This window comes from Puntigrus tetrazona, chromosome 24 (assembly GCF_018831695.1).
Source record: "Puntigrus tetrazona isolate hp1 chromosome 24, ASM1883169v1, whole genome shotgun sequence".
Taxonomy (NCBI): domain Eukaryota; kingdom Metazoa; phylum Chordata; class Actinopteri; order Cypriniformes; family Cyprinidae; genus Puntigrus; species Puntigrus tetrazona.
The window spans coordinates 19,752,516-19,896,694 of record NC_056722.1 but is presented as its reverse complement, the minus strand read 5'-3'; the positions used below and the strand labels follow the sequence as shown (position 1 = coordinate 19,896,694).

Genomic DNA, 144,179 nt, shown 5'->3' with positions numbered 1-144,179 from the left:
GAAATGATGGGTCAGGAAGAGACAGACTGTTATTAAACATTTAATCTCATTTTCTCTGTCAGTGAATGGACATACATGTACACAAAACACACACAAATGCAGTACATTCGGATGAAAAAATACATTTAGATTAATGTCTGTTATTAATGTGAATAAGGTGAATAATTCAATCTGAAGATATTTGTTTATTTAGAAACATACATGGAAACTTATTCAGAAATCGCTAGTAAATTTCACAGTTATAAAGAAACTGCAAGACACTGAATTAATGTGGAATTAGAGAAAACCTGCAATTTGATTTTAATTGCATTAAAATACGTTCCAATATTTTTCAACTCTAAACAATAATTTTCCTTGCAATCTAAGAACAACAAACACAATGAGGTTAATATTTAAAAGAAGACAAAAAGCCAATGGGATAGTAAAAAGAAACATTTATTCACAATTTAATTTCTCAGGTATTTTCCTGGGAAACGAGATAAAGATACAGATTAAAAAATAAGTACATCTTTTTGAAATATGCCTTAGAAAATTACACAATCTCCATCTCTTTCTGTCTGTGTATTACTGTAGATTATGTAATGTATGCAGAAAATGTGGCCTGAACTAAATCAACAGATGATGTAAACATTGAATATCTCTCTTGCAATACATTTAGCAGATGTTGATTTCCCAAACTAAAGCAGAGACTGAGGTGAACTTCACTTTTTCTTTCTCTCTTTTTAAGATGAAAGAAGTGTTCAATATCACTAATGGGATTGTTGTCATTTGTGGTTTATGAGGACTCTTCATAGATGTAATGGTTTTTATACTGTACAAACTGTATGTTAACTGTACTACTGTTGCCCTACACCTAAACCTAACCTTTATGCAAATAAACACCATTTAGTATGTTTTTAAAGCCTTTTTAATTATGATGACATTGGCAGTGTCCTCATAAACCGCCTTTAAATTGTAATACTTCTGTCATACCCATGTCATTAAACAAATTTGTGTCCTCATAAACCACAATTGCCATCCCACATACACACACACACCTGTCCCTACATGCTCTTAAAACACACTCACACAATTAAAGTTTGCCCATGTGTGTTAAGTGAATGCTGCCATGCATAAATAATGGATGCATTTGCGTGTGACAGATCAATTTGGAGGCCTCATCATCACTAATTAGTCGAGCTCCTCGGGGAGAGTGTAATTGGTGGCAGTTAGGCTGCTCTCTGCAACGCCATCCAAGCCCAGTTTCACACACACACGGTCCCATCTCAGCCTTTATCTGCGTGTTTCCAGTATAGTACCCCAGAGGCAGTGAGATATCAAGCTTTAAAGAATGAATCTTGTATATTCTGAGTAGCGCACTCTGTTCCCCTCTCTCTTCCTCTTATCTTTTCTCAGGCAGGAAAGAAGGATGGCTGTGCCAGTAATTTGTATCATTAGGGTACATTTGCAAATCTTAAAACTACTGCCTGCAAAGAGAGTTGCATGGAGAGACTGTTGCTATGGGAACTGTTTCGTGTGGCTCAACCTCCCCAAACTTTAGAAGCTGATTTGGACTGGTGTGTGTGTGTGTGTGTGTGTGTCTGTCTGTTTGTGAATATGTGGAAGGGAAAGACAAGCATATGTGTGTGTGTGTGTGTTCGAGACAGATGTGCATGCATGATTTACAATTATGTTTACACCAGAACAACAGGGCATTTCATCAGCATTGGGTGACATCATAAAAATAATTCATAAACACTGTCTTCAACAGAAATACTGGCTTAAGTATTTAAGCCTATGCAAGAATTTACTAGTGGGGTATGAAAACATATTATTAAATATATTTATTTATTTTCTTGTTTCATGTTAAATATATTTATATATTATATAAAATATAAATATATAAATCAATATATGCATACATGTAAATATCTTTCTAAATATATACTGTGTGTGTTCATATATGCACAATAAATAAACGCAGTACACATACATATAGTATGTAAACATTTCAATTATTTTCTAGAAACAAATATGTACATCATCTACATTATTTTTTCTCAATTAAATTAATATTGCTTTAAGAAGATTTATAGAAAAATCTAAACAAAAAATACATAAATCTGAAAATATACCTTTTATAATAAATTACAGGAGTCTGTTTTTATTGGGGAAAAATGCCAATGAGATGAAGAAAAAAAAAAATAATCAAACGTGATGTAAACATATAAAGACAAAAAAAACCCATCATAAAAAAGATATAAGTGCATCTTCTGCTTATGCTTAAGACATAACAAATTTTGGGCAACATGACAAACTTTTAGTCCGATAAGTAGAAGCAGCAAGCTGTTTCTAAGAACACACATGCTGAGGGAATCACGTAACAGCTACTCTGTTCGGCTCTGTTTTCAACTGCTGTGTGAGTGATAATAGTCTGGTGCTTCCCTGGAATAAAGGCTCTCATCCCAGAGATGACATTTTTGTCTGAGGCATAATGCCAAGTCATTTACACACTAACGAGGTTATGTAAGTCTGTGATTCTTCCGTCCCTCTGCTGTCACTCAAGAACCCACACACACGCCGTCACTGTGCTTTCACCACGGGCATCAGGGTCTTTTCACTGCCTACGAGGCACAAAAACAATAAACATCCCACCAAATCCTCGCACACCTCCTCCTCCTCTTCGTCTCAGTTCATCGTTATGTTCTCTTCAACCTCTCGCATCCTTTAGTTTGACACAAAAGCCGCCTGCTCTCTTCACAAACACCTGCCTCTGACTGAACTGAACCGCCGGAGTGTGTGTGTGTGTGTGTGTGATAAACTCATAGCTCTGCACAGCCGTTCACCTATGTGTGTTTGTGTATGTGTGTATATATATGTTTATATGTTGCGTTAGAAAGTCTGATTCATTTTAGTGAATCAGTCCCTTCTGTTATCTCTCACATAGTTCTATGTGACGTTAGTCTGAAACATGGTGGTGAACCGATTCTTACTTTCTATTGTTTTTAGTGAATCAATTTTAGTGAATCAGTGAATCAATCCTTATAAAGTCAGTTTTATTGTAGTGAATCGGTTCGTCCTAAAGTTCTTCCTCTGATTTGTGTTTAGAAAGTCAGATTTATATTAACTTTTTTGTTCTAAATGGTTTCTAATTTGAAAATCTGGAATCTGAGGGTCTGAAAATCGCCATTAAAGCTGTCTAAATGTCTGTTGAAATGGTAAATACGATTCACTGATTCAAGTCTCTATACTGTATAGACTATATGAGTACTATATAAATTGACCTGTTCAAGATGCGGTCATCATAATTGATATTTATCAGGTTTTTCCAAGTAAAGCCCTGATTAAATTCTAAATTGCACGATTGAATATTTTTATTAAGCAAATAAGCAGCTGTTTGCAACTTGTAACGTGTAATAAACTTATGATTACCTTGATGCTTAGCGAGCTGAATAGTTTCCCAACTCTGTCTATTTGACACACACAGGATGGGATATAATTGTGTGCAGTGCACGGAGTGTGTCTGTGAAATCTATAGGGCGTTTTCTTAAATGATTCATCCATGAGGATCTCTGGACAGTGACCCTTTCATCCGCCCACTTACATGGCAAATGATATTGGCCCGTGTGACAGAAGAGGTCAATCCGTGATAAATTGCACCCAATCAAATGAACTCGGATCCCCAAACACATACAGAGGCATCAACAGATCAACACGCTTGCAATCAGTTTCTAATTACAGCACACTCTTTTCAACAGATCTTTCATAAAGCATGTGTTTGTGTGTATGAGTGGACATTTGTTTGTGTGTTAATAATGGCCTTTGTAATTAAGTTGTTTTCAAGGGCACTTGAGTGACAGCTTGAAACCTTGAGAAACCCGTTTTTCAAAGACAGAAGAGAAGCTGCAGAAGATGCAGTATGTGGGAGAGAAAAAGAGAGAAAATATGAAAGCTATTTCATCATGAGGAGCTCAGTGAATATTTCATCATGTGATCAAAAATAGCTATATACTCACTCTGCTGTTCCGCTTCTCTCCGTGCTTCTTCATACAGCAGGGAACTTCCTTCAGATGTGTTCTGGCATGAAATCACAGCATGTGTTTGTGAACTCTCACCTTTACATATTAATCAAGAAAACAGACTTGTTAAGGCAGTTAATAATTACATTAAGTCAAAATTTAATTACATTAAATCAAATGAATTGTGTGTGTGTGTGTGTGTGTGTATATATATATATATATATATACATTTTTCTCTCAAGGTCCCAGTAGCAGCTTATTGCACTACAATTATTATTGTAACTGTTCAGCAACTTTTTTTTTTTACTGTATAAGTGGATGTATCATTACTAAAATACAGAGTGAAAGAAAGAAATTAAAAAGCTATCTTTTATCTTAGATTGCTGATGGTTGTCTGTGATGGGTGTGAGTTATGTAACCTTCCAGGAAATGTCTGACTCCCTGCCCTTGGTATCCACTTGCATTTAACTGTGTTATATGTGCTATTGCTAGGAATAACTGACTAAGAGCAAGAGAAGACAGTACGTCGAGAGCATGAGTATATAGTTTTTCACGTTATGAGAACATACTCCATGTTATTCAACAGGCTAAATAAACATACTAAGCAATGTTTAATTAAAAATGTCAAAAGTTTTTTTGGGAGGCTTAGGTTTCCTGTGATGTTTAGGTGATAGAAAATATCATTATGGAAAGTCCTTGTAATGGTAGGAGTACAGATGTGTGTGTGTGTGTGTGTGTGTGTGTGTGTGTGTGTGTGTGTGTGTGTGAGAGAGAGAGACACGGGAGCCTGAGGCAGAGCCCTGCAGGATGCTATAGGCAGAGTGTTTGATAGTATCCTGCCTGTGAACTGATGCTGGAAGCTTCTTATCCCTAACACAACCAACATTAACTCCATGCAGCCCTATAATGCCTATCAATTATCAACATGATCAAGACTTTCATGATAAACATGTACACAATGATTGTTATGTAAATAGTATGGGTTATTTTTTGGCAATACAAATACCAGCAACAGGACTAAAATGCTCAGTTTGGGCCTTGCAGTATGAGGCTGTTTTTCCTCTTTGAGAATTCTCCTATATCATACTATAAGATCAAAAAGACACTGACGTATCAAATTTGATACAGAACAAATACATACATGCGATTTTTTAAATAACATTTACAGTAATCACACACACACACATAAATACATGTTAAAAATAACAATATTCTAAATGCCTTGTCATCCTTTGTATCCTTAGTATATCGTTCAAATTTTTCTTAAAATGTATATTGAGACATCTTTACATGATTGGATCTTTCGTGCAGTATGAGACTAATGAAATGATCGTTTAGCACAGTCATGGTCTGAATTCACCGCAAAGTTTAAAGTGTTCTGTGCGCGGCAGGAATAAGCTAGCTGAAACTAGCCTGTCTGCGGCTGTCACACACACTGGATATTTGCCATAATTGGGTCATGTGATCAAAAGGTTCTCATAGCCTCAGCACGAGCCCTTCAGTAATGAGGGTAGCCAGCACTGTCACCGAGAAGACAAGCTACGGACACTGGGGTACCGGGCTTGGATTCAGGTTGCCATGGTGATGCACGTCCCATCTATAGTGGGTGCCGTGAGTTACCGTGGAAACTGGAGATGCCTGAGGGGGCCGGAGGTAATTGGCAGGAATGATAGTGGCAGCCACTTTCTTCCGTGGTGCAGAGAATCACTTGATGGCTGGGAGAACAGCTTTTTTGTTGTTTGTTTGCTTTTTTCTTTTTTGGTTAATCTCTGGAGCTGAGGGCTTTTTTTCCACATGGGTAACTCACAGCCGATGATGGATGTGCATGTGGGCGTGGAAGGGTCAGAGAGAGGGAGGAAGAGAAGAAAAGAGGCAGGAGAGGAGGTAGATATGTGTTTTGGCTCAGGCCAAACTGTGTCAGCCAGCTTTGGACTAAGATACATTTCAGATAGATTCAGATGAAGGCACAAGTAGATACGAGTCAAATAGTTTGAAAACTTTGGATGCATTTGTGCATCCTTAATAAACGTTTTTTTTTATATCTCATGCTATGAACTGTAATATAGGGTATATTCTGTAGTGTGTAACATTACATTTTAAGTGACTACATTTTACAAGTAGATGACACAAATCGGTGCCATTATAGTAAAAATATTCAACTATCATTAATCAAGATTAATCAGAATCAGATTTAAGATAATACATTTTCAAATAATGTTTTTTTACTTTACATTTATGTTCTACACATAACCCTTAATTTAATAAAAAAAATCCAATGTGACAAGAAATATTTTTTCATTAAATTTTAGATAATGAAATGAATGAATAAATTACTTTTAAATTACTTACTTAATATTGACACAAATTTAGTTTATTTGCTTATTGTTTATATAACTGAATCATGTGAAGAAGCTTTAATTTTTCATTTGTTAAATTTGTCATTTAAAAATTTGCAATAATGAAAGAAATCTATCTCACATGTTAAAACGTTAAGATACTTATTATTATTATTATTATTATTATTATTATTATTACAAATATGTAATCCAACTCTTGTAACTTGATTCTGGGAAAACGTATTATGTTTTGTTCAAGTTTTGTTAAATGTATTAAAAAAGAAGAAGAAATCTATTCTATCATAGATATTAATGTTAGATGTTAATGAACTTCTAAGCATTAAGATTTTAAATGTTGTCTATCAAAAATATGCTTATGAGTATACATTTATATATTGCTGTTTACTGAAAAAAACATTTACTTTGTTCTAACCTTCAATAATAGGAAGCATAAGCATAAGAATAACGTTTTTTAAACAAAACGTTTTGTTCAAAATTGTACTTTAATAATTTCCATATCTATTGCCACATATTAAGATATGAATGTTTAGATATTAAGATATTCATTCATTCTTAAGATATACTGTATATATATATATATATATATATATATATATATATATATATATATATATATATATATATATATATATATTTTTTAAACAACATAATGTTGTCTTACAAAATTTGCTTATGAATGCATTTTGTCTGTACGTTACTTTTTTACTAAACTTATAATTTAATCATATGAATAAACTTCGTATTCTAACCACAGAAGAGCCTCGGGACGTGAAAATTAATGATCGTAAATGTCACTTCTGTTAACAGATCCCCAGTAATGCCAGCCGTTTTTCTCCCTCCGTACTCTTGTAATCCCACTCTCTCCAGTTTTATCTGATAATTCTATATTTCTAGGTCAAGCTAAAGATATCTACTACCTGTCACTCTGAATTACATTTCATATACTGTGCTTGATATGAACGCTCGCTGCATGCGCTTCTTAAACTCGCAGGATTTTGTTTTTGTTGCGGGGATGAAAAGGGAAACAAAACAATTCGAAAAGATCCTATTTAGGAGGCTCTGGGTTTAATCTGGTAACCAGGCAACAGCGCAGCCCGGATCCTCCGTTGTAGTGAGAGCACGTGAATCCAGCGCACGTGCTGCGGCGTTCGCGAGCACACACACCTTCCGTACTGTACACACACACGCAAACACTTGCACGCAGTACTGTTAATGAGCATTGGGATTATCTCATGCATAAGTGACTTCCACCGCTGTCAACAGCAGCGAGTTTTAATTGGGTCAGTCATCCAAACCTTTCACTGTGCTCCTGATCTCACCCAAGGAATGCCCATGTGGACCCCCTTAACAAGAGAAGCGACCATCCGTAACATACTGCTCTCAACCACAGCACACAATCACGCACATATACTCTAGCTACACAGAATATATTAGGAACGGCATCTCACATTTCAACTTTTCCAGATGTGAAATGAGTGGTTGATTATATAATATAGCTTTACATTTACCTTAACGTGCTTTTTTAATACACTATACACCAATGATAAATAAGTAGGACAACTTTACATACCTTGTTTATTTGCATTGTTTTGCATGTCTGCTTATATTTTTTAACGTGAATGAGTTGGATATTTGATATTCCCTAATCAATATGAACTATGCTGCAAAAGCTGCATGAGGTTGTTTTTATGTATTTTAAAACATCATGTGGGTGAGTAACACAGTTTTTCACTTAACTTTAGCTGAAGGCGGGTGAAATTAACAGCTTTGTCTAAAAGCTGTCAAGCCTGACCAGTTACATTTTCCCTAAAATGTAGTGATATTTAACTGCATTTGCATTACTGCTGTCAAACGATTAATCACATCCAAAATAAATGTTTTTTTGTTGACATAATATGTGTGTGTGTGTACTGTGCATCTTGATAATATATACATGTATATAAATGTATATATTTTTATATTTTATTTTATATTGTATATAACCCTATTATTATTATTAAATTATTATTAAATTAAATTAATAATATAAATATAACACATTTCTCTTAAATATGTCCGTTTGCATGTATATATATACATAAATATACACACCACACACACAAATATTATGTGAGGAGAAACCTTTATTCTGGATGCTATTAATCGTTTGAAAGCACTAATTTGAATGCATTGACATATTAACACACAAATCAATTTCAATGTCTTGAGTATTTTAAACATACTGTTTTGCTGAGCTACAGTATTAAGTTGTCCTTGATTGTAAGCTGCTTATTTAATTTTGTAATGTGTAATTTTATTTTTGTTTTAAGTTTGTTCTGTATGGACATATAAAGGCATTAATTTTTTCCTGTCGTTCTTAAAAAGTATTAAATTTGATTTTAAACCTCTGCCAATACCATGTCAACTGTCCTCTGTACAGTAAAAATAGCTCTTAAATAATTTACCCTGACATTACACTTCGACTGATGATATTTTTTCCCTTAATAAGCTTAAGGCAAAGTCTGCAGATATTATTAGCTACAGAATACATAAAGTGCCCAGTTGTATAAATACACAAAAGCAGCATATCTCTAATTTACCTCGCTCTTCTTCTTCTTCTTTCCTTCTTACTCTCTCTTGACGGAAGGGGAATCCAGCCTCACGGCAGATTTTAAATGTAGGTCACATGAACGTGACCGAAAGAGACAGGAATTCACCAGGTGCCAGGACAATCTCTGACTGGCAGCTTATGGACCACCACTGATAAAAATGGTAAGTGACTGTCAGTGCCAATTGAGGTTGATTCAACCCCCCGTGTTTCTCTTCTCACATGCTTTACAGCGTGGACCAAGAAGTGGTGGTCCGGTCTCAGTCTCTTTCGAGGCTATGCATAAACCGGAAAGCATTTGCTGAATAAAAAAAAAAAAAAAAAAAAAAAAAAAAACGGACAAATTGATCACCTGTGTTCATACCGTTTCTAACTGAGCTTATATTTTATGTTATGAGTTTCATTGCATCTGACTGAAAGTGTAACTGGGTTTCCTAGTCTGATCAAATGAAAACGTCTGCTCAGAGCTTCTTAGGAAAAAGTTGGGTAAGCAGTCAGAAACTTTGGTAATTAGACTGTGCTTTCCTACTTGCTCCTCTCCAGTGGGGAAAAGAGAGTCGGAGAGCACTGAAAAGTTGAGGTTATGAAGGAAAAATGTAACAAATGATCTAGTTCTACTCTAGTTTTTACCTGCATTCGTGTCTCCAGTGAGAAGAGAGAGGACTGTGGATTTTTAGAAACTGGACTCTATTCTGATAATTTCTTAATCTTTGTTTTTTAATATCATGTGAAATGTGTTGATAACAAGTACAGTCAAAACATTTATAATGGGTAAAATAGTTGGTTGTTGATAGATACATAGAAGAATTGTTACATAGCGTTATTTTTATTATGGATTTTCATAGTTACTCATAAAAATACTCATAAAAGACATTTTATATAACCCAGTGACATAAAAATCTTCCTAGCTGGCAAATGATTTAGGCTATATCTAATATCTTTATGTCCATTCACTGATGAATGAAAGTTGGCATATATAGTCGTCAGTCTTATAGCGAACATTTTCATGGTTCTTCACCTGCACAAACACTCTAAAGCACTATTGATTATTTGTTTTGATCGGCAGGAAATGTTTCTTGGCTCAGTGGAAGAACACATTGATTTATTATTGCAGTGATCGTACTCACTCTCTTTCTTGCAGTACTTTCCAGACAGGCATCATTGGACAGGCCTTTGCCTTTGCTGAAAACACATGTCAATGACATCTGGGGCCAGATCAACATATGGCCCCGTGCCAATAGCTAAAGGACCCGATTAATTCTGAAAAACAGGAAGGTTAATGCTTCCCTTGAGCAAGCATTTAACGCTGATCAAAGTTCTTCAACTAACTTTTGAGGTAATTCATCAGGCATTTGCATTGATAATTTCGCTAATACATGGGTGTGAGCTTTTCAGGATCTTCATTTACCCATTTTTCAATCTTTCTTTGGCATTAGCCGCCCCACACACACGATCAGAGGCAAACTTGCTTTGTCTCAACTTCTCTCCACAGTTTCTGTAGTCGTGCTTTGTTTTAATAAGAGTCAGTCGGTAACAGGCTGCCAGCTTTTGCTCATTGATCCAGGCAAGCACATCTCCCAGCTGCCTAAAGAACCCATGCTTGCCACATTGATTGGAGCAAGCGAGCCTTCAGCAAGCAGGCGACCTCCTGAGGGAGCTTCACACATTCACACACACACACACACACACACACACACACACACACACACACGCCTGTAATCTGCTTTTATGAGCTGTTTTCGAGTTATCAACAGGAGGGAATTTCATAAACACAATGCAGGACACATGGTCCTAATTTCTGCGAGGACTCTAATGCTGAAGTACTTACAGTTCAGTTCAGTGCATAGCAGGATAAGGGAAATGTGTTACTAGGCTATTTTCTGTCATTTGTTTATGAAGTTTAATTGAAAAACACACAGGGAACAGGATTATTTAAAAACTATGCAAATCCTACAGTGACTCAAGAATTCTGTCTTTGCCGACGCATAAGATAGAAAAGCAACACTTTGTCAGATAAAAACTATAATTTTAATATCTCAAACACTTTTGCCATGACCTAGTATTTCATAATTATGTATTTTATATCACATTTTTAACATTTTGTAATAAACATTTGTCTCATAATTTTATAACTGAGATTAAAATTAAGCCATTTTATATATATATATATATGTAAGATATCAGTGATTCATATCAGTGCATTTTTAGCATTTTGTCAGTAAACGATTTAGAATTTTACACCCTTAACCTAACCCCAAACCTAAACCTACCCATTTTATTTTATGCAACTGACCGAAATATGCAGGAAAATAACCATTTTCGTAGCAACATCTCATTTTAAAATATTTTTATAATCGCAAATCCCACTCCTACCTCTAAACCTAAACATAACTATCTCTGTTCAGTATAAGGAAAACATGACAGACAGATAAATGCAATTACAGTGATGTATTTATTACGTAAATGTCAAAAAGCAGTACCAAAAGCAACCCAAATGTTTTGCAGTCCTTTCTGGCGGATTGAAGTAGGTTTGTATAAATTGCAGAGCAGAATTTCTGTTCTTAATCGATGAAAATATTATCCAGATTATTAAACTCATGAAGATAAGTGCACATCATTCGAAAACACCTAACCAGAAACACTGCCAGTTGCAATCTGTGACGAATGAGCGTTCGAGTAACCCGCCGTAAAAAAAAGGCCTATGGCACGTAAGTTGGACATTAAATGGCAAGTAATGACTGAACTATTGCAGAAATGTTGTTTCTTTTAAAGGTTTAAAATTAAGTCTTGTTTAACATTATAAAAGCCTATTATTGAAACGAGCTGGCAGCAGAAATCACAAAGAACAGAATGATATGTTATCATTTCATATAAAGTAAACAGTTTAATAATGCAGTTGCAAACAAGGTCGTTGATATGACAACTAAAAATAACAAAAATAATAAAATCAATGTCTCGATTTCAATATGCATAGGGATCCATTTTTAGGTGTAGTCAATACGTTTTTTTTGTATGTTTTAATGCTAAAAAACCTGTAAGGAAATTTACGTTTTATAGAACAACAATAGAGCAAGTGTGACTAGTAGTTGGATATGTATTTAGAAGCTTGTTAATACATTTTAAATTTAAAATTAGCCGAAAATGTTTTTATAAAACATAGGCAAATAGTTTTTTTATGTTTGACCAATCTTACTAAATGAAAGTACAAAGTAAATGATAACAAAATTTTGATCAGTTTCCAGTGAACTATATGCCTTTAAGGCAAAAGATGCAACGAAAATCTGTTTGCACACCAACCAGCTGATCGTATGCAAGAGAGACATGTTGTTAAACTGTGCTCCAGGACTTGTGCTTCATGATATGAGATAATTTACATTGTCATCAGATTTTTGTTTCAAAATAATAAGACGGGTAGAGCGGGAGAGAAACAGAAGGATGACAAAGACACAAGGCAGACGTGTCCTGTCACCCACAAGGATCTCCCCCATGCTCTGAGAACTGTCGTGTCCCTGGGGCATGCAGAGGTGGTACGAGAGACAGACGGCTTGCCCTACTTTTCCTGAAGCCTCTGAACAATAACTACTCTACAGGAAAAAAGATGGAGTACGCTCTTACTCAAAACATCTCCAGCTGAAGACGGATCGTGCAGAAAAATCAAGACATGCTTTCAGATCAAGAATAAGTGACTAAACTTCAGCATCTCAATGTGTTATAGTACTTTTCTTAAGTAGAGACGTTTTCACAATGTAACCAAGATAAACTCTCATATATTAACATTTAATGATAATATCATTTTTGTTTTAATTTGATGCATACATAGATTTTAAAATTCATTCTAAATATTTTCTTAGTCTGTCTCAGCACTGAGAGATCTACATGAGTCTTTATATAAGTTTTTAGCCTGCCATTTCAAGTCTTATCAGCATAGTACATGAAACTTACATAACAGGCAGCGAGGATCCAGTGGATGACTGACTGTCTGTGTGGCTCTTTTTGCCTCTTTGCTGCCTCTCTACTATGCAATAATTCTAGTGGTTTGCTCCAAGACCCCACAGGTTGAATCAGGAACACAAAAGAGCGTGAGTCACTGTGGTCAACTTATTATCAGATTGTGATTTAACAAAGCCTAGAGATTTCTTCCTCGAGATTGGTTGAATGAGACGGTGGTACCTGCTCACAGTTCTGTCAAAGAGAGGTTCTGATAACAATACAAACATTGCAAAGCGATATTCTCTATGAAAAGAACTGATCTATAAGCTACAGAATCATTCAAAAGCCTGAGACCACCTTAAATATTTTATATTTAAATATCTATACCTATAGTCAAAGTTCTGTCATGAAACTCTAGATGGTGCGGTCTGATAGGTTTAACTCAAACTAGTCTCATTGGCTGAACATTTAATGCATATGGCACACAAAGGTGGAAACACTTCCGGGGTTTTGAAGTTTTCATCTGATTGGTTGAATTATATAGGATTTCCGGGAGACGTGTTTCACAGTCTTTAAGGTTTCACTAGAAACAAAGATGAGAGTGTTTCAACTAAATGCTGGATTTTCAAAAGTATGTGAAATATTTCAATTTCACAGCATAAAAACTTTCAAATATATCATATTTGTACACAGAGTTTTTCACACCGGTCTGTTATTGTGGCGCCATTACCACATCACATAACGTGACCCTGAAACTAAACAAACTGTAATTGGTTGTTTGACATTTCAGTCAAACAGGTCTCGTGGCCAAAGGCATACTAGACCTTCAGCCGTCAGTCTGGCTATGCACCGTTAAATTCAATCTGACATAATGACATCATCACACGGCACAGCTGATTGGTTCTTTCTGTATCAGCAGCCAATGAGCTCGCTGCTCGACATTCAAATACTTCGCTAACGTGTGCTGTAGCAGATCGCTTCAGACACCCTCCACCTTCTCCAGATCCACCTGTATAGATCTGCTACTGGATGATTCATGTGTGCTATGTGTATGCTGTTTATTCCATTACAGAAAAAAAAACAGAACTGTTGAGATGTAAAAAAGATTTTAAAATAATTTCGAAAATCAAAAATGTACCTATTTTTCCCTTGTGGCAATTTTTTTCCCCTGGTGAAAATGCATTTCTGTAAGATGCCACTCATATAGAACACATTTAAAATTTTAATATTTTTCTTTTTAATGTATTAAAAAATATATATATTCACCTTCTCCAACAAAATGGTACACATTTACTACTGAAAGCATGCTGGTTCTCTGAGAAAAAGGACATTGATGAGCTGCGCGAAAACAGAAAAAGTTGCGATCAAAGTGCAATGGTAAAAGGCTTTTAGAGTGTTTTGTTGTAATCTGCACCTGATGTATTTTTTCAGTTGTATAGTACTGTTAAAAATATATTTTGGGTTAATACAGGTGTGAAGAAAATAGCAATGCAAGTTATATAAAATTAAAACATTTCTGTGAAGAAAAGTCACAATGGCCTCAGCCGGAGTGGGAACATGATTCAGCTAAATGACGTTATATGCATCTGCTAAACTATTCATTCAATAATTCTCTTTTTTTTTCTTCGCTTTCATTTAAAAATGTTGATAGCTTAGGCATTGTACTGCGATGAATGGATGTTTCGCTGTAGTAGAAAGAGTCTCTCTCGTGTCACTCTTTTAATACAGTCTACTATTGAGTCCAGAAAAGGTTGCCATGACGATGGGTCTCTGCGCACTAGATGACAGTGCACGCTTCAAGGAAAATTGCCTGACTCATGCTAAAGAAATGATAGAACTGTGCTCAACCATAAACATGTGAGAATGTCACCTTTAGTAAATGTGATGCGTGAAATGGCCGGTTATTTGAAGATATGAAGATGCAAAAAATCTGTATCCTGAGGTGTAATCACTTTGCTGTGCAACAGTTTTTTCCATTAATGCTGTACACTTTTATTATAGGGATAATTCACACAAAAATGAAAATAATTTTTTTATTCCAACCAGTTGCTGATAGTATGGATTACTTTAGCGGGTAACGTACTATTAGAATACACTTTCTTACTTAAAAAATATTGAAGAACTAACACTTAACTCACTACTGTTAACTTTAACAAGTTGTGTTAACTAATCGATTGAAATCATTGCAATCATTATCCAAAAATTTTTGTTTTGGCCTTCCTGCGAAGCTCCACCTTTCTGGTTCTTACCTCTTATGTTTTGCCTGTATGGTAATAATTGCTTTGTGTGCATGTTCTGTAGGAAATCTGCTTCAGACACTATCCGACTTACTACAGATACAGTCCACTGTAAAATGGTGGTTTGTTAATCCTGTCACGGATGGGGGTTTTGGTTCCTTGCCGCGTCTGGCTTGCTTAGTTGGGGACACTTCATTTCTAGCCATTATCTTCGATTTGATTCTAGAGCGTTTAATAAAAAATTAAGTCTTTTATCTCGTCATTATACATTACTATCACTCTGTTCTCCTATTTGATACTGTTCAGTGCTTTGATACAATCTTTATTGTTAAAATTGCAATATAAAAACCAAAGTGACTGATTGAATGGATTCATAATTTATTTATTTACGGAAACACTGGGATAAAGCCGTTGGCTCATATTTGTTTTTTAGTCTTGGGTAGTTGGGTAGTTTGTGTTTTGTTAATGTTTTTTTTGTGTAACTGTTTCAGGTTGAAAATAGGTCCTGCAGAAATATTTGATAATTATTTAATAATCACTAACGGGTTCCCGATATTTTCCACTTTAGCATACGCCTACTACTACTAACATTTATATGAAAGAGTCACAATTCAATGTAATTGTATATGACTGTTCATAAGTTACTTCATAGTTATTTTTTTTATTTTTTTTTTTGTATTTTGAACATTAGCAATTCAGGGGTATGACAAAATACATTAGCTGATTAGCTATTGATTAACTGACTTGTTACTGAAGACAATCATAACATTGTAGTTAACACATTTAACACATTCCTGAGTAGTTAACAGTAGTGAGTTAAGCGTTAATGACTAGTTCTTCAATAACTCCTTATTAGTTATGCAGTAAGTAAGAAATGGTATTCTAAAGTGTTACCCTTGAGGGTTACTGTGGTGTTTTTATCAGCTGTCTGGACTCATTCTGACGGCACCCATTCACCACAAAGGATCCATTAGTATGGAAGAGATGCAGTTTGTGTTTTATTTTAATAAAATCTCAGTGACATAATTATAATCCCAGCATTAGGTTTTTCCTCTTGATGACAGAATCGGTGATGAGCAGGTCGTGTTCTGTAAATACTCAGTAGGAAACCCTCAGATACCCACATCTGTTAAAAACAGACATACTCACTGACTCATTGGTCAAGAGACACAGTGGCCCAATTTTGCTTGAATACGTTCCAGCAGCTGGTGTTTGAGGGAAGTCTCACAGTGAGCTAATGACGAGCGAATTATGGGTCACCTTCACACATGCAGTGAGTCAAAGCTTAAATGTTATACACCATGGGATCAAATATATACAAATACAAAACATAATCTGTTAACATTTATGTGAGGTTTGAGGTTTTGAATTTTGAACGAAATAAAATGCTGACTGACCTTTTCCATTACCTTCCTTTATATTTACATGATCACAAAATGTAAGCATATTTAGCTTTACACGTATGTTATCCCTGCATCAGTATTTAATAAAATGTAATATTCTTTTCACATTGTCCCTAAGGGGGCTTTTAGTCCCTCACCATTAGGCCATGCATGATGTAGATGAATTCAGCAATTTAGTGAGAAAGTGATGTAATGCTTTTTTAACTGCTATCAGGAGAAGAACATCAAGTTATTTATTTTTAGCTTCGCAGGGAGGACAAATAAACTATACCCATCAGACACAGCTTACAATGGCATATTTAGCATTGTGCAGTGTTACTATAAATAGCGTATGAATGATCTGATTAGCGAGAGGAGAAGGGCCTTTCTTTAACCCATAGTCATCAGACTGACCAATTTTTTACTTCATCTGAAGTACACTGGAATAAAAATGAAGTGTATATTAAATATAAAATTAAGGGTGGAAATATATAATATAATATAATATGATGAAGTAATAGAGAAGGTGGCAATGCAACTTTTTCTACAGGCAGTTTCATAGACGTTAGACTGTGTCTTAGTAACTTTTTCTATTAATGGTGATTCTCTAGAAAATCAAGGAAGTGAAGGATGAACGTGAGTGTTGAGTACTGAGTGCTGCTTTAAGGATAATGTTAAGGACATACATTGGCTTACTTCACCACTGCATACAGCTTCCCATTACTGGGATTCCTATGGGATGCTCCCATAAAAAGGATAATCCCACGATCAAGGATTATATAAACGTTTGAATTTATGAAACATCCATATAAAGCTTCTTGTCATTGAAGGACAATGTTTAATTCCACTCCGGTCTCCTCATCATCTGCCTAGAATGTCATAGTTATGAATTGGAAAACTTTTTGGTTAAGAGTTTGCAAGGATGTGTATAAATGTGTGCGTACCTGCTGAGGTATAAAGACTAACAAAAGATGTCAGTATATGACCTATTTTAATTTAACCCTACACAAACCTAAATTGGCTAATATACAATTCAACACAATCTCACAAAGGTTCAGTGATATAAAGAACTTTATGGTTAGATATTTCCAAAAATATTCTGAAATATATCCAATATTGTCAAAACAATCAAAGTGAACAATACAAAGCAATAAAACAAAAATGAAAATAATAATATGATAAACTTAAAATATAGCAAATAAATATATTAAATTAGATTTATTTTTTTATATATGGGACTTAAATACATAGGTGGCTTAGCATTAGTATCATTGAAATATTGTCATAGTTTCCATTAATACTTTAAACAAGATAATTTTTTTTTTATTATGATCTGTTTTCACTTTTTGTCTTTTTATGTTCTTTATGTTTTTTTATTTAATGTGTTATTTTTAGGTTATTATTATTAGTTTGTTTTAGTACTTAGTTTTTTTTTTATTATGATCTGTTTTCACTTTTTGTCTTTTTATGTTCTTTATGTTTTTTTATTTAATGTGTTATTTTTAGTTTATTATTATTAGTTTGTTTTAGTATTAGTTTGTTTTAGTACTTTAAGTTGTACAATTGTGTATATATATGAATCTTAATTCTGTATCCTTTTTTGCTACCTCAAAAAAAATCTGAATGGTGCACAATTCTGGTCACTATAGATAATTTTCTCAGTAAATTTAATCACAAAGAATCTACATGATGTTTCAGAATATGGGTGATAAAACAAAGATATGACATGAAAAACTGATTTTATTCACTTAAAAAACCCCTCCCTACCTCAAAAATCTTGTTTGCCTCATCTTTGTTTTTCCGTCTCTCCTCATCTGATCTTTCTTAAGTTCTTTGGATTTGCATTATCTGTTTTCACATACTCAGCAGCCTCTCTCCCATTTACAATGCTGCCCCAAATATTCTCTAATATTCGATCTGAAATTCAAACTCGCAATGACATGTTGGTGCGTGTGAGTCAGCAGAGATGGTCCCTGCAGCGAGCGCCGGGTGTCCTGCCTCCTGGAGCTCCTGTCGTGCTCCGACTCCTCTCCTTTGGATTTGTTGCAGAGAAACATCAAACGCTGCACTGTGCCGCAGCAGAACGCAAACTCTTCCGAGGCCTGCATTAATAAACCAGAAATCATTCATTTTTAATTCTCTGCTGAAATGTAATTTGTGACTGTTTTAGAGCTCGATACGAAAAGGAGCTTGAGGGTTGTTTAGAATCTTCGGTGCTACTTGAGTCACTACTTCATGGCCCATTACACACCTCCTAGGAGGCATTCGTTTGGGTCATCATGAAAACTGATACAGCAGATAAAACTTTTGAACTGAAACTGAACCTTCTTGGGTCAGGATTTGCGGTTGTAAGACAGATGAAAGCACGTTTGAACTGCTGAATGGGATTATCCATAATAAGCATGAATATGCAAATCACTGATGCAGTCTATTTAAAGGAATGTTTATTTTAAACCCATAGTGCACTATATATACACACTTTTACAAAATATGATGTGCATTTCATAGCATTTTTAATTTTAAGATTTGTAAGGTGAAGAAATAAGAGAAAAATGCCACAAAGGGGTGATTTGCATCAGGACAAAGACATTATTTTAGCCTATAGTCTAAGGTTATGAAAATGGATAGAATGGCTAGTGACAGAAGAAAATGCAAACATTTGCATCTACATCTGTGGGCATTTTTGCATGGCTTTTGTTAATATTATTTATGCTATTTCGTCAAAGTCACCTAAAACAAAGATTTTCTCTGCTACCGAAAGCTTGAAAACTGAGAAACTACTGAACGAACATCTCCCCTGCTGTTGCCGAACTGGTCAATCTGGACACATTTTCAATTTCAAAACGTCGTCCTTGTTTGCTTAAGCCTGGATGGAAGAGTGCTCAATAATGGCTTATGTGCTCTAGTAGTTTAAAGTCGTGTTTATCTCATGGGGCTGTGCGGATATATGCGTTTTAGGTGAGTGGAATTATGAGATAGGCGGCTGGTTTGGCGATGTGTGCTGTAGTGTTCAGGTGTCCTGTGATGACCTGTCGCTTTAATAAGCAGCCTGTCCTGTGATGAGTGATTAGTCACTCACCTGACAAGGACAGATTAGACACTACCAAAAAAAACAGCTCCGCGTAAGTTCACATTTGGATATTGCAGACAGTCATCCATCCCCTGATGGTAGCAGCCAATTTCATGAAGTTAATAACTACATAGCTACATTAACAGTTTATTAGTAGGTTGTTTGTTGTGTTGTTTTAAATATTTATATTACTACTGGCTCACTAGTAGCCTAATAATAGTTTTATCGCATGCAAACCAATCGTTCTAGCAATAACAAATCTTACCGAAGTCTTCTGAGGTCATTTTCATCACAATGGATAACTGAGCCGCAAGATGGCGACATGCAATTTTGCAAGAAACAAAAAGCCCGCGAAGTTGTGTATGGCCGAGTGACGGGGACTTTGTTATTAGTAATTATTTTTTATATTAGCAGTGATTATTTTCATTGATTTATTTTTATCTGCACATTTATTTAAACCTGAAGGTTTGCACGACCACAGCGCTGTGAAGTTTGTTTGTTTGCCGAACAGTTCACATGCTGTCACCTTGGCCGAGCGGCAACTCACTTTAATTTCCGAAAACAGCTGAATTTCTCCCATTCCGTCACATTCTTGCACAAAGAGCCGCAGATATCTCTCATATTCACCAGATTATATCTATCTAATTTAAAGGACAGCCTGTGATCTGCAGTTAATTAGGCTATTTTTTTCTTCGCTCGGTATGCTGTTGCCAGTTATTTACGAATATTCAAATTTTTCAGTTATTTAGGTGAAAAATGAACGAAGGCCCATGATGAATGAATCATCTGAATTAATTTATTCATTCATTTGTAGAGTGTGGAGACGAGTGTACAATTTTTTGCTTCATAAATTGTTTATAAGCTTGAAAAATATTCCATGCACAGTAAACCATACACAAAAGAATACAAAAACAAACAAACAAATAATCAACTGAGATGCTCCAAAAAAGCACTGATGTAATTACAGTGAGTGTGCTGTTGAACATACTCTGAAATTATATTTCCAAACCATTTCGTTATCAACAAAGGCATGATCACTTATTGCAACAGAAAGCATGTTGATGCTGATGTGTGAAACCCCTTCCCCAAAATAACATTCAGTCTGTCCTTTTTGATTATGTTTTATGCCTCTGTATCTACACATACCCTGTCTGTGTCAATGAACTATTAATATCGTTCTGAGTAACAAATATTCAGATATAAAAAATACAAATATTGATTTCGGTAAAAACAAGCGTGCCTGGGTTTAAAAGAGGTGGAAACACCCGCAATGGCACAAGAGAAAAGTTCATGCAAAGAGAACCGTATATATTGATCTATACACGACGCCAAACAAATAAACAGTCATAGAAAAGACGCAATAAATCAAACAAGAAGTACTCCTTCTCATTTTCCCTCCATTGCTGATTCTTCAGATCTCCCTTGCTGGCGTTGAGTGGCTTTGTTGGCTATAAAATGTATTTTGGGCATATGATCAGTCAAGGATTGAAAATGGAATGGATGCAGATGTGGAGGAAGTGAATAAAACATGTAATCAATCTTCCCTCGATTACATACATCATCCCATTTCCATGCAAGATATAAATATAGCTTATTTCTCTGGAAAGACAGTCAAGTTGTGCGTCAGGTGCTGAACTGGACAGCTCCCTCGAACGAGCAGCTCGTGGTGTGATAGATGCCTATGAAACGGGGGTGGGGGGGCTTCTGTTCGCTGATGTCGTGATGAAATCTCACACCCAGAACCGCGGCGTCTATGAGACGAGGGACTAAAATGACCAGGAAATCTTGGGCGGCTTTCTTCACAGCAGCGGTTTGGGATTGGGTTTCAGTTGGAGAATTGCCAGCATCTTCATTTCTCGCTATTTTCCTCCCATTGTCCAGAGCGGCTCTTCATCCTTCGTCCTGTACTCGCACACTGAATCATCATCTTCACCTCTCGTTCACATGCACAGGCGACAAGTGCTTCAAACCGGTGATTAAAAGAAAAGGTTGACGAGGTATAATCGTTCGAGTTTACACGCCGGGAGATGACTTGTCTGTCATCCCTTTGAGGACTTCATCTATTCGGTCATCTTCAATGACCACTGTGGAGAGAGGACAGAGATGTTTAGTGCTTATAAGTTGTACGCATGAATGCAGGAAAGTGGCACTCATCGATGTGTGTCAGCAGGAAAATTAGCTACTTATAGAGCTAATTGTAAATGTGTGTACACTATATAAAAGCATTTTAATAGAAAAACTTAACTAACAACTGGTTAGGTTTCTCATCATATAGCCTACATTGGAAAACATGGATGTAAATTTGATTTGATTGTAAAAATGAATGTCAAATTAAATGTAGAAATAAGAAAAAGGTAATGCACAGTGAAAATGATAATACATTTAATAAAACGATACACATATGCTTACTGCTTATATATATATATATATATATAAATTCATATTGCATGTCAGTGACAAACAGCAAAAAGAACATGTAAAAAATACACATATCTTAATTTTTATTCACATTTATTTCCTCATATTCATATTTGGATTTTCAGCCTGATGTTAATTTATGTTAGCGTGTATAACTTTGCGCTGTTTGTCAGTTATCAGTTATCACAGGTAAGCAGTTACGTTAACTCGCTCGATACTTACCGTGTTTTGCCCTGCCGATCTGTCCGAGTTTCGGTGGCCTTTTGGACTGTGATGTTCCGAAGAACGAGTTCGTGTCTTGCAGTCTACAGCTGAAGGAGAGCTGACTGACATCGCTGTCCGCCCCGTAGCCGTTCATCTTCCCTTCGTTGTATGGCAACACTTCGGACATGGCTATACTAAAGTTCCCAGCTAAGGTCGTGGGGGAAAACGAGTATTATTTGTAGATAGTTATCGCTTAAAAAAAAAAAATCTATGCAGGCTACTTCTTTTTATCAGTGAGGGTAGACCCTGAAATAAGTATGTGCGGGTCCGGTCGTGCTGCTCTCCTCGCCGTTCCGTCGGTTGTACCGGAGAGAGGAGAGAGGAGGGATGCGTCCGCCTGCAGATGAGCTCTTGTGAGAAATACTGGGAGATCCCGAGACCATAAAGGAAACCCAGACGGAAAAGTGAAGTCATTCATCCGGGTGTGAAGGGGAGGGAGTAGGACAAATAAATAAATAAATAAATAAACGCGCGAGTGAAAAACAGTAGCTGAACAATAGCTTACAATAGTAAGACTTTTAAGTAGGAATTAAACTAGCATCAATTTTACTGCTAGGCCTCTATTACTAGAATATTTTTGCATTGTGCAGAACTTCCTAATTTCACTGTATACTCCAATATAAATCAGTAGTTTTATTCCTTATTCCGCATCCCAGTAGTTTAAGTAGCTTGTTATTAATAATTTGTGTTTTAGATGACTGTGTCTTTATGGCACCCGGTTTTGCTAACTAGCAGCCATTCATCAGTTCTTGACAGTCTTTAAGTACGTATATAGTAGAGCAACAAGAATTTGACTAAATGAAAATATAGGCTATGCAAATAATTCGGACGGTCTATCCACATTTAGTGGTTATTTATTTTTAAATTAACAGTGAATTCAGACCTCACTGAATGCAAATTGTACGCTAAAGCGCTGAGTAAATGTGGCTCAATATGTAAAAAGCTGGCCTTTCTTGGTCGTCTCCCAGTTAAAAACTTTGAGTTATCTTTTGGCGCCCTCTGCTGGGTATTTCAAAGACATCCTAAAACTTGCATAGTGGTAGGCTAATGCTAAAAAACAGTAACGACAACGTGACAGTCCACCTCTCTTTTACAACCCAACCATGTCGGCCGGCACTGACTTCCAACAGATCTGACTTTTGCCTTAAAGACTCAAGGTCTGTGTAAACACATTCTGTTTTGTTGACAGGTGGCCTGATATAGGATCACTACTGGAATGCAGTAGGTCCATTTTTAGACTAACCGTTTGGACAAAAGTGGAGAGCGTAGCAGTTGGCATTTCACAGCTGATGAGGAGTGGTTTGAGTCGTCTTCTTGGTTGAGATAAGAATGTTGGGAAGATGACATTTAGGCCTGTGTTTTTTGACCACTTTTCTCACTCATTTCAGGCAGTTAAGTATCGTTGAGCACCCCCTACAGTCTCTTTAGCGCAGGTGGTCAACATTGGAGATTATGTGTGTGCTTTTTTACTGTCTGGATTGATTCCACACCTGTCTGTGTCAGTCAAGGAAAAGCTGTGCTGAAAACCCCTAGACGGGCACGACAATAACAGTAATAGGAAGTCATACAACGGCATGACATGATGAGAAGCTTTCTTTATCTGTTGACGGTGTCCTTTTTTGTCTTCTTTCTCCAAGGTAGGACAAGCTAAATTAATATTTAATAGCTTAATAATTTAAAATGTGGGTAAATTTTGTATTTCGTTAGACTGAATGCGTTATATAAAAGAGTGTTATTGAATCAGTAGGTGATCATTGTTTTTACAAATTGCATACTTGGATGATTTTGTTTTTTTTTATAAGCGAACTACTTCCAGGTAGCTATTTTCCTCAATAAAATGTGGTAAATACATATATTTAATAAAACCTTCTCAAAGGTAAAGATGCATTTGTTAACAATAGTTCTGAACTAAAGGTATTCTGAACATATCAGTAAGAAATCATCCGCTACTAGTGGGCCTGACTTTCAACACGTTTTGCAGAATGTTGGGGCCGAAATGAGGAAGAACGCCTTATCAACTACCTTTTTAAGGAGCGCGGCTACAACAAAGAGCTTCGTCCGGTCCAAAATAAAGATGATACTGTAGATATTTACCTGGCACTGACACTTTCCAATCTTATTTCCTTGGTGAGTACATAATATTGGCACTAGAAGCAGTTTTTGTACACAGAGCAGAGAAGATATGATACACCAGACATATCAATATTTCATATACTGTGATATAGGTAAAATTAAAAATAAGAAGTTTGCATAACAAAGGTGTTTTTCCATGACAGAAAGAAGTGGATGAAACATTACTAACAAATGTATGGATGGAGCATGTAAGTACATTTTAATTGTTCTGTTCTTGCATATATATATATATATATATATATATATATATATATATATATATATATATATATATATATATATATATATATGTTATATATGTTGTTATCTATTTTATATATTGTATGGTTTTGCTAATACAATTCTGTCTTGTTTTCTTAAGGGCTGGACTGATTATAGACTTGAGTGGAATGAAACTGAGTTTGACAACATTCCTGTCCTACGCCTGCCACCAAGTATGGTGTGGTTACCAGAAATTGTTCTTGAAAACAAGTAGGTTGCATTTTCTGTCATGTTTTATTCCTCAATAGTTATGTATTTTACATTCATTTTTCATTTCATGGTTCTTTAAAATAGCAATGATGCCCAGTTCCAGGTGGCCTATTACTGCAACGTGTTGATCTATCCCAGTGGATATGTGTACTGGTTGCCTCCAGCTATATTTCGCAGCTCCTGCTCTATAAACGTCAACTACTTCCCTTTTGATTGGCAGAACTGCTCGCTAAAGTTCAGGTGCATTTTTTATGTCTGTAGAAATGATGAATTATACTATATGAATTTCTTAATGTATTTCATTGCCCAACGACCCCCACAACACTCATTCTGTCTCATCAGCTCGTTAACTTACAACGCCAAAGAGATTAGCTTACATCTGAAAGAGGAGCAGGAAGAGGAGGGAAAGTCCTACAAGGTGGAATGGATCGTTATCGATCCTGAGGGATTCACAGGTGAAATCTGATGCAATAATATTTCTATTACTCTAGCATTCCACCCATATGTAAAATCTATCTCTGGGGTTTTTTTGCAGAAAATGGCGAGTGGGAAATTGTTCACAAGCCCGCCAGGAAAAACACTCATAAAAACATCCCAATGGAAAGCAACAAGCACCAGGATATCACATTTTACCTCATCATTAGACGTAAACCTCTGTTCTACATTGTGAATATAATCATTCCCTGCGTGCTCATCTCTTTCCTGGCCTCGCTCGTCTACTACCTGCCTGCAGACAGTAAGTGATCATGCCATTTATGGTATTTTGAAGCTGATAGACCCAATATTGTCAAATCATGACAGCACGACAAGGAGTATTTCTAAGAGTATTGAAATAAGAAGTCGATATGTTTGTTGCATGCAGTATATCAGTATATATTGTTTGCTACATATATTAAAATCCATATTTAGCACAAATCATTATATTATCTTTTTCCTGTTTAGGTGGTGAGAAGATGACATTGTCCATCTCTGTGCTGCTGGCTCAGTCTGTGTTCCTGTTGCTGATTTCACAGCGTCTGCCTGAGACGTCTATGGCAGTTCCTTTAATTGTGAAGTATGTCAACATCAGATATATTGCATGAGAACGCATCAATATCACTAATATAGTATGAATTCAAAAAGCTATTGAGGACAATACTGGTTTATTGCTTTTGAACACAAGCTGCGTAAATTATGCTTTTTTTTAATAGCAAGAATGTTTTTGACCCCGACAGGTATCTGATGTTTATCATGGTACTGGTCACTGTGGTGGTGTTGAATTGCGTAATTGTGCTCAACTTGCATTTTCGGACCCCCAGCACCCATGTTATGACTGAATGGACCAAAGAGGTTAGGTCCTCACTTTTCTGTGTGATCATTTTTTTATTTTTACATTTGAACCTAGCTGATGCATAACAAAATGTGTGTAAATGTAGCAGCATGTACATAGAGATGCATTAAACTTATTTTTATTTAATTTTCAGTATTAACATTATTTAGTATTTTGTCTAATTGCTATTAATAAAAGATAAAACGCTAACAAAATCAAGTATTTTAAATACTTGAAATTCATTTTGATCATTTTAATAAACTTTATGATGTAAAGTATTAAAAATAGAACTGAGATTTATTTTATTGCCTTTATTTTTTACTTATGCATTAACCATTTAATTTTGTTCAAGATGGCTTATAAATAGACAGAATTTTGAAGAAAATTGAAGCAACAGTTTAAAAACACCTTAATAGTGCATTTATTCCTCACAGCACATGGCTTTTTACTTAACAAGATATTCATTGATGGACTGAAGTCTTTTGTCTTTATTGTGAAGTTTTTATTTATCATTATTTAGATGTTTGTACTCTCATTCTGACAGCACACATTCATTGCAGAACTCTCCAAAGAATTCACCCATTATCCAAATGTGTTCTTACGAAACAACAAATTCAGCCTCGTTTTGGGTGACCTGAGGGGGATAATTAAGACAAACTTTTATTTGAACTGTTTGTTTGACGCCTGTCCATCTTGTCTGCTGCAGTTCTTTTTGGAGAAACTTCCTCGTCTTCTGTACATGTCCACTCCAGGCGATGACAAACCCAGCCTGGAGGGGGCGCTGCCACGGCGTTCCAGCTCACTGGGGTACATCGCCCAGGCCGAGGAGTACTATAGTGTTAAATCACGCAGCGAACTGATGTTTGAGAAGCAGTCTGAGAGGCATGGCATGGCTGCTCGCCCCACTCCCAAAGCCAGTAAGCGCCACGTGATCAGCATGACACTTTAAACTCACATTATGATCATATTTAAAGTGTTATCGCAGTTTAATGCCATTAAAAGAGTAAATTCTTCACAGCATACACATCCAGTAATGACTCAGAGGTGTCGGAACAGCTGTACAACGAGATGAAACCAGCTGTGGAAGGAGCCAATTACATCGTTAAGCACATGCACGACAAAAATGACTATAATGAGGTAAGAAGACAATTAAATCCAGTAAACACTTTGCAGGAGATCATTTCCTCTTTTAACCCTGTAAAGACGTTTAAACGTACAGACAAAATGTCAAACTATGTGTTATGCATATACAACTATTTTATAGTAATTGAAGTTTCATTGCATCTAATACTTCTAAACCATTTTGTAGTCTTTTTTTTTTTTTTTTTTCAAAAATGGAATCAGATTCATAGATACATAGACACATAATGGATTCATCTAAATAAAAAAATATTATATATATATATATATATATATATATATATATATATATAATTTTTTTCTATATTTATTTTAGGAACCGTTTTATTTAGCTTTGCCTAAATATCATATCATCAAATATCATATATGTGTAAATACCTTTTTAATATTTTGATATTTTAATAATTATGTAGTTGGTAACATATGAATAAATATATATGAATAATAATTTCCACTATAAATGTATTTTATTAAGTTTTAACTTATTTCATTTCATTGATTAATTGAATACATTCGTAATCCATTTTATTTAATAATTTATTTGATAAACACATTTGTCTTAATTTAGGAAAAGGACAACTGGAGTGGGATTGCCAGGACAGTGGACCGACTCTGCTTCTTTGTGGTCACTCCAGTTATGACATTAGGAACCATCTGCATCTTCCTGATGGGCATCTACAACCAGCCACCAATGTTGCCCTTCCAAGGAGACACTTTCACCTATACAGAAGAAAACAAGCGCTTTTCATGACCCCTCTCGACACCACACTAGATGAGCTAGATGAGTAATGAATAATAGCTCAGACACACTCAGAAATGTCATAAAGGATATTCTGACAGCAATGCAAAGCGTGAATATAAATTACTCTCCATTTAGGCTGTTTATGCAGGCTTGATTACTAATATTATGTATGTGGTTTAATAAGTGTGCAGAATGAACCTCTTCTGCTGTAAGGAGGGGAATAAAATAATAATGCTTGCATTTTCCTCCTGGGTGTAATCGTTGTTTCAGTGGGTAAATAATCAGAGTTTTTCCTGAGCCATTTTTGCTGTGTTGTTATTGCAGAACAATCTCACTGGGACATGTTCAGAATAGAAACAGCCTAATCCGTTGCGAGGATCCTGGACATGCAAGGAAAGTAGAACCCACTATTTTAAATTATAAATACAGTTACAAATGGAGCAGCTCATCAACCGGCTGCCTTTCTGTTACGCAGTTATATAAATAAATCATAAATACTGCACTGCGATGTTTCACCGCTAGGGTTTAGTGTTGCACTCAGAATCTGTTCACCATCCTTCCCTTTCATAATTAACACTGTTGTGTTATTGAAGTACTTGAGCTATTATACAGCACCACGGGGACAGGGGAAGGAGAAAGCGACTGGAGTGAAAAATATAGAGGCTTGATTATGCAGAGTGTAATAGACCGTAGTTGATTCATTCAACCTTTAGGTCTAACTCACATCCTGTCATTAAAATACATAAATCTTTCTTAGTGGTTATAAACACAGTGAAGTAGACACTGTAAAAACATGCAAAAGTCGCTGTCATGATGCAAGGGTTTGTGGGTTGTTGCCAGGGTTTTGCTAGATGGTCGCTTCACATTTTCCCCCTAGTTTAATACAAGTCTACGAAACTTACTAATTTTGAATACCAGGTGAAAAAAAAAAAACATTGATTGCTTAGAAAAGTATAACGACTGTCCTTGACTTGCACAAACAATCCAATTTAGCACTCTCTCCCTATCAGTGCACACACAATCTTGTAATTTATGTAAGCCACTGCTTGGAGGCCCTGGTAAACTCAGACCGTCATTATCTTTTTTAACGGAACATGCAAGTCAGATCAAGTCAGATAGGAGGACACACTGTCCCCTCTAGAGTGTCTTTGCCCCATTTAGACAAAATGAGGATTTTCCCACCATTACAGTCCAAGGCCCTCCCCTCCAGTCTCAACCCTGGCTGAAGTTGTGAAATGAATAATTAATAGTCCACATGCTGTGGGTTATTAAGTGAAAATAACTCAGCGATCTGTCGTGTCTGGAAAATGATCTGGAAGTTGGTAGTAACTTTGATCGATTGACTCTTAAAAACCTTGTTACTGTGGTCCGCACAAATTGGCCTTGAGATTGGATCTGAAATCTAAACTGGAGATTAATCCAAAGTTGTTGACGGTGGGGGTCTGAAGAATGGATCTATATCCCCACCACAGGGACCCCAGCTCCTCTAGACATTTGTCCATTGGACTTGATAGAATGGCTTAATGGCCTGCAATCGCTCTATTGGAGAGTGTTTATTTAGCTTTGTGGAAACGGCCATCCATCAACAGAGCGGTTATGCTATTATAGCGAGAGAAAGAGAGAGAAAGCTCAGACCAGCGAGACCAATGGCTTCAACAAGGCTCATCAAATAGGAATTGTGACTACTGAACCAAAGTCATCTATCAATCCTTTAAGCAACACTGATGTAAGGAAGCGTCAGACCTTTTTGTTTAAAGGTCTTTTATGATTTCTTCTATTTTAGAGATGTAATTTTTAGATTCTTTACCATTAATTATTTAGTCGGGTAAACAAAACTGGGTCGAGACTGAATAATTTTGGTTGGGAATATACCTATCGCTTGTTTGCCATAAGCCAAAAGAAGAAGTCTTAATCATTATAGCAGTTCACTCAAGAACTGAACCGTTTGGACTTGAAGCATTTGCCATTTAATAAAGCTCAGAAGAACACACAACAAACAGCGATGGATTAATATTCATCATCTACAATCAGTTGAAACAAACCTGCAAACTATCCTAATGTTGATATATATATATATATATATATATATATATATATATATATATATATATATATATATGTGTGTGTGTGTGTGTGTGTGTGTGTGTGTGTGTGTGTGTGTGTGTGTTTTTTTTGATATATAGCATTTTTTTTTTTTTGATGTTTGTTGCAGACATTTTCTGTAGTAACTGGCAGCGTGTTAAAAGCATGACTGACCATTTCTTTAACACCATGCTACCTAAAGGAAATTCTGGCTCACAGGGAACAAGTATCACTCTTGGCACCGAGATACCTGTGTGTCCTGAGAACAAGCTGAAGTTGTTCACTTGAAGTATGCAACCTCTCAGATTGATCTCAGGACACACAGGTACCTCGGTGCCACACAAACATATTCCACCCAGCTGTGTTTATTATGGATAAGGAGCCCTGTGGCAGCTGTCAGACAGCACTGCTAACCCACTTCATTTTCCAAAACAGCATACGCTCTCTTTTTTTGCCATTTGAGAAGAGTAGGAGCAGCACGGATGGGGGAATAAATTTAACGTCTCCACAACATCTAGGCCGGCAGGAAATAAAAAAAAACCCTAGTTCCTCCCACTCAAAAGCAGCAATGCGTTCTGAAGCCGATCCCCCCTCCATCCATCTGGAGGTGTTTGTTTACCACCCTGTTTGCACAGCAAAAACAGCATAAGGAAGCAGAGCTGACAGAATCTTTCTCTCTGACGTTCCATCGCCTCATGGGAAGCTGTGCTTTCCCCGCTTTTCATAGCGCTTTCTAGTCCCAGAACAAAGGACAAGCTTTGCTTTTGTATCTAAAACTATCCAGATATCATGTGATTATTACAAGATTGCAGCTCATACATGCGTGTATCTATAAACCTGCCCCGGCTATATTATTATAGAAAACATACGCCAAGACTGAGATCAGTGATTTCTGTTTTGCTTAAAGCTGCTAGAAAAAGGACTGCAGATTTTGCTCATGTCTCTGGATGGTCAGAAGGGGGCACACTATCCCAAATGTACACAAAAAAAACCGAAAATGTCATGCAATGTGACAAAGATCGGTTTCAAAAGCAGTTCGCGGCCACACGCTGCTCTCCTAAAAGAGCACACTTAGGGTACAAATGTGAAATCAGGCACTAAAAAAGCCCATGAGCCGGACTGTGCTGCAAATGAATCTGACAGCTCCAGTTTTCCCGCTCTGATTCTTTCCTCCCCGTGTGATTAAGGATGCATGTTTATGGGGCAGAGCCCACTGATCACTGAATCTCTGTAGTGAGGTTCCACAGGATCTGTTGTATGATTCATGCTGACATACTGGGGCCTGATCTGGGCCCGACTCCAGCCTCATGGCTCCATCTGCTCGGGTTCTGAAGTAAGGATGAGTTGGAACAAAATCAATAGGCAGCCAGGATGAAGGCCAGGGTTGATGGTGAACTGGCGAAACTGGCCATGTTGGATGAGTTTGCTAGACCAGTTTATAAAGAAAACACTCAAAAAGGTTTCGTTTCAAGCATTATATGACAAAAACCTCCAAAAAATGTTTATCGCAAAGTCTTTAATTTATTATATCTGTTTCAGTGAACCAGTTAAAGATCTCTAAAACAGAACTCCTCAGGCAAAGAAAGTTTTTTTTTAATGCACACAGCTGTCAAACATAATAAACCACATTAAACAAAGCTCTTGTATCTAATTGTTATGCTAAAAACATAGATTTCTTTTGGGGCTCTTTCTGTGAATAATAAGTGCTGTTTACTTTAAAATTAGCAATATGATTTGGAGTTTAATTTTCAGATATATATTTTAAGTATAGTCCTATGTGATGTTAAATTAAAATGCCTTCAGCCAAATCACTCTGTTAATGAATTAAACATGTTGTAAATAGTTGTTTTATATTTTAGCTCCAAAAACTTAGTTTCTTTTGAAATTCAATGGTATTTTGCATTTTTTTCCAACATTTCAGCTCAAAACAAGAATAATTAGAATAATGTTTTTGCTGTTTTTTAATGAATGCCTGTTTTGTGTTCCACAGTTGTTGCACATTTAAGGTTTCAGGTACATAAACTTATCCAAACTAATCAAACTACTTCCACCAAACTTTTAAATGAACTGCATATTTTTCATGCATTCACAAAAATTAAACTGTTTAATAGCTTTTTAAGACTTCGGGGTATGTTCTTGACTTTCCCAAATTGACTTTCAAAAATAAACCTACCCTGAGAAATATTCGCTGGAGTAAATGTGTGGCAACTAGCACCGATTGACCTCTCATTTATGAATCTGTGAGTTATTCCCGTCACTCTTCTGGTTTATGCTGCCGTAGTCCTCCATAATTTTGGTCTAGACCCTAACATTAGCCACGCATAGTCACAAGTGTCCAAGTCTCATGCAAATATAGCCCCTCCGTGAGCATCATTGCATATTGCAGACAAATACTTTGCGTTCACTGCTTTTACAGAGTTTCTGAAGCAGGGCGAACCAGCGTGCCCTCATTAAAATGAATACGGCCGAAAGCCTTTTATCCTCGTGGGAAATAAACCGAGCGCGCGAGTCAAATTCACTTTGCCGCACCACCCACAGGAGGAGCGCGCGCCCAATTGAATCAACGCTCGCCGCCGCTTTTGGAAGCGACGTTCACTTGAGTCCCCGTGGGTACACCGCTCTTTTCTCTCTGCCTTACTCTATATACCCACTAGTCCACCTCTGAAAGGTACAGACCCCTAAAGAGGAGAAGAAAACGAAGGGAGGGGAAGGGAGAAACGGGAGAGACTGCAGTTGGTGCATGGCATGAAGACGCGACTGTTGGGGACCCGGCTGAGCATGGCACATTATGCCAGGATCTGAACTGAAACGGAGACCGGGTTTGGGCTCATAGATATGGGTGTTAATAATAAGAAACCCTTGAGTCTGCAGGAGTAAAGGGCTAGAAATGTGCTTGATGTCGTTCGGCGTGACGCTTTTGGATGCGCAATTCTGGATGGGATGAAACCGCGTAGCCGGGGGCCAAATCTAGGCGCTTAACGTGAGACCACCGATCTGAGCTCCCCAGAGCTGCGTTAAACCACATCTCCTGCCCCTCGACCACAGAAAGTTTCGCGATGGCTCTCGTCATGGAACCTGTTAGTAAATGGAGCCCCAGTCAAGTTGTGGATTGGATGAAGGGTACGTAATGCTTTTTTGCTCTATAAACCCGCGAAATCCTTCTAATCTAATGGCGCGCTAGTCGAGGAATCAGATGGTTCTGGTTCTAGTCGGGCATTCTTGATGTCTTTTCCCTAAGTAGTGAAGCGTACAGGTGTCTGATGTTCATAACGGCAATCAGGGTGTGAATAACCGCTGGCTGTGTTTTGAGTCCGATTCAACGTAACGACTTGAGGGAAGTCTCAAAAAGTCAGCATTCATTTACTTGTAACTATTTATAAGTTTGTGTTTGAATCGGCGTTTTCGGTATCCACAAAAGTTATTTTACAAGTTACTCGGAAAGCGCTATGTGTCCGCTGGCGAACCGAAGTCCCGTTTGCCTGAGGAGGTAACCATAGCAACAGTTCGCTGCTCGAGCGCTTTCAGTTATGGGATGGCACGACAAAACACGATTAATGTAATTATTTCATAGAATCTCATCAAGGCATCTCTTTATCATATAATTTTAACAAATGTATTGGATTGTGTTGTACGCGTTTGCGTCTTTAACATATTTGACGCTTAGCCAGGGACAGTAGTTAGAAACGTCGACAGATTCCTTTAAAAGAAATTCCTTTAAAAAGTCAACCGCACTGAAAGCTATTGATTAACACATACCAAATAACATAATTCAGATATCTACATTCGTGAAAATTTAACTTTGTTTTGGCACACGAAAAAGCTTTCGCCCCCGAATCGCTCTGCACTAGCAGTAACAGTGCTGCTGGTCACAGAACATCAAAAAACACATTTATCGTTATTAGATGGTTTTACGAGGGTCCTTAAACGTGATGTGGAAGAGCTTCCTCGTGTACAGCTGAAGAAGAGAAGCGGAATCTTTGATGCGCGGAGGCGGAGGGGGCAATTACGCACCTTTTCTCTGCTCTCGTGGGCGTGGGCGGCGTGTCCAGATTCGTCATCACAATAACAAATCGAGCAGTGAGTTATCGAGGTTGTATGACAGGATTCGAGCGCGTCCCAGTGGGATAATGATTCACAGATCTGTGATATAAGGCTTGTTATCTGATAACAGACATAAAATTGTGCTTCATATCGTGTCTTCGAGCGGATGCGCAGCGGCGAAGTCGAAATATGCGAGAGTTGCGTTAGGCTTGCTGCATTTGCAAATAATGAAGGTTATGAAGGCAACGTATTGTGCAATTTTATTAGTTTTTTTTTTTTTTGCACTGGTTCACTGGAAACCTCGGATGAACTAGGCCTGCTATAGACTTCAGGGAGTAACATCTACCTGTGCTAACGCAGAGTTTGATTCTCAATTGAATTAAATTGGTCCCTCAATTCTGAATATGTGGTCAAAGCCTCTCATTATATGATGGACTTTTGCATGTGCATGTGTACTAGAATTATGCAGTGTTTGTGTCTTGTCATTCGTGCGTCAATGTGAGCATCTGTGAGGAACAGCTGAGAGACTAACCATCAGAGCAGGACTGTAAAGAAGGGATATTTGCCCTTGTTTTGGATTCAAATGGTTGTGTATACCACATTAAGGGACTGCAATTCCATTTATTGTTGCGCTCTCTATCAATTTATCTCATCACTCATCTGTTCAGACTTGTGCTTATTAGCTATAATATCTACCTAGACCCATTAGTGGCTTGATTCTGACCCTCGCTTACTGTCCCAATTACAAGCACATAACCTGCAAAAGATAGAGCTGCGGTATTTTACCTGCTTGTGAAGAGCAGATTAATTTAATAGCGCAGCTAATGCAGCTTACAGAGAGACAGGATGTAGCTGAATCAGTCTGGTTCAGGCTGAATTGAAGTGGAGGCTTACGTGTGTGTGTGTTGGAGGGGTACATATGTACATGAGCTTTAGGTCAAACTGCATCTGTGACTTATAGCAAATCTATTTTTCAGATTGTGACTCAGAGAGTCAGTCAGTGTTTTGATCGATGCCTGTACATGCTGCGCACGCCCCCAGGCATACACATTACACTCAGAACACCCCCTCTATGGCCCTCTCTAAATGCCATTATTAAAGTCTCCCTAATGCTGGAATGGTGTATTGGTGCTGCCCGGAGTGGCACAAACTCATTTACTTCAGAATCAGCACAGCATTTGGAAGAGGCCGCTGAACGGTGGGAGGAACATCTCAGTAGCTTTGTCTGTTTGAGATGACATTTTAAAGTGGTCGTGTGGACATGAGACCAATTTTGTGCATGTTGTGGAAAGAGCCAGAAATGATGTCCAGCGCTTGAAAGCAAAAATCAGACTTTAGGCCAGTTCGCACCAAGAACGATAACTAGAAAATAGGGCTGTCAAATGATTAATCGCGATTAAACATTTGTGTTTAAATGTGTGAGTACTGTGTACATTTATTATGCATAAATAAATACACAATTGCCTGTATATTTTTTTTGTGTAGGCCTATATAATATATGCGTGTGTGCTGTATATTTGTTATGTATAAAGGCATACACATACAGTATATATTTAGAAAATATTTACATGTATATAACTACATTAATATAATTTATATTATATATAAATTAGTGTTGTGAAACGATTAATCATGATTATTCACATCCAAAACAAAGGTTTTTCTTTGCATAATATATGTATGTGTGCAGTGTTATTTATTATGTTTTATAAACACATACGCATTCAGTATATATTTTGAAAGTGTTTGCATGTATATATTAACATTCATATATTTTGTATTATATATTAATATATTTATTGCAAAATCATAATATATATTTCTTATGTATATACATGTATGCGTTTGTATTTATATATACATAATGAATGAGCTATTAATGAACAACATGTAGGTGAGTAAATGATGACAGAACATATTTCGGACATATAGTATGGATTTTGTTTGAAGTGCATAGCTTGCTGAGAATGGAGTGGCATTGTATTTGATTAGCCTGTGGAAGCTGTCTGGGGTCATTGGGATCAGACTGTGATTAATATGCATTTAATAAGAGGCGTGAAGCCGAAAGAACAGAGACTGAGAAGGGTCGTGAATATGAAGATGCAAGTGAGGTGTTCTGCCAGGACCGATTTTTGTTAAACGAAGGATTCCTTGACTTGCATTTGTAATGCTTTTTAATGAATGTATTACTTTTCTATGTTTAATTGCTGTTGTGTTTCAGAGCCATGCTGGGCCTTTTAATAAACAGTGGTTAGGAAAGATGAGGCTGAGGATACAGCAGGACATTTAATGGCACATCAGCCTGCACCCTGGAGACTTACAAGATTTAACAGAATGATTTGCTCTGTTCTGAAATAGCTTGGCCTCAGTGTCTCGGTTAAAAGGTTGCTATCGGCAGATGTCACAAACCAATAAATGACAACGTGTTTGCTTTGGTGTATGTCTGTTTGCAAGAGCCGTGCAGTTTGGTCAAAAAAGGTCTCAAATGTTACGTTTGCTGTTTAAACAGCAATAGAGTAAACCTTTGACTTACATTGCAGATTCTTAGGTAATCAAAATCAACATTATTCATCACACCAATGCTGCTTTGACTAGAAAGGTGAGACAGAGAGATGATTTATTTGTTGAGCTGATTGAATATTTGTTCAAATGGAAAAAAGGGAAAAAGATAAGCTTTTAATGTATATAACAAATATGGATAATATTCTTTCATTTTATTTCATTTTAACTGTATAGGTATTTGAATATTCTGCTGAAATTCAGTAGTATTGAAGTATTGAATGTTTAAGTCTCATGTTCTGCTGATGTTTTGCTCTCAGTGAAAACCTGAAGCACTTATTTTGACATAATATCGCAATTTGCATAGAACAACTTAGAATTGCTTAACCTAATTTGTAATTGTTATAATGATGTCAGATTTTAGTTTTTGGAAACACGACCTTTTAGGTTCAGTCAAGGCATCTCCTTGGAAATAATTGAGCCAGCTGTGGCCTTCATGTCCTCACTTTTTAAGGATCGAACACCTATTTTATTTTATTTTTTTACAGTGTTTGGAATGCCACAGCTGGAAACACAGCTTTAGGGTGTCTGTGGGTGTGTATGACTGCTCCTTCCTCTTGATTAGCTTTCTGACCGCGGGGCTTTAGATCTAATCAAGTTCTGTCACATCACTGCAGCCTCACAAACTCTGATAGACAGCAAGTCTGCTCTCACCGTCTCTCTATCTTACTTTGTTTCTCCTTTTCTTGCTCTTTCCCATAAGTGCTATGTATAATCATCTCCTGCGGCTACCAGTGTGCGTCACTTTCCATGAATACAGTATGCTTATTTAGTAAAAGCATCAGAGACACAATTCCCATTTTTTTTTAAGAAGTATTAGAAATGTTATGTAACAAAATGAACCTAACATGAAGCAATGAGCAAAATGTTGGTGTTGACTGTATTCATCAAGCTCAACTGCTAAATCCTGTTATCTAAATTATTGTTTGGAAAAAAAACTTTTTTTTTTCAGGGCCTATTTGTGGAAAGTGCCATGTATCTGCTATGCTGGCCAACGCATTCCAGAGAACAGAGAAGTAAACATCTCAGCCTCTGATTGAAGGCCCGCCTCTGATGCCAATGCCTCCATCTCTGTAAAGATTAGGGTGGAGCTCTTTGGCTAAACTAGAACCAGCATCTGAGGTTTCCCAGTTAGACTGTGGTCCTGGTCTTGCTGTGCTTTTGTGGCTCGTGGTTTTACTGGGAGGCAGCAGGGCTTCAGATAGAGTCATTGAGGGAGAGTTCAATATAACCGACCGATGCTGGGAGCTGTGCACTAGAGCCTATAAATCTGCTGACGGACCACTCAAGACCTGAATCAGTACCTACTGAGATATTTTGGTATCAAAATCAATTCAGCTGAGAATTGTGCACCACACAGATGCAGTGATGAATAGATAAAACGTCTGAGTCAGAGCTCTTTTATAGTTCATTAGACTCTGTTGTGCACATTTAAAAATATCAACTTCATCTCCGATTTTGGCCAAATTCCTTTTTATTAACAAAGATTGAATATTTCTGTAATATTTTAACATGTTATATATATGCAGTTTATTATGAATGAATTTGTTATTTTATTAAAAAGACAATTAAATGAAGCAGGTGTCAAAATTTTTTGCATCATTAAATCTTGGACATTTCTTTAACATGTTTAAAAATGAAATAAAATAATTAGCAGCTTTGTTTCAGGTTTTCCCTCAAATTCTGTTGGAAAAACAAAACTCAGATATTTATTAATTTATCAAATAATAATTATCATTATTTAATAAAAAAGTGAATATTTCACATTTACTGTATAGCAAAGTTATGGATGGAGAAGGTGAATACAGCAGTATATCATACCTGTCTTTGGGAAGCAATTGAGATATTAGAGACAGCCTTTGTGTTTTCGTCCCCTTTAGCTGCTACATGCACATAGATCTAACGATTATATATAATTCAGAACGCTTCAAGAGTTTCAGCTCATTCGCTTTGAACAAAAAAACCTGAACACATTTTCCTTCCCAGCATTCTTCGCTTAAACTTTTTCTTTTTCACCAATGGAGCAGAAGAAGAATCGCAGCTTCAGCTGAAATATCTTGACAGAAAGATGAAAGACCACGTAACGGCACGTCTCTCTCTCTCTCTCTTTCCCCCCGCTCCACACCATCATAATTGATTGTCATGTACGAAGGTGCATTAGCCGCTTTTTAGGACGTTTGTCTGAAATGAAACACTTTCGATTTGTGGCGTTCAGCTCACAGTGGTTTGGTGCTGATGGTTTTTGAGGATAAAAGTGAGTGTAAAATGTACGGCACGCACTTATGGAGGTCATCGGACCATATGTATTCACACACACAACTAAGGCATTTTAGGGATTCCAGGCCTGTCTTCAGGGTGTGTCTTAAGGGAACATATGAATATTGTATTTCATGTGACATGTCGCGGAGCTGGGGAGGATTGACTGCGTGTGTATGTGACAGAAATACAGAACTGGTAGAGAGCGAGAGGAAGAAAGCGAGGTTAAAGACCTTTGAATAATAATACACACACACACACACTCACGCAGAGCTGTAGCGCTGCGTCCTGGGCTGCAGCTTCGAGGGGCGGGTGTGTGGGTGTGTGGCTTGGCTCGGGGCGACTCTTCCCTCCTGTGAAAAAGTGTAAAAGTGTGTTTGTGTGCTGTCAGTGGGTGTAAAGGGTGTGAGTCATCTCTGAATCACTTTATAGAACTGAAGAACCGCAGTATAGAGAGAAATATTCAGCAAAACACTCCGATACAGTATGTACCCGGTAAGAGACTGTACACGCCGCGCTGTTTCCCGTCTGTCAGAGCTCACATTTGTCCTGGACGGTGATCTGAAGATCGTCTAAGGAATGAAACCACAACAACTCTTCAGAGGCTGTTAGCAAAAGCAGGCCAAAGCTGCAGCGTTTTACAGATGGGAGGAAAACGGTGGCACTCGCTATCCTCTTGAACAATCGTTTCATGTCTGCAGGGAGGAGAGCATCTGTTAGGAGACAAACTGGGTGGGGAACACCTGGGCTCCTCAGCTGATGCTCTGGATTCAGATCGTTACTCAAAAGTCAGTACCTGAGAGAGATCAGAAACAGGCTTTTAGGCGGTTGATGTGAAAATGGGATTCGTGAGGAGGTGTTGCTGCTCTACATCCATTAAAAAAAGGGGCTTCAGAGTTTGTCTGAGATGTTGTTGAGTCTGTGATGCTCCGAGTCAGATGTGTTGTCGTACTCGTAGGAAAGAAAAGTGGCATATGCAATTTTAATATATTCCAAGTGCAAAATGGAACTTTTGCCTTCATAGATTTTCTTATGAAGAAAAGGCCACAGCGATTTTGCATGTGCACTCTAAAATCTTACATGATCATGGACGATTTTTTTGTAAAACATTTAAAATGATTGAGTTAAAAGAAAGCTTTGAATTGAGTTAGGCTAAGTATACCTTATGAATTGAATAAAAGAAAGTAAAAAAAATCTTAAGGTATATATTTGGTAGTGCTTGGCAAACAAATGGTAATACAACTTAAACATTCATAAATCTCCTGCAAAAACACACAAAACAACGTTTTGTTGAACATTTAGGGAATGAGGAATAATTGTAGTTTTAATCAGGATAATTTCCCCATTCCCCATTAATAATATAGTAAATAATACAACTTTTTTTTTTTACATTTATTTTTGTAATTAAATCAAATAATCACTTGATTGATTTACAAATGTATTGTAACTATTCTTAGAGTAGTGTTTTTCTGTATTTTCAATCATCTTTATAAACTTACAGAAGCTGTCGAACTGCACAAAGAAGATAAAATCAGAAGAGAGATTTAAACATTTTCTCAAATATTTGTTGTTAAATTCAGAAAGAGTTTTAGAGGAGATCTCAGGAGTGTCAACTTTGATTTGTGATTTCAGATGTGAAATCAGATTTGGATTATGGAATCAAAAACATCTCAGTATGCTCTTATATATACGGTAGCGTATGTTAAAGAGTTTGGGGAATTTAGCTGTTGAAAAGTGCCTATAACATTTTAACTCATTAACAAAATGACTTTGCTGTAAGAAATGAGAAACCTAATTAAGATCTAATTTAAGTCTCTTGAAAAAGTCCTTGTATGGTTACCATAAGTATATTATTTCCCATGCATTAAAACTTACACTCCTCCTTCAATTTCCATTGCAAGGAAAATGAAGGGATACGTGGAAAGTGAGATTGGAAATGATTCAAACTCAGGTTGCCTGTGTGCATCTTATGTCGAAGCATATGCACGCTTTTTCTCTCAGACAAGTGCTAATTTGAAGAACCTATAATGTGGCCTCAAGAATGTCATATAACCTCAAGAACATAAAGAAGCAGTTATATTTTGTTCACAGCCACAGAGAAGAAACCAGTCTGGAATAGTGTGTTTGTTTTGTTGTGAAAGACTGTATTTATGAACATTCAGTGTTGGTCCAAGAACCTTCAGCCCTTCAGCTCTCCTACTCCAGCAGAGGTTTGAGGCCCAGCTCTGCACAGCTGGACGGCTCATTTTGAGAGAGGGTTTGTTTAAATGATGAATTTCTCATCTCCAGAAAGTCCCCTATGTCTTTGAGATTAAGTGATGGCAGAGGAAGGACGATTCAGTGATGGACACGCACTCACACACACACAAACACACACACACACCCGTGCGCACACACACACGCACACGCACTCACATGCACACGCACACACACACACACACACATACACACACACACACACTTTTAGAGCCTCATCGCAGGTGGTGTCATGACAGAACGGCAAAAAACCCGTGTAGGAGTTCACAGCTGATTCATGGGTATTCTTATCCCATCCTTAAGCAATCTGTGTTCATGTTTCTTGTAAGGGATGTTACACCTTTTTCAACCGTAACTAGGTCTAACTGCAAGAATTAGTACTTTATTCTGATTTATTGCATATATCCAATTTTCTTTATATCTAATTCACATTATTCAGTTTGGCCAGTATCAGATTTGAGTGTGAACTGGTTTCAGTCCTGAACTGCTGAAGACTAAAAATATGCAAAAGTGGCAAGTAAGCAAGCTGTCATACATGGAGGCCAGTAAAGTCAGTGTTTACTTTTCATTTATATGTTGTGGAAGGCTGCAATTTCATGGGCAGGTACTAAAGAAGACAAGGACGAGGAGGAAGAGAGAAAAGTTATATATTTAAAAATATATATTTCCCCCTCAATATTTGCTTGTATGGCAAAGCTAAATATCAGCAGCAATTACTAAATTTTTCAGAAATAACATAAAAAGAAAACAATAAACATTTCTTAATACTAACACTGAAAACAGCTGTTAATAAATAACAACTGCTTAATATATTGGTGGATTTTTTAGGATTTGCTGATGAACAGAAAGCTGAAATGAACAGTATTTGTTTGAAAAGATTCCAAAATGTCTATCCAACCTCTTCAAATGGCATCTGTATGATTATCTTCTCTTCTTTCTAAATTTGCATGCAGCTACAGTTGCAAAATGTTTTAGCTTGAGATTAGTCAGACTACTTCAAATGATACATAGCTATCTGGTAGCTTTGAAATCAACAGTTTGGAAGTAGTTACAGCATCACCGCTATCTGTGTACCATTAAATTGCACAAATCCCCACAGTAGGCTTAAAACAAACCAGGGAAACACTGTGAGTTTCCCATAAGCCCTTGAGCACTTTGTGGCCTTGAACGGTTGTCACGACAACCCTTTCAGTGGTCACCAAGTCTGCATAATGCACAGCTCGGCTGCCAGAAATGAGGTGAAGAATGAAGATGAATAGAATATAGAAGGAAGAGCATGACTAAATGACATTACTTAGACTGCGTCTGGGAGAGTTGGGAGGGTTTCTGAATATCAGTAACTCTAGAGCTTTTTACCAGATCGGTTTATCTATCATTCAATGACGGGAAGCCGGGGAGGTGTTTAATATGTGTCATATTTTAAGTGCTCAGGCTAAGCTTTTTTCTTTATATCCTTTTGGCCCATTTTCCAGCGTTTTCTCTCTCTCCCTGCATTTTTACTGTGCTACCTGTCAGAGGAGCAGGCTGTGTGCAATGAATAATGCACTGTAACAGAGCGAGGCTATTCTAATACCCCTGTATGACTGAGGGGTTGCAGAGACACCGAGACAGGGGGTCTGTTTAGGACAGAATATATGATCTGTAAATAATACCTCAGATTCGTTAATAAATCCACTACAGTGATAAATTAATCGCAAGCTGCTTGAGTGTAAGCAGGGGGCACCTTTGCTGTCTGATAACAGTGTGTCTTCACTGCTGCTCTGCGCATCTGCTTATTTAGGTGTGCATTTCTTATCTTTTTCACTTTTCTTCCACGTACAATTGAATGGATATATATTGATTTTTTTCAAAATAATTTAGGCTAATTCGATAGTAATACAGTAATATAACAATATGATTTAAAAAAAAATGTTTTTATTATTGTGCACGAATGTTTGTATTCTGTTCTTATGGGTTTTCTGTTCATCAGAAATTCATGGTCATGGTTTCCATCATATTCAAAATTAAAAATTGGAAGAAATCAGCAGCAAATCAGCATAATGAAATAATATCGGAAGGATCATTTGACACTGAAGACTGGAGCAAGGATGCTGTAAATTATCAAAGAAATGCAGCCTTGTTGAGCATAAGAGACTTCTTTCAGAAAATGTAAAATGTAACCATGGTCAATCTCAACAAAGGGCTATTATATATAATAATTTGGGCTATTAGCCTATAATGTCACTATATTATATTAATATTAATATTGAGTATCAGACAAAATCTCTGTATTGGTAAACGGCCATCACTCGAATTCATGATGGGGCCTGAAAAAGAGTATTTATTCTCGTCACAGGTATATTCCTAAGATGACTTCGCATTCTCTCAGCCTTAATTACATCCTTTTCTTTCTAAATCACTTTATCCTGTTGCCCACACATCATTATTAACAACATTAACTAACAGATAATTGTTCACTGCACCTGTCTGGTGCTGTATGTGAATCAGAGTCACGGCATCAGCAGAAGTTAGTCATCTCGTTCGCTTCAAGATTCTCATCCTCGGCTGTCCCTTCCAGGTTAAATTCAGACCTCAGATCACCAACTAATTATCAAGCAAGTGAAGCAGTCGCTCATTAACGAGTCCGATACTGTTTATGAACGTTATTCTTGCCGTCTTGGCCAATGAGTTTCGGTGTGTTAATGAGCTGGATGATGATTTCATTATTAAAGGGCAGCTAGTGAGATTAAAAAGGGTTCCTGCGACCTTCCTTCTTCCATAAACACATGCACATGCTGTTAGCAAAATATGTAAATCCTGCAGTTATGCACGTTGTGTCGAACAGCAGCTGCTGCGAGACGTGCCGTTGGGCGACAGAATGCCCAAGACTGACAAATGCAGTACAACAAGTGTGTGGCATTATGGAGAGTGTGTGTGTCGTCACCTGTTTGATAGTGACAGTTGTGAGTGGTGGTGTTTTCGAAACTTTCCAGATCGCTCATTCTTTATTAGTCTATTTCTCTGTATTTATAGCCTTCGTAGCAGCATCTATCCTGTACAGCTGACGGTAGCTTTATTATTTTGATTTACGTGCGTATCCTATCGGTTTTCAGAGGCATTACTGTAGACGGTGGAGCAATCATTTCTGATTTGATTTAGGACGGTTTTTATTCTGGACACAGGGCTTTCTAGACCGATATAGATCTCAAAATGGCTGAAGTTATGGTTTAATTTAAACAAACTGTTTCTGTCCATCACAAATTCTATTTACATGCAGTTTTTCGGAGCGGTTATGTTTCCTTTCCATCAAATGTGCTTCTCGCTCAAACATAGGAAGGTTGTGATGTGGCTTAGCTGTCATTTACTGTCAGTTTGATGGATATTCGACACAGTTAGGGTGGAATACAGGGTGTCAGTCATCATGTGTAAGTGTGGCATCCATTGCATTTCTTAGTTGTCACTGATTTTGGGGTAAACATAGTCTGAAGCAGATGCATTTAATAATATTTTGTGCTGAACAGATATTTGGCATGGACAAACCTGATGAGGTTATAATTTATTATCAAACACTACTGCTTTAAAGGAAAAGTTCACACAGAAATAAACATTAGCTGAAAATATACTGACCCTCAGGAATGTAATATTGCATAACTTGCTCACCAGTTAATAGATAATTCACAATAACTCAAGTCTGTCAACTAACATATTGTGAAAAGTAAAAAGCTGCATGCTTGTAAGAAACAAAATCATCGTTAAGACATTGTTTTAATAAAATAAATGTTTTTTGGAAATACACATGAAATGACGTAGTATACTACTAAGAATTTCAGAATATTCTCTTTTTTCCATTTAGCAAAAACATTAATGAAACAACACCTCAGATTTACAGTTATCATTAAGTTGTTTTTAGCTAAAATAGTAGTCCTCTATCCATAATATTGCTTAAAAAAAGTCTCCTCTGAATCAGCAGAGAAAAACAGAAAGAGTTGTGCTAGTGATGCAATGCAAAATTTCTCCAAATATGGTTTGTAGAAGACACCAAATAACCTACTGTAGATCTTGGATGGCCTGAGGGTGATTACATTTTTAGCAAATTTTCATTTTGGGGTGAACTATTCCTGTTCTGAAATCCATTATACCAAAGTGGATATAATTCTTAGTTTGCGCAGTATGAGATCCATGTATTGTAGCAGGTTTATGTTTGTAAATATACAAATATGCGCTGTATAATATTTATTAGACGATGCAGAAGTCTTAATTACTCTGTTATTGCCTAAACCATTAAAAGTGGTCAAGTGAAAGGTTTTTGAAATTAATTAACAGAAAGTACATAAATATTTATTTCAGAAACCTTGCACTTGTCCACTTATCCAATTGATGAGCAATTATTAAATGTTCAGCAGCATCTGCATGACTCATGGGCTCTCTAACAGAAACCAGGTCAATGCTTAATTTACCAGTATCTTCACGCAAGGGAGTGTGGGTATTATTAGATACTTTTATTATTACTTTTGTGATATATTATCGTCTTTTACATCCTAAACTCATCTCTAAATGTTCCAATATAGTAATTATGCACATCTTTCCCTACTATCCCCTGCCATTTGGGCACTTTAACCATGAATCCCAGATACTTTGGGATGTTATAATTTTGCAGATGAAAATTAGAAATAAGCCTAGATTGCTGATATTTTCTTGATGTTTTTACAGGCCTGGATGACTGCTTGCAGCAGTATATAAAGAACTTTGAACGGGAGAAGGTAGGAGGTGACCAGCTGCTGAGGATCACCCATCAGGAGCTGGAGGATCTGGGGGTATCCCGCATCGGACATCAGGAGCTGATCCTGGAAGCTGTGGACCTGCTGTGCGCTCTGGTGAGAGTCTTCACGCTCATTTATGCGCTTGATCCTTCATCTGCTGTTCAACACCCCGTCAGCTGGCGGCCACCGAGTCCCCTACTACACCATGTTCACAGAGATTCATTCTGAAAAGATTACAGTTGTTGAAATTGAAAATGACTCTATTTACTTTTTTAATAACTTAGACATGTCTTATTTCACACAATATAGCAGGAGAAAAAGTAAAAAAAATGCAATAATTGAAAATTATTTCATAATAATAATAAAAGTTTACATTAAATTTCAAAAACTAATAATACAACTAGACAATGACTCACGGTACTTAATCAATTTACATTAAAAGACAAACCTTTTAATAATAATAATAATAATAATAATAATAATAATAAATAAAAGTATAAATAATAATAATAAAAATATTAAACATTTAAATAATATGAATAATAATATAAACTAATAAAACAGCAAAAAAATATTTCTTATTTCACATAATATATTAGAAGAAAAAAATACTTAGTTAAAAAACTAAATAAATATATACAAATATAAATATATAAATAATTTAATGAACTAATTAATAAATAAATATGTATATATTTATTTCTGAATTTATTATTATTTATTATTTTTAAATGTAAGGTTTTATATATTTTTTCTTTTCTTCTGATATATATTACCTGAAATAAGAAATAGGTAACTTTTTACCTTATTATATTTCATATTTTTCATATTATTTGAATTTTTATAATATTGTTATTAATTATATATTAATATATGAATAAATTGTTAAATACAGAATGAAATAATTGAATAAAAATAAATATTTATTATTTCATTATGTATTTCACCTCCATATATATCAGATAAAATAGTAAATAACTAATAACCTAAAAATAGAAATAATAATATAAAACATTCAAATAATATTAAATATTTAATATAGTAAAAAGTTATCTATTTCTTATTCCAGGTATTATATCAGAAGATTAAAAAAATAACTTAAATGTAAAAATAATATGAAAACATTTAAAAATCAAAATACAAGACAAAAAGAGAATCAAATAAAACATGTAAAATTTAAAAATCAATAACTAAAAATTAACAATTATAATTTAATATTTAAAATAATATGAATAAGTATGTGTGAAAAAACATGAATAAATCAATCATAAATCAACTGATAATATTGTAGCCTCTTTTTCAAAATCCAGTCCAGTTAATATTCAGTTTTCACTTTACAGAGGTTGCAAATGTCATTTCATGTTCTCTTAAAAGTCAGCCTCAATTTTGTAAGATAATAATATTGCTCTCCTGAGAAAGATTTCCTCAGATTTGTTCTCAAAATGCCACTCAGTCAGTATTTAAATGTGGCTTTTTGCTGGGTGGGTTTGTTCCCGTGGCCTTAATCTGTATCTGCTCTGTGTGCGTGTGTGTGTGTGTGTGTGTGTGTGTGTCTTGACTAATTTTTATTGCCGTGTGACGTTCCACCGCTTGAAAATGATTTTCAAAAAAGGTACCAAGAGTACAGACAGTGTGGGAGATGGGAAAAGGATTTAAGCTGAAATTTGCTCTGCACCGCTTGAGCCTTTTACATTATCTAGCATTTAATAACTAGCTTTCCATCTAATTCTCTCTCTCTCTCTCTTCCTCTTCCTCTCTGTCGAATCTCTCAGTTGAGGTATTAAAACAATGACTTACCAGCCCACGCTTTCAGAATGTCAGCATCATGACGGGAGGGAACAGACGACAGGAGGATGTTTATCGCATCTCACGTGTCTCTCCTCAACCTGTCCTTTTGCTCTTTTTTTCTATCTTCACTTCAGCTTGTCTTTCTAAGAGATATGTTTCTTGTTGTGTTTTCCCGAGATTGGATTTCAGTGCAGAGTTAACGTAAGGTGAACTATAATGAGTGTGAGGTTTTGTGAGGGACTGTGAACCACTGGCCTGTGCTGCTGACATTTAGGAGAGCGTTAATCATAAATAGATGACTTTGCTGCGCTCTCTAGCTGCTCTGAACGCTGATCCCAAATCAGAGCTGATGGCATTCACGTTACACAGCCCATGTGAATGTCAGCCGGTAGACACGTGCGTATGAAATTAGCCATATTGAAATCTCCGATTTAATAAAAATGGCACTTTTAAATCTAAGAAATCATTCAGTGAAAAAAATTGGGGCACAAAATAAGATATTTTGCAGAATTCTCCTGCTGCTCTTTTCTTATCTCTTAAAGGGATAATTCTGTTATCATTTAGTTTACTTCATGTCATTCCAATCCTGTATGACTTTCTTCTGCAAAAAAAACAAACAAAGCATACAGTTCTTAAAATACAAACGATAGAATTTGTATGAAAAATGTCTTCTCAGAACTCATTTGCAGCTTTTAATTTCCAATTTAAAGTCATCATCTGTTTTTGTATAGATGTGGACATTTAAATATGGCACATCAAGGGTTATCTGTTAACCTTTAAACTATTAAAATAACTGAAATAACATTAAAAATCTATATGAAAACATAAAAAAATTGCTAAAACATCTAAAAACCAAATGTACTAAAAAGTAAAATGAAACTGAAAATGTAAAAAAAAATAACAATTTAAAATATCAAATTAATACTAATATAAGACCTGTCGAGACATGATGAAGCAGTAATTTATTTTAATATTTTAATCATTATTAAAACTTTCAAGAACTATCCCCAAATATATGCATGAAAGAACAATGGCGTAATTTTTTTTTATTCACATCAAAAACTCGCTGAAATCACTGTAAACAACGAAGCATCCTGCAGCATTGTTTTGTACGCATGGCATTAATTCACTTAGGGACCATTTCCCCACAGTTAGGTGTCTTTGAATCCATCGCAGACACAAACTCACACAAATAGTGATGGAAGCCAGAGAACTGTTGAGTCTTTATTGTTTGACAGCATATTGACCTCAGAGACACAGAGCGGCCCACTCTCTCCTTTCCCGCCTCTCTAAACTCTCAAAGGCTGTCAGTCTCTCACTTATTTGTTTATCTCGCTCTTCCCCTCCATATTGCTTTATCTTTCTGTCATTGTGGTGTGTGTTATCTGCTGCATTCATGCAGAGAGCTTCTAAATAGATTAGCATGGAGGATTCTGAGCGCCGATGCCCCCCACATCGTCTGCTCCCTTCGTCTCCCTCCACTCACAAGCTGATTAATGTGTCTTTTGTGTGTCTGTGTGTGTTGTAAAAGCCGTTTTAGTGTTGCAGGTGTGTGTTTATTACCTGTACTAGTACTTTGAGAGTGAGTGTGTGTGGGATTTGTTCTTCGGACAAGATGGAGCACATTACTCTTATTGATCTCCTACTGATGTGAGAGGAGATACTGAAATTGAGGCGCACTTTACACACACACACACAGACACACGCACATGTTTTTTTTCTATCGTGGTGTGCACATTCTATTAGCTTTTATTGTTTTTTGCTGAGTTAATGACATCTTCAGCCCCTAAACAGCCCTCACAGATACCTTTCTCCATTTGTATGTTTTAAATAAGATGTTTGTGTTCTTATTAAGCCATTACCATATTGTTGTACCACAATCCTTTATAGAAAAGAAAATGAATAATTAGTGACTATTATTTAATAGATTTATGTATTTAATATATACACATACTAAAATTTATATATATATATATATATATATATATATATATATATATATATATATATATATATATATATATATATATATATATATATGTATTATACTATATTATTGTATAATACATTATTATACAATTAATAATATTATTATATAAAGAAAATAATATAATATATCAACAGATTATTATTTATTATTTATCAACAATAGCATGGGTATGTTTGTAGCAATGGACTAAAATAAATTTCAAAAAAATTATTAGGATATTACATAAAAATCATGCAAAATCATTTTGTAAATTTGCTACCATAAATATATCAAAGCGTAATTCTTGGATTGTATGTATTGCATTTTTTTTTTTTACAATACAACAAACCACACATCAATTGAAAGTAATGACAGCTTTTCAGCTTTACAGTATGAATCTCAATTTCAAAAAAATTACCCTTATGACTGGTTTTGTGGTCCCCTGATGAAAAAAAACAGCATATGTCTTCAAGTTTTGAAGCTGGGGTGCTGGTTTTAGCTGGTTTAAGCTGGTCCTTAGACAGTCAAGTACTGGTCCTAAACTGGTCTCGAGTTTAATTTTATGCTATAATTCATGTCATGTTTTTATTTATATCAGAAATAAAATGTGCATATATAAAATTATAGAACTATTAATTATAAAGTAAAATATAGGATGTGTACAGTACGGACATTTAATGGTTGCTATGATGACTCAGGTTTACTCGTGGTCATGAGAAAAAATATTGTTATTCCCTCAACATAATATGCCGAGGCCACGAGAAAAGGAAGTTGTTGATCCTGAGACATAAGGATGTAATTACCTCGATAAAAAATGATCTTGTGGCAACAACATATTATAATTTTTCCACAAGTTAATATAACGTTCCCACAAATTAATACCTTGTGGTCAAAACATATGACAATTTTAATCGAGCATGTCCTCTCCGGGTCATTTCTGTGAGGGTTACGGTTAAAAGTCAGTGGATTGAAAAACAAATTTGTGTTTGAGCTCTTGAATGTATGTGCATAATGCCACGTTTGATCAGGCTCTGCCTCTTGATCAGTGCTCTTTATGCAGGAACAAGGTAATTTGGTTCACTGCCAAGGGCACCTGCTGCGACCTCGCTCTAACACAACACAGACATCAGCAATTTTCGATTTAAGATACGCCAAAGAGGCCTATAGAAGTAAACGTGCGTATGTAGAAACTAAAGCGTGCTTTTTGGCTTTGTTCTGACATGTTTTTTTGTCAGATTTAGATATGCAGATTTGTCTGAGCTGATTTCGTTATCTCAGCGCGGAGCGTGGAGCGTGTGTAAGCTCCTATCAGCTGGCAGCAGAGACTCTCAGTGCATTATTCATAGCCTGAACTTTATGTTCTGTCTCCACCCACTCAACGCACCTCTGCATATGAAGCACTCACTCTTTCTCTCTCTCTGCCAGGTGCTGAACATTCATTTGGGATCTCTGAGTGATCTTGAGGGTGTGTGTGAGAGAGCGAGAGAGAGAGACAGAGAGAGAGAGAGAGAGAGAGAGAGAGAGAGAGAGAGAGAGAGAGAGAGAGAGAGAGAGAGAGAGAGAGAGAGAGAGAGAGAGAGAGAGAGAGAGTCTCTGCCAGTGAGAAATGTGTTTTGTTCCTGTGTCTGTATTACTAAATTTATGCTGACTGTAATCCATCACAATTATTTTTGTTTTTATTTTTAATGTAACCGATCTGATCCTATCCGATTCATTTTATTTTTGTATTTTTTATTGTTATTTTTACTTATTTACTTTATTTTCAATTTGCATTTCTTTTATTTTATCTTATTACAATTAATGGGAACACTTTAAAATAGGTAACACCTGTTAACTATTAACTACAACTTTCCCCTCGATATATTCTTAATTTGTTGCTTATTTATGGTTAGTAAAGTTTAGGTGTTTGGTAGGATTAGGGATGTTGAATAAGGTCAATAAAGAGCAGTAAAATTTAAACTGAAAACAGAAAGAGGAGAATTGTAAATATACAATGGAGACAGAACAGCAGAGAAACAATTCTGATTGAGCCATTCCTGGAAATTGTTTGCCAAGCTCTTTTGTCACTAAAAGACTTCATTGTCTTTATCTCTGTTTGACAGAACTACGGGCTGGAGACTGAAAACCTGAAAACTCTTTCACATAAGCTCAATGCCTCTGCCAAAAACCTGCAGAACTTCATCACGGGCCGCAGACGCAGCGGCCATTATGACGGCCGGACAACCCGCAAGCTGCCCAACGATTTCCTCACATCTGTGGTGGACCTCATCGCTGCTGCTAAGAGCCTTCTGGCCTGGCTGGATAGGTTAGTCCTGCTAAGAGCTGCACACACACACCAAATCAATACACGATTTAATACATACTTAACATAAATAAGCACATATTCGATATAATTAAATTCAAATCCAACCCGCATTGATGTGTCAACGTTTTAAAGCCTTACTTGTTGGAGTATAGCCAAATTCAACGCCCTCTTGCTTAGAATTTGACTCCTCTGAAAAACAATATAGATATCAAATAAAGATTTAAAGTATGACCTTAAAGTTTAATAGTGGGCTTATTCTGAGCTCCAGAGTCTTGTGTTCATTGTTGATTATCAGATAAATGCTGTTGTGATGTGAGCGACTGAGATTTCTGGTAACTTGGTAGCGAGAGATGTACTACTAGATTAGTTAGGTTATTAAGCGATTAATCAGACGTTATTTTTAAGTAATTCAATCTTTCACCTGAATACTTCAAATGTTTGGGGTTGTGATAAAATAAATAAAAAAATTAATTCAAAATAAATTCAATTCAGCAAAGATGCATAAAATTGATCAAAAGTGACAGTAAAGACATTTTTATGTTATAATGTTATACATTTTTTCATAGCCTTAAACAAATAAACTACATATTTTTGAACAAACGTAGAACAGCTATTTATACTGTTTTCCACAAATGTATTAAGCAGCACAACTGTTTTTAGCATTCATAATAAATTAGCATATTAGAATCATTTGTGAAGGATCATGTGACACCGGAGTAATAATGCTGAAAATTCAGCTTTGCATCAGAGGAATAAATTATGAAAATGTATTAAAGTAGAAAACTATTGATTATTTTGTAGTATACATTTTTTTTTTATCAAATAAACACAGCCTTGATGAGCATAAGCAAATAATTTCAGTCTTACTGACTAAAATTGTACATTATGAAATTATGTCTGAATTTAGTCTTGGTTTTTATAGATCAGTGTAGATTAAAGATGTGTTCATGCATCAGCATCCTTTGTTGTTCCTTCTCAGGCCGTTGATTTCGGGCTTAGGTTCAGAGATGCGTCTGTGATTCCTGGATGTTCCAGGGTGTTGATCCAGGAACATTTCCTGTTTGTGTAAAATCATGTCATGCACGGTCTTCCCTTCAGTCAAGGAATGGCACTGAAAATTAGAGAGACTTTGTTTGTCAGGGTGGGCAGAAAAGACAGACTTGGGGTCCCTTGTGTGGTGTGTGTGAGGTCAGCTTTAGTCTGCTCGAATTCAATCATGTTGATTTGTGTTCCTCCCCTCAGCAATCAGGTACAAGTATGTGAAGAGGTCTTATATAACACAGATGCTTTCTCTATCTGTAACTCGGTTTCTTTCTATTTAAGGTTTGAACCACATGGCTTCTGTTCATGTACGGTTGTCTTTAGATTGTGATTTCTTTATGATGTATTGATGTGCAATGTTTCAGAGACCGTTACGTAAGGAAAGTGTGAAATTGAACATTTCTGTCCAGCAGTTTCTCCACATGGAATTTTGGTGCTTTTTTGTGAGGAAATATCTGTAAGAATTCATTTCACATACATTGATTTTCTATGTCAGTGGATCTCTAGCTTTTTGACTCAAAAGCCCCCCACTGTCCAACACAATATTTGAAGGCTGCCAATGTAATATATAATATATAATCTATTTATCTGTCTATCTATCTATCTATTGTTTGTATTAAATGAAGTTTGAGTGTCAATATAAAAACACTTTTCTATCATACATTGTAGATTATTGCAAGTTTTGATGTTTTGTCATCAAGATAATGTTGTCTAGCTGGCTACAGTAAAGGTGATTTTGTCAAATCAGCAAAAAGTATTTTATAGACTTGAAAGCATCTGTGAGAACTATTAGACATGTTTATCATCACGTTTCTTTTAAATAAAGATTTCTGTATAAATGTGTCAAATGTTAGCTGTATAAATTCCAGCTTGTTAAATTATTTGTAAATTTTGTATTTTGAAAATGTTAAAATATTTTGAATATAAATATTTACGTCATAATAAGTCATAAGTAGCATTGGTATATTTGTAGCAATAGCCAACAATACAAAGTAAGGCTTAAAATGATAGATTTTTCTTTAATGCCAAAAATCATTAGCATATTAAGTAAAGATCATGTTCTTTAAAGATATTTTGTAAATTTCCTACCATAATACACTTAAATCAAAATTTTAATGAACAATATGCACTAATAAGAACTATATTATATATAACTTCAAAGGCGATTCACAATATTTTTGTTATATATGACATATGAATTTCAATTGCTGAGATCTGGCATGGAAAAGTGTGCTAAACAAAGCTGAGAGTTCACAAATTTGCTGTGGTTGTACAGCATCATTTCTCATTTGCTAGAAATTTCTCCAGCTCTCATTGCAGATTAATCGTTTCCAGTCACTTTGTTGCAGCAAATCACTGTCAGTATTAAACACCTCATAAGACACTTAAGTCATAGACTCTAGTGCTGCAGTATTTCTACTTTTTCATCTTGAAATGAAGGTAAATCAGGCGAGTGGTTTGTGCTGAATGATCCATTTGGCACCCAGCTGCTTGATTCGGTCCAGCTCCCTCTGGTACTGAGCCTGGCTTAAAGCTCTGGACAGAGACAGCATCGCACAGTAGGGTCTTTTCCATCAGACGGCATTTGATATCCTCTCAGCTTCACCCTGCTGAGAACGCCATCTCTCTATTGCTGTGCCCGGGCACTCGCCACCCCGCTCTCTGATCCTGGAGCTGAGAGCCGTCCATATCACAGTTCACACTGGCCCGGTCTGGATTGGGATCAAGCTGAGAGGACTTATCCACATCAGCTTGCTGACTAAGGTGAACTTGTAGCCAGTCAGTGTTTGGGTTAGGGGAGTTTCAGTGTCCATAATCAGGAACGTACGCTGTAGGAACAAGGCCACCAGTTGGGAGGGGTGCCTCGTTCCCCTCGTTCATTAATGCTGGCCTAATTACGCTCCCCGGCCTCTCTTCTCTGCCAAAAGAGTCCCCAGTAGAGCTGTCGTCTCCCCTGCAGACATAGTGGAAGAACAGAAGGAACTCTGAGAGAAAGGGAGGAATGGAGTTACACTAAAACAGGTGAATGGATCTAAAGCCAAGAGACATTATGACTGACTTGAGAGTCCCGGTCCCTTAAGTGTTATTGGTTGATATCCATCCAGCCTGACACCGACTCTCCTCTGCCATTTGGCAAGTCGTTGATCATCATTTTAATGCTATCTGGCTGCTTCTGTTGGGTTTGTAGTGGGCTTTACCTCATTTTCATTCATTGTGGGTGGAGCTACTGGTGGGCGGGGCTTATTGGAATGCAAAGGAGGCAAAAAGTCTCAGTTACATTAAGAGGCAAAAGAGATCATAGTCAGAGTACAAGCCATGTTGACTGTTGATAATTCAGGCGACTAAGCATCAATGTCTTTTTTTCCCCATTTGAAATTTGTGAGAAGACTTGAATGTTCAACCTCCTGGTTTGCTGAACACACTGTGCTTATATTTTTTCTGTAAAAAAGTGATTAGGTTCTATAAATTATAATTATGTTATTATGTTATATATTATATATATATATATATATATATATATATATATATATATATATATATATATATATATATATATATATATATATATATAAAAAGATATTATTGGTATTGGCCAATAACTGTTAAACTATCAGTGGTTAGTATTAAAGTATTGAATTATTGAAGTATTGAAGTTCAAATTTCTTGAACAGTGCACCACTACTATAATAGCTGATAGCTTATTTTGTAATGGCACTAGTAACACCAAGGTTGTGGGTTTGATTGCTAGGAAGTTTGTGAACTGCATAAACTGTACCTTAAACACAATGCAAGTTTTAGATAAAAGCATCTGCCAGATGCATACATGTAAATGCCCTGACATTAATGGTGCTAATGCGTTTTCATTGATTTGTTCAGATGGGAGCTGAAAGTATTCTGATTCTCTCTCTGAGCGTAAAAGGATCTTTGAAACAAAGATAAACAGCAGCGCATAAGCAACTACAAGCATACACCAGCTCTCAGACTCTTACGCATTAATTGAAAAACTGGAGCAGAATGAGGTGAAACTTTAAAGACCTGTCCTTGTGTAGATGGTAGTGTTTTTTTTATCCAACTGACGGATTTCCTGTCAGCCTGGAGCCGTCGTGTCCAGATGGCGGCATGTGCTCAAATGCTTTAAAAAGAGCAAAGGTTGGATGTAATGAAGTCTACTCAGTCCTGGAGAGAATTGAGTGAGCTGCATAGATTTAAGCATCTCTCTGTCTACTCGGATGACTTGGTTTTGAACTTCTTGCCGCTATCTTTTCTCTCACATTTAGTCTTTTCTTTCCCTTCTGCTTGTTCTCCATCCCCTCAGGTTTTTTTTAAGACATTTTTCGTAAAGTCTCTGACCACTGCATCCATACTTGCTGACAGGTGTCCTTGAACCGAGGTCAAACGCTGTCGGCGTACTTATCTACCGCAAAGTGATATTTGGGAGTCAAGTGAAGCCGCTGACATTTAGGAGCGGAGTTTTGAAGGGGGATTTGGTATTCGCCGAGAGCTGCATCCCAAATCCTGTTTAGGAAAGCAAGTTTAGTGTGTTAGGGTGGTATAAGAGTGCTTGTGAGGTCTTTGAATCAATGTTTTTGAGCCCAACGGTGAAAAATTGTTAGAGTTAAATTGTGAGGGGCTTCGGGGCGTGCGTCAGCTGGTGTTCCCAGCGGTTTTAGAGGAATATTTAGAGACAGGATGGAAACGATGAACCAATGTTCCTACAGCCCTGTATATATAGCACACAGCCTCAATACACACGACCCACATTCAGTTCGTCACTCACAGGAAGAGAGAAACTGGGTCTGGAGTACATTGACGGTCAATAGGTATAACATACACACATCTACAATTTGCAAACACACTCAAATTGTCCATCTTGTGGGTCTGGCTCTAAGAATAATCTAACGGTTAATTCCAGGTGTTACTTCTTTTGCAGGTCGCCATTTGCTGCCGTAACAGATTATTCTGTGACCAGGAACAACGTGATTCAGCTGTGCCTGGAACTTACTACCATAGTACAGCAGGTAATGGCGTTCACCAACCAAACCAAATATATCACATAAACACTCTAATTCTAATTCTCTGAAGTATTTTATGTAGTTCATATATGGCTCTACTCTAGACATGGAGATGAACTTTCAGAGTAGATTTAGCCCTGATGGGGTAAAGGAATAGTTTTGGGAAAACTTTTGTCATCATTTACATTACATTTGTTGAACATAAAAGAAGATATTTTGAAGAATGCTGGTTATCAAACAGTTGATGATCCCCATTTACTTCAGTAGTATTTCCCCACTATGGAAGTCAGTGGGGACCAACAACAGTTTGGCTGTTCAAAATTCTTCAAAATGTCTTTTGTATTCTTAGAAACTTACACAGGTTTGAAACCACATGAAAGTGAGTAAATAAGGACAGAATTGTCATTTTATCTTTCTTTTCAATGTATTAAATGTTGTTTTTTTAATCTTTGTCAAATATGGAGGAGTGGTATAAATACAAATATAAAATACAAAGGCAGCTATATATTTTAATGTATATCAAAATAAATTAGGATAAGTTTCTGTTTGAAAAATTACATTATTGTTAAAAATGGGTAAATTACTTAAATTCTTTTTTTTACTTCTTTAAATCAAGATTAAAACTTATATACAGTTTTTTTACACAGCTATTAGCAGTTTTCCCGTTAATATTAAAATCTAAAGTTGTATATTTGTCAAATTACTGGGCTGCATTTGCCAAAAGCATTGTAAGCCTAAGTTGATGGTGGCTCCATTGGTTTCAATGGGTCTATGATGCCCTTAAGCTAACAATGCTTTTGGGAAACGCAACCCAGGACTGTTCTGTTGAATTTTCTTCCCCCATGTGTCTTTATGTCCTTATTTGGTCCTTCCTGTTCCTAGCCTCATTTAGTGATTATTAGTTAATTAGTTTCCACCTGTTTCTGTTCACCTATTTAAGTTCTCCCTGACTGTTTCCCTATTTTTATATACATTCAGTTTCAGTTTGCTTTCTCGTGGGTTAATGTTATTTTAATGTTATATGCGTGTTGATGCATTAGAATTAAAGAAACTTTTGTTTATTCCTTCTGCACATTTACTACAACTATGTTCTGTGATAATATTCTACTGTCATTAGATTAAAAATAATTTTGTCATTAATCAAATAGTTTCTTACCGGTAAACTCTAATTGTAAAATTTGAATTTGTGAATGCAATTTTATACAAATACACTACACTAATTAAAAGTTCAAGCTATTTCTTTTATTTATAAATAAAAATTTTAATGATATATTTCTTAATATCTTATGCTCATCAAACCTGCAATTGTTTAATAAAAAACAATAATATTATGAAATATTATAATTACTGTTTTCTCAATTTGATACATTTTATACTTTAAGTTATTCATGTGATGGCAAAATCTAAATCTTCAATGTCACGTTATACTGCAGAAAAATAAAATACAGACTCAAAGCTATTATACTAAAAAGTTACTGAGAGCATGTCTGAAATGTTATTTAAACTTCTGTCTCGCACATCTGCTCTTCCCTTATTCTTTCACGTTTTAAAAAAGCCTTTAGAATGGTTTAGAAAGGTTTTAGAATGCACTCTGAGGATGTCAAGGACTACATGTCATTTGCTACTGAGGCAGTGTGCATTGTGGGTAATGTAGTCCTGTAGAGCAGAGCGGGAAACAATCAGTGTGAAATAACCATGTCAGACAAAAGAGAAATATGAGAAAGGAGAAGGATTCAAGGCCACTGCAGTGATGTGCGTGTGTGTTAGTGTGTGTGTTTGTGTACCCAGCAGATTATTTCTGGTAGGGTCAGAAGATCATGGCCAGCAAGAGCAGCATTAAATGGATGAGTCTGTCACAGCCAGCTCAGCCTGAACGCTACACACAATCTCTCTCTTAATCCAGGACAGATTACAGCGTTGAAGCCAGAGATCTGGGTCTAATCTTAAGTAATGCAACTAGTATTGAGCGCTCAGAACCAGTGGGGGTCCCTTCCCCAAATCGGCCCCTGAGAGATTAGGTCAAAAATGGAACGGATTCCTCTCTCTCCCATTTGGCAGGTGTGTTTTTAGCTGGTTTCTACCTGATCCAAGACGGTAATTAACTGATCCAAGATAATCCAAACTGGTTTATCTGACCAGATGGACCACCAGCTGGCTGGGACCTGACTGAGCTGGTAGACAATCTTGTACCAGCCTAGCATGTTCCAAAAACCTGCTTGACCATCTGATTTCTCAGCCAGGGCACTTGACCAAGATGGTTGCTGGTATTCTATCATTGGCCACAAACATCTAAACAAAAGCTTCGATGTCCCATTTCTATACTATTGTATTGTAAGTTATGGATGAGTTCCGTCTGCTGGCATCACTATCACCGCTTTAGTTTGGGTGTGTTTATCTCTTTCATTGTCTGGCTCTGTGTGATGTTTACTTATAATTGAAAGAAATATTGCATCCAAAAATGAAAATTTCTCATTAATTTGCTCCTCATGTTGTTCGAAACGTACTTTCTTTTGTGAAACCCAGCTGTTCTCAATTAAGTTAAAGTTAACAAGGTCTGTGGCTGTTCCAAGCTGCAAAATAACGAAAACAAACAACAGAAAAAAAACAACATAGAAGTGTCTATATGACTTGTGCACATCTATTTCAATTGTCCAAAGCAATACTAAAGGTTTGTGTTAAACGGACCAAAATTTTAAAGGGATCGTTCACCCAAAAATGGAACACAAATTGAAATGAAATCTGAGAGCTTTCTGAACCCACATAGACAGAAATGCAACTACCATCTTTTGAGTCAGATCTTTTCAATTATTTAATCAAATTTACAGAGATAAATTATTAGTTCATAAATCACACTAATATGAATCTTGAGTTCGGTTTACTAACTACAGCATAAAAACAAATATAAAAACGATGTGTTGAGCTAGTACAAGCCATTAAATAACTCCTGTAAATAACCATTAAATAACTTTTGACATTTGTTAATTGTGTTTTGTACATCAAAATATGTTGATGTGATGTGATTTTGATATACTAATTTTATGCAAAGTATGTATGTACGTATATATTTTTTTTCGGTCAGATTTTTATGCAGTTATAGCAGTACAAACATTAAATGTGAAATACAGTTGTTAATTTTTTTTCAAAAAACCAAAGCTGCATTAATTTGATATACAAAACAGTGAAACAGTAAGATTGTGAAGTATTATTCTAAAATAACAATTTTTATGATCATTTAATTGTTATTTTAAAACTCGACAGCTCCAGTTCCTTGTCCATTTTCTTTGAAAATTCTTCTTTTTTGTAAAAAAAAGTCATTTGGATTTGGAGTGAGGGTGAATAAATTATGGCAGAATAAAAATTTTTGTGTGATCTTTAAACACCATACTTTGGCACGAGAATGTCTTATGCTCGCCTCTAGACACACACACACACACACATATGCAACACGGGCGTCCTGCTTGATGATCCATGGCTTGAGTGACAGCACTAGAGAATAGGTGCAGAGATGCTCAGGGGTGCTCTGAAGGGAAGTGAATCAATGCGGTTTCATTTGCTGGGAACACTCTTTTCTTTCGCTCTCTCTCAAGGCTTTGGCTGTGCGAGTGTCTCAGGTGTGAGGGCTGGTTATTACTTTATTGTGATGAAAGAGAAGAGGTGCAGGTGAGAGCACCAAAGATGAGGACTGAAAATAAGCCCTTTTGGTAAGATGCTGCAGAAACGGAGACATATAGGTTCAACGACCAAAGGAAAAGAGAATCTTGTCGCCCTACTGGGCATTGTTAGGTTTGGGGGTCAGTGATGGATACAGGAAGCAGAGTAGGTGTTGCCATGGTGATAGCTGATGGCCAGAGATCAGTTTCTTCAGTACATCTTCTTTAATATTTCCAAAATTTGCAATATATCTGTTTCCATTAAACAATGGTTTATCAGCTTGTTTGACTGTCTTTGGAACATATGTTCTCACAATGTCGCAAGTTTTTGAATGATAAAGCCATTTTCCATGAATAGAAAGCTATACCATATTCTTTGGTTGATGTATGTGATGCATTGACCATTTGTGAAATATTACAGGACTGTTGAGAATATTAAATGACTTACTTGGCTTCCACACGAAAAAAAAACCTGCTTCACAACAGCACTACATTATGCCTTATTCAGTAAAAATGCCAAATGTCACTTCCATTATAATCAACTACTAAACTGCTGCACATTGCATTGTGCCTTCAGCCAAAAATGTATTTCTCTCATATGATTAAAATAAAAGGATTTTATTTATTTAATTGCTCCGTATCAATTATAGAATTTATTAAGAATTTTATTTTTTATGGAATTAAAATATTGTTTTGGATATATGCCCTTGGAAAGTATTCATACCCATTAATTTTTCCACGTTTTATGCTGCTGTCTTATGTTAAACTGCTTTAAATTACTTTTTTCCACATCAATTTACACTCCGATACTCCATATTGGTGAAGTAAAAAACATGTTTTTAACATCTTTGCTGATAATTTTTTTAAAAATAAAAATTACATTGCATAAGTATTCATACCCTTATCTGGGACAGTTGAAATTTAGCTTAGGAACATCATATTGCTTGTTGATGTTACTACACTGAGGGAAGTTAACTTATAATTATAACTTATAACTGATAATGCATATCAGAACAAAAACCTAGCTCTGAGGTCAAAAGAACTGCCTGTAGAGCTCAGAAACAGGTTTGCATGAGGCCACAATCTGTGGAAGAATTCAGAAAAAGAAAATTCTGCTTCACTAAAGGGTCACAGAAGCATGTAGCCTCCGTTACCCTTAATGGACGAAATTTGAAACAACCAGGACTTGATGGAGAAGGGCTTTGGTGACCAAGAACCTGACAGTCAGTTGAGCTCCATGATCATATGTAGAGATAGGAGAAATCTACAGAAGGACAAACATCACTACAACACATTTTACTTTTCTTCACATTTTTCCGCTTGTATGTATTGTATTGTAAATGACACCTGCACAAACACAGTCACTCTGCAGGATTGCTGTTTCTCCATGAACTTTCACAGCAGTCCCGGCCCCCAGCGGGAACCTCATGAGCTCCTTGAAATGTCTCCATCAGAGCCTGAATGTTAAATTGAGCCCGGGGCTCTCCTCTGTTCAACCTTCCTATTAGATCAGCATCTGAGAGGGAGAAAAAGAGAGAGAGACGTTTCTGAACACAGTGACCCAGCTGTTTGGTAGATTATCCCATCTGCAGAGATACTTTGCTCAGTAAATGTTTTCTCAAGCTCTCTGTGTGGGTAAGTGTGTACGTGAGAGGCCTAAACTGTTTAAAATGACAGTAATATCTTACTCTTTCCTCCTTGTAGGACTGCACCGTCTATGAGACCGAAAATAAGATCCTCCATGTGGTAAGTGTTTCTTTTCTGGTTTACACTGCAATATGTGGCTGATAATGAGCTCTAATGTTTCTCCTGTGAGCTCTGCCCCCATTTCTTCATTTACAGGAAGTGCTGTGAGGATGCTCATACACATACTCTCGCTGCCTGTTATTTCTTTGTGTTAGACAAAATTTAAACTCCTGACTGATTTTATGACCACACAATGACACTATAAAAGCTCATTTTTAAAGAACCATTTAACAAACAGATACTTTTGAGTCTTTATTCAGTAGTGCCTGCATTTTTGGCCCTAAAGAATCTTCCCTGATATTTTTTGTAGTAGTTTATTTTTAGATTGCACTTTATACCGTTACAAGTTATTTGTAAATTAAGGCTTCAGTTACTGTAAGTGCTGTTCATCTAATAGTTTTTTCCCCAGACAAGGACCATTTTAAGACCGTCAAATCTCTGATATAATATAATATAATATGTAATATAATATAATATAACTCTTTACAACCAGCTCCTTTTCCCCAGACAAGAACCAGTTTATTATTGTATTATATGATATTATATTTAGTGCTGTCAAATGACTAATCGCATGAAATATTAAAGTGTTTATACTATATAACCAACTCTCTGCCAGTTAATACATAAACCTTTCCAAACCAAGTAATCAATAAAATGTAAACTGCTGTTGACTTTTTAACGATCTTTTTAACGATTAAAATACATGATTTAAATGCTTATACATTATGATAAACTTTTTATTTATTTTGCTGTGATCTCAGCATTTGCTGAAGTCAGTTTTAATAGTGTTTTTTTTTCATGTAGAAGACATGATTCCTAATCTCAACGTTTTACATCTGTTGCTGTAAAGTCCCCAGGTAACCATTTTGTGAACATGTATTTTACTAGTCCAGGCCCTGAGGTGAAGTTCCCTTTGCAGTCACAGGAGAGCCACAGCTAGGCTCTTTGTGAGATACACACTCGCACACAGCAGTGTGTGTGTGTGTGTGTGTGTGTGTGTGGCAAGTCCTGTTGTCGCCACAGACTGCTGGGCTGGGCACAGCTGTCATTCTCACTGAGTCCCACAGCTATAAATACCTACACATTGCGCCTGCTAGCAGCAGATTTCATTCCCCAGCACCACCCCACCTCAGCTACTGACTGTAGGAGGAGAAACAAACACACCAATGACACCAGATGAAAGCAGAAACAGAGAGAGAGAGATGAAACCATAAAACAAAGTGAATTAAAGTGCTACACTACCCTAAAAAGCAAATACAAATCGCAGTATAATTGCTAGGCAGAGAAAAAGGTACATGTTTTGCAAATCCGGTAGCAAAGTGAAAAATGGCAAGCATTATAGTTTACAGTGTAACATTTCAAATGTCATAATTTCAAGGACAGTAACATGACAATAGTGTTTCTGCTGTACATATATACAGCTATGTGGTAATATTTTTATAGGTAGGCAGGAACATACATACATAGATACTATATATATATATATATATATCTCCTTCCAATTATTTATAGTAATTTTCTTAACAATGTTTGCTTCTTACTTACTATATTTGAAAAGTTTCTTGAATGTCTCAGCAGTTTTGTAATTTACTTTACAATCATGCCAGTAAAAAGCTTGTTGAGAGAAAAGTGGAGAGCTGAGGAATAGTGCAGCGGTTAACAGGAAATGAAACAACATCGATTCTCACCTCCTTCACCTTGAGTGAACTACACGAATATTCCAGAGAGGTGAAATCTGATCATAATCGCTGAGAGTTTGATATATAACGCTGTTGAGATAATGAACGAAAAGGGGTGAGAAAACAGGGAAGACTGATAAACACATAGGGGAGGAATGACTTGAAAAAATGAAACTCAACTTCCTGATAATTAATACAGCACATTTTCCAAACCAAATTATCAACATACCTGACCAAATCATAGCTTTTGTCCTAGTCTTTTTAGGTATGACTAAATCCTTCCCAGTGGAAATGGATGTAAAACTGCACCTGTTTATTAAAACTGATGCGTTCTGTGGTCACGGGACATTAAACCTAAATTTGATCATATCTATGATGCTGAGTTATGCCTAATAAATGTTCGGCCAGTGCAGCGTATCTGTGCAGAAAATAACTGATATGCTTCCTCTTTTTTTCTCTCTCTCAAGTGTAAGACATTATCTGGAGTATGTGACCACATCATCTCACTGTCGTCAGACCCCCTGGTCTCCCAGTCAGCACATCTGGAGGTGGTTCAACTGGCTAATATTAAACCTACAGAGGGTCTGGTAAGATCAATCATGACTATACTGTGCTACTGTACAGATGATTGTGCTGATTATTAAAAAAATTGTATAAATGTTCTGATAATTAATATCTGACAAAGTATTAATATATTAAGTGCTATTAATTATTCAATATAAGATACATAATTATGAGTAAATAATATATAATCGTCCATTCAAAAGGTTGGGGTTACAAAGATTAATTTGTAAATTATCACTCATCAAGTAAATTAAACATTTTATTAAGCTAGCATGCATTAGTATGTGAAAAAATTATTTCTAATTAATATGTAATAATAACCTTTTGTTAGCAGTTTTGTTGAAACTTGACTGTAGCTTAACTAATTGTAATTATAAAGCAGCTTGTATATCTTGCCAAACAAATTCAAAGTAACTTCCTCAACATTGATCTTTGTCCTAATGAGCATATGTGTGTGTGTGTGCGTGTGTGTGTGCATGCTTGTCTTCAAAACTCCCTTTTATTAGAAGTCATTTTGTGTCTCTATATACACATGAATAGACTAAAAGCATTTTGAAGTGTTCTTCAATGTGTGCATGGGACAGAAAAAGGAAGAGATGAACAGATTATTCATTATAGTCTATTAATTTGTTTTTATATCTTAAGGGAATGTACATCAAATCCACATATGATGGGCTTCACGTTATCACAGGAACCACAGAGGGGGTAAGAGCCATTTGGTGTTAATGTGCGCGCTCTAATTCATGTGTCTTTCATAATGTCCTGTATGCTGCAGATAAAAGTAATGAATCTCAGCAATTGATTGTATGGCTGTTACTGCACACGCTCAAATTAAAGAGCAGGAGAGAGAGAAAGAGAGAGCTATACAGACAGGAGTGCTCTAAATAAAGATCTACCGATCATGTGACTGAAAGCTCTTAGTTTTTGTTGTAGCTCTAATAGTGGGTGGAAATCACACGCTATACTGCAATATGCAGTACCCATAGAAAAGCAGCACCTCGATATGTATTTCATATGCCATGTTTCAGTTGCATATAATAGTCCAAACTGAGACTACAATTTAAGATGGCCTCTGTTTTTCAGTCACTTTTTTTATGACGTCTCCACTTGTTTTAGAAGAGATCTGTCACGAACTACCCTCAGGTTGATGCCAAAGTAAGCAGATGCAAAAGTCTGAGATTTAAAAATAATCTTAATTTGCATCAAATTCTTGCCAGATCAAATCATCTGAGCTATTCTCATTTTCTTTTCTTTTTTTGGTAAAATATAACCATATCATGAATTAGATCAAGGCACATGTGCAATGTTTTCAGCAAGGATTATATGAAATATTTAGTAAACACCAAATCAGCATACTAGAATGATTTCTAAAGGATCACATGACACTAAAGACAGGAGTAATGACGCTGAATAAAAATGCTGGATTAAAGCAGCTATTTTAATTAAATACTTGAAATATTGCCGTACTGCGTTTTCATTTGTTTTCATCTGTTTTCATCAGTTTTTTTCCCTCTATTATTCTATCTTTTTTATATCTCTCTGTTTTCTTGTCTCTTTCTTAGTCTCCAGCAGATCGCTGTAAGAAGATCCACGCAGGTGACGAAGTCATCCAGGTGAACCATCAGACAGTGGTGAGTGTCATTCTTTCTTAGTCACTCAATCCATTTTTTCTTCTATTTTATCATCCATCCATCTATCAGTTTTTCCCTATATATGTAAGTCCCACTTGGCATTCAACAACAGTTGGCCCTTTCCTGTCTGTTTGTGAATTATGGAACTGAAAATGAGGAGCATTCGAATTTGAGGGCTTTAATGTGTCCTTGTAAAAGCACCAAGAGCTTTTAAACATATTACTAGATGTATTTTTAGCTCGTTTCTATGACTAGGGCAACTATATTCCAATTTGACTGAATTCACAATGCTGATTGAGTGTGTTACGCTTTAAACTGCATTTCTGAGTGAGACTGGAGAGTGTTTAAAGGGAATGAGAGGCTGTACATGTAATGAAGGGCAGCGGAGTGTGTTTTTAAGGATGGTCGAATTTGAGAGATTTCTTTGCGTGCATATGGAGTGCATCAATAGGTACTCCGATGATCGTACCCTGTGGAGTTCCCTTCAAATAATTGATAAAGAGCCTTTTCTGCATACGTCTGTGTACAAGTAAAAGCTTGTGAAATCAATTCTGTTTGAAATTACTTCCTTAGTGTTTGATGCGCATAAGGTGCTTAATAATTTGTTGAATATTTGAATTTTACTCTCAAGCGGTGGCATGTTTTCTGATGTTAAAGAAGCTGAAGAAAGCAAAATGTTCCCTCTTCAACGTGTCTGATCACAATGATGTCGGTTTTGAGATTTAAGATGGTTTTTGAAAGATGGTTTTACCTCAAGGCATCAGAATTGAACTTCTACGTCAGTGTTTTTTTGTTGGTTTTTAGTCATCTTGTCGCTGCGGTGAGGGATGCTGAGCTTGTTTTGTGATGAAACATCAGCAACACTAAGGACTCATTAATCCTCATGTAATTAGATTGTTGTCACCTTCATAATTGGATAAAAGCGCTTCTAATGTGTGATAAGCGATACGAATTCGGCTTGTAGCGAAAAACACACAGACAAACAATTACCGTAACAATGAGCGGTTCATGCTCAAGAACAAGCGCAGCTGGCGTTACAGAATGGTGCATTGTGGGAGCTGCTCTAGATGTAACCTTTGTGGTTAGTCCCCATACGATCCCCATAGGATCAGGTCTGAAATATCCAGCCCATCTCAGTGTGTGTGTGTGTGTGTGTGTGTGTGTGTGTGTGTGTGTGTGTGTGTGTTGTGTATTGTGGCTATTTCTGTCTGTGAAGGACATGGTTAGTGTGGGTCACGTTTTGCCTACTTAGTAAGTACTAAATGTCCCCACAAGGATATTAAAGGATAGTAAAACCTCAAACCACCTACATTTTGGGGACCAGCCAACAGTAAACTGCTTAATAAACATAATAAATTATGTCTTAATGACAGTCTAAAAATGCTAAAAGGTTTGTTTGAGGGTAAGGCTAGGGGATAGAAAGTATCATTAGCTCAGTATAACTATAGTAATCAATCAAAAGTTTATCCTATGATAGAAAAACAATGTTTGCGCGTGTGTGTGTATTACTTAATTTACTCTTTTCATAAGCTGACATAGTAGTGATTTATGAGGTTTTATTATAAAGTTAATATTTCTGTTGAACTAGCAGTAGAGTTGTTCATTGTGATTATTCAAAAATAATTAAGTTAATTATTGAACATCAAACAATCTTATATCACAGTGTTTTAAACTTTTAGATGCAAATATAAATATGATCCCCTTTTGAGGGACTACATACTATAATAATATAGTTCTATTCTATTATTAATATTTAAAGACATTAATTTAATTAAATTTTAATTCCTGTTTTATGATGTTGTCACTATAATGGTTAACTGGCGTTGATTCATCTATTGGTTCATCTTAACCACAGTAAAATCACTTGTGGTACATTGCACAGCCTTAATGCTTTAACTGTGAAATGTTATGAATTTATGTTAATTATTCATCAGTAATGTAAACATCTTTAAAAATGTAGAGTTTGCATATAGCGTGTCACATTATTTTAGAATTATATTTAAACAGTTGCCTCCAGCTATTAGCTTCACATGCTGGCTCAGTAAGCATTTTTATAACAGTGTAGCATAAATATTTCAACAATAAAAATTTTTACACAGACTGCATATTTATCTTTTATTATCTTTCATTTATGTTTAGCTTTAAAAAATATAGTCAGTATTGTCATTCCTAATCATTTTTCATGCTACGGAATATATGATTATACATAATTTATGAAGAACTGAAATGCTCAAATATTGACATTTACCGGGAATGTCAAGTTCTTCCACAGACTTTAATGTGGAATCAATTAAATGATTAGCAAACATCACACCTTATTAGTGTACACTCATTTCACATAGTAAACTTAATCAACATGCACTGTGTGTCAGGAAGGCTATGTGTGTGTGATACATACAGTAGTAACAGTATATTCTCTCCGCATTCACCAGATATAGAGAGGCTTAGCAGTTCCTTGTCAGGTGACGTCTCTGTGTGGCGTTCTTGTCGAGTCTGTGTATGTTGACCCTGTGTTTGTTGCTGTAGGTGGGCTGGCAGTTGAAAAACTTGGTAAGCTCTCTGCGCGGGGACCCTGCCGGTGTGACATTGACCCTGAAAAAGCGTCCCCAGAGCACGCTCACCTCCGCCCCAGCCCTACTAAAGAACATGAGATGGAAGCCCCTGGCCCTGCAGGTAGGATTCAGATCGCCCTGTCCAAAAAGCTTCATCGTTGGGCTGCACTTTCCCCCCTTTATCCGCTACCCGCTCCCTCGCCTCATCGTAGATAGAAAACAGACGCCTTTGACTTCATTTCCCATAATGCACCTGCCTGCTTAAATGTCGCTTTCCATTCAAATTTTGCAACACAACTATAATTTAAGGAGTGTTGGATGCCGGAGTTGCTTTTGTGGGTCTTGCGGTGCTTATTAAGTAATTTGCAGTAACATCACTAACCTGCCTTAGAAGTGTTGCGAACGTGTGCGCTAGAGAGAGCAGATTAGCTTTAATCGGCTTTCGGTGAAGAATTTAAGTTTGGCTCCAGACTAAACTTTTAGCTGTTTTCCCCAAACAGATCTGTGTACATCTCCATCTTGGCAGCTGTCATCTCACATGCTCATTTCACTGATTATGTGCACGCGGCTCTTTGTGCATGTCATGTCTGTGCAGTCTGTGTCACAACCCCTGTTCCCAGGCATTCAGCTCACTGGAGACACTAATCACACGTCTATAGTCTCTGAAGCCATTGTGTTCTCTGGAGATGCCACAAATGTTTCCATAGACTCCCACTCATTATGTCAAAGCATCCTGACCCAGAGATCCCAGTGCACTGTTTACTGCAGACAGCACTGTGGAGAGACTGCTCCGCCGTTTCGCTGCTCGGGGACCTATTAATCTCTATCCCTCGCCCTTGTGACTGTCTGCAGATATCAGTGTCTGGGTCACGTCCTGGAACAGAGCTCCATTATTACAGTTAGCTGTGCCCTCAGACGTTTTACCAGCTCATAGTGGATGTGAACTTTGATCTTTAATCCAATGATCTTGTCTGCCCAGCAGCCAGTCGTACCCAGGAGTCCCACCAGCAGCTCGGCCACGCCCACAAGCACCATCAGTACACCTTCCAAGCGTGATAGCTCTGCCCTCCAAGACCTGTACATCCCTCCCCCTCCTTCCGAGCCGTACACACCCCGGTAAGCTCATCCAGTAGAAGATTTTTTACACTTCAGCTGCTTTTTGGCTTGAAATTCACTTCACAGTAAAGGGTTCTTTCCGTAAAACACTATTTCGTCCGACTTCAAGCTGTTTTTTTGCTCTGTACGTTCGATACAAGAAAACGCAAAACCACAAAACCAGTCATAAGGGTCAGTTTTTGTAAATTGAGAATTAAATTGAATAATTAGGCTTTGTTTGTATTTGGTGTGTTTGGATAGGGCTATATTTGGCTGAGATACAACTATTTGAAATAAGGTTTCTAAAGGTCCAAAAAACAACAACATTTAAATACTGTGAAAATCGCCTTTAAAGTTGTTTAAATGAAATTTGTTGCAATGCATATTTCTTCATTTTGATTTATTTATGTAAGATTTGCATGACTAAATACTGTTTTTTTTTTTTTTTTGCTTTTTATTCATCAAAATTATATCTACAAAAATGTTGAGCAGCACAGATGTTTACAATATTAATAGTAATATGAAATTTATTTTTTGAGCACCAAATCACAATTTCTGAAGAATAACATTTTAAAATCTATTGATATAGATATATATATTTTTAAATAGTGTACGTACAGTAAAATCTGAATATATTGTGTTATGCTGTGCTTTTAGAGATGAAAAAGGTGGTCTACTCAGTGAAGGCGGCGTGTCTGTGGCGAAAGGGTCAGAATCTCCAAATTCATTCCTGGATCAAGAGTACAGACGACGGTTTCCTCTCATGGAAGAAGAAGCTGTCCTGTACTGCTACGAGTACGACCCCAACCACGGAGCCACAACGTCCCGCCGAGACAGTACACCCACTTACGGTACACAAAGTTTTGTCTGTGGGTGCAATTTGGGAAAATGGGAAATTTGGTTCTTCCTTTCTGCACTCGGTAAAATGATTAGTTATTTTCTGCTAGCTTTTACAGCAGATGCCCGAGAGACTGAATATTGACCCACCAACTAATTCAAGGCGGAGACTAGACTTCTATTAACATCTGCTGATTATAAAACAGCAAGTAATGACGAAAAAGCACTATTTACCCCAATTATGCTGCATAACTAAGTTCAGTTAATAAGAAATCACTTTTAGATCTAGCTTCTGCTAATCTAAATATGTTGTGAAAATTATCTACATGTTTTGCAATGCAATTGTATGTTTCTCGAGGTTTATAAAGCGAGCGTGTCTATAACAAGTTTCCTGCATAGGGGAGTTGGTTTCAGATTTTCTGTAATTAAACTCCAGGGAGCTGGGCTGCACTTTGTTGTGAATGTGTATGTGTAGCATTATATCCAGAACCAGAGATCTCAGCTCTAGTTGTTAAATGCCAGTGTGAGCCTCTGCAGTGGCACAGAACTGCTGACACACTCCATGCCCGCTGCTTCCCTAGAAAACGAGAGGACACATTAACTGTGACAGTTTGTCTTACACAAACACACACTCGCACAGACTCACCTTGGCGTCTGTGGAGAAAATGGATTGTGAACTGTCATTTTACTTCCATCTTTCTATTCCGTATTTCCTCACACACACACAGAAAGTGATGTGTGTATATACCCTTGCTATGCTTTCAGGTCGTCTGAGGCCCATCTCTATGCCTGTAGAGTATAACTGGGTTCCTGACTACGAGGACCCAGCTAGAATGAAGAGAGAAGGTCGGAGAGGTGAGATTGTGTCAGTCACATACTGTAAATACACATAGTTATTTTCTTGTTTTTATTTTTTTATTCTTCTCCTTTTTACTACTCTTTGTTCTGTTTTTCTCAGTTTCTAGGTATTTGACACTATTTTTAATTCAGCAGCAGAATTTTGGGGTTTATCCATTTTTTTTATTCAAATATTTATTTAAAAGTTAATTCTAGAATTTCGCATTGGTTCTGTTGTCTGAAAATGATCATATATACATCACTATATGTAATATATTATTATATTATTAGTTTGTGGGCTTTCTGATTACCATAAATGTTCCTAACGCTTTTTGTCTTAATTAACTTTTTATTGCTTCATTTTAAATGGTCAGTGTGACAAATCAGTTTTTAACAGTACAAATATTCCATTTAATCTCTTAATTAAAATGAGGCCATAGATCGGCATGCATAATAAATATTGATGAATGGGAAAATATTTGATTAAAATAGTTTTAGATAGCATGTCCTACCGCAGGGAACTGCTGACACCCCTTTCTTGATATTAACCACCAAAATTATACTGAATCATGAAAAGTGGTTTGTGGTATTAAATCGGTGTCAGATGAGGAAAAATGCTGTTATACTATAACATTGTGATATTGCTTTTATGCAGCGATTCTACAAACAAGAACTTAATGTAGAGTAATTGACATTTCAGACACAAATATGGTCAGCTATTTTGCTCAACTTCATCATTGTGCCTCCCCATGGTTATATCAGCAAAAAAAGATATGGTGAAGGTTTACATTTTTACATTTACATTACATTTTAATGGAACATTAGAAATGGAAAGACTTTTACCTTTAGACTATACACTGATGAATTACACATAATAAACATGACAAAATGTCTGTTTTCATCAAGTTTTATGATTACTTTAAGTAGATATGGGGTCTATTTTAATGTTTATATATATAAAAGTAAAGAAGATATTCTGGATGAATATATATATATATATATATATATATATATATATATATATATATATATATATATATATATATATATGTATTCATCCAGAATATCTTCTTTACTTTTAAATGCATCTTGGTGATTCATCTGTTGATCTCCCTTCTCATTTCTATTCTCATTCTGCCTGGATTTCCCTTCATTGTTTCTCACTGTTGCTGTGTTATTACATTCTCATGGCTCTTATTCAGGAGTGATGTTTAGCTGAGCTCTTTTCCTTGGATCTAATTCTCCTCGCTGCACGGTGGCTCTGAACTGCGCTGGGCATTGCTGATTACTTCCTGTGGCCACGCTGCATGCAGTGCCAGGATAACAGTGGCGGTCTCCGAGCACCAACACAGAGCCAGTGTGCGCTAGGCCCAAGACTGTCTCTGTTGGCTCCTGCTTTAGAAATACAGTCCAGAACTCCAGACAGAAATAATTGGACTGCAAGAACGTAGACCGATAATATCAATGAAGCTCTTTCATCACTGTTTTACTTACTGTGTTCTTTATTATAAGTTCAGGGTAAAGTTTGGCTGGTCTTCGTCACTTCCTCATCACCATCTTCATTGAGGCTGCGGGGGCAGCATCTTTTGTTTTGACTCACTCATGTCGTGTCTTACTGCTTTCCCACGCTAACGTGTTTGTTTTCTTTCGGTGGTCTCCTCCAGGACTTGCTGTTGCCCAAACCTCTCTCTTCTCTCTTGTTTGTGGCACTTGTGTGTCTTTATATGTGTGTTTTTGAGCGAGGGGGCCGATGATCACCTGGCTGTGTCTCCTGGCTGCTATTTGATCCCGTTAAGCAACTTTGTCTATCTGCATTGTGTGGAGATTAGCGCCTTGATAGCTCTCTTATTTCCTCTCTTTCTCCGGTTCCCTCTTTTCCTTAAAACTCCAGGGAGAAAATGCTGGTGGTGAGGCTGCCAGATGGTGTTTAGCTGAGAGTAAGAAAGATGGTAAAAGAAGAAGGAGGCAATCGAAGACGATTGCAAGAGTGATGTAGGAAGAAGATTGTGATACAGTGTGAGAGTGGAGGGAGGGTCAGAAAGGATAAAGATGTATTAAGGTCACCAACAACTTGGAAATCTTGGTAATTTGTCATTTCTGGGTAACAGTGACCTTTTTTTTTGCTGCCAGAGTGGGTGTTCTACCAAAATCATCCTTTGTATTGTTGGCAGTGAAGAAAACAAAGATAAAACTGAAGGGCTGCCGAATTTGGGACATTTGGGCATTTAAATAACTTTAAATAAAAAATAAATCAACCATCAGACTTGCTGTGTATATAGCTGCACAGTTTGGCCAAAATATTCTGTGATTTATATATCAGGATGGCTATATAAAAATAAAAATATGAAACAAAACAAGAAATTTGCTGCACAGTTTGATGAATATTATTATTATTGTTATTATAAAATAATATCATTTTTAAAGAATACAAATATTTATTATTAAAACTATTATTATTGAAAGAATTTCAACCATCAGAGAGCACTTGAAGCTTCTTTTTTCTTGACAACAGCTGGTTTATAACTTCACACAGAAAAATGGTTGGGGAATGTTGCATTCCCAAATTCACATAAGTGACCCAAACTCATAACAGATGTAGGTTGGAACAACATTTACTGTGAGTCGAACCACTCTGAGACACTGAAAACACAGGATCACGAGATGCTCATTTGTAAATGAACTTATTGCTGCGTTTCACTACCACACAGCACATATATTTCTGAAATTAAAGGGATAGTTTACCCCAAAATGTTGTCATTAATTGCTGTGAAGACTGTTCATCTGTTCATCTTCAGAACACAAATTAAGTTATTTTTGGTGAAATCCGGAGACTTCTGACCCTATATGGACACCAAAGCAATTGACACATTCAAGGCCGAGGGAAATCATTAAGTATAGTTGGGGTGTTTTCTTGGTGCATAAAAAGTACTCTTGTAGCTTCATAAATTTAAAGTCACATGGTCTATTTTAACATTGTTTTTACTACTTTTCTGGGCATTGAACTTGGTAGTTCCATTGCTGTCTATGCAGGCATTATTAATGCCAAAATTTTCATTTTTGGGTGAACTATCCATTTAATTGTGCAGCTCTACATTACTGATGGATCATCGAGACTGATATTTTAGATCCATCCACTTCTTGTCCAATTTAATGAGATTTATGCTGCAGTTCATTCAGTTTTTACAACTCAGGAAGTTACAATTAATTAAATAATGATTTATAATGACTCTGTGAGGTTGTGTACCCTGTCTAGATGAACATACTGTATGCAATTTAAAATCTGCCACCTCTTCAACTTTTCCATTAGTGTGAGGGAAGCCGAGCCGTAAAGAAGAGGGAACTTCTTGTGGAAGCATGTTGTTGCCATGGAAACTCTGACAGGAGCTCTCCTGAGTGTTTCACGTCCCATTGGCTGCTGCCGGGCAACGGTGGACATGGGCGTGGGAGAAGGGAAACCCAACAATGGCTGCGGTGGTTCCTAAATCAAAGGATGAGCATAAATCGGGACTGCTGGGAGCCCGTTGGTTTGGCTCTCTAATATGGCTGTGACCAATTGGCTTGTTATGCTCATTAGGCAAGAATAAGCCTATAGAGTTTGATTGGATTCGACTGATTTGGGAAGAGTGCACAGGCTTAAGTAGTGCTAATGATAGACCTCTATTGAGGGAATGAATCATTGTGATTGGCCAACTGAGGTTTGGAGTATTTCGAGAGGGGTTTGGGATGCTTGATTGATGGAATACTGATGCGAGCTCATTCAGTGATTTGACACAGTACAGCCTGAAAAATGGGCATACTGTTTGAGAGGGACTGGGTGTACAAATGTAATTTTGATTTACTGAACATGCCAAACAAAATCTATAATGCCCGAATAACCATAAAAAATGGTAACATTGTTGGAAAAAATGCATTTTAAAGGAACAGTTCTCCTAAAAATGAAAATCCTGTCATCATTTACGCGTTTTTCACTCACATGGCTTTCTTTATCTCTTTCTTTTCAAATTTTGAAGACTTGAGCTGAGACTGTCAGCTACTGTTATTAAAGATATTGTTCTTTCTCCCTCTCAGAAAACTCTCTGTTGCGGTATGTAAGTGATGAGAAGGCTGCTGATCTGGCAGGGCGTAGCATGAAGAGAGACACAGGAAAACGTGGAAAGAAGAAGAGCGAAAAGAGTGGGAGCCCCACCCACTACGCCCTCCTCCCCACCCTTCAAATGGAGGTGCTCCGTCAGGAATCAATGAACACGCCCAACCCAGACTCCACCTCTCTTTACCACGTAAGTAGTATGTTTTCGGTTGAAGTCCTCTGAAGGGATTTGGTGTATTCTGTTTTTTTTGGCGGTGCTGTTTGTAGGTGTGCTAGTACTGTGAATGTCATCTCCAAAAGTTTCTGCCAAGCTTATGTTTCAGTGACAAAACTCTTTTATTACTTGTAAAAAAAAAAATTGGAAGACCAATACAGTTGGACTGTAAACATGTTTGTCCTTATTATTTCCTAATTATTCTTAAAAAAGATAAACAGTAAGCACATTTATAAGCGTTGTTGTTGTTTTCAGCATTGATTACAATAAGACATTTTTATTAGAACCAAATCAGCATATTAGGATCATGTCACACTGAAGACTGGAGTAGCGACTGCTTAAAATTTAGCTTTGCCATCAATCACAATTACATTTGAAAATACATTCAAAAGATATTTTGAATTCTAAAAATATTTACTAAATATTTTCATCATCAGCCTTAAGCGTAATAGACCTCTGTTTTAGGTAATGGATTAAAAACTAAAAAATGTTACCTGCAAAACAAGACAATCGCTCCATGTGATTACAAAAAGATATTTTCTATAGAGCTGAGTAGTAGCATTTGTGCCTTTTATCCATCGTGTCTCGATGAGGTTCTTTCTTTTTGTCTAAGAATGTCTCTTGTTGAGTGTCAGAGTCTAGATCAGGCTAAACCCAGAGATTGTGAAGAATATAGCACAGTGTCTGTGTTCCTTTTATTTTCTGTTGCTCAAACAAAGTAACAAAGAGTCATTCTTCAAGGCCTGGCTGCTTTCATCGGTTCTTTGCTCGATCAAGGTCTCTGTGATCACTGCAGGTAGAGTCTTACATAAAGAGTTTTCATTGAAAGCACCAGGTCATGGTGTGCAGAAGGAGAATGTATACTTACGCCCACATGCTAGGTGAGTGTTTGTGTGCGTGTGTGATTGTGATTGTGCGCATATAATGAGTGTGTTAGTCTTCTACCTTTAGTCGGCGTGGAGGTGTGTGGGAGTTTGTGCTCAGCCCTGTGTGTGATGTATGTGTATGTTTATGATATGTGTTTGTGGGTGAGTGGGTTTTCTCAGGAAGACCAGCCGTCCTGTGTGTGAAGTTATTAGGAGTGGAGGTGAGATCTAGCTGTCATTTTTAAGAGGGAACTTGCCAGCCGAAGTTCTTGAGCGCACACACACTGACACAGCCATAACCACACACACATACACCAAGGGAAAACTAATAATCCGGGGAAAAGTGATTCGCAGTGGTGTGTCACAGTGTGCATATGGATGCTGAGTGGGCAGATGGTGGTTCTGTGGGGGTGGGCGGGGCTAAGTCATGTTGTCATCTGTCACAGGGCACAGAGTGACGTGATTGGACGTGCTCCATCTGAAACAGAACTGTGATTGGCCAAGACTGGACCATGTGGTGTCTTTATGTCAATATGTTGTGCTTGATAGGTCTGCCAGACCATGAGAAGTGATTATGTGTGTTTATGTGTCTTTTTTTATTCCAAAATGAGGTCTAATTATAGGTCTTCGTGAAGAAGTGTGAAAGGTGCCACCCTGAGATCCCAGCTGGGGTGTTACAGTGTTGTGTAAGAGTGACTTTCACAGTGTATCTTACCTGCGGCTTCTGTTTATAGACACCCTCAGCAGGGTGATGTATGTGTGTCCGCGTGTCCTCTGACATGATCTGGGATAAAGGTTGTGCAGGGGTGGGAGAAAACTGCTGACCACTCGATCACCATAAGTTTGGACCACAACCAATGTTCTGGTCTCAGCTATTGTTCTTTCTCTAGCTTGCCAACTTTACTAGAGACTTCCCAAACTTAATCTGCATATCTGCACCACTCTGAGATGTACATGATTATTGGGAGAAAAAGAGACAAGGTGAGATGAGACCAGAAGAGTCACAACAAGATGAAATGAAACAAGAAGAGAAAGTAAGAGACAAAATGAAATGAGAAGAGAATGTATGATGTGAGAAGAGGGGTGAGAAAAAAAATGCAAGATGACACCCATAAAGATAAAACATGAAGGGATGCAAAAAGAGGCGACATGAAATGAAAAGAGACAATGGAAAATCAAATGAAAAGATGAAAAAGGAGAAGAGAAGAAGCAGGTTGAGATGTAAAAAGATAAAATGAAATAAGAGAATGTGAGATGAGACAAGAAGATACAATATGAGATGAGAAGCGATTGAAGAAAGGAACATTCAAAACTATAAGAGTTGAGAGGAGATTAGATGAAATTAAATGAAATAAAATAAGTGAAGATGGAAAAGATGAGTCAATTGGAGGAGGCGAGATGAGAAGTGAAGAGACTAAAAGTGAGAAGAGAGCCTAAAGTATGAGGAGAAAAGAAAAGGCAATATGAGATGAGACGAGAAGATACATGACAAGCCGGAACGTGGAGAAGGTAACATTCAAAACTACAGGAGATGAGACTAGATGAGATGAAACCTAATGAGAAGAGGCAAGACGAGAGGTGAAGAGACTAAATTTAATAAGAAGAGAAGTGAAAAGAAAGACATTGGAAAGACATGACCAGACAGCTAAGTGACAAGAACAGAAAAGAACAGAGATGATCCAAGAAAAGATGTGAAAAGAAGATATGCAAAGAAAAGAGGAGATGAGATAGCAATATTAGAATGATATTAAAAGAGAACGTCAGTTAAGATGAAAGATGAGTAAGATGTCCAGATGAGAAGATGCGATGAGATGATGTAAGAAAAACAGAGAGGAGAGATTACGCTTTATGGTGTTGATTTAATAAGACCGCAGCTGTTGGTATGTGCAGCGTAACTGAATTAAGCGCTATTGTTTACAGTGGTGTTTTATTGCCTGCGTTGCAGTCTGATAAGAGAGCTGCAGTTTGTCTGAACAATGCCAGCACATTGACCTCATACTCAAGGAGAACTCTCACTCATTCTGTCCACTGGACACACACACCCCCACAAAAGTGTTTTGCCTGATTGTCATAACACTTTAGACACAGCCCAGTGCCTTTGGTCCTATTCGAGCAACCTACTGCCACCATTACATCATTTGAAAACTACAAAAACAACCTCCAGAGAAGGCAGTGCTTACCTACAGGTTTGGTTTTAGGTTAATGCAATGCTTTAAGGCCATCACATGGAGCATATGTCAGCATATGTCAGTTGTTGATATCACAGCAGAAAAGGTTTGTACCATATGCCATGTGAACTGGGAGCCTGTGTTGCCATGTGGCATTCAGTTGTAGCCTGATGGCAGATCTTAGCATGCTATCTAGGGCAATGTGTTAGTGAACAATAGTAGAGACAACAAATTCACTAGTTTCTGAGAGTGACCCTCAATATCAGAGACTAAGAGAACTGATAAATAAACCATTTCACCATAGCAGAAGGCAACCAAAAGAAACTGTAGGAAGCAAAAACCATATTCATGCCACATGCTGAGATGTAATTGTGTTTATTCTAGTCACATGGGTCATATTTGTCCCATAATGCTCTTGTCTCTCTCAGAAGATTGAATTTCACCAACATGTAGACATCATTCCTAAAAGCGTTCCTTCACAAGAATGATTGACAGTTATTGTTCTGCTCATATTTCTTGAACGAGGCTCGTAATGCGATCCCTAGTCACTGTTGAAGTTGCTCTTCAACCGCTAATTTCAAGCAAGTTTGAATGTCATTTAAGAGTCAGCAGGACCATTAACTTAACCCCTCCCTCTTTGTCTTCTGCTTAGTGTACACCTATTTTGTTTCTTAATATATTTGCTATGTTATTATACGTACTGCGGTATCATTTTGATTTGTTCATGTCTAGGTATGGAATCCTTAGGGAAGTTTTTCTTGCTGCGTCTTAAGTGTTTCTCACAACTTGCTCCAATTCACACACACCAAGTGTGATTCACACCTCCTGGGAGGAGATTCCCACAGCACTTCAAGAGGGAATTGCGTTGACATTGAACTGTCTCATGAGGTGAAATGCTAGAAAAGCATATTTTTTGTCATATGATATATATATATATATATATATATATATATATATATATATATATATATATATATATATATATATATATATATGTGTGTGTGTGTGTGTGTATTAGGGCTAGGCGATATGTATATCGATCTATATATTCACGCATATATCACGCTGGTAATCTCCATCGCCCTGTTTTCAAAAGGAGCGCAAAACCGTAGATCACTGACAAGCTAACCTCAATGAATCACCCATAAAACACGTAGCTTGTTGGTGATCTACGGCTCTCTGTAGTAACTGGCACTCTATTTAAAAACAGGTGATGGAGATTTACAAGATGCACATAATATTGATCGATATATGTCACCCAGACCTAGTATACATACATATATATATATATATATATATATATATATATATATATATATATATATATATATATATAAATGAAAGCATTTCACCTCATGAGACATATTTTTATATATATATTTATATATATATATATATATATATATATATATATATATATATATATATATATATATATATATATATTTTTTTTATGACAAAGTGAAGGGAAAGTGAAATAAAAGAGAATGAAAAGGACCCTGGATTCCAACTCCAGACAATTACCATGTTTATTGAATAACTGATAAGGGCACTCAAACAAATATAAAGTCATCTTCAAGAAGTGGACACGGTACATTCAGAAACTCCTGAATAAATAAAGACGTTTTATGAACAGGTTGACTGAGTTTCTAAATATGTTCCATTAATCAATTTCAGTTATTCCTCTTGGGCTTCAGGGCAACTTCCCTCCTCAGGCACATGTCAATAAATCAATTAGTGTGATGCTAGTCAGTGTGTTCTTCATACTCTTGCTAATAGATGCATGGCAACACAAGTTTACCTCTAATTTAATGCTCAAGCTCGCAGGAAGTTTCTTCACAGAAGAGAATTGCCACAGGGCAATCATAAATATGTTCTTGGTCTGGGCGTTCTCATCCAAGAAATACTGCTCAATAAATACACGGGCCAAGGATGTTAGAAATCTTATTTATTTTCTCTCTAAGCCTCTTCCCGCCTTCCTTCTCTCTGGCTGTTTGGGCTCTCGCGCCTTCATCTGCTCAGATGTCGCCTCTGATTTTAATTTGTTTTGCGATGGATTGATGCTCGGAGATCATTATGTTCACACATTTCCTCCATGTGATTCCACTTGGGAGAATTGGATGTGTTGACCGATAATTTTGTCTAGTTCCACTTCCTGCTGTATTTCTCGACATTTCTCCATTTGTATTTATTGTTAAATCTTATATAAATATATTTCATTGTATTTGTAAAATAATTTTTATGTGTGTGTGTATATGTTTTTATATGTATATTTTTATATGTATTTATGCTGTGTCTTCTGCTTTTCTTGACAGACATTCCAGGGATCATCTCTGCTATCCAAGACCAAGAAAAAGAGTAAAGGTGATCACTTTCTCATTTTCATGTTTGGGAATATTGTCAAAAAAATGGTACTTTAATGATTGAAAAAGTATTGATGATTGAGACTGACAATCTTACTATGACTGAGACTAAGCTTTTAAACTAGCACATAATCAGGTTATAAACTAATTATGTATTTAAGGAATGTTTTCTATTCTATCAGGCTATAGTCTTCTGCCCGTTCAATCAATTTTTTTTGATTCAGATCATTTTCATCTGTCATGATAAAACATAGTGTCTGTGCTTACAATCATTTTGCTATTAGTAGGAAACTTCTTAGCCATGGCAGATAGTGGAGATATATATATATCTGATATCTGATAAGGAATATAATAACAGGGCATATTAAAAAAATAAATATATAATAATAAATAAATATAAAAAAATATATAGCCTTCTGAAGCCAGATGATATTCTTTTGAAGTCTTTTGAAGTTGTTTATGTGAGTAAAAGACAGAAATTCAAGTAATTTTTCACTGATCAGCTTTATTCCCTTTTAATCAAACATCTCAAATCTCAATCACATTTACAAATATGATGCATAGAGACGTACAATGCTTGTTCTGACATAATTAATAACCAACATTTCTTCTCATGAATCTTTTAATCAGTCATGAAATGCCAAGTTTAAAAATGGGCGTATTCATAATGCTGAATGAGATTTGAGAGCTGGATATGATTGGGTAAAATGTTTCAAAATTATCCTAATTTTGTCTGTTTTCGCACAAAGTTATCATATGGTTTCAGAAGTATAGTGCACAAGCCAAATTGATTGTCCATTTTGGGGTGTTTACTAGTCGTTATTCACTTTCATTATAAGAAAAAAGCTCATCATGAACATCCCGCATGTCTACAAAAGAATGAAACTTATACTGGCTTGAAATAGGATGAGTTGAAGAGTGGATTGACAATGAATAAATGATCCATTTAATACACAAATGAACTGATGATGCTATTATACAACAGCTTTCCTCAATCAAGATTCTTAGCTCTTCATTATATAACGGTTATTAACACATTCTGTTCTTTTATATGGCATCCAGCGGCTCCACTGTCCTCCATCAGCAAGAGAAGAATCTCTTGTAAGGACCTGGGTCGTGGAGACTGTGAAGGCTGGCTGTGGAAGAAGAAGGACGCTAAGAGCTATTTCTCGCAGAAGTGGAAGAAGTACTGGTTTGTTTTGAAGGACGCCTGCTTGTACTGGTATATGAACGAAGAGGTGAGTGTGTGTTTGGCCAATACAGTTGTCTTTGTTGTTTCTCCTATCCACCAGCACAGCAGAAACTGTATCGATCTAGAGATGAGACTTTAATTGGTGCCGGCTTTACCCTCTTGTGTGGAACAAGATTAATGCTCATCTACCCCAACAAAACAGTCTTCTACACACGCTGTTGCTGTAATGAAGATAAGGAACTTCTCCCAACAAACACTCCCGTACTTGTTCCCTTGCTCCTTCGCTTTTGATTAATTACCCACAGTGTTTTCGCTTTTTATCACAGCCTGGGTGTGGGATACGGCTACTGTTCTGGGGGTTTCGGAGGAAGTATGGGGAGGGAAGGTTTCCTCTCGGCCTGGTTTTGGTCCACTGAGAATCCTGCAACATAGTCCGGCTCTGCTATAATTGATGATCTTCTACTGTGTGGGTTTTGTAAACACAGACAGGCTTATAGAGAGCCGCAACAATTTATGCTTTTCATTTATTTATGCAGAGCTCCTGTCAACGGTGCTGCTGCAGTTTAATGCTGGGGAAAAAATAATGGAATGAACCAAGAAAAACAGAGAATAATAAAGAGACGTAACTTCTAACGAGGATGTAATGACATTACAGATGAGTGTAAGTGGGGTTAAATGTCTGCACAATCCTCTCTCTTTCTTTTTTCCACCTTGTAGGATGAGAAGGCCGAAGGGTTTGTCAGCCTCCCTGAGTTTAAGATCGACAGAGCCAGTGAATGTCGCAAAAAATAGTGAGTAACTTTACAAACGTTTGAGTGATGTGATGATGCTTGAGGATTTCTTATTGTATCTTTGCTCCCTATGCAGTGCGTTTAAAGCGTGCCATCCCAAAATCAAGAGCTTCTACTTCGCAGCCGATGGCGTGGACGATATGAACAGATGGTTGAGTCGTCTCAACATGGCGGCTGCCGGCTACGCAGAAAGAGAGCGAATCCGTCAAGAACAAGGTGAAAATTTTATTCAATTTGATCCCTACATTTTTTTTTAATTCTTGATTGCGTCGAGTAAAATCATAATAAAGCACAATGTTATTGTAAATGCTATGATTCGTTTAAATGTATACATGTGATTCAGGTTAAATATATGCTCTTAAATTAATAACATGGGTGTAGCTTACACAGAGTAAGTGCTGCTTCACACATACAGTTATGATTTATCAATGTATCATGTGTGAAGCATCTTTAAACCTCCTTTCTGAGTGTTGTTGTGAGTTAAAGTCTCACTGACTTGTAAAGTATATACAGGTGTAACATTATCAAGCTTGGTTCTATCTAATGGCTGTTGATTAGTTTTTGGAGGTGAGGGTGTTCAAAAAGGAAGGTCAACTTGCAGGGTTTGAATGAATGGACTTGAATGAAAGTTATGAAATATTAAAACTTGAAACTTCCTACATCATCTTCATAGAATGTTGAAATAGCTATTCTTAAAAATAGTCCAATGCAGAAAAAAGACAAAAACCAAAGGAAAGTAGATGTGTTTCAGTGAAACTGATGCTATGTGATCCACAAGTCCACAACATAGGTCAAGGTTTGGCTGGTTAGCTGGTTGACCTCTGCTGGTAGACATTACAAAATAAGTTCTCCATTCAGCATATTCCTCCATTGGAGACTCAAATTGTCAGGTTATATTTTTATTAATTTGTTGATGATTTGACAGTATCTGATTCTTTTAAAAGTTTAAACGAATAGTTTACCCAAAAATTATAATTCTCTCATTAATTACCTCTGATGTCACATGGACAACTTTATTGATATCCTTGCTATGTTTCTGAACCTGTAAACACTGCAGTTGTGTGGATGTCTATGGAAGGTCTGAGAGCTCGGTCTAGGGACTGTGCAGTAGAGCATTACTGCAGGTCCTCATTGAAAAACCTTCATGTGTCTTTGTGCCCCACATGATCTCAGAGACTAATTTAATTATTGTTTATTTTATGGAAATGTTTTGCAACAAGCTAATGACTCCCTGCATGTCCCTCTCTCTCTCTTCCAGCAGACTACTGGAGTGAAAGTGAACATGAAGACAATGAGACGCCCTCGACGCCCAAGCAAGACAGCCCACCGCCCCCTTATGACACGTACCCACGGCCACCCTCAGTGAGTCAGCATCCAGCACACACACACACACATTGCTCCCTCTCATTGTGTAATCCCACACAATAGTGCAGCTTCATAATGCTTGACATTTGGCATTGGTAAAAGAGCTGTTTTGTAGTGCCGTCCCCCAGACCTGGCCTTACCACGTCACAGTGACTGTGTGTGTGTGTGTGTGCGCGTGTGAATGAGTCAGACCACCTCATATCTGAGCCCACTGTAGAGATGCAATGAGATAAATTTTTTCTCTGTCTTTTCTCTCTCTCTCTACGTATCTCTCAGTCTTTGTGAGTCACTATTACGTTTACCCTGTGGTCATGATAGACAGTATTGGATATATATTTCCTTTTCCTTATTAAACCTGTCATATTAAACATTAAGTAATATTTCACACAAAATCAAAAGATATATATATCTTTATATATATATATATATATATATATATAACATTATGAACTATGACAATTATTATTACTATAACAAACTCACTGTAGTAACATGAAAAATTAAGCATATCAATTATTGCTATTATATTAATATTTATATGCAGTTATATGTGTATGTATTCCTGTGTGTGGTTTAGTTTGTGTGCGTGTACTGGTTAAGAGTCACTGTGATTTGTGTATTTTCAGTGCAGGACTGCAGGGCAGGTCAGCCAGAGGCCACACACAGCAGCAAAGCTTTTATTTAAGAGCAAACAAAGACACAAGAAATAAACGCTTTTCTTCAGGTTTTCTTTTTCCTTCTTTAAGGTCCCTCCATTTCTCCAACACACATATAGAAATGAATTATGCAAGATTAATATTGCTATCTATCTATCTATCTATCTATCTATCTATCTATCTATCTGTCGATCAATCTATCGATCGATTTGTCAGTCACTCTGTCATTCTTTCATTGGATCTATCATTCTGTTATTCTATCCCAACTATAATTAAACGTGTTCTTTTGGAACATTGCCAATTGGTTGAAAGCTAGAAGAGCAGTTGGCCCATATTCAGAGTCTAATTTCACACTAACACAGCTTCAGGTTCTCCCTCCACTCCTCTGTCCCCTATCCCTCCATTTTTCTATATTCGGCAGTTTTCACCGAAACCAGAGCTCTCTCTCTGTTCATTATTCATCTGCCTGTCTTAGACGAGAGAGGGTATTCAGGGGCCTGGTCTACTCTCTGAGTTTCTTCATTAGCACACTTTATTCTTGCCTTTTGCCTGAAGCTGATATGTGTCGAAGAGCAAAAGCAATGTGTCCATTCATGATTTTTAAGCCTAGTGAATTTTAAGGGGCATAAATGATTTATACCTTTGAAAATGGAGTTACATGATGAGCATCAAAATCAGCTGTACTTTGTGTTTCCCTTCCTTTAAGTCATTTTTTTGACTTTGGTACCCCAAATAAGAGAAAAAAAATGGCTGGTGCCCCTCGGAGTAAGAGTGATGCTGTGTAAAAGATTCCTACAATCTAGCAGATACTTGGGTTTAACCTAATGTTTGTGTTTTTCTCTCACACAGAACCAGGTGAGTTGTGCGAGTCCTTATCTAGAACCCAAGCACGGCCGCCTCTCATCCACAGAAACGTCACAGTCTCGCTCCTCTCATGAGGAGTACCGCTCCGAACCGCAAGGCGGCAGCAGCAGTGGAGGAGGTTCCCCAGCTCGGAAGTCTGCCAGCCAGCGGCGCTCATGGCAGGACCTGATTGAAACCCCTCTGACCAGCTCAGGCCTCCACTACCTGCAGACCCTGCCCCTAGAGGACGCTGTGTTCTGCGAGCCAGGGGCCGGACTTTCTCCAGAATATCGCCGCCAGTCCACTCTACCTGCACAACGCACACTGATGCAGGAACATTACGGTCCCTTTCCAATGCTTGAAGGGGAAAGGCTCCGAGAGCCTGTTAATGCAGCCGGGAAACCCCGCAGCTTCACCTTGCCTCGGGATAGCGGCCTGCATGCCCTCCTTACACCCACCTCCAGCATGGCAGATCAGCGGGACCCCAGCCGCAGAGAGCTCAGCCGTTCACACTGCATCAATAATGGTGGGTCAACACTGGTTCAAAATGCTAAGATATATACAGTTCAAGATATATATATCATTCAAAAAATGCAAATCTTCAAAATGCTGAGTTGAGTTTTGGAATACATACACTATATTGCCAAAAGGCCCTTTTCTATTCTAACATGACAGTGCCTCTGTGTATAAGGCAAGGTTAAAAAAGAAATGATTGACTGGTCTGCATAAAGCTAACTCTTAATCCCAGCTGAACACCTCTGGTGTGACTTTAAATGCAGTACTTAAGCCAATAACTCACCGAACACCAGTGACTTGTACATATGAGTGCAGTCCTTTTAGACACTTCTAAAATGGTTGCAACAGAGATGGAAATCAAATTATGGTTCCATCTTTGTTGCCACAGATTTGGAAATGCCTTTTTCTGTTCTACAGGAGGGAGTGTCCCAATATTTTTGTCCATATAGTGAATGTGCATGTCAATGGTGTTTGGTGATGAGTTTTTGGCTCAAGGACTGCATTTAAAGTCACACCAGAGGTGATCAGCTGGGATTAGGAGATGACTCAATCATTCATTTTTTAACTTTGCCTTATATATTGTATGTTAGAATAGAAAGAACTGAAAGAGTTGAGCACATGCATATACAGCACGCATGCAGACAGAAAGAGAAAGAAACTTGCTATAAAATCAGATGCACATAATTCCCTTGAATACTTTATGCTTTAACATTAAGATTTATAATCATGGATATTACAAAATTAGTTAAACCTGTTCATTGGTTACTTTTGGCAATATACATATTATACATATATATATGTGTGTGTGTGTGTGTGTATGTATATATGTGCATATATATTTAGGTCCATGTATACACTGTAGATGTAGATAAAAGAATATTATATATTGAGTTTATATTTACTAATTGCTAATTGAATACATGGATGGATGATGGATAATGATGGATAATATATATATATATATATACATATTTTTTAGATTAGGAAAGTAAAAAAAGTAAAGTAGTCAAAAAAGAATTGACACCAAAAATGGTAATGATGACAATTGGGGGGATGTGACTTGATCCGGCTTTTGCAAAGGTAATACTAAATACCCTTTATTATTATTTTGCACCATGAGTTAGCAGAATTGTTCTGAGGACAAGATCAGCTCAACTCAGTCCTCTAAAACCTCTTTACCATGTTCTATTAGATTTTAATAACCCCTCTTATTATGAACAGTAGGCACAGCAGAGTTATTTTAATGCATGTGTGAATTTATTTGAGTGCTTCGATATTAAATTGTTAAGAGCAGTGCTCTCACAGAGGAACGTGTGCAGGGATTTGAGGCTCTTTTCTGTCTATATCTCTTCCTGTGCTTTCTTAGCTTCTGTGTCTTCATCTTTTTTCCCTGTTTGACTGTGTGTTGGTGCTGTATGAAGCATAAACAGTGTCTTAGTTGCAGATTTTTTTTTTTAGCTGTGCTGTGAGGTTCCCCACTGAGATCTGTCCACTCGTTTCTTACATACACACATGCACACATGCGCATGCAGGCATCTTCTTCCAGAAATAGCAGCATGCTCTTTCCTATGAAACTCATTTTAACGCTGCAGTATTGGTGTGTTTCTGTCACAAGCTCCTGACCCGCTTCACTTTACTTTACCTTACCCTAGTTGGTTTTGATTTACAAGGACATTGCATCTTTATAGATATTTCTGTGAGCTTGTTAGTTTTCAGCTTTAGTACCTGGACATGTATCATGACCACAAATCAAAAATAAAAAAAATATATATAGATTTTTTATATTTAAACATTTTAATCTAGCTTTTAATTGTTCCCTGAGGGACAATAAAACATTTAACAGAACTTTAGTTTTTTCATTTTAACTTCTTAAATTCAGCTTTATTAATTTATATTTTAAATAACTTTTTAAAAATAAAAATGTTATGTTTGTTTAATGCATATTTTCTGTCCCGTACAAAAACCATGGTTTTCTAAAGGTTTATAAGAGAACTGCAGGAGGTGCATAACACAAAATAATTTCTTTATTGTATGTCATTTGACCATTAAACATCATAAAGGAGTTATGAACATGCAAGTATGATATTAAATAATTAAAATGTTGCCTTAAAATATCAAGCTGTACTTCAATGTTGATTAAAAGACTGTGAGTCTGTATTCTATATTACTACTTGCTTGTCAACCGTAAACTTCCTACAGATATGCAAAAGAACTTCATTCCGTGGAGGAATAATTATTTATTTGAATTATTATCATAAATGTAACTACTTTTTACTTTACTTTTTTAAATAATTGTAATACTCTGCCTCATGGATTTAACCATGTAGTTAACAGTAAACAGTAAAATCAGAATGGGCTATTAATTCTCTCTGGTTTTCTGTTTGGTCTGTTGTCCGGATCAACTCATTTCTCTCCACAAACCTCACAGGAAGCCGCCCATTTGCTTCTGGATTACCACTCTGTTTATCTCCCCCGTGTTCATTTTCATCTTCCCCTCATCTAGCAGTCTATCGCCTCGTGGCTCATTGCCATCTCACCATCTATATTCCCCATCTCACTGCCCATCTCCACTATCTCACCACCAATCTGCCTGTCTCACTTCCCATCGGCTTTTTACCCAACTTTCTCTTCTAATATTCCCTTTTTCGTCATCTCAGACGGATCTCCAGCAGCCCTCTATATATAATCCCAGTGGCTTTTAATGAGTCTCCCTCTTATCTGTGTCTTTTATATCGCTCTGTTTCTATCTCTCTCTGGAGGAGTAGGGGGCATCTGTTAGTCATCCACAGAGCCCATGTGTGCTGTACTACATACTGAAAAGAAAAGAGAGGCACGGCCTATTGATCGTGACTCTCGATCGCATGTTCCCCGGCAACTGGAGAGAAAGATGGTGTCGTGCAATGCCAGAGTTTTCAGAGTTCTGTGCCATTTAACAAGTTATAAAAGAATAGCGAAGAGCTTTAAAACTTTATTGATTTACTCCGGTTTAGTCGTTATTGTAATCTGTCACGTGGCTAACCAAGTGATCGATAAAACCTTTCTTTCAAGATATTGCAGGTGTGTAATAAAAGCAGGGCTTGCCAGCTTTACACAAAAAGTGATATGCTAAAAAATGTTTTAGAGACATGGCCTGATTTACTGATCTAAATAGATGATAATGATTTTTCCAAAGGTTTTTGGCATATCAGACACATACTGTATGTGTGGCTTTGGTGCTTAAATGTATAATGCCGGAATTAATAATTATTGCTGAATGCGACATATATTATACCCTGCATCTGCAGCGTGTTGTGGGAGGCGCAGTGTGGGACTGCTGCCCTCTAGTGCTTGTTAATAACATTGTTTAAATACACGCCCTACATACAGTATCTGCTAGATACTGTTCATGGCCCACGTGTTTTACCTACACAAACACTACAACAACAGATCTGGAGTGACGCAATCTATTACCTGTATGAGCACATGCATATACAGTACGCATGCAGACAGAGAGAGAAAGAAACATATAACATGCTACCTGCTTCACAGAATGTCTGTCAAAATGATTGATTGCCAAACCTGAGCAGCCTTAAGGGAGTTTTTCTTTTCTTTGAAAGGTGGCTGTGTTAAATGAATTGAACATGTCATTTTAAACACTTATGGGATCTGTCTTCTAGTCTTACTGTGTATCTTTAGGGGTGTACCATGACCAAACTGCACTTACTCAACCCGTTAGACCATGTTAGACCACATAAGACCATATTAGACTAGCTAATAATTATGATTGACTTGACCAACTAATAACCGTCTTAATCTAGATGTTCAGCTTATACCATCTTATACCAGCTACAGTTTATGTTAACCAGCTGATGATCAACAAACAGACAGTTTAAAGCAGCTAAGAAACAGCTTAGATCAGCAAATTGCAGCCTTAACCCGGCGAAATGACTGTCACATCTTATTAACATCCTATTAACATTTTAAAAATTTTAGACCAACAAATAATCAGCTTAGACCATTTTAGACCAGCTAATGATTGTATCGATCAACTGTTGATAAATAAAGACCATCTTAAACTAGCTAATAGACAGTTTAGATCAGGAATGGCTATCTTAGACTAACAAATTGCCATTTTAGCTTCTTACACCATGTTAGACTAGCGAATGATTGGTTTAGACCATGATAAACCAGCTAATAATTATGCTGATTCGCTGATTATAAATAAACGACCAGTCCTTAGCTGGTCATGTGCTGATCCTATAGGCAACAAGTTTCTATTCAGGACCATATTAGGACCAGCTTAAAAACATGCCTAAATAGCACAGACTGTTTTTTTTTTTTTTTTTACAGGGTAGACCATGTTAAACCAGATAATGATTATGTTGACCAGCAAAAGACTAGCTTAAACCAGCTAATGACTATCTTAGAGTATGTTAGACCGTCTAAAACCAGCTAATGACCAACTCATGAAAGACCATCTAATAAACAAATTAGACCAACTAATTATATATATAATTACTGGAATGCTACTGGGCAGCTTAAACCAGGTAATTGTCAGTTTAGTCCGTGTTAGACCAGTAATGGTAATCTTAGAGACCATCTAATTTTTAAGATAGATTATAAGCAGGAAAGTGTTAAACACATTGAGAAGGGCAGGTGTGTGTGTGTGTCTGTGCACATTGCAGACAGACGGAGATGGAGAGAAAAAAGGATGTTGTGTTGGCACGGAGAAACCCAGCACCCGTTTCTTCAAACGATAACAGATAAAAACCGAGACGGCGAGAGAAAATGTTCCCATATTTACATAAATCTGAGCCTGATTAAGCATTTATCTATGCCAGCCTGATGAAAGACACTTCTCGTCCAGGTCTTATGTCATTTCTCTCTTTCTACCTTCACAATTCCAGACTAACGAACTAAATAAATGAGCCGAGCATCATCAGTATACAAATACCAGCCTACACACCTGATTGAACATTAAAATGCACAGTTTAAATGTTGCAATCTGTTTATTTCTGCTTCAATCCCACTCAAAATTGTGCCTTGCTGGTGGAGCCACCTCTCGTTAACTCTGGCTTTCTGTGGCGCCCCCCACAGGCGGGGAGCAGGAGTGCCATGGGCAGGCGGATTCGCTTGGTGATTTGTACCGCGCGCTGGAGCGTGCCAGTCTGTCGCCTATTGGTGAGCACCGCCTTTCCACCCGTCTGGAGTACAAACACCTTTTCATCCGGCGTTGCAACGATCCACAGCTAAATGACAAACTGCATCATCTCCGCATCCTGCAGAGCACGCTAAAGGTATCTGACCTCTGCTGCCGCATGGGTCCCACTGCACCATGTGTGCCTGTTTGTTTCATCTGTCCCGTCTTCCCATCCGTCCCTCTCCGTCTGTCTGATGTCTTTGGGATTCTGGGAAAAGCAGGCATTTTGTGTGTGTTTTTGTAGTCCACTTTGACGCAATGACCAAACTGCTATCCCAGAATCCCATCCATGTTAGACGGAGTTCTCTGTCTGGTGTGGGAGGTGGGTTTTGACCAAACTCTGAACCCTGCTTCTCTGTGTTGGGTTAATCTGGATTAGTCTTCACCTGGTGCCATTGGGTCTTCCCATAGTTGGATCAGTCAGTCCATGCCTATGCTGTGAACCCCTCCTCCAACCCCAGGCTGTTACACTGTGCTTATTATTTTGGGGAAGAGCATCCAGCTGCATTGTGGTATTATAAACAGTTGGTCAAAAGAAAAGAATGGTTCTATAGCATAGGATACACGGTGGGCAATTAATGATGAGCTAACAACTATTTTAGACAAACTAATAACCAGATTATGACCCGTTTGAACAGAATGATGACCATCGTACACTAGTTAATGACCGATTTAAACCAGCTAATGACCATCTTAGACCAGCATATAAGCAGCTAATGACTAGCTGATGCCATCTTAGACAAGCTAATGACTATTTTAGACTAGCTAATCACCACACTGTTCACCTAATAATTTAGACCAGCCAATCTCCTTGTTGGCCAGCTAAAAAGTTTAAGCCGAATAATGCCTTATCTTAGGCCAACTAATCACCATGTTGACCACCTAATAGAAATTTTAGACTATAGCCTATAATTTTAGGCTAATGACTATCTTAGACCTGATAATCACAGTGTTGACCAGCTAATAAACAGTTAAGATGAGCTAATAGCATCTTAGAACAGATAATCACTGTCTCAACCAACTAATAACCATCTTAAACAAGCTAATGACCATTGGTAAGGCCAAACTTTTCTCTGAACCTTGCTTTTCTGGGAGTTAACTTGGTTTAGGCACCGCCTGGTGCCATTGGGTCATGCTCTTCCTACAACCCCATGCTGTTACACTGTGCTTATTATGTTGTTGCAGATTCCAAAACCAGATCAGACCAGATTTTGACCTGTAAAAAACAGATGATCACCATTTTAGACCAGTTAATGAAACCAGGTAATGGCCATCTTAGACTAGCATATGAGCTAGCTCTGACAAGCTAATGATCATCTTAGATCAGCTAATGATCTAATGTTGGCTAGCTAATTACCAGCTAATCACCTTATTGGCCAGCAAATAACAAATTTAAACCAACTAATGACTAGCTAAAACTAACCAATGACCATGTTATATCAGCTAATCGCCATGATGACCAGCTAATAACAGTTTAGATGAGGCAATACTTGCCTTAGATCTGCTAATCACCATGTTGACCAGCTAATAACCAGTTTAAATGAACTAATACCTGTCTTAGACCAGATAATCACTATGTTGACCAGCTGATATTAGCTAGTCTAATACGGTCTTTAATAAATAATAACAGCGAATAACCTAATTGAGCTAATGTCCATTGGTAAGGCCAAATTCTTTTGAACCCTGCTTCACTGTGTGGGTCAACCTGGTTTAGGCTCCGCCTGGTGCCTTTTTTTTTCTTCCTGTGGTTGGGTCAGCCGGTCCGTGCCTCTGCTGTGACCTCCCCCCCTCACCCTGCTGCGCTGTGCTTATTATGTTGGGGCAGAGCCTCCCGTTGCACTGGGAGGGTATTATAAACATCCCTTATCACTCAGACTTGAATGAAAGAAGGTTAATTGAGGGCACGAAGCTCCACAGTGCCAGAGGACTCCAGTCAAGTCTGAGCATGCTATGTGTGTTTGCGTGTGTGTCGCTCTGCTCATCTAGGTTGAGTCCACATCGCTTCACGTCTACGCTAACCGCCTGTGGCGTGCTTTGACTATGACATCCTTACCACTGTATGAAGGAGACTGTATCTGTAATGCCCCCCCTCCACTGCTCTCTTTCTTCACTCCCATAGGACAGGGAGGGCGAGGTAGCACTGATTGACAAGCTGCTGGCCAATCCTAAGCTCACGTCCTCAGAGTTCCAGGAATGGAAGAAAGTTTACATGGAGCTGTTTTCATCAGAGCCGCAGCGGGACCGTCAGCCAAGCCCCGCCTCCGAGCTCAGCCCTGCCGCCACACCTGAACCCGCCCCTCGCACACCGTCCCTCTCACACACACACTCCTACATCGAGACTCACGTCTGACACACACAAACGCATGCTTCGATCACTCCACACAAAAATGCCCTCACAATATATGAAGTAGTCGTCGCTCACGACCATCGGACACAGTCTTACTTCCATGGACCTTAGGCTGGACATAAAGCGAAAGTACGGGTTGAATTGGTGTTTGTGGACTGAATTTTAATTACGAGGCTGTGAGGAACATTTATGAGCGGAAATAACGTTTAGGTGTATAATAATGCATCAAGACGTGATTTGAGATTAATAATTTCAGTAAATGAGTTACATTATTTAATAATCAATATAAAATTAACCAAGAGACCATTTCAGATTACATGCACAGGGTGCACTTTAAGTAAATACTGTCAAGTTTGGCTTTCTTTGTCATTATATTTGACATGATTTATTTGTATCCATTGAAGCAATACAACTTAATATTTGATATTTTCTTGCTCAGTTATGAAATATAGTGTTTATGTTCTATAATATTCACAGACTATATTTTGAATCATAATATATTTACAGTATATTAGTATGATAACAGTTATAGCCATGTTTTTTTTTATTTATACACTTTTTCATTTAAATGTATAACACATCTTTTAATATTTAATTGCGCATGCGCTTCTGTTTTTTGTTCATCTGTTTCCCACATGTGGATTACCTATCATCTAACACTCACTTAAAATTCATTTTTAAAAACTATTATTAACTTATCATTTAAGAACATAAATGAATATCCATTTTTCATACTGTACATTATCATTTTGTGATGCCTAAATTTAATCAGCATTTTAAAGTACAATTTTGTGACAATTCTTGACATAAAAATAATTATCTGCACAATTTCATGATAACAGTTGCCCCTAAGTCCTCCAATATTTCAACCTATCAAACATACTGTACTTTTATGGCCTCACAGTCTCGTTTTAATTGATGTCAATTTTGATACAATGATTAAGGTCCATAAACACAAATTCTTCTCACTTTTGCTTGTACTTTCACATCCTGACAGCAATCGCAGACTCAGTCTGCATGTGCTTTTGAAATACTTGAAAAACATTGTTTACGCAGGCACAGATAGCTGTAAAAACAAAGCTCTCTCAATAGCTCGACTCGCAACCCACAAGCTTCAGAGTATGCCACTTCTGGACACCGGGTTGCCATGGTTACCAGTCCTCCAAGCGGCTCAGACAAGGAGAGACAATGCCGTCGCACTGAGAACAAACCTGACCAAACCACCTCTAGACAGGAAGCTGAGATAGAACCAGAGCACTTGAACTTGGAAATGGAAGCTACGGACTGGACTCTGAAAGGAAATCCACATCTGAGGCGCCATTCAAACTCTAAATACACCGACTGGCACACTGTACCTGTGTTTGTCTGTCTTTTTGAAGCAAATCTCTCAGTGGACGCATAGACAGTCATCACACAAGTTGTCTGCCATGTTTATATGCTACTTTAGCATACTATATACTCTACTGTATCATACTATATATTTATGATCTGCTGTTATACATCGGCTGGCCCCGACTTATAGCACTTGTACATTCGTGTGGAAGTTGTGTGCGTGTGCATGAACATGGAACACTGATCTCACCACTATCTCCGTAGAGTGTTTGGATATACCAAGAAAAGGCCTTTAAAGGAATATCCTTGGTTCAAAATCAGATCCGTTCTATTGACAGCTCTTTGGTTCGTTGCCAGTTTCCACACTCAGTCATTTTGGCTGAACCCATAGTAATGCTCTTAAAATGGAATGGTCTATTGGGGAAGGTAATTTACGGGCAGAAAAGTGCTGCATTGTATTTGTCGAAATAATCCTTGTGAGACTTTTCTAGAAGCAGAACTTCTGAAAATGAGATATTACATTGTACATTGAAATGTTGCGATGCCTAAATTCAATATATTGATTACAAATCAACAGCAAATATTAGCGTTTTTTTGTGATTTATTTTAATTTTATTACATTGTTGTTTACAACAAAATATTTTTTTTTATCTTTTATTATTGGCTTTTCTGCATCGGCCAGTAATCTCCAATAATAATAATAATCCTTATTATTATGATTATCATGCATAATGTTTAAGAGTATCAGTTGATCAGTGTTGATCAACAAGGCTGCAAAGCATACAATTGCAGTATGCAATTGAAAAAATAATAAAACAGTGGTTGATACAATATGCCAAATAATTATTTTCATGCAGAAAATTAAAAAAAATTATTTTTGTCTAAATGCATTAAAGAAAAATTAAACAATAAAAATGTTGTACTGTAAAATACTATGATTTAGGCATCACAGAATTAATGTACAGTATGAAATTTGTTTTTCAATTATTAAATAATAATAGTTACACATTTAAACATTTTAAGTTAGCGTTAGATAATACTCATTGAAAATGAATTATGTTGTGAACAAAATTTTCACCATACATCGTGGTCCTGTGCCTTTTTCCAGTTGGAAACAAGTCAAATATTTGAATATGATAACTGACAGAATGCTAAAATTGATGTAGATAGCACTCATCTTGTATTGAACCTGGAATATTTCTGTGCCTGTGTCGTGAACACTTCTCCACAGAGCGTAACGCCTTGCCAAACTCAGCCTCTGATAACGGATGAGCATTCAGTGAAGTGTGTGGGCTTTGATTGGTAGAAAATTGCACAGGCTCCATTATCCAGAAGCAGCATTATCTCTGTAACTTGAGTCAAATTATGGAAGTTCTCTCCTCACTACGGTTTTCTGATATCATGAGGTGAAATTATGTGTCTCTTAGCAAATGAAAGTTCATAATCAAAAACAGATTTACACGTGATGTTCCTAGCGCAAAAATTTGCATCCTTGAGTAAGCAGGGACGGCACTTACAAGTGATTGTGTGTCCGTGCACAAGGTGTGCCATTCATTTTTAATGCTTAATCTCAAAGAAATTTTTATGGACTATTGTGTTCGATTCAAAAATAGGAAAACGTAAAGGACAGTGTTGTTTCAGTATTGTATACCTCTGTTTGGATTCAAATTTTCTGTTTCTACAAGCTGCCATGCAGCTGTCCTGAACAGTGCTGCTAGTTTAGGGACGTTTATGTCAAGACAACAGTGAGTTTTTATGACAGCCGTGGTCATCACGACACATCGCTGGTCTCAGCCCAGGGACTCGCCGCATGGCTCGGCCGATCAAAGCTGTTGCCCTGAACTCACCCCAGCATCTGTCAGAAGCAGCAACTCGACTCCTGAAATTACATGTATGTCAAAGTTCGGGAGGTCGTCCATCTTTATAAACTCTCAGAGCAAAACATCTCTTGCTGCATGGCTTGTAGATACACCACTATCACATTTGTTTTTTTGTTTCTAAACCGAAGCTGCCAAATGATTTAATGTCAATATTTCAACTGTCAGGAACGCCGTGCAGACCAAGAAGCACTCAGGCTCTCAGCAGACACCAAGATGCTTTATGTGAGATTTTTAAGAACACGCTGAATGTTCAGAAGAGAGTTTATTGTACTGTATGATAAGATGTGTATTATATGATGTACATTGACATTTCAGGTATGACATAATGGAGCACATTTCATTCTGTATGTAATCTAAGACAATATTAGCTTGATTTTGACAGAGTGAGTGACTCAGGTGCTAATGTGTCCATGGGAATCATGGGAATGCATTAGCTCTTAGAGAAAGTGATTACCAGTGGATTTAGAGCTACTAGAACTGATGTCTATTGGTATTTTACTTTAGTAATATATCAAAGTTATTATTAATTTAGTGAAAACCATGTTATATTTCTTTAGGAGCCCGTTTTCTAACACAAAGTTGTTGTAAAACATTCTAGTTCATCAGTATCTGTGCTGCTGCCTGTCTTTATTATGAGTAGGGCATGTAATTTGGGCAGTGCAGTTTCCTATGTGTTGTGTTTCGAGTATAACCTGGTAAAGTTTACTTTATTTATTACATTATTTAAAAAGAGAATTGTTGCTTTCTCCAGTTTTCAGTGTGGTTATACCTAGAGTCAATAAACTTTTATGGATGTAATCATGCTATACTTTTTGCATTTGCATGGATTTTATTTTATATGCTTGATATTTACTCTTAAATTAGGAGCTGAATCTAACTTCTAACTTAAGAAAGTTTAGTATTCCCATTCATCAATGGCAGTGTCTCAGCTGCCATTTCCAACATGGATGTTGACATCTTTGGCTTAAAGGTGAGTGCCTGACCATAAACAATCACCTGAGAGCTCTGCAGCCTGTCAAGAAATTAGTAAGGGCATCTTTCTCCAGTGGGGGTTTAAAAATAGATGCCTATGTAAATATCCTAGAAAGCTTATTTTTTTCTTTCAGAAACTTGCTGGTTTCCAGGCTGTTCAGTGAAGGGAATGGACATACAAAAATGAATAAAGATGAAGCATTGTTTGGTTTGTTTTGAGTCTTGAGTTGACAATGGGTTTCCTTCCTTTAGACAGTTCAGATGGGACAGTCTGATTTTCTTATCAGCAAACCAGGTTAGGCATCTCATACTCAAATCTCACAAATGTTTTGTTATTACCAGCCAATTTTTGTTCGCAGTGATCATTAAATCAGTACAAAGACTTTAAAGATACCCACAAGCTGCAAAAGAGATTTTTAGCAGTCAAATATTTTATTTACTTTTCTCTGTCTTTGCATTGATCCATTGAAGGATTATGTCAACAATATTCATTTTACAGTTGCGTTTATATAACCAGTAAATGGTTGGTCTAATAGTATATATTAAATATATGATGAAGTTGCTATATATACCACCCTAGTTACTGCTACTGTGGCGTATCTCACATATATAGGTATTCTAATGACACCATATTAGAATATATCTAGACTTGAATGCATGGCCTGAGTTGTCAGATATATATTTGTGACTATGCATTTTTTATTGTCATTGCTCTCTAAAAATCTCCTCATCCTCTCTCCTTTGGCTTATCTGCATCCCACACACACTCAATGATCTTGATACTTGTCCTTGTCCACTTTGACTTCCCATATGCCCTTCCAAATCAATGGTCTAATTTGGCTTTCTCAGCGTCTGTGAGTGTAGCCTCCTTTTACAGTCTGTATCCAACATTCATGGCAGCTGTCTCTCTATCATAAGACATTATGACTGTCACCTCTGATCTTCATGCATTGCCAAATAATTAAACTGTCCAAATTTGTCCTTATCTAGATTGTTTTTCCATTTGTCTGTCCTTTCTTTATGCCTTTATGCTTTTCAATGACCAGAGCGTGAAGTGATTTGAAATGTCTGTTTGATTATGTCTTTTTCTCCGGTGTCCTTAGAGGATCTATGCCATTTCTCAGGACGTCTTTATGACAAGTCATCTATCAATGTCATGACTTTCTCTACCCTATTCATAGTGACCTAGTTGCAGGAGCTCCTTACTGCTTGCTGTAAAACACTAACAGCATTACCCCCACAGAGGTATTCTATATCTGGGTAAATAGAAATCCTGTTTCCCTGCCACTTTACAATCCATGGATCCATGACACAAAGATAACCCCTGTCCTTCAACTCTCTGTGCCCCATGACAGCCATCTGTTTGTCTGTGTGTATGTGGGATGGTGTTTGTAATTGACTTTTAGGTCTCTGGAGGGTCTTGAAGAGTCATTATGGCACACTGAATCCCACACAAGGGTCTTGGTAGCTTACACACTTCTCTCCAGGCATCATATTCCGTGTCATACTCGAGCACATTTGTTGTACACACCTCCTGTCCTTCCTGCCATTTTCTGCCTCCGAACATAAGCACACGTCTACCCCCTGTTGCAGTTAAACCATAGCAGAAGCGGTCATTCAGTAGGGGCTTTAGACGGGTCCACAGGTCTTGCTCAGGATTGTAGCGTTCAATGTCACAGAAGGGCTCATACATTCCCAAAAAGGTGTAAATTCTTCCCGTCACTGTTGCCATCTGGTGGCCAAATCTGGCAATGGACATGTTAGAACGTATCTGCCAGGCATTCCCTTTAACGGCATTCAGAAACAGCACTTCTTTGCTACTCTCTGGGTTATTGACATGGATGCCCCCTGAGATGTAGATTCCTATTCCAATAGTTGCACAGGCATGCCCATGAACTGAATACGGTAGGGAAATGCCACTGCGCCAGCATCCTTCCCTCATATTGTACCTTTCCACAGATGACAAAGCAGGCTCACCCCTCTGGCCCCGTCCACCGATAGCAAAAATAACACCTTCCACCACACAGCAAGCAAACTGTGCCCTCTTCTGCAAGAGCGGTTCCATCTCCTCCCACTGCTCAAACCGTGGGTCATAGCGCCACACCTGGTCAGTCACATTCATTACAGCAGTCTTCTCATTCTCCTCATCCACATGCACCACCTCACCACCTAGTATGAAGAGGAAGTTCCCAACAACACATACTCCCTGGTGCTGTAGCTTATTTGGCAGAGATGTTGAGAGGGGCTGGAATTTCTTACTGCGAGGTTCGTAGGTTATGATCTGATTCTGCGGCCTGTTTGCCTCTGGTCCTCCTCCCACTAGAAGAATCTTGCTCTTTGTGGCTCTTAGGCTGGTGTGCACACTTTGTAGCAGAGGTTGTAGGGGACCCTGAAGGTGGTAGTTAAGTGCTTTATGCACTATGCTGCGGACAAAGGGTGTTCGCAGAGCAGGTTTAAGTGCACTAAGTTGAGACAGCTCTTCAGATGGAATCAAACCAAATCGGATCCGACTGAGCAATGCATTACTTTGCAAGGCAGATTGTGGGTTGCACTCTAGCCAGTCCAAAACCAGCTGCAGAAGGTCTATCTCCTTCACTCCTGGCATCTCCTCAGCTACAAGCACTTCTTGCAGAGAATCAGTGTTTAACTCCATTAGCTCAGTCTTGTATTCCTCAGATGCAAGTATTCTGCACATGTTACAGCCAATAAAAGTGTTGCTGTCGTCAAATGCTTCAGAAAGGCCATAACGAGCTGCGATGTTAGCAAAAAAGCAGCAGTTGTCAGGAGCAATGCTTTCAGAGATGTACCGAGTGCAAAGATCCACAGCATGGGTTATCTGTAGATAGCAGGCAGCCTGCAGAGTGACCTCCAAAGTGGAGGGTGACAGTGAGATCCATGAAGTGTAGATGAAGTCCAGTATCTGCTCCAGGCCCAGAGATGACAAGGCTGGCAAGCTGATAGTACGGGCACTGGATTCCAGAGTGTAGTCCTGAAACACAGACCAGAAGTAGTCACTGGAACAGGCTAGCAAAGTGCGATGAGCAGGGTACTCCACACCTCCTGCCTCCAAAACAACATCACACATTCGTCCCTCGAGACGCAAGCTCTGGTACCGAGACAGAACACCTTCTCCATGACTGTTGCTGAGCATCAGGAAGTAATTCATCACTAGGAGAAGAAGAGCGAGAGATAAGGGAGTCAAGGAGAATGCAAATATGATGAAGTACAAAATAAAGAGGAAAGATGGATGAGAGGAGGTGGTTAGGTCAACTTGCTCCTGCAAAAGTGGTCGAGATTGAAGAAGACAGAAGAAAAGAAAAAGGTCAGTACACCAGCCGCGTCTGTTGGGATGTGGTCCATGACTTCTACAGGCATCAAATGCGTAAGTGCAAAGGGGAGGGTCAACCATTTCTCCTCCACCCAGTGGGCAGACAAACCTTTTGCCTCAACAAGATAGGCATGTGTTTTCTACCGGATCTCTAGAAGGGAGGGGGAATGATGGGCAGACATTTTGGGGCCACTGGGGGTAAACACAACTTTGAGCTAGTTGCCCTTTCCATTTAGCTAGAAGGGAACACTGAGAGCGGGAGGGATCAGGCTGGGGGTTTATTATGATATGCAGATCTGAGGTCATCTCTTGATAAATAAGGGAGTTAGTCAGCACTGGATTTCTATCTGTCGCCACCAGAAGCCATATCTTACCAAGATGACAGGAATAGAAACTCAGAGTTGATCAGAGGGACAGTCAGGACACAGTCTAGCCAGAAAAGAGAAATAAGAATGGGAATCTTGCCTAGAGGACAATGAGAACCAAAGTAAGAATATTTAGTCAGGAAGACACAAAGACAAAGAAATAAAGGTTGTTTACAGTGTGCAAGTGTGATTGTAAGGAGACTACAGAAATTGGCTTGATTATGTTGGCTAGATCGGTGAAAAGTGAGGTTGATTTATAGACTTGTAGTGTGTAAGTGTGATCCACAGCGAAAAGGACACATCCCAACCTCGTGAACATCATACCCTTCATCCTCCCTGAATAGCTGCTGGCTCAGAGCTGGGATAGGGCAGCATCAGGCAAGATTGCAGGGAGGGGGTATTAAATATAAGAGCAAGGGATGATTATGATAGCGCTTCTGGTTACATTCTCACACCCTCTGCACATGATCACACTGGTCTCTTCACTGTCTAAAGCATTTGCAATACAACACATCTACGAGGTAATTGGTAACTGGAGATAGTTGTGAATGCATTTACACTCAAGTGTGACTGCAACGGGTCATGATGAATCATAGAGGGGCGTGCTTGTGTGTGTGCCACTTGTGTCTCAAGGAAGTGATTCTGTAGACTCACCGTTTGTACTGCCAAATCCTGTGCTCACCTTACAACCCCTTTGGATTCTCACTTTAAAACAAGTAATTGGCCTTATAGGGACCTTGGCATGTCTTTCCACTCAAGCTTGTTATGCATCGGTGGATATATTTAAACACACATTACAACTACGGGAGTCTAAATTAGATGCATTAGTTGTGGTGCACTTTTTATATTTCGTCAACAAAACCAGACTCCATTTCATTGCATGCTTGAAGACCTTTTGCAGTATCATGGTTTCTTCCGTCTATAAATACAATTTATTATCAACAGTTTCACATCTGATGAGTTCCTTTATGCATTTAATTGCAGTTTTACTGATTTATGTGTTCAGCTACTTGCAGGCAGTCTGTGGTCTCGCTGTTTTGACACGTCAGTCCAGAATGCTGCCAGACCTGAGTGGCTTTCTAAATATAAGTGTCTGTTCTTCCTGTAAGGGGTTGTTTTTTGGCTCTGGTGGTCATGGTGAACTATTTGGATATTATCTGGTGTACATAAGGCTTACAGGTGAGAAATTCATTTGAATTAACACACATATTATTGATATACAATCTGAAATGTATAATGGAAAGCATATGCTAGCAGAGAACACTGTATCAAGAAATGAATGAAGTTTAGGTATTCTAAGCTTCTCAGTTAGAAGTTTTAGAATTACAGGCTCTCTGCATTGCATTGCATTGTGGGTAATAAGGGAATTATGAAGGCTTTGTTGATTAGTTAGACAGCTGCTCACTCTCTCTGTGTTCCAGGCACCACTGCCAGATGCTTAATCCAAAAAAAATTCCATTCCAATTCTACATGATTGATAGGTCCTGTTATATCACTGCCTTTCAATCTCTCAACCATGAGGTGCATCCTGGAAAGCTTTAAACAGGTTTGAATGTATTTCATTGGACGCTTGGACACTTGTTAGTTGCTTGTCTTTCGATTCAAGATCAATTCGCAAGATATGTTTCAAAGCAATCGTACATAAAATAGAGCCTTTCAAATGATAGAATGTAGACAATTCATCTGAATTATATATGCACGTGTTTCCCAGCTCTCAATGCAGACTGACTCCAATCTAAGGAGCAATACATGATCTTTAATAAGGACACTTTCACTCAAAGGCCATGACACCTGCTGCTAGTAAACTAGATCATAGAGCAAAACAGACACATATGATGTGATTTACAAGTGAGGAGACAAGCAGCTTTACACTGTTAAACTGATCCCAGTTTATGTACATAACAAACCGATGGTGCGGCATTTGAAATCCAGTTCAATTTGTTCAAGGATAACAAGTGCTGGCTTCCTCCTACGGGTTTGCTCTTGGAGAGAACGTGAAATCATGTTTTATTATGCAACAGCCTACTCATGTACTGCAACACACAAGAACAAAGCCATAGATAAATAAAGAGATGTGTAGGGAGTGAAAACAAGCCTGCAGCATGAGGCGTTTTAAGCAGGGCTGTCAATCGGAGGAAACTTAATCAAATTAAATGCATGACATTCTGACTAATTAATCAAATTTATAGCAATTATTTGCATATTAATCTTCTAGATGTAAAATACATGAAAAGAAAATTGATTTTATGGTGTCACATTTGTTCGAGTTGTTTTAAGACACAATCTGGCTTTTTTTTTAAGGAGAATGGTGGAATTTTAAGATGAATCATACTAGCTAATGTCTTCAGTCTCATATATTCTGTTTTATGATTCATTGATGGTAGCAGGAGAATACAGAACATCTATAAAATCAAACTTTAAAGGGATAGTTTACTTGTGAGGGTTAGGAATATGCATTTTTGGGTGAACCATCCCTTAAAGTTAAACACACAGTACATTTTAAAACAAAATACAGAATAGCATACAGGGAGGTTTAAAAAGCAGTGACCTATTTTAGACAAACTAAACCCTGGTTCAGAGCTTCGAGTTGCTCAATTCCCATCAGTCTTTGCTCTGATAGAATCCACCCCCTGAATTATTCTCGGGTCACTAGGTAGTGTCATCATTAAGGCTTGTCGTTGACTCCTTTGCAACCGATTTTCTGGGAGTTGTAAATACATGAACCTGATTGGGTGGAGATAACCAAAGCCTCGAATAAAATGGGGGCGGAGTCACCTGTGAAAAAGAGAAGAATTTGATAAAAACATGTGCAATCTCAAGGTAGTTTGGTTAGCAAATTCTGTTTGTATTTCTGTAGAGTGGGTCACAGAGCATGTTTTGCTCTATAATTGGGAAGTCTGGTAAGGCATGCTGGGACTGCACACAACAGACGGACTTTCACTGCCCCACTGATCTGTGGGGTATTAATAGAGCCTGATTCACGCTCATACCCCTTTACACACTCCAGCACTGACATATGCACGCTAACACACGTGCGAACTTCTTTTACTGCTACTGACACCGTGTGGTTATTTGTGTGAACAGCATGGAGCCTTTCTAGATGAGTTCAGACATGATGTGACGCATTTAGAAAACAATTGCTTTTTAGTTCCTGCTCGTATTTGTATGTGTGTACTTAAGTTTTTTGACTAACCAAAAAAAGGTAGGCGGGAAAAAAATGGGTGTGAGTGCATATATTTGACTGTCAGATTTACCCCGTGTTGTTTAGTCCTTGGTGACCCATCTGAGTTCGCTTTTTACATTCTGGAGCTCGGAAAGGTCGACAGCGGGGCCTGGTAGTTTCACGGCACCAGGCAGGGCCTTTTTTTCCTCTGGAGTCACTGCGGACGCCTGTGAAATCAATAGTGAGAGATATTACCGACTGGCCCTTACAAAATCTCTCAAGAAAATGCCATATTTTACTGCCAAAATAAAAAGAAGAAATAAACTTAATTTAAAAAAAAATGAATACAATTTAAATAAAATTAAAATTATTAAATTTTTATTTTTAAAAGCATTTTCATGAGCACAGTGTAATATAAATCTCTGACATTTTATTATAAACATTATTATAGTTTGCCCATTAATTCTTATTTAAACTTTTTTTTAAGTTAAAAAAAGTTGCAAAAATCATAAAGCAGATCCTAGCATTTCTTTTTACTAAATATAAAAAAAACATTTAGATAATTGTCATTATAGTTGTTTATACTTGTCATTTAACTAAACGGAAAAACTGTTCACACAGTACATCATTTAACACATTAATAATGATGTATTTCATCTGATTGTTGCTAGTTAGTAAAAAAAAGTATTTTTTTTTCTTTCTTTCTTTTTTTCCAACTTTTACTTTTTATTGCTGTGTGCAAAAAGTGTGTATTAAAAAGTTTTTTTAGTGTTTTTGTACTTCACAAAAAATGATGCTTGATTTTAAAACATTGTAAAAGTATCATTTTTAAAAAATTATATTCTAATTGCAATCATCAGTAGGAAAAATTTAAATTAAATAATGTCAGTTCTTATATATTACAGTATTGGATGTGTTAATATTAAAAAAATTGGATAAATAAACATATATAAAAAGTTTATTTGCAAAAACAGATTTGTTGAGACTATTTCACTCAAACGGCTCTTTACCAGGAAGGATCAACACAAGATTCGTTTTTAAATTTTCAAAAATCATGTTTGCTATTATGTTATCATGTTTTTAATGTGTTTTATTGTGTTCGTTTTTAGTTATTTCACAACCATTATATATATAAACATACATTTAAATGTCATCATCTGGTTACATGATTACAGTTGTCTCTACGTGTATCTATTAGTCATTTATTGATGAAAGTGTGTGAATGTGTGTATGTGAGCTTCTTTCAGCAGAATCTGACCTCCTCTACTGTATCTACTGTATCTTCTCTCCTCTTCACAGGATGTCCCGCCCCAGGACGCAGAGCCCCCATCGGAATATTAAGGTTGGCCTTCGAAACAGACAAGAAAATCCAATGAACCGGTTACCACCGCTGCTATACCTCACAGACGCTGAGGTGAAAGCATCCCTGAAACTGTTCACCTCCTACTGCAACCGTGCATATAATCCAATCACCTGAGTACCAAAGTCATTTAAGCTCACGTAATATTGTGCAATGGTCGAGCGTAGTTATCGAAACCAAACCTTTCCACAAAACCTGCTGGACGTGTCTTCCTGCTGGAGTTTGTATTTCATAAAGAGCAAAGTGCCTGTATGAAAATGAGCTGCGGGCAACAGATAAAACAGTGAGATGACAGACATCCTTCTGTTTGCTGAGCACCGACGCAGACAGCCTGTCTTTTTTAGTCTGGTCTTTATTATGTGGTGTCTAAACGCGGCATGCATTATCAAAAAGTCCAAATGTGAAAATGTAAATGCGTTTAAAGCTTTACATTAGAAGGAAAGTATCTGGATTGTTGCCACATCTCTTTTCTTAAATATTATTATTGGTGTTTTTCATCCATCCTATCATTTTGGTGAATCTCACGAAAGCGGGTCACATTTTACCCCAAAATCAAAAGTTAAGAAATAATATTGATCTTAAATAGAATTATTTGACGAAAAAGCACATTACCCTTAAAGTTATTAATACTGTTTAATATTTTGTTTAGTAAATGTAATTCTAATTATAACAACATATAAATATATAAAATATATTTTCACAGACGTAAGAATGGTAATTTTGTTGCGTTGTGCTAATGTAAATTTGGATGGGAAAATGTTTAATAATAGTAATAATAATAATCTACCTTAATTTCCACATACAACCACAAACCTTTTTTTTAATATACGCTGTTCTGCCTGTTTTTATAAATTATTGTCCTGCTGTATTTGGTCACACAAGATCAAAGACTAAATTCAGTTTACAATTTTGCAATACAGTGTTTTGATTAGAGCATGATGTGACATCTCTCGACCAATCCGCAACGCTTATAAAGATTTGGCTTTACTCCAGTTTTGCATGTATTTCATAGTCCAGTACATCAAACCCTTGGTTTTCTTCTCTTTTTCACCCTGTTTCCTTCTTTAATTTAATTTGTCTGGCTTTCCATCTGTATAGGCCGCTGGATGAAATCTGTTTGTTGGCTGTTTTAGGCTGTACAGTAGTGACCATGTGCTCCTGTCTTTGCATGCATGACCAGTCTTCCTTCTATCTGTGCTCTCTGATGGACCGTATTCTGATTCTTGTGTACGCTTGGGCTTTGTTTTTGTTTTGTTTTTTTGATTCATGTGTATATGGAGAGTTTTTATGGAAAGATAAAGGTGTCTATTTTTGGCTGAGGTGCTCAGTGTTTGTAAAAATCGTTCTCTAAACTGTGGTGAACCGTTAAAATCTTTCGTTCCAAGTTATCGCGCCCAGCCAGATGTATAGTTACTGGGGAAAAGTATGTGAACCCTTTGGATTTCAGCATAAATTAGTCATACAGGATCTGATAAAAAAAAAAAAAAAACATTTTCTTTTCTTTTTTTTCAACACGATAGGACGTTTGAGGACATTTAACTGGTTATATTAAATCATACATTTGCCAGTGTGTAAAATATAGATATGAAACCGGATTTTTGGTGGTTATTTGTTTCAGCAGACTTCACATTCAGCTCGCATTTTCACCAATTTATGCAAAACCACAGGGTTTACATAGATTTTCCCTTCAACTGTATTCCGGTTAGAAAAAGGAAAATGGCTGTAAGGACTTTAGTTAAAGTGTACAAGTCTATTTTTATACCAATTGTTTCTGTTTAGATAAGAAATGTTTTCCTACCAAGAAGAGAAAAGCTGGAACACATCAACACCACCATAATGTATTTCATGTACTTGTGAATGGCCTTGTGTGAGTACTGTAATGCAATGTACATTGAAATGTGTTTTTACTCAGCAGAAACTGGCTTTTCAGATTAAAATATTTAATGTTGACATGCTTGAGTGTTTTTGAGCAAAGAAAAGCGCACTGGGAAACTGTAAAATCAATACAGAAGTTCAAAACTGTACGCTAATCTTAAATTACGTAAACACAAAAACACACAATACTCACCTGCAGGGCTTTTACGTTGGACGATGGCTGTTTAGACATTCTGTGCAGTTGTGTCCACGTTCCTGCTGTAGAAAAGACAGAAAGAGACCGAATGCATTGATCAGATGGATGGAGCGGCCTGGTGTGGGTTTGAATGCATGTATTTCGTCTGTAGCTATGTGTATGTATGTTACGGAAAGCCGGTCAAAAGTAAAGCCCCCTGCGGCTCTCAGGTGCCCGTGGATAGTCTTTCAGTTGCTTAGTGACTCCTGCAGAGAGGAGCAGGTAGCAGCTCTTACCCCTGAATCATTTATGTTAACATGGAGAGAACAGGGCTGGGTTAACACACACCTACACACTCTTTATACTAGATATGAAACATAAAAGTGGGATATCTACTGATGTAATAAATAAATAAAGAGCTGCTCATTAATAGCTCAGGGAGACTTTGGTATATTTAAGCTTAGTTGGTGAGAGTTCGGATGACTTTACTAACACACGATTACTGGGGTTTTTTTGCTTACAAGAACCGCCTTAAAAAGAAAACGGGTTTCAGCAGAAGTCTTCATTGGGTTTCTCATTCCTGTCCAGAAGAAAACCACTGCTGTATTTTCACTCATTCATTAATAAATAAAGAAATAAATATTCAGATTAATAGTTTAGTTTAGACTCACAAAGTATCCTGTGAATGGAAATCATTGCCATCGTTATTTATTATCGATAAATATTTATTATATGCATTATCAGTATCAGTTTTAGTACAATTTGAGCATTATGGGATTTATGGTCTACAAGTATAAAAGCCTAATAACAGCCTTTAAAAAAGAGAATCAAATTCTGTATGTTATTTTTTAAAGAAGCATGATATACTTTCTTGAAATACACAATATATTTCTGATTGTGTATATATATGGGGTGAACAGAATTTTCTTCTTCTAATTCTAAATAATAGGGACATGCTATAAGGAAGCAGCATTTCCTAAGAATGTCCTGGAGGGAAATTTAAAAAAAAAAGACATTTACATACTTGACAACACAAATTCTTTGCACCTTTACATTTTAGACAAAGGAGACTGCATGTTGAATGACTCATTTTGTCTTGCAGGAAGCTGTTCGGAAATATGTAAAATCATCCAGTGTCCTAATGAACACAGCTGTAGGCAGATGAGCTTTGATTATGTGCTCACAGGGAGCTTTCTGCCCGTAATTTGCTCGGTTGTGCTGCTGATGAAACGTCCCGCTGAGAACACCTGGGACATAAAGAGGAATCCTCCTGAGTGCTACAGCCAGCGTGCATCTGCAATATTCATATCAATACTTTCTGTCTCTCCTCTTTTTTAAACTTAATACAGGTCTCAGTGGGGTGGCTAGGATTGGTAGTGTTTAAAACCTTAGCAACCGTAACCAGGGATGTTGTTTGCACATCAACAGCAGTGCATTAGTACTAGTGGTGTGGAGTCACTGCTGCCGAGTGTTGAGCTAAATTTATCTTTCAAAGAGCAGCTGTCCAACACTCCTCTGAAATACCCTTCTAAAACTCCTCAATGTATCCAAAATATCAGTCAAAGATAAAACTAAATATACTAAAAAAAACATTACTGAAGCATAAAACTAGGGCCAAATCACCTCTGGCAAAAACAAATTGTGTTTTAAGTTTCTAGGTTCGTTACCTTCAGTCTCAAACTCTACATTTAACCACCCACAGTATCACAAACCCCACCAGATCCTGAAATCTCACACTGAATATTGCATCTTCAAAAACTCCCACAATGGTTTCACAGGCACAATTTATTTGCATTAAATTCCCACTATGATTGGAAGTCTCTCAGACGTTCTAGACCTTTCCAACCGGTTTGACAAGATTTTCAAAATGTGTATTTGATATTCAAAAGGTCGAATGGCTTGTTAATTAAATTCATTGATTGTATTATTCGGAATAACTCTGTATATTATGTAAATCATCACACGTCATTGCAATCCTATGTTTAGATGCGATCTGATTCTCCTGCGCCAAAAACCACAAGACAGAAAAAAAATAAGAATTTACATGTACCATCACAGAATGCTAATGCTTATGTAAAAGTACAGTTACAGTTTATATCAAACCGGCTTGCTGTTTTAGAGTGTGTTATGTAGGCCCGAATCCCGCCAGAGGCCTGAGTCATTATCACACGCATTAGTCCCACGCAAACAAAACATATACATAAATCATATGAAATTAGTAAGAATTAGGGTACTTTTAGAGGAAGCTAAAGGAAAGGTCAAACTTTGATTTAAACACATTTTATCTGCCTCATTATATCCTAATAATTCTAGTCAAATATATCTATTGTGAGCATAACACTGTTTCACACACATGCAGATGAACACACACACACACACACACACACACACACACACACGTGCACACATCCTCCCTCTGTCCTCAAAAGTTGCATACCTGCTGGCGTAACAGTAAACCGCTGTTCCCTGCTGTGAGACAGACAGGACAAATGTCAATCTTTCTCTCTCTCTCTCTCTTCTGTCTTTCTCTTAATACACTAAAGCGGTCTTGACTTCTGTGATCGGGTTCTGGTTCTGTTCAACACCTTCTCTCTCTCACTCTTTCTGTCCCTCACTCCAGGCTGTAGAGGAGCAGGGGATTCCGCTCATATCTGGGATTTGTTCACACTATAAATAGTAGTGTGATACACAGAGGGGACCTGCTTTCTGTCCACCCTGACTCTTCACTTCACAGAAGCTATATATGATCCATTATAGCCTCATTCACAGTACTGTTACTATAAACACATGCAGTGGGGTCCAAACATCTGTACATTGTGAATCTGGGACTCAAAATGTAACTTTAAATTAACGGAAATAAACATACATTTTGAATGTTGAAATGAATAGAAGTATAAGCGATATTTCTATGTCAAATTTGTGACCCTGGTCAAGTGAACAATTTTTTTGCTTTCATGTAAACAAGATGGTTATCAGATCTTTTTTAAATCATTGTGAAAAACATGAATATTTAGTTATTTTAATGAAAAATTATTCATTTATATGATTAAAAACTTGGTTATGAAATCAATAATATTTTACACATGTTTATTTTATATACATAAAATATGTATTTATTATTAATATAAACTTGAAATATGAAATACAGAATCTAAAATAATAATAATAATAATAATAATAAGCTATTAGTTTTTAATATCTCTCTAACACACACATAAACAGGCATACTGTACATACAATAATATTATTTCATATGATTTTATATTTATGATACATTTTATATTAGAATTATTTTATTTATTAGCAATATTAATACATTTGCTTAAAATAAATAATGTACTGCATACAGCATATATTATGTTTTTCAATTATTTATAAAAGAATTTATATTATTAATAAATTAATTAGTAATTATATATGACAATATATGGAAAAATCTAAATATTACTGGTTATATATATATACGCACACACACATACTATACATATCAGTGTTTTACATGTTTTTATATTAAATAATAAATAATTGAATATCCACCAAGCTTGCGTGCGATGCATATTTGCATATATGTACAAATGTGTGCTAAGTGGGTATATTTAGGAGACCTAGATCAAAATGTCCTCAATATGCCTGAACCTAAGAGAGAATGTCAAGTTACAGCATTACTGGATCAAATAATGAAAATGGAAGAAAACAGAGTTCAGAAAGTGTGAGAGGTGATAGATGAAGAGACTTTGACCTTTGCCTGACACAGGACACTGATATCATGACCCCCTTGTGCCCTTACCTGTTCAGCTGCCAGCGTGAGGTCCACACCTCCTCACCGCTTTGTGTTCTACTATGATGGCCAGTCAAAAGCCCTGCCTGTTCTCTGTAAGGTCCTCTCCTGCTCTCTTCCACGCAGTCAGAGAATCACAGAGCGACAATACTTATTAAGATCATGACCTAATTTAGGCTTCAGCACGCAGAGCCCAGGGATACATCTGATTGGACCACGGTTTGACATGACGACCCATTCCCAGCGGTAGCAGCTCTGCCAGTTTAGAGGAGTTTCAGATCTTAAACTAGGCAGATTTTGACCCACAAGCGGACAGGTATAAACAAATGATGTGTCGCATAATTTCACTGGAAAAGTAGATTTCTTAAACAGAACTCTGTGCTGTAGCGAGATTAAAATCATTGGGGTTGAGTGCACTGACTGGTATAATGTATGCTTTGCTTCCACAAGGATAAAAGAGTCTGCCAAATGCATAAATGTTAAACATGATTGAGCCTAATGCACTAAACTAATTATTTTGCAAGTCTAAATATCAAACTACAACCATAGTACGGATAATTCAACCATTTTTTGTTCTTACCTGGTGGTGCCACTATTACTTGTGTGTGATCCTTCACTGCTGAGTATTAACCTCTACTGGAGCTCAGAGCTGATGGGGAAGGTGTCCTCTACAGACAGCAGAGCTATGCAAATCCTCACCTGAATTCTCCTCCCTCTACCTGGCATCACAAACTTCCTGCTCATCGTGCAAGTCGTCACATACAGGTCAAACACAAGTATTAAATCCTAGAATGCTTTTTAATGTGCATGTAACATTAACATGCAAAGATCCCATTACAGTGCGACTTGAAAGTGGCTAAATGCATGGTTGGACAATGCAAATATTGTTGAATTTCATTAATAGGTCATAGAAGGTCAGTGGAATATTAGTAGCATGGCATTGTCCTTTCAGTGTCTGTTGTCTGTTTTACATGAATCCCTCATTATGGGCACATGGCATTGCGGCATCCTCTCTTATGTATTCATAAAAGGCTGCCATAATTGCTGTCTATCTAGACCACCATCTCAGATAATAAATCATTTCATAAAATCTTCAGGAGCCTGAGGGACAGAAAAGATCACTCCCACCCTCGGTTCCTGGACGGAAATGTTTGCGGGGACTTATCACACTTTTGAACCTGTCATTTGTTCCCAGTTGCTTTACATTCAAAGTTTTACTATACCACCTGCCTTTATTGGCAAATTGGTCACCTTTTTGGTTGACTGCCATCATGTCCTTATAGGTCAACATTTAACCCGATATGCCTTAATTAAATTGCACGTTTAAAAGCAAGTCTTGTGAGTGCAAAAACCACAGAGGGCAAATTTGTTCAGCTGGAAACTAAAGTGTACTTCACAGATACGTCTATGGTGCAAATAAGATGTGATCTCCTGCTTCAGCAAATGCAAATGAAAAGCACATGGTGTTTTTTTTTTAGCTGCACTGCAAAACAGAGACACACAATTTCTGAGTAAATCACTTTTGTGTGTCGGATCTTTCAACTGAAACAGTGAAACAGGCTCACTAACTGGTGTCAAGCGAATTCTGACTGTTGCCAGATTCCTGTGTCTGCTTCACTGTTCCCATCCCTAAAGCCCACACTAAATGTACTGGACACTTGAGAATCAGAGTCGACTAAACAATTTGTGCAAAGCCGATGAGTCAGCTGATAATAGGCCTATGCATTTTAAAAATAAAGATTTGACTGAAAGGTTTAATGAGAATTAAGCTATATAACTCATACACACAGTCCAAATAAACTGAGCCAAATGAGTGCCCAAATGAGCATATTCTCTCTCTTTTTAATAGACTATTACAAATAAAACATGTAAATGCAAATATACGACTTTTTATTATTTTTATTTAACATGGAATTGAATTTAGTAGACCTATTTGTAAAGTGAAACTAAAGTTTTGAATTACTTTCATTTACTATTGGCTGTATCATAGCAGCAACAAACCGAACACAAATGACAACAACGACTCTTATTTAGCTCAAATGAATAAAAAAGCCAAGACAAATCGCTGAATCGCTCCGTTTTGGGGAACCGATTCGCGAAAATGATTCGAGCTACGTGCTCGATTGCTCTGCGCCTGTGAGCCACTATGTGCTCTGACAAAAGTAAACAGTCTGGTTCGATTAGTTAGACTGCGTATGCACATCGTAATTGACGCAAACGAGGAAGCGACGGCTTCCACGGTGTTTTGTACACAGCGTGTATGTGGCGTCGTGCTTGACAATCGTAATCGTAAATTGTCTCTGGATTTTGGACGCTCTTGAGACGCATGCGGCCCGGTGTGCCATGATTCCCATAGCGGTGGTGGTGTGCGTGATGGGCGGGTGGTGTACAGTGTATCTGGCGGACACGCTGCTGCGGGTAGGAGGATCTCGCCAATACAACCCTTCATTACCAGAGTTAACAGTAAAGTACAAAGGGGTTTGCTGCTTAAATAATGGAACCTATTGTTACTGGAACTTTCTAATTTGTCAAGGACATTAGATGGTGAGGGCAGCATTTTTGTGATCCACAATGAGTACAATGTTACAGTAATACGACCGTAAAGAATGTATGTACCATTGCATTTACATTTATATGCATATTCACAAAAACGAGTAAAATGTTTGGACGTTGTACAATAATTGTATTGTTTGTTGCAAAACGTGCCATGTTTTTCAGCATTTTAAAGTTAAGCTACCATTGTTTACCTCTAGTATGTAAATACCATTGTAATTTTAGTTACACTGCAAATCTCAAAGTATCATAGTATTATTATCTGATGCATTACTGTACTGTGGTATTGCCATGTTTTTAGTTCAGTTGTTCAGTTAACACTTATGTGTTAATTCTAAATGGTTATCATAATACAGTTACTCTCACTAATGTAAAAATGTATGCAAATGTATGCTCTTTAAGTAAAAGTGGCTTTATAACTTGGCAACACATGGTCAACATAGTTTCCAGTAGCTGTGGTAAAAACGTTTTAAATTAGAAACATTAGATTTTTATACAGTAGCAACACTGCTGTATTATTCTATAGCACAGACTATTGTACCTACCTAATCATAAATCACTATCGCATCCTAACAGTTTTTTTTGTCTTTCACCTTCAGTCATCCAGTTCGGTGAAGAACCGCTATGAATCCTGGTTATCCTCGAACGGATTCACCCTCTCTCCTTTCCACATCAAATGGCACACCGGCATCTTCAACCGTCTGTTTGCCAGATGTGCTCACCTCAACCCTCACTTTCTCTACATCTGGTATGATTTACTGTCATTGCATAATTAAATTTTTTTATGCTTTTTCAGATGATAGTTTTGCTTATCTTGACCTCTTTATCATTAATTGCTGTAATGCACAGAGCTGTCAGTCTTTTGTTCTTGTTTTGACATATTTTAATATAAATAATATAATCTATATAAGGATAATTAAACCTCTCTTACTTTGCTTTGGCTTCTATCAGTGTGGCTGTTGCCATATTAAATCCACAGTGATGATATTTATTTAATTTTTTGAGGACTTTAAGCTGAAGTCATTAAAAAAAATCTTAAGCTGCTTATGATGAGAGTGGGGCATTATGGGTAACCAGCCTACTTCCCCCTCACATGCCCTCATATCCACAAACAATCTCGTTCTATGAAAAGAATGAAAGAAAAAAAGAATGAAAAACAAAAAATATATTACAATTTTTTTTTTTCATGTTGCTGTTTCAGGTTCAGTGCTGGTATGGTGTTCGGGGTTCTGGCAATGTTTGGGTCTGTGGTTCTTCTGAGCAAAACGTTGCTACAGACTTTGAGTCAAATGATGGCAGAGACACCTGAGGGCTCACACGAACAGGTCTTGCAAGTGGTGGTGAGTACAGAAGAGCTCTATAGAAATTTGATAGTGATGGTGCACTTTTGTTTTACCAAAGACAAAACCGTGAACCATCTATGCTCAGCCTGATCATTCCAAACATTTTTTTTTTTTGCCATCAGGTGCCTGGTGTGAACCTTCCTGTCAGTCAGCTGGCCTATTTTTTCATTGCTATCTTGGTTAGCGGAGTCATACATGAGTTTGGCCATGGGGTGGCAGCACTAAGGTAAACTAATCATTTTAAACATGCAATATGTAGCAACAGCAAACATTTGCTTACTCCTCCTGTATTAAATCAGTATAGGTTAAAGGATTCTATAATATAAAAAAAGGCCTTTTTGCAGTACCTTTGAGTGTGTACTAGTGGAGCAAAAACAAGTTAATCTATACAATCATACATTTAAATTTTTACAGAATCAATCTTTAGATATTTGCATAAATGCAAAAATGTTATTTGCTTTTGGAAGGGTCACTAATATTAAGTCCGTTTGTTTATAATGTCTAAGAATGTAAAGGAAAATGACTTGCCTAACAATACCCGAGTCTTCAAAAATTTGCATGCACATTTGAGAGAGTTAGCCAGTATTAAGTATTATCAGAATTTTTGGGTCGGGCTGCTAAATCGCAATCTCACTCCATTTGACTAGTAAAATTCTCTGAAGTCTGCGTATAATCTAAATAAATTGTTTCTTGGTTTGCTCCAAGTCTAGTTATACAAGAAAAACTGGAGTGTTTTGTTGAAAGGAAGCTTGTTTTTTGGGGGGCGTAAATATTTTTCTGCTTGTTCTTCGCAGGGAGCAAGTGAAGCTGAATGGTTTTGGCATGTTCATGTTTGTGGTTTATCCTGGAGCTTTCGTAGACCTCTTCACCACACATCTGAACCTCATCTCTCCAGTCCAGCAGCTCAGAATATTCTGTGCCGGTGAGACTTTTTAAACGGGCACAATGCCACAAATCTTTCGTATGCGATTCATAAACCTCATTGACTTCCACTAGATGGCGGCGCACTTTATTTTTGCTGAGCCACTATTCCTTCTAAACGACCCTCTCTCGGTGCAGGTGTATGGCACAACTTCATGCTGTGTGTTGTGGCCCTCAGTTTCCTGTTCCTGCTGCCCATCTTCCTGTTTCCCTTCTATTACACTGGAGCAGGGGCGCTTGTCACAGAGGTCGTGGAGGTCAGGTCACCTTTCATCTTCACGTTTTACATTTAGATGATGCTTTAGTGCCTGAGAACAGTTTTTGGTTGGTTCACACAGGGCTCCCCATCAAGTGGACCTCGTGGGCTGTTTCTAGGAGATCTGGTTACGCAGCTGGAGGACTGTACTGTCCAGGGAGTGCAGGACTGGCACAACTGTGTTCAGCATCTATCCCATAATTCTCAGATGGGATACTGTGTTCACACTGCAAAGCTACAGCTCAGTTGGACGGCTGGAAGAGGTACTGACCTGCCTTATATCCTGTTGTTTCAAAGTTTGTGTTGTTTCAAAGTTTATGGCAAAAATGTTTATAGTGTTACAAATCTTTTTTTATATCAAATAAATTCTATTAGTTTGTACTTGCTCTTCATCAAAGAATCTAAAACAAGTACCATGGTTTCCACAAAAATATTAAGCAGCACAACCGTTTTTAACATTGATAATCAGAATAGTAGCATATTAGAAAGAGTTCTGAAGGAACGTGACGTGGCCGAAAATTCAGGAATTACATAATAATATTATCAAATAGAAAAGTTATTTTAAATTCTAATGATATTTTAAAATATAACTTTTTTTTTACTGTATTTCACAAAAATCATATAGCAGCCAAACTTTGTTACGATAGTGTAATAGAAAAGTTTAAATTCAGTACAAATATTTGTTTTTCTTACACTCAGCATTTAAGCGTCTCGATGGCACTATGGAGTGCTGTGGGAACAACAGCTTGACAGATCTCTGCTTCTCTTATAGTAATAATGTGGAAAGCAAACTGGTAAGACATACCGCTTTCTTAGTATTTGGGGATTTTTTTTCAAATTAGAACTGGTAATAATTGTAAAATTACTATTGGTTGATTCTGTTTGCTTTTTTTAGTATTAGCAAAAAGCCCTTAATTGCTAAACACTGCAAACATTTTATTAGTGTAATGTCGTGAATATTTAAAGTGTGCTGTTTACTCAATCGAGTCTTTGCATGTCTAAAAGAGATATCCAAAAAATATCTGAAATGAAAACACTGATCCATTTTATACCGTATATGTTGCCACCTCAGTCTTGGTGAAACTACTGCTGCTTTTCCCCCATGCTAGTTTGCCTGCCTGCCAGTCAGAAAAACCATTGAAGCGAGCCGTACATGCCGTACAAACACAGACTGTCAAACAGACTTCATCCCAAGCTTGTGTTTAATCCCGTCTCTGGAGAACCAAACCAGACTGATTCGGGTCAAACACCCGCCGCAAACAGACATGCTGTTTGTTGGCTACCCTTCACACCTTCAGTATTCAGGTCAGACAGATTCTGTTTTAATTTAATCAGGTTTGTGGAAACTCTTTTTACAAAAAAAAAAAAAAAGTTGTTCCTTTTTCTTTTTTTTTTTTTTTTTTTAGTGAGTCTCACCAACTTCGTTCCTCGCTTGGGCTTTCTTCATCCTGACCTGCCTGTCATGCTGGAGACTTTCTGCAAGTATCCTTCCCACACAATCAGTACCGGTTAGCAAAAATAATAAATGGACATTAAATTCTGACCAGTACTTAGTGTTCTCATTGCTGTCATCTATCCTTAACTTCTTGTGTGTTGAGATATCTGGTCTCATTATCGGGGGCCCTTGCGGTGGTAAACGCTGTCCCCTGTTTTGCGCTGGATGGCCAGTGGATGCTCACAGCCTTCCTAGAAGCCACACTGAGCTCTGTGATCCCAGAGAGGAACAACCGAGAGCTGATTGGCTTCTTTTTTCTGCTGGGGGGCAGTGCCCTTCTAGCGGCCAACGTGGCTCTGGGTCTATGGATGGTCACAGCACGATAACAAACAGCCGTCTCCTCCAATCAAACTGCTTGGGGGAAATTGCTTTCTGAACAAACCTTCTTGAGCTAATGTAGGAGTCGATCGACTGGGTGGTTTTACCGTAGCTGGTAATTGCCAGATTGGCCACCCTGAGTGGGTGGCCAAAAGATTTAAAGTGCTGCTGTACTCGAGAAAACTCTTCATCGATGTGTTCTTAGGTTTGAATGGCTCAGCTATAAGCAGTAAAATGGTCTTGAAGCTGCATGATTTATACTGTGACCTCAGGACAGTGCCAACAGTGCCCTCTTTGATAAATACATGATTACTTTGTGTCAAACATGTTTATGTAAACCCAGAAATGGCACTATATAGAGAGGATTTTGTGGGCATTACTTGCCTGTTTAGTCTTCCTGAAGTACAAAATCACACATAGTATGTGTAGTCTTACATTCAATTGTCCATAGTTTAGCTCAACCCAAACATTTGCAAGTATACTACATTAAAGGAAGCCAATACAGACTTTATTTTCCCCAATTGAGAAATTTGGGAAGCAAGTTAAAAAACATAAAACAGATGCACTGAGTAACCTATATTCATTTTGATAATATGTTGAAAGTCATGTAAACTTGTATTGTAATGAAATATTGACTCATTAAAGTAACAGGCAAATGGTGAAATGTTTAGACCACACAACCAGACAGTTTTTTTTTCTAAACTCTTTTTTGACATCTGTAACTGAAAATGTTTGCTGCTGCATGATGCTGCATCCATGCCACTAGGTTTCAGTATACTGTTCAAAATGGTTGCCATCAACTAGCATAGCATCCACCAAAAAAACTGAGAGCACCTTTAAAAACAATCTAAATTGAAAATAAAATGCATACAATGTTAACCAACCATACATAAATATATATATATATATATATAGGTTATATATATATATAGGTTATATATATATATATAAAGTGACAGCATGAAACTGCACACTACGGCAGTATTATTGAACTATAGACATTAGCTTTAGTTGCTAAGCAGGAGATTGAACAGCTAATCTGATTCATTTTATACAGAGTTGTATGTTCTGGCACAAATGTGAAATGATCATGATGATAAAGCTAATCGATTGCTAAACATGCTCTGATGTGCATTGGGAAGCGTTCATATTGATTATCATCTGTATACTGTGAATATTTTCCCCTAACAGTTAGCCTGTGGGTTGAAAATGGCTAAAATAGAAACGATTTGTTTTTTTAAGGTACTTTATCTCTCTATCTTTGTTGTCATTCCTGACCCATTGTACATATGTTAATAAAGGAACAAAATTTGCATAAACCTTTGAATGCTATAGACTTATTTGTTTGTAGAGGCATCAGTATTGCTCTGAACATGTTTACTAAGTCTGATTAACCTTCTGCCTGTCTGAAACATCACAGATGTTCATAATGTGTATTTTATATTTAAAAATGATTGTAAAAATCAGGATGGAAGTTATATAAAAATGTGTAATAATTCTTGCAGAACCTTTCCTGCCATTAGATGTCAGCGTTGTCCCATTTGAAGCTGATTTTTGAGTTTGAGATAAATAGAAAAGTGTTTCAACCTATTGTTGTTAGATACAATTTTGTCATGATGTAGATAACCAGATTGCAATACTGATTGCATTTTCTTTTTAGAAACCTCTCATCACAGAGCTGCCAGTCAGGCTAGAAATGATGGGAGGACAATATGAGAAAAAGACATGAATAGAAATGCTATATAGAAGTGCTAGAAATCTGTGATAGCCTGAAAATGGTCGGTGTGGAGTGGGTGTTGTCAAGAGGACTGTAAGAAAATGAACTGCTAATGACAGCTGCGCTTTTCAGAAAGTGTTCTCAGGAAGATACACTTATTTTATGGCAATGCAATGGAAATGTGACATTCATCTGTTGTCAGAAAAGGTGTCACAGATAAGGGTGTAACATGCTACTTTGCTCAATGTGAGTGTTTTGTCGTTCTCAAGGACATCAGGATGTGGATTGATCTCAAAGATGGTGGCTGTCAGTGAGTTAATGGCTTCTGCATGTCTCTTTTCCCCTGTTGCCAGACTCTATGGGAAAGTGTCAGCAATTATGTGGTAAATTCGCCAACATTTGTTGTCTCTAACCAAATATATTTGAACTTGCATAACTTTGAGGTTTTTTTTACAACGTTCATACCCTGGGTTTCTCTTGAAGGACCATTCCATTGTAATGTTTTTTAATTTATGAACAGCCGGCATGATCTACAAACATTATTGCACTTTTCGTACTGCGTCGATTGCTATCATCTGACATGTGAATTGATGAAAGACGTCTTAATTCACGAAAAATGTGAGTGATTGATATGAAAAGCAAACAACTGAACACACTTTGAGAAAGGGACAGAAGTTCACGGGTTAGGGTGCAGCTGTCCCTTAGGTCCTTCAGTCAAGGGATTTTGTTAATGCTCTAGCATTTTTGACTTCTATCCATTCTGAATAACATGGTGTCTGATTATTGAAGATCTTCATTAATTTGCTCCATGATGTCTTCATATCTGTGACTCCATTTAGTAATTTTGTTAAATGTGTCCCGATGGAGATGTAGAGCACATCTGTCCATCAGTTTGTCCTTTGTCCTCTATCTTTCTGCTTTATGTGTTTCGGATGTGCTGCTATAATTAGCCTTCGTGGAGCATGTTTCTTGGTTTTTCAGTAGTTTTTTGTCATGTTTCTTCAGAATAAGGGTGTGTTGACGTTGCGTTCAGAATGTGCCCCCAAGGAAGATGGAGGACTGTATGTCTGTGCTATTTCAGAGAGAAAATAATTACACATGGATGTGGTTGTGCGTGGGGAGACCAGACTCCTCCCTTTATACCGTCACCCAGAAAGCCTTGAGGCTGTTTATATGTGTGTCTGTTCTTAGTTCAAGAGGATGAACTAATTGCTGGCTTTAATATATATATATATATATATATATATATATATATATATATATATATATATATATATATATATCTGGAATGTGTCCGGAGTTTGAGATCTGAATTATTGTACATTTATCCTTCATTGCTGTTTTTTCTTTTTAAGTGTTTATTCATTTTTTTTAATGCCTCCTTAATCCTTTAATCCTTTAATACTTCATACTGACATAATACATAACTTTTTAAAAGTACATTTTATCAGTCATCATGACTTGAATCTTTATTTAATATGTAATATGTTACTTTATACAATAGTTATTTATATACTGTATTTATTTAGTAAAACACTTTTCCATCTATCTCCCTGTCTTTTCTGTATCAGGACAGTATCAATGTGTACATTATCTATGAAGATTAGTCTGTTACAGGTATACAGGATGTGCATGTTTGATGGTTTTTGACGGATTTAGATCGTTCTTAGCTCATATACCCATGTACAATAGTGCAGTCTCTGGTTTTATTTCATATGGATATACTTCTATTAGGAAAAACAGAAATGTTGATGTAAATATCCGTACTAGTGCTTGTATAACAGAAAAGCGTTTACTCCAGGTGACTTGTCTGTTCACACAAAATCCATTAGACATGTAATTAAGCAGCTATTTTAGTGAATGTATTTTAGTGGTCCATGCATTGCTGTGGGCCTCTGGTTAAAGGAGGCACCAAAAATCTCAAGTTGTCACATCTGGGTTTTTTTTTCTTTTCTACAGCAAAGGCAGCCGTATGATTGATAGGAGTGCTTATTTCTACCATAATACTCTAAATTGACGGTTTGCTTTGATAAATGTCACAGTAAGCTTGGCTTCATACAGTAGGGTAAGTTTGTGGGGAAACGGAGACCACAATTATCTGGAGGGTATGGCCAAGTTAGGCAAATCATAACAACATTGTTGTGTGAATATTTCTGCTGACTTTTACAAGTTACTGTAATTTTATTGCTAAATGTCTTAAAATTACTAGATACCACCATCATAACCCCCCCAAACAGGAAAAAAAAACATTTATATAACTTTCACAATAAACTTAACATTTCTCAGCCTATTTTGATGCGTTACAATAATGTAAAAACACAATCTGCCATGACTTATCGATCATAACATTTTTCCAGCAAATAATAAATAAATTTAATTAAGGTAAGAAATATTAATGAATACAATTATTAACTTTTTTTAATTCAATCTGTGTTTTATGCAATTTATTTAGTACATCTTTGGGTTGATAACTGGCTGAAAATAATATTAAATAATTATTGCTAACAATACATTTATTTTGTAAAAATGACAATAACCATGGTTCAGTTTGGAAAGGAGTGTCTATCAGCTTTCGTTTCAGCTATTTTAATGTGTATAAACTTGTATTCTTATTGTCAGTGATGCCTATGAATTGAGGAGCTGTGTGTGTGTGTGTTTAGTATCTCAGTGTAATGACACATTGTCATTCTGTTTTTCTGCATACTGTAAACAAAGCAGCGATGCATGAGGTTTAGTTCAGCGATGCAGTCCCTCCCCCGTATCTCAGTCTCTCATTGGCTCACTCGTTTTCTCATCCAGTGTCCTGCATGTGTTCCATATCTCTACGGCCTGTGTTTAAACTAATGTTTGTGTACCCTTCTCTGTCTTGCCTTTAAATACCGGTTTCATCTGTATCATCCCATGCCGAGGAGCCGATCCTCCCTCTTTGTGTAGTTGGTGTTCCTGACCACGGCCTCCTGTTCACTAACAACTTAATGAGACACGATACGCTCCCCCTGGAAAATGATGTCTGTAAAAAGAAGCTCTCGCCTCCTCACTAACCACAATTGCTTTGTGTATAAATATAGTTTTTTTTAAGGCTCAGTTCCATTCTTTATAAAGCTGCTTGGGAATTATTACTATTTTTTTATTGTGAAAAAAGTGTTATATAGATACATTTAAAATCAAATTTAAATTCGAAATTAATTTTATTTGATATTGTCAAATGTAACAGATTTTTGTCACAGTAATGCGCGCGCGCACACCACACACACACACACACACACACACATATATATATACACGCATATGCATATATTTATTATAATTATATATATATATATTAGTCAGGAATAATCAGGAGATAAATAGATAAGGCTTATAATTTTTAGGTCCAGCTGTAATTGTCTGTTTCAACTTGACAATGGTGCTATGCAGCAGCCTTTTTTCTTTTTCTTTTTTTAAGCTGTCACAATACATCCAGTTGTCATTTTTAAATCTCTTTCAGTGCTTCAGCAAGAGGGGAAGATGACCAGTGAACAATCACTTACACATCAGCGTCAAAGCCAAACATTTTACCACAGAATTTATGTTATCTCTTTCCGGTATAATTCATGGGATTTGCGTCCTGTGCAATTCTAATGTCTGTTAGAGATGAGTCCCAGGTGATAAGGCCAGGCAATAAGAAAACAGTCTATGCTTTGTTGAAACATTCCACATTAATCTCATTCTGTGATCTGCAGTTTATATAGTGTTTACTTTGAAGGAAAATAGAGATTTTTCTAGGGGAAAATGCTTTACAAATCAACAGTGCTGCATAAAAGTGAATGACATTTAAGCAAATGTTATTTGTTATAAATCTGATTCACATTTTTAGCTTTGTTTTACTTTTTTTTTTTTTTTTTTTTTATTCATGATTTAATGTGCATTTGTAATTTTTTGTTAGTTTTTTTAAATACTGATATTTAATTTTTAATAATTTCCAGTAAATTTAGCGCTTAAAATTTTCCAAGGCAAAATTTCTAATTTTCATTTAAGCTTTCTCATGCCATATTTGTGTTTTACAGAAAAGTATTAGGGCCAAACAATAATAAGAAATAAAACCATATTTACATTACAGACAAGTAAAAAAAACATTTCAAGAATGAACCCATTAAATTGATAATAAAATACAAAGAAAATACAACTTTTCAGAATAAACTAATTCAATTATGCAGTCAAAAGGTCAATACATTTTAAGAAATAAGACAAAATGAATAATAAAAATAAAAAAAAACGCTTGAGAAAAATATAAAAACGTTGAGAATAAACTTACATTATAAGAAAGAAAAATGAATTGCATTTAGAGGAAAAAGTCCAAATAAAATGTTGAGAATGATCTTGTTAAATTATGGGAAAAAGATCTTCCCACTTGCACGTAACAAATGTTTATTCACTCCAGCTGCTAACAGCTGAGGATCTTCAACCCTTTTGACATCTCTCTGACTCAAGACATGGAAACCTTCCCTCCGTTAACTAAACAAGATAGTAGTCCTGTCATCTCCTGATGGCTCAGCAAGTGCATGTATTTCTTATCATAAGATAAGATGAATAATTCTTTGGGGACGCTTGACAGTCATTTCATGAATAATCTCTTCAGTTTGTTTGTTCAAATTGATTAAGTAAATATTTGCATTTAACCATACTAAGAAGTACAGTGTTCACTGCATGCTAGCACGCCACCATATTAATGTACCATGAAATGACATAGTACTTGAACATATATTGTTTTCAAGATATGCTATTAGTTTTTATTAGCTTTTCGTTTTTAGTTTTACTACTATTTTAGTACAATTTAAACCAAACAACTTGAATTTAGTCAACTTAAATACTAAACAAAAATTAAAAATGTTTTTTGGCACCTATATGAAATAAAATAGGTTTACAGTTCTTTATATTTATTTCCATTAGTGTGATAAGAAACAATTAATAATGATTATTTGCATCCATAATAAAGGTTTTTCTTTACATAATATGTTTGTATACTGTGTATAAAAATTACGTATGTAGAAATACATACATTATATATTAAATTATATTTATATATAATACAAAATATTCTAAAAACTGCATATACATTAAATATTCATTATATTTACTATTAATACTGAAAAAAACATTTTAGAATTTAATTAAAATACTAAGATGAATTTATAGAATTTGTTTATATTATAGATAAGATTTGATCTACTTAAATGAAAAATAACAACAACATTTAAGACTATTTCAAATCATGATACTTTCGAAATATGAAAAGTTTTTTTATCACAAGGAGCACCTCAAGCCAGCAGCTAAACTGAATAATAAACATAGATGTATTTGTTAGTGATAAGATCAGACCACAAACAAATATTTATGATAAAACAGGGCTGCTACCTCTCAAGTATTTATGGTGAGGCTCATGCAACCGACGTTCATTTTCACGTCCACACAGCCCAGATAAAATTATCAGATCTATCAGACAAAACTTCTTCTAGGAAACACTGCATGTACAGTAGACTGTGTCCTGGCACAGACACACCATCATCGTCACGCCGCGTATGTTCCTCAATCTATTTTATGTTGTGGGACATTCTGAGAATAAACAGAGGAAGTGGTTACGTTCATCATCTCAAACTTAGTGTTGAGTGGGCAGGTGCAGAGACTCAGAAAACACACACCTTGCGCATAAAGACTATATAGAGGTAAATCCACACACATATATATATATATATACACACACACACACACATCCAGTCATCCCGCCCTTCCTGCAGGACGCCACATAATTACTCCTGTAAGTAAGGTGCTCCAGTTGGCTCTGAGGAAAAGAATTCCTCCTACTGTTGGATCTCCTAGCTCTCTCCTTCACGCTCTTTCCCCTCCCTTTTTTTTTTTTGCCTATTCTCTTTTTCTCCTATCCTCTCTCTTAGTCTAGGATACTCTTTGGCAAGTAGAGCATGACTCTTTATGCTGTGCATCTGCCAATGATCTGAGACCTGTGAGGAGAGACACCTCAACACGGCCCCCAAAAGGAGCGCTGACCTGGGATCAGGACTTAAAGAGCGTATCTCCGGGCCAGGCGGGGTGAAAACCGGGTGAGAGGGACAGAGGGAGGAATAGAAAGAGAGAGAACGCACTCAACTCGGTGGTAGTATGGAAATGGAGAGGCTGGGGAGAGAAGGATCCAAAGCGAGCGCGGGCCCCAACACTCTCCTGAAAGCCGCACTAGCAGTGTGTGTGTGTGTATGCATTGCATTACTGATAGCTGTCATCACAGGTGAGTAAATCGCATGCGCAATTACCTACTCGCTGCGAAGATGTTTTTATATTTCACATACATAGATAGATAGATAGAGAGATAGATAGTTATTTGTGCTTTGAGGTCAGTCGAACTGTGTGTGAGATTATTTTTGGAGTGTATACTGTTACACACACAGCGTGTCTTTGAAGGCTGTAATTAGCACAGTAAGTAGAAGCTCTGGTTAGAAAACATGTATATGTGTCTTTAAAGTTTTGAGGCTACAGGCTGTGAGTGTGTATTTCTGTGTCATTTGGGAATGCGCTGCTTATGTTTAGGAAAGAGTGTGTTTTTAAAGTGATAGTTGACCTAAAAAAGAAAATTCTGTCATTAAGCGATCCAACCCCGTGCTTGGCCCGTATGAATTGTATGGAAGTAATAGGAATTACTTGTATGGTAATTGCGGAGCTTTTTTTCTTATACGGTTTCCGATTTTTTTCCTAATACTGTGTTAATGGCTCATTTATAATTGTGAGATATAAAAAAATCTCAATCGTGAGGCATTAACTTGCAAGAAAAGAGCTTGATTGAGTCGTTTTAGTAAGCCTTTTTCTGCAAGCGTCTGAAAAAAAACAGCACGTCTGATCTCTCTCTCCTTGTGACGTTGCAAAGGGATCTCATTATAATATTTCCGCCCCTTAATCTATAAATTTCCACCAACTAATGTTTGAGCAAAACATGCTAACAGTAGTTTAAGAAATATAACACACGATATAATAAATGATCTGTAGGGTATTTTGTGCTAAAACTTCACAGACAAATTCTGGGGAGACCAGACACTTGTATTACACTGTAAAAAGGTACATAATACGTCACCTAAATATGAAAAGACAATCGGTTAATGTGTGCTGCTTGAACTTGAGCCGCTTCAGTGAAATGTTAAAAGACATATTAAAGAGCCACAAAACAGTATTATTGTCTGAAATTTGCTCTGCCTTGTCTGTCAGCTTGTTGTCAGTTTCCTCTTTGCTCCATGATAAAAACTGCATAAGAACATGTGCAGGATACATACAGATAGATAGATAGATAGATTAAAATAGTCAGAATTATATATATATATATATATATATATATATATATATATAATTTTTTTTTCTCTCTAAAAATTCAGTCTGTTAAACTGAATAGACATGGTCTGCCATAAAAATGCCCCTTACAATTTTTTTGAATGATATGAGGGTGAATAAATAGAGGCAGAATATTCATATTTGGGTGAACTGTCACTTTAAGAGTGCTGAAACGATGCGAATGGGTCTCGTGGAAGCTGAGACGATGTGAATGTACACCTCATGGCAGGCTGTACGAGCGTACGTGAATGTATTTTGGTATATGTAAATGTTTTCTGGGTGGTGTACAGTTAAGACAGCAAATAAATGATGTTCTTCTTATTGTTCTCAGTTGTTGAGGGCTGCCTGCATATTTGCGGTGAGACTAGAGTGTAATTATGCTCATTTCTGTCTGTACATATTCCAGTCACACACACACACTCTCAGCTGTGTCTGCTGCTTGTGGGGATAATGAGGCTCAGTCCCACGGGGCCGGGTGCTGGATCCTGCTGTGGTCATCTGCTGTCCAGTTGTGGACTGAACCATAAACACAGGCCTTTAAAAGCAATGCTTGTCCGATTTCACAACATACAGTATGAGCTCAGTCAAACTCACTGAAACACAATTTCACACAGTTTCACTGATCTCTGCATGGAGAGTTTGCGCTGATCGAGTTTCAGTGCGCTGAAGCAGATATTGCAAAATGTATTTGTTGTTTTGCTCCATTAATTCAATTTACTGCAGGGTCTATGCACACTGTATTTTGATACAATATTGAATAACACTGCATTGTGCAGCCAGTTTTCTGACTGTACACCATTTTATGACAAATGTGATGAAACTGGATCATTCACAGCCTTATTAGTGAAGACTCAAAGGAATATAGGTCTTAAAGAGTTCTTAGGCAAACAAAAATGTAAATAAGTTAAATTAAATAAAGCTATATATATATATATTTTTTTTTTTTTTTTTTTACGAATTTATTTTTAAATTCCATGATAGTTTATATATTATTTTTATTTCAGGTTTACTTATATCACAACAAATCATGAAATACTGCTTTGTCAACTAGCTACAATTACAATTATTTTTAAACAATTTTTGATTTCATTTCAATGATTTTCATTTATTTCAGTTAAGAAACATTTTGTTGTTGTTGTTATTATTATTAATATTATGGTTATAGTTTTAGTTAACTATAATAACCCTACATTTAAAAATTAGATGTATACATTTCAAGCAGGGATTTAAATTAAATTAAATTATATAAAATCTAATTATATTAAATATAAAAAGCAAGCAATAAACAATATTTATATATTAAACAATGTTTCTTTAATGTTTTGTGATTTAATTTATTATCATTTAATGTAATAGTGGATGCATACATAGAGTTAAGAAAATGTAAGTAATTAACATTTTTAAGGAAAATTACTTAGCTGCTTTTTTAGGACATTATGTTGTAACATGTTACTTTCCCCCAGCCATGTTTGTAGATGTTTGCAATGTGTGTAGTAGAGCATGCACTATGTTTTTGTCTTGTGACATCCAGAGCATGGACAGCTAAAGCCTGAGCGCAGTTGGATCTGAATATCTATGTGTGTGTGTGTGTGTGTGTGTGTTTGTGTGTTTGTGCTCAAATGCTCATAACGCAATGTTTGGCAGCCATTTCAGGGCATAGCTATCTTGATCGCTCTGCTTGACTTTTTTTTTTCTTCTGCCCCTGTAGTCTCACACAAAGCAAGCAATGATGACTTCTGCCTCACACCACATTGTATCGAAGCAGGTATGCAGATACAGAATATTATATGTACTTTTTTTTCCAACTTGGACCAGTAGGCAACCACCAATAGCAGTAATTCTCTCAACTGCACTCACTCACTCTTACTTTGAACATAATAAGCAGGCGTTATCATTCAGAGAAACCTCTATTCAGTTGAAACACTGTGTTTGCTTCTCTGAGATTACTGTAATGCTGAATCTGTGTTTGCTGATGTGTCTTCTCTAGCCGGTTCCATCCTGAGTAAGATAGATCAGTCAGTAGAACCGTGTGATGATTTCTACCAGTACGCATGCGGAGGCTGGCTCCGGGACAACCCCATTCCTGAAGACTCATCCAGCTACGGGATTTACCCATGGCTCAGACAGAATGTAGACCTCAAACTGAAAGGTGCACAGATCCACATGATTCTGACCCAAATAAACCTTCGGGTCCAAATAAGGTGCGTTAATACTGAATGTTTGTGCCACAGAGTTGTTAGAGAAGCCCATCGGACGAGATGACATTGAGGCAGTGAAGAAGGCCAAAGTCCTCTACATGTCCTGCATGAATGAATGTAAGAGCTCTTTGGAGTTTCATGCACGCAGCAATATTTTGATGCGATTCATTCTTGAATTATATAATAAAAATGAACATAGGATATCTGTAATTTCATGTAATGGGATGGGGAAATCTATCTATCTATCTATCAAGTTCTGTCTTATTTAACTAATTATTATTATAAACATTTAAAATCAAAATAACTTGTATATGTATTTACTGTTGTTTAAAAGTGTCAATATAAGTCTTTTTGAAACTATTTACATGCGTTTAAATGTATTTATATTTTATATAATGTATAAATGCATAACACATGTATATATTTAAGAAAAATATGTTTATATATTGTTTATATATGCATGTTTATATTTATATGTTTATATACATTATAAATATACACACATCTATTATGTAAAAAAAAAAAACTTTTATTTTAGATGCAAGTACTTGTTAAATGTTAAATACATTTTTTAAAATTGCAATAATATTTCACAATATTATTACTTCTGCTGTATTTTTGATTAAATAAGAATCCCAAATGTTTGCATGACAGTGTATATATATTATTCTTAATGATTTCTGACCAATAAATGGCATCATAGAACTGGGAATAAGCCATAAGAGCTGCTAATAACAATAAGAAATATGCCGTTAAATATGCCGCGTTCTTAATATATTGTTAATATTAACCAATAATCTCAGGCTGAACTTCAAGTAAATATTTCAGGAATTCAGTTGACTTGAAAGTTTAGGAATCCCTGCTAAGCATCTGCCAAGTGACTAATGCTATTTCTTCATCACTCCCTTCCTCCCTCAATCCTGACAGCTGCTTTGGAGATTGTGGATGCTAAACCTCTGCTGAAGAATCTGAAGCTGAAGGAGTTTCGCTGGCCGGTCTTAGGCGACGCCTTGGGCTTCTCCTCGCGGTGGGTGGAGTCTCAGTTTAGTTTGCTGGAAACAATAGCGCAGATACGCAGTCGTCACAGCAAGTCCGTCCTCATTCGGCTTTACGTCTCTCCTGACGACAAGAACTCAAACCAGTACATCATCAAGGTGAGACTAGTATGAAAGGCCTTACATGTCTCCTTCTGGCTCAGCCAATGGTGGGAGTTTAGGGCGGGGCTACCTGTTTGTACAAAACAATAAAGTATTTCTTTTTCTAGCTGGATCAGGCCTCTTTGTCACTGTCATCCAGAGAAGATTACATCACCAACACAACTGAGGCACAAATGGTACATCGGTACATCTGTCAACCTGTATATCGTTACACACTGTCGCAGTCAGTCCTGCTTATGTCTCAGCTTTCTCAAACTTTTCATTTCATGCCTCTCTGCAGTACCGAGAAGCTCTTTTAAGGTTGATGGTTGATGTTTCTGTCATGCTGGGAGCCAATGAGCAGGACGCTGAGGCTCAGATGAAACCAGTACTTGATTTTGAGATCAAACTTGCACAGGTGAGCACCCAAACACTGGAGAAACCAAATTGCTTCAAAGCACTGGCATTGAGAAAAAAAAACAAAAGATTGCTGTCAAGGTGCTTGATGCTTCAGTGGAGTGTGTGCTCTTCTGTAGATTGTGATCCCCTACGAGAACCGCACCAGCGAGAACATGTACAACAAGTACAGCTTGTCTAAACTGCAGCGCACTGTTCCAGATGTAAGTGCATTTTTATTAATATAAAGGTATATTACGTTCCACATAAAAAATAGATTTACTTATTAGTAAATAAATATATGAGCCAGAACAAAATACTGTGTTAATTCTGTTAATTATTTTTTAAATGTTACAAGTTGAATATTAATCCCATAACAATCACTACTACACACTTCCAATCGTAAGCATTTGACATTTATGATTTTTTTTTTGAAAAATGCTTCTTGTAGGTAACATATTTCTGCATTAGGTATCATAAAATAACAATGACTGTGGCTTCTTTTCTCAAAATTTTGTTTATGTCTAACAATTATTGTGACTATAAATTGCAATTACAAGTTTTTTGTTTGTTTTCACTACAGAATAAATAAACAAGCTAATTGGTACCTTTTTATCTCACATTTCAGTATTTTCTTTTAATTCCAAGTTTGCATCTCACAATTGCAAATAATATTTTTGTTTTGTTTTTTTGCCATAGATTAAAAAAAGTAATTTTTCCTCTCACAAATCTGACTGTATCTCTGTGAGTTTATTTCTAGTTTATTAATTGCCTTTTTCCCACAAAATTTTACATATTGAAAAGTTTACATATTGAGAATTGAGTTGTTGTTTTTTTTGCTTGTTGTCAACAATTGGTAATTTTTATCTCACAATATTTTTATGTTTTATCTAACAAATAAGACTTTTTTTTCCCTAAATCCCAAGTTTTTATTTTACAATTGCAAGTTATAAACTCATGTACATCTTAGATTTGCAAGAATTGCAGGAAAAGTTGCAATCATAAATCATATATATATATATAACCTAATAGGTACAAAGGTCTCCCCAGCTTTTGTACCTTTTTTCTTAGAGTGTGACAGAAATAATCCGTATAAAACATAGCTATTGTTATATGCTATCTATTTTTGTACTTTTTTTGCAGTTTAACTGGCTGGGTTTCGTGAGAGCAGTGATTGACACTGAGCTGTACCCTGATCTGAAAATCTCCTCTTCAGAGCAGGTGATCGTGCGTGCCCCACAATACTTTAAAGACCTCTTCAAACTCATCAACGCCACAGAAACCAGGTATCCAGACAGCATTTAAAAATATTACAACCTCATTAAAACCAACATCAGAGCCCTAGGGCTCTACCTCTGCTGGTCTGGACAGCGTCACTTATGTGATCACTGTGTGTGCTCTCTTTATGATCTACCTGTTTCATACCCGCTCTGCTCAATAACAGAGTCAAGATTACTCTGTAATTCATCTGCTACAATTTTTTTTTCCACCCTCGCCCCAGGACAGTTGCCAATTATGTCATATGGAGATCAGTTTTTTCCAGAATCACGACCTTGAGTCGACGCTTTCTCTACCGATACCAGGACTTTGCTCGGGTTAGTGAACAACATCCTCATTGTAAATCTCCACCAATCTTTGGATAATAATAGCTTTGCTGTGGTTTACAATATGATATATCCGTCTCTTCTCAGGTTACCACAGGGACCACCTCTCTGACCCCTCGCTGGGACAAGTGTGTGAATTATGTAGAAAACACACTCATCTATGCCACCGGTAGGCTCTTTGTTGATAAGCATTTCCAAGAGGACAAGAAACACATGGTACGACTTATAGTAATTCAAACTATTCATACTGCATATATATACCGGTATATATATACTGCTGTGAAATGATTGATTGCAATTTAAAAAGTTTTTATGTATGTGTACTGTATGTATATACACACATACAGTATATATATTTAAAATATTTACATGTACATAAATGTATATATTTATCTACAAATATATTTGATATATAAACAATGTTTTTCTTAAATATATACGTGTGTATTTATATATACATAATAAATATACACAGTATACACATATTTTATGTAAACAAAAACTTTTATTTTGATTGCAATTAATCGTGATGTGATTTTATATATATATATATATATATATATATATATATATATATATATATATATATATATATATATATATATATATTCAGCTTTGTTGTTACAGGAATAAATAACATTTTAATATATATTAAACTATAAAACAATCCTCAAAAGTTTTTTTTGACGACTTCTGCTGCTGACAAACTTGAAAAAGTCCATAGCTATTTCTATTTTTGCTGTTTCTTAATACACAGTTCACACAAATATATGTATTGTTTCAGCTTGCAATAACAGAAATAAATAACATGTTCAAAGGTTTGGAGTGGTTAATATTTTCAATGCCACGGTTGCATTTATTTGACTAAAATACAATAAAAACTGTAATATTGTGAAACATTATTACAATTTAAAATAATTATTTCTATTTTTTATTTATTTTGAACTCAAATTACTGAAATTTATTTTTGTATGATTTTAGCAACAGTACTTCAGTATTCAGTGTGATTGATTTCATTTCTGTCCCCCTCTAGTGGAACTAATACCAAATAACAGCATAAACCATTTTACTGTAAACTGATAAACATGCTCTTAAATGAATCTTTCCATTTTTATGAAGATGGAGGAATTGATAAATGGTATCCGATCGGCATTTATTGACATACTTGAGAAGGAGAACGACTGGATGGATAAGGAAACAAAGAGAAAAGCAACAGAAAAGGTGTTTTCCAGTGTATCTGTGACAGCTACGAATACACAGCATCAATGAAATAGTTCTTTTTCACATTATTACCGTCTGTATCTCACCGTAGGCTCATGCTGTCTTGGCGAAAGTGGGCTACCCGGACTTCATCTTAAATGACACCTATATTAACGAGGACCTCAAACAAGTGTGTTTGCAAGCTTTCTAGATTTAGTTCATCTCGTTGTTGTTGTTATTCTATTTAACCGTCTTGTGTTCGGCAGATATCAGTGCAACTCAATTAGGGTTATATGTTTATACACAGTTGGCCTTCAGTGAGGCAGACTACTTTGGGAATGTCATGCAGACTCTGAAGTTCATCGCTCAGTCGGACATCGGCTGGCTGAGAAAAACAGTCCCACGCACAGAGTAAGTTGTCAACATTTTCAAAGCCTGTTAAAACGAGATAAATCTGTCTTTGAACAAGATGAAAAATCATTTTTCCCCCTTAGGTGGTTCACCAACCCAACAACAGTAAATGCATTTTACAGCTCCTCTACAAACCAGATCAGTGAGTAATGCATTTCAGTTCATTAATAAATAAAGAGCTTTGAGTACTTGGTTTTGATTGATCAGTGTCCTGTGCTAACAATATTTTCCTTTAACGGAAGTTTCATCTTAAAAAAATATTAAGAATATATTAAGAAGCACAACTGATGATGATGATGATGATAAGAAAGAAGTAATTTCTAAAAATACAGTTTTGCCATCACATTAATGAATTAAGTTTTAAAATATCTGAACATTTTAATTGTAAAAAATTCTATCACAATATCACTGTAGACTTGATGATCATAAAATACTTGATTACATTTGTGCAGATGTATATTTTGCTACCCTTATAAACTATTTAGTACACATATGAGCCTCAATAACAATGATTTGCCTTTAAAAGTGCATTAATAATAATAATAACTGATATCCAGTCTAATATGAGTCCTAAAAACATTTCTGGTTTGGCATCTATTTGGTGAAATAGTTGTGTGTTCTCTGTTTTAGAAATAGAAATAGAAATAGTGTTTCACGTTCTGTTATTTGATGTCTAATTGAACCGTCTTCTTCTACCCAGGATTCCCTGCAGGAGAACTTCAGAAGCCATTTTTCTGGGGACTTGACTACCCTCGGTGAGACACAGCAATGCTATCTCACGAACAATTTGTATGTATTTTGCGAGGTGGATAATTTGTACAAATTTGTATAACCTCTCTCGTACGATTTTGTACGATTCGAGTACGATTAGGTTTAGTGGCGGAGTTAGTTGTAAGTTATTCGTGCAAATTCATACATATTGTGCAAATTGTAAAATGCATACGTTTAAGTAAAAATCATATGCATTTTTACGAGTAAGCTTACGAATTAGCCACTTTGTAAAATTGCTGTGAGATCAGGCTGGGCATCACTCTTTTGATTTACGTATTCATTATATGCTTGAGATTAAGTGAATTTTTAGAAAAGGTAATCAGTGAAATGTGTTCTTGTGTCAGATCCTTGAGCTATGGAGCGATCGGAGTAATTGTGGGGCATGAATTGACCCATGGCTTTGATAACAATGGTGAGGCCATTTGATGTATAATGAGTCTCAACACGTGTCGCCATGGTGACAGCTAGATTCTTAAGGCCATCTGTGTTTATCTGCGTTCATCTAGGCAGGAAATATGACAAAGATGGGAACCTGGACCAGTGGTGGAGCAACTCCTCAATCACCCGCTTCAATGAAAAGACACAATGCATGATCGACCAGTATAACAATTACCACTGGAAAGAGGCGGGGTTAAATGTACAGTAGGCACCAGCCTTTTTAATGCATTCCTGTTTGAAGGTGTCATCAGAATGTAGCAGAGCTTCCAATCTAATACTTAATACCCACAATCCCCTCTCAAGGTCAAGGGGAAGAGGACTCTGGCAGAGAACATTGCTGACAATGGAGGCATGAGAGAATCTTTCAGGGTATTACAGCATTTTCCACTATAATTATCCTAAAGTGACCTGAATCTGATTTACCGTCGACTCGTCTCATTTCAAATTTTGATCGATCACAAAAAAGGGAAAAATATACTTTGATATATTTGTTATTAATTGTATACGCATCGTTCAGACTGCTAACAGAAAAATGTGACTCAAAATAATGATTCTACTTTTCTCTACTTTTCTCAGATTTTCAGTGAATACATTTCTGAATGCCTTATTTATTCCATGTTTAAATGAAAAATGACCAGAACCTAAATTAACCCAGTTTGTGTTTCATAAATGAAAGAACATTTGGAATAATGAGGAATCGTTTTTATAAAAATTCATGTAATGGTTTTGGTATATTTAAGCATACTTTTTTTTTTTTACCTCATTTGTACGTCGCTTTGGATAAAAGCGTCTGCTAAATGACTAAATGTAAATGTACTTGTACACGTGAACTTGTCTGCAGGCCTATAGGAGATGGATTGAAAAAGAGAGAGCAGGAGTCGAGGAGCCTCTTTTACCTGGTGTGGGTCTGACCAACAACCAGCTGTTTTTCCTCAGTTATGCTCACGTCAGTATTCTGCATTTCACACAGAAATGTTTAGGCTTAAACGTCAGATGTCACAAACATCATGTTTTTATTCTTAAAAAATTTGAAGTATTAAAATGTGTCTGCTTTGTGACATTTTGGGGTTGTATATGTATAGCATGCAATATTAGAATTAGCATTTTATGACAGGGTAGCATGGTAGTTTTAGTACACACTTTCTCAAAGTGAATACTTAAAGTGAAAATGTAGTTTATGACAAGTCATTCATTTGCATAATTTCCAAAATAGAGACCTGTACATTTGATGATGGCAGATTTAAAATAATTCTTTCATTTTATTTTCTATCTTTTTTGGGGGGGATTTTGGATATGTTTAAATTTTAAGTTTCACCGTTTTTGAATCCATTGAGCTGAGTGTGTCTTGCAAGCTGGCGACTATTTTTTAAAGTTCCTATTACCTGGATTATCACACCAGAATGGGAGTATAGTTCCTGTATTGTATAGTTATTGCAACTTTTCATTTTCCACCGGTCCTAGTACACAACATAATAACAGAAGAGTTCAGTTTTAAATAGGGAAAACAATGAAACTCTTTGTTTTGTTTTTTTTAAATGCGATGCTACTGGTCTAAGTGGATTTGATGATCTATGCTAAGCTATGCTAAAAGTGCTATCGCCAGACTTGGAGATCGTCTGAATAGATTCCAAAAAAAAAAAAATAAATAAATAAAAAATATATATTGTAACTGAAATATGCAGAAGCACATAGAGCACAATAATAAGAAATAATTACTATATAATAATTATTAAATAAATACTTGAGAGTGTATTTTGGATATTTTCTTTCCACTAGTTTGAAATGTCGTATTATGAAAGGCCAAATAGCCCAGATCTAAAAACTGAGCAGTGCAAAAAAAAAAAAAAAAAAAAAAAAGGTTTTCCCTGTAATGTCCTGATTTAAACGGGACTCTATTGATTTGTTGTGTATCTATTGTAATTTTCTAGGTTCGCTGTAATGCCTACAGACCAGAAGCGGCACGTGATCAGATCCAGAGCGGAGCTCACAGCCCTCCTAAATATAGGTACGATGCATTAATATACACACAGCTCATTTACATCTATATTACATCCCTCATCCTTCAATGTCACTCACTTCACTTTTGTTACTATGATGAAGGGTTATCGGGGCGATGAGCAACTATGAAGAGTTCAGAAAAGCTTTTAACTGCCCTGAACCGTCAGTCATGAACAGGGGGGAGGAGTCCTGTCGAGTGTGGTAATGAAAAAGAGGACCCTGTGAAGATTTCAATCACAGCACAACCCAAACCTCCTTATTTTGTCCCGTTCACTGGTTTCTTATAGAGAAACAGCGGTTACTAACACTGAACCCTCGGGCCGTGCTGACCACTGAGCGCCTGGCCCTTCTTCAGCCACTGGAACACTGTAGAAAATACATACAGTGCCTACAAACCTGAACGCTTTCAGCCAGATCTGCATTTTACTGTCTGACCTCTATTAAAACGTGCAAATGCCAATCGGACCATAAAAATTCCCTTGAGGCCTTCCTTTGGTCCATCACTGTTTTTTTATGTAAACAAATTAGGTCGCACTGTTGCTTTAAGAGTGCTATAAATTATTGTCATTTTCGTTGTTGTTGATAACAGTTAACATTGTCTGTCGTTTTATTTTATTGAAAACGCAAGTAAATAATTATTGTTTTCCTGATGTTTTCGAAATGTTTGTGTGCGTTTTGTTTTGTTTTTCTTTGGTGTATTTTACATGTTAAAGTCAAGACGAAATAGATCTTTGCTTCAGTATTGTGTCGTACATCCAAGTATAATGAATTATCGAAAAGGACAAACAAAAAGACTTTTGAGATTTTTGAGATGTAGGCCACATTAGTACAGACAAGTCAACTGTTATAATTGTTCATTTAGATTAAAATCACAAGGTCAGATGAATAAATAAAAACAATAAAAAAATAAATGACAAAAAAAACAAACCAGTAATTCACAAAAAGATCTATAACATGCATTTACAATGAAGACAAGGTGAATTTTAATTTCATGTTGAATGCTGAAGTGATTTATGCACTAGAGATATTTTTAAAAATGCAATTTCCCGTCTGTTAAAATATATAATTATTTATTAATTTGGCCATATAATAAGTGGCATGATATATAGTAAGCCAGTCATTATAATGTAGCAGAATATAAACAGACAGGGTGTCTCTAGCTCACTGGGATAAGACATTTTAGTTTTTTAATAAATAATGCATATATCTTCACAGACCTTGATGGATTTGTTTTATACAAACATGCTGTTTTTTGCTTCGCAAGATGTAAATTGATGGAGTTGTGTGGATTACTTGTGGATTATTGTGATGTTTTAACAGCTAATCTTGACGGCATCCATTCACTGCAAAGGCTCTATTGGTGAGTAAGAGATGTATAATGCTAGATTTCTCCAAATCTGTTTTGACAAAGCAACAAATTCATCTACATTTTGGATGGCCTGAGTTTTGAGTTTTTGGCAAATTGTAATTTTTGGGTGAACAATTCCTTTAATGGTGTAGGGAGAGGAAATCAATGCAAATGTCCTTTTTTTTCTATTTCCGCATGACCGATTAGGAAACAAGTATCTGTGCTCTAATCAAGCACAGGAGGAAATTGGATGAATGAAAAATGGAACCAGCCCTGTTGGACATTTAAACTCAGAACATGAATCAAGTGCGCACACACACACACACACACACACACACTGCAACAGTCCGATAATGCAGATAGGATGTGAACCAAAATCAATTGCTTTGACCTCCATTTACGCAGAAATAACAGAGGAAGTCTTGTGGGGACAAACGGTAGAACACAGAATTTCATTGATTGGAGCTAAAAAGGAAGGGGCTAAAAATAGCCTAGAGTTCCTGAGGAGATGCATCCGTCAGTCTGTGTGTAGTAGTGTTTGCTGTCATTCTGAGGAGCTGGGAGAAAGAGAGCGACAAAGTATAATGGGTTCAAATGTCCAGGGGGCCAAATCTTCACTCTGCCCCGAGGAAACTGGAGATGATAGAGAGAGAAAGCAGGAGGTAGCGACTGGCAATAGTGAGTTTTGTAGAACAACGCCAGAGGCACACAGTTCATCCACTGAGGCATAAGGCTTGTGAATGTGAGAACACAACTGTGCCCTGCAGTGTCACATGCCACACTTCACCTAAAATTATCTTTTTATTTATAAATGTTATGCATGAACCCATTTGATGAAACTAGATGAAATAGCCTATAAGTATGTATATATTTTTCTTATTTGTTTTCATGAAGTTAAAAAACTAAATATATAATATTTATACACTGTATGTATTTATATACTTTAATGTTCAATACTATTAATTAATGCCATATTAATAAAAATTAATATTCAATTATAACATTAATATGATTAAATATAAATGAAATAAACCTATCAATAGGACAGCTTTATGACAGGATGTAATTTAAAAATTATAATTATAATTATCTTTTAAAAATTTGAAACGTATTACAGAAGTCGTCTTTTAAAAGAGTAAACTGAACTGAATTTGAGCTGTCCTTTTGCGAGATATTGTGACCAGTTGCAGAGTAAATTAAAAAACTTTTTTTTTTATTCAAAAAGAAACAACAGGCAGCATGAATTAAACATGAAATCACACACAGACAATGCTCCTCAGATGATTCAGAGCTCAAGAATTTGAAAATAATGAAAAATAAAGACGGCATCTCAATTAATAGTTTCCTTCACTTCACTTGGTCTCTCCATCTCCCCGCTCTCCCCCTCACTCCGGTTGTCTTTGAGACAAGGACAATAACATAATTATGTGCATTTATGTATACTGTTCCTATGGTAACGCAGTGCCCTACGAGTGCACTGGAACCTGAAGAGTTTGTAGAGGGTCTGCACTGTCTGTGAAACAGCAAGAACATAATTATATTATCAGGGCATGCATCATACCGATCACATTCTCTCCCCATAATGCACTACAACTGATGGCTTGAGCTAATGAGGATGCGGGACAATCTCAGAGCTAAAAGAGCAATAATCAATTCCGTGGTTAATAGGCCCATCAATCTTTAAAAGATCACACCCATAGTGAATTAAAAGCAGATTCCATTAACTTATCCTTTGTCTTTGAGCACTACAATCGCTGCTGTAGATATTGTAGGCAATTACAGTACTACATTTTGTGTCTGTGAGAGACATACAATACCGAGCGTGTGGAGTGTTTTCATAGGTCGGCCACTAGAGGGGGTTTTGTACACGTTTGTGTGTTTACAGGCCTATTTTTTTTCTTTGTCTCGCACCCTATTTGTATGTTTGCATCTTTAAAAAGACACATAGGATGTTGCATCGGTTGGCAGGTAGCTTATACAAATAAAAATAGCTTCTCGTGCTTTGCTTTTTGCAGATCCTACCTGTTGAGGTATTATAGGTCTGTTCTCTGGAGTTTAATTACGCTGGACTTGAGTGGCATCCTGATAGCCCTGAGCCGTACGCAGAGATAGAAACATGGGTACTAAGAGCTTTTTGAAAGCATTACACACAGCTCGATGAACCTGGAGTGCACCAAACTTTTTTAAACACCCAGACCTGAGCGTACATGCACTGTGTGTTTACACTATATATCTATCTATCTGTGTCATGTTTATTGCACTGCAAAAAACGCTTTTCTAGCTTAGATTTTCTCATGTTTCGTTTTCAGCCAAAATATCTAAAATAAATCAAGAAGGATTTTAGTAAAAAGTAAAAATTATCGTCTTGTTTGAAAAAACAAAACAAGCCAAAATGAAGTAGGTTTTTGCTTGAATCTTTCCCAATGGGGAAAGCAAAATCATATTTTCTGTTTGAGATGAGATTATTTTGCTTACCCCACTAGCGGATTATTTAGCTTGTTCTAAGCAAAACCTCACTTAATTTTGACAAATCATTTTTAAAACCCTTCTTTATTTAAGATTTTTTTTAGATATTTTGGCTGGAAACAAGACAAAAACATCCAATCTAGAAAAGCATTTTTTGCGGTGTGCAACACTCTTTGATAAAAAAAAAAAAATCTATCTCAATGAAATAGGTGTTTCTTGAATAACTAACTTCATTTTCAGATTGTACGTCGTGCTTCCAGATGACATTTAAGTGGCAGGGAATTGACATTATCCTTCCCAGGTGGTCCAGGTTATGAACCACAGAACAGCAGGAATTCCAGCCAGAGAACATGACAGGAGAAACATTTAGGTCAGACAGTTTATCTGCCCACAGGTTTTTGTGGACATTATGTTTTCCATCCATGCCCGGTAGAGTGTAGAAGATAGATTCACCTTTAATATTCTATCAAGTATGGAAGAGCTAAGCTGGGACCTCACCGTTAAGAGGTCAGGTTGCCAGATTCTCCTCAAGGGCTTATCCAAAATAAATACACTTGGAGATACGCTGAAAGCGGAACAGGCCAAGAAATGGAAGTATTATTTATAGATGAGTATGGCAAAACTGCAGCAAGAGATCGTGTTTTTTTATTTTTGTTTGTGAGAAAGACACAACCGGATGCCACTTTATCACAACAAAATTATTTATCAATAATGCAGGTATCAATAGGAGCAAATAATTTACTTCACAAGAAAAAAAAAATTAATTTCTTCTAGTACTTCCAGTCATTTAAGACCACCTTCTAAGGAATTACAGTGGAGATCTGATTCTTATCTGTGTCCTTGAGAAAGAAGAACATGAAAGCTTGCTGAAAATCTGCTTTTCAGTGTGACCGTGAAGTAACGTTCCTTGTGTCTGTTGGTGGTGGTAATGATAGAGAATGGACTCAGAGGCGGGAATGATTATGAGGGTCATCAGAGTAACAGGCACATGAGCTGTCAGGTGGGAACGAATGTGAGTGATCTCAAGTATGATTTATGAACGGCAATCCAGGAGAACTAAATTATTGCCTCTGCCTCTCATAAAAAAAAATATACCATCTGGAGTGGAACATGCTGACACACTTAAATCACATTCAATCTGCCTAGGTGGTAATAAAATGTATGGACATATGCTCCTCTATATGAATATTATGGTTTATGGTGTTGTTTGGCAGGTTTTGTTTAAGGTTCAGTGACATGACGGTCATTTTTTATCTTTTGATTTATTCACAAATGTAAAACATTTAAAAGGCAGTTCATGCACACAATGCATCTCTACAAGGAGCGTGCTTTTAATAACAAAAAAAAAAAAAAAAAATCAATTCTGAATTTTCTGAATTTCGGTTAATTCAATAGAATTCCTGTCTGAAAGATTCAGAGCTGCTTAATAACATAGCAAGGTGTCTGCATTTTAAATTATATATATATATATATATATATATTTATTTATTTATTTATTTATTATTCATGGTTTTATTCAAAAAACATTTCTAAAATACATTGCAAAAATAAATGTGTGTGTGTGTGTGTGTGTGTGTGTGTGTAAATATATCTATATATTAGTGCTGTCAAAAATTTCAAAATTAAAGTTTTTGTTTATATATGTTTAGTTTACTATGTGTACATATATACAGTATATATTTAGAAAATATTTGCATCTAGCTTTATACTTTTAGATATTTATTTATACTATTATATTTTATATAATATATA

The 144,179-nt window shown here is 36.8% G+C and overlaps 7 protein-coding genes across 26 annotated transcripts; 4 read left to right on the top strand and 3 right to left on the bottom strand.

The window, feature by feature from the left end:
• Positions 1-20,335: 20,335 nt before the first annotated feature.
• On the bottom strand, positions 20,336-22,618 carry camk2n2 (calcium/calmodulin-dependent protein kinase II inhibitor 2). The gene is made up of 2 exons (XM_043227112.1): positions 22,202-22,618; positions 20,336-21,645 (listed from the first exon to the last, which is right to left on the bottom strand). Exons 1-2 carry the CDS (start codon positions 22,368-22,370, stop codon positions 21,575-21,577), a joined length of 240 nt encoding a protein of 79 aa, XP_043083047.1. The 5' UTR covers positions 22,371-22,618; the 3' UTR covers positions 20,336-21,574.
• Positions 22,619-23,065: 447 nt separating this feature from the next.
• Positions 23,066-28,283, top strand: chrnd (cholinergic receptor, nicotinic, delta (muscle)). Of its 2 annotated transcripts, XM_043227111.1 has the most exons (13): positions 23,066-23,400; positions 23,747-23,880; positions 24,225-24,370; positions 24,520-24,564; positions 24,738-24,847; positions 24,932-25,087; positions 25,190-25,302; positions 25,383-25,583; positions 25,790-25,901; positions 26,062-26,176; positions 26,863-27,073; positions 27,175-27,293; positions 27,865-28,283. In XM_043227111.1, the coding sequence occupies exons 2-13, from the start codon at positions 23,823-23,825 to the stop codon at positions 28,045-28,047; spliced, it is 1,569 nt and encodes a 522-aa protein (XP_043083046.1). In that variant the 5' UTR covers positions 23,066-23,400; positions 23,747-23,822; the 3' UTR covers positions 28,048-28,283. The 2 variants fall into 2 exon arrangements, with proteins under 2 accessions (XP_043083046.1, XP_043083045.1); XM_043227110.1 differs by lacking the exon at positions 23,066-23,400 and having other exon boundaries at positions 23,446-23,880.
• Positions 28,284-32,639: 4,356 nt separating this feature from the next.
• On the top strand, positions 32,640-108,615 carry cnksr2a (connector enhancer of kinase suppressor of Ras 2a). 13 transcript variants are annotated; one of them, XM_043225976.1, is made up of 21 exons: positions 32,640-33,240; positions 45,922-46,085; positions 51,831-52,033; positions 56,988-57,093; positions 62,442-62,483; positions 64,630-64,749; positions 65,372-65,431; positions 66,289-66,357; positions 68,884-69,030; positions 69,889-70,025; positions 70,662-70,855; positions 71,607-71,696; positions 75,747-75,955; positions 81,329-81,377; positions 82,439-82,614; positions 83,286-83,359; positions 83,436-83,575; positions 84,621-84,721; positions 86,230-86,749; positions 91,816-92,015; positions 94,038-94,887. In XM_043225976.1, the coding sequence occupies exons 1-21, from the start codon at positions 33,177-33,179 to the stop codon at positions 94,266-94,268; spliced, it is 3,096 nt and encodes a 1,031-aa protein (XP_043081911.1). In that variant the 5' UTR covers positions 32,640-33,176; the 3' UTR covers positions 94,269-94,887. The 13 variants fall into 13 exon arrangements, with proteins under 13 accessions (XP_043081911.1, XP_043081920.1, XP_043081921.1 ...); XM_043225986.1 differs by lacking the exon at positions 94,038-94,887 and adding an exon at positions 106,605-108,615 and having other exon boundaries at positions 32,643-33,240; positions 84,618-84,721; XM_043225980.1 differs by having other exon boundaries at positions 32,643-33,240; positions 57,006-57,093; positions 69,892-70,025; positions 94,038-94,886.
• On the bottom strand, positions 98,863-103,675 carry LOC122329624 (kelch-like protein 34). The gene has a single exon (XM_043225988.1). The coding sequence runs from the start codon at positions 101,856-101,858 to the stop codon at positions 99,852-99,854; it is 2,007 nt and encodes a 668-aa protein (XP_043081923.1). The 5' UTR covers positions 101,859-103,675; the 3' UTR covers positions 98,863-99,851.
• smpx (small muscle protein X-linked) lies at positions 103,879-113,125 on the bottom strand. Of its 4 annotated transcripts, none has more exons than XM_043225990.1 (5): positions 113,074-113,125; positions 108,734-108,798; positions 106,564-106,653; positions 105,397-105,532; positions 103,879-104,917 (listed from the first exon to the last, which is right to left on the bottom strand). In XM_043225990.1, exons 2-4 carry the CDS (start codon positions 108,770-108,772, stop codon positions 105,407-105,409), a joined length of 255 nt encoding a protein of 84 aa, XP_043081925.1. In that variant the 5' UTR covers positions 108,773-108,798; positions 113,074-113,125; the 3' UTR covers positions 103,879-104,917; positions 105,397-105,406. The 4 variants fall into 4 exon arrangements, with proteins under 4 accessions (XP_043081925.1, XP_043081928.1, XP_043081927.1 ...); XM_043225993.1 differs by lacking the exon at positions 113,074-113,125 and adding an exon at positions 112,503-112,607; XM_043225992.1 differs by lacking the exon at positions 113,074-113,125 and adding an exon at positions 111,153-111,345 and having other exon boundaries at positions 108,734-108,795.
• A 1,571-nt stretch (positions 113,126-114,696) lies between these two features.
• On the top strand, positions 114,697-120,698 carry mbtps2 (membrane-bound transcription factor peptidase, site 2). 2 transcript variants are annotated; one of them, XM_043227089.1, is made up of 11 exons: positions 114,697-114,911; positions 115,646-115,794; positions 116,248-116,386; positions 116,512-116,615; positions 117,184-117,311; positions 117,449-117,567; positions 117,649-117,829; positions 118,266-118,360; positions 118,676-118,871; positions 118,973-119,048; positions 119,165-120,698. In XM_043227089.1, exons 1-11 carry the CDS (start codon positions 114,837-114,839, stop codon positions 119,385-119,387), a joined length of 1,485 nt encoding a protein of 494 aa, XP_043083024.1. In that variant the 5' UTR covers positions 114,697-114,836; the 3' UTR covers positions 119,388-120,698. The 2 variants fall into 2 exon arrangements, with proteins under 2 accessions (XP_043083024.1, XP_043083025.1); XM_043227090.1 differs by having other exon boundaries at positions 114,911-115,037.
• Positions 120,699-127,001: 6,303 nt separating this feature from the next.
• Positions 127,002-139,825, top strand: phex (phosphate regulating endopeptidase homolog, X-linked). 3 transcript variants are annotated; one of them, XM_043225573.1, is made up of 23 exons: positions 127,002-127,373; positions 128,793-128,819; positions 130,170-130,226; positions 130,449-130,610; positions 130,693-130,776; positions 131,587-131,813; positions 131,924-131,992; positions 132,097-132,213; positions 132,332-132,415; positions 133,335-133,477; positions 133,693-133,786; positions 133,883-134,011; positions 134,915-135,016; positions 135,108-135,185; positions 135,303-135,406; positions 135,490-135,548; positions 136,107-136,161; positions 136,522-136,589; positions 136,684-136,814; positions 136,919-136,984; positions 137,457-137,561; positions 138,544-138,620; positions 138,716-139,825. In XM_043225573.1, the coding sequence occupies exons 1-23, from the start codon at positions 127,250-127,252 to the stop codon at positions 138,816-138,818; spliced, it is 2,265 nt and encodes a 754-aa protein (XP_043081508.1). In that variant the 5' UTR covers positions 127,002-127,249; the 3' UTR covers positions 138,819-139,825. The 3 variants fall into 3 exon arrangements, with proteins under 3 accessions (XP_043081508.1, XP_043081509.1, XP_043081510.1); XM_043225575.1 differs by lacking the exon at positions 128,793-128,819 and adding an exon at positions 128,868-129,033 and having other exon boundaries at positions 127,238-127,373; XM_043225574.1 differs by lacking the exon at positions 128,793-128,819 and having other exon boundaries at positions 127,027-127,373.
• The last annotated feature ends 4,354 nt before the right edge of the window (positions 139,826-144,179 follow it).

Coding starts and splice junctions, on each gene's coding strand:
- mbtps2 (XM_043227089.1), top strand. CDS start 114,837: ATGATTCCCATAGCGGTGGTGGTGTGCGTGATGGGCGGGTGGTGTACA. Junction 115,795..116,247: donor CCTCACTTTCTCTACATCTG/GTATGATTTACT, acceptor TTGCTGTTTCAG/GTTCAGTGCTGGTATGGTGT. Junction 116,387..116,511: donor AACAGGTCTTGCAAGTGGTG/GTGAGTACAGAA, acceptor TTTTGCCATCAG/GTGCCTGGTGTGAACCTTCC.
- smpx (XM_043225990.1), bottom strand. CDS start 108,772: ATGTCTAAACAGCCATCGTCCAACGTAAAAGCCCTGCAG. Junction 106,654..108,733: donor CCAACGTAAAAGCCCTGCAG/GTGAGTATTGTG, acceptor TCTGTTTCGAAG/GCCAACCTTAATATTCCGAT. Junction 105,533..106,563: donor CAGTAGATACAGTAGAGGAG/GTCAGATTCTGC, acceptor TTGATTTCACAG/GCGTCCGCAGTGACTCCAGA.
- phex (XM_043225573.1), top strand. CDS start 127,250: ATGGAAATGGAGAGGCTGGGGAGAGAAGGATCCAAAGCGAGCGCGGGC. Junction 130,611..130,692: donor TGTAGACCTCAAACTGAAAG/GTGCACAGATCC, acceptor TTTGTGCCACAG/AGTTGTTAGAGAAGCCCATC. Junction 136,985..137,456: donor GCATGAGAGAATCTTTCAGG/GTATTACAGCAT, acceptor ACTTGTCTGCAG/GCCTATAGGAGATGGATTGA.
- chrnd (XM_043227111.1), top strand. CDS start 23,823: ATGATGAGAAGCTTTCTTTATCTGTTGACGGTGTCCTTTTTTGTCTTC. Junction 23,881..24,224: donor TTTTGTCTTCTTTCTCCAAG/GTAGGACAAGCT, acceptor CACGTTTTGCAG/AATGTTGGGGCCGAAATGAG. Junction 27,074..27,174: donor TCGCCCCACTCCCAAAGCCA/GTAAGCGCCACG, acceptor AATTCTTCACAG/CATACACATCCAGTAATGAC.
- camk2n2 (XM_043227112.1), bottom strand. CDS start 22,370: ATGTCCGAAGTGTTGCCATACAACGAAGGGAAGATGAACGGCTACGGG. Junction 21,646..22,201: donor GATCGGCAGGGCAAAACACG/GTAAGTATCGAG, acceptor CTCTCTCCACAG/TGGTCATTGAAGATGACCGA.
- cnksr2a (XM_043225974.1), top strand. CDS start 33,177: ATGGCTCTCGTCATGGAACCTGTTAGTAAATGGAGCCCCAGTCAAGTT. Junction 83,576..84,617: donor GCGAATCCGTCAAGAACAAG/GTGAAAATTTTA, acceptor TCTCTCTTCCAG/CAGACTACTGGAGTGAAAGT. Junction 86,750..91,815: donor TTCACACTGCATCAATAATG/GTGGGTCAACAC, acceptor CGCCCCCCACAG/GCGGGGAGCAGGAGTGCCAT.
- LOC122329624 (XM_043225988.1), bottom strand. CDS start 101,858: ATGGTTGACCCTCCCCTTTGCACTTACGCATTTGATGCCTGTAGAAGT.